This window comes from Mustela nigripes, chromosome 3, assembly GCF_022355385.1.
Source record: "Mustela nigripes isolate SB6536 chromosome 3, MUSNIG.SB6536, whole genome shotgun sequence".
In the NCBI taxonomy this organism is placed as follows: Eukaryota; Metazoa; Chordata; class Mammalia; order Carnivora; family Mustelidae; genus Mustela; species Mustela nigripes.
In genome coordinates, this window is record NC_081559.1 from 42,615,464 (window position 1) to 42,758,299 (window position 142,836).

A 142,836-nucleotide genomic window follows, 5' to 3' on the forward strand; every position below is an offset into this window, starting at 1 on the left:
CCAGATGTCTAGATTTCAGATGTGGACAGGGTCTGTGGCAGCCTGCTGCCCCTTGTTCTCTTAGAACCAGAGGAATTTGGTGATACAGAAAAATCACCTCCTGAATGCCTAGGGATGGTGTTTCCTTGCATGTCCCCACTTGACCCTTTCCCAGGCTCAGTGCCCGAGGCATTGCATCTAAGGTAAGCAGATGTCACAGTTGCCAGGATGTGTCGGGAGGCACAAAGATAGACCCTGAGATGTGGCAACTCTCAGGGGAGGGCTTCGCAGCCCAGGGCACCAGAGTCCCTCTATTCCATCTGCTGGTCTGATCTCCTTGCAACAGGAGTCCGTTCACTCTTCTTCCATTGTCAGCTGCACCTGCTCTATCCTCACGGAGGAATCATGGGTCCAGAGTGCAATTAGTAAATGTTTTTAGTATGCTGTCCCAGACTGGGTTCCCCAGAGCAAACTCTGTGACAAGGAATGGAGTGCAAGTGCGTGATTTGGGTGGTGATCCTGGAAAGCTCTAATGAGGGGGTGGGGAAGTAAGATGGAGAAGAGAAAGAAGCCAACAAAGGCACATTTTCCAGCGGTTTCCACTGTGGCAACAGGGACTCACTACTGCTGACCACACAGCCATCGGCTCATGGTGCAAGGAGCTGGTTATCTGCCAGCTGGGGCCACCCTGCTGTGCTGTCCCCAGCACAGAGGGAGCTCTCAGGTGGAGGGACAGGCACCTGCGGTGGGAGGCGCTGCCAGCTCTGGGTGCCTTCTTGGTCATCAGTGTGAGTCTTGGGTGAAAGACGAAGGTATAGACCACACTGGAAGGGCACAGGGCAAAGGGCCAAGATCAGCACATGTTGGAAGAAATGTAAATTAAAACTACTGTTATTGTTTTCAGAAATATTGTCAATTCCAAAGTCTCCGCGATTGGAAAGAACACAAGATCTGGTGAGGATTCTCGAGAACCAGCTCAGCTACACATCGCTGGTACACTGAGCTGGTCAGAGCATAAATCAGTATAAAGTTTGAAAGCTCTTTGGCAGTGTGTACTTACAGGTGATTCTCTTTAATGAGGGTAGTAGCAGCATAGGTCTTCTTGTCTGATGTAAATAGTCGAGGTAGAGGAGATGTTTAGAACGATTTTGCTCTGTTCTTCAGTGGAGATAGGGAGCCACTAAAAATGAATTGGAAACTGACAATTCTCCTCCGTCCCCACCCACTTTCCCTAACTCATCTTTTTGCCATTATCATCCACTGAAATGATGTCACATGTGGTTTTAAACCTCTTTAGTGTCTATTTCCGTGTGATCACGTAAGCTTCATGCCTTGTGTATGAGCACCCGAACCGTGCCCAGCCGGAGCACAGAGCAAGCAGCAGTACCAGGGAGCGGTGGTAGGAACAGAGGGAGGAGATCATCTTTGCTGACTGGGCATTGACCCATTCACCCAGTCCAGTGAGGTTCTCGGCAGGACGTCTTGGTGAGACCCCCTGGTGTCACCTATGACATGTACCAGCTGATCAGACCACCATGCTGTGAGCCCCTGGGGTGGTGCTGAGAAGCAGAGCTTCTGTCACCCAGAGCTGGACTGGCCAAGACTGAGGAAAGCCCAGTCTCAGTGGGGGCATCCCAGGGGAAGGAGAGACTGGCGGTAGGTAGCTTCTTCAGCAGCCAGCCATGGGATCTCAGTGTTGGAATCCAAGCCCTCTGGAGGGTAGTCTTCTAAGTCCTGATCATGGTGGATTTTCTGACAGCAGGTTTTGCACACTGGCCAGGGGGCTCCCCTAGCTGGGGCAGTGGAAGGAGGTGGGTGCAGAGTAGCGGGGAGCCATGCAGGGAGAGGGGTACTGACATGGGGAAGATGGGCAAGGTTATAGAAGGTACTTCCTCAGGCTGGCCACCACTGTGGGCTGTGGGGTTCCATTCACTGGGATCCCCTTAGGAGCTGCAAGGAGTCTGCCTCTAAGGGTGGTCTGCCCTGTTCCTCATCGTCAGGGGAGACTGCGAGGGCGTCACTGCCTTGAACCTTCCAACCTTTGTGCCTGGGCGACAGGCAGGTGTCAGAGGCACAAAGCAGTCTTGGGGCAGTGGAAGCAAAGTGAGGAGAGCGAGCCCCTGCAGGAAGCCACAATGTTGCAGGAGAAGGTCAGCGAGGAGGATGTTCAGGGGTGGGGCGGGAGGGGGGCGGTTCAAGGAGGGGCCTTTGGGAGCCGGTCTTAGGTGCAGGGATCCCAGGACCTGATCCTAAGCCAGGCCTTTGCTGTCAGGACTGAGCAGCCTCTGGGGCTGTTGGGAAGTTTGCTGGTGGCATGTGGGTGGCCGGTGCCTAGTATCTAGGGTAACTTGGTGACCTTTCGTCCTGGGTTTCTGCCTGGTGGTCTGGTCCTGGACACACGCAGCAGGCTTGTGAGTGAAGAAAGGCAGCCCTCCAAACCTGAGACTCTAGTGTTCTCACCTGTGAAGTGGGAGTGGTAATTTTGACTGTTCCTGCTTCACGGGTATTTTCAGATACTAATCAATGATCCACAGTGAGTTTCCAAGGGAGGCACTTTGCAGGTTGCAAATCACTGTTCAAGTGTGAAACAACACTGCTTGTAACACTTGCCCCATGCTTGACACTTTATATACATAGTGTCATTCTGTCTTCGTTTCGGCCCGGGAGGTGAGTGCTACCATCATCCCTGTTACAGATGAGGCTGCAGAAGCTGGGGGAGACCAGGGCCTTGCCAAGCGGGGCTCTCCTCACTCCTGTCTCTGTCTCTTGCCCCAAATCTCTCACCATGCAGTGTCAGCCAGCTGTGTGACACCGTGTCAAGTGTCCTAGGATTCATGCTCAGACTAGAAATAATCAGGTGGTTGCCCAGGCTGCTGGGTGCTGCGGGGGGAATGGACGGGTCAAGGTTCTGGCCCCTGCAGCCCCCCTCAGCTTCAAGGGCCAGAGGCCACAGGGGTCATGGAGTGGGGGGGAGGCGGGGAGTGGGAAAGACATTGGTGGTGCTTAGTGCAAGGATTCCTGACCTGGGCTCTAGGAGGAAATGTGGGGGCAGTGTCTGAACCCCTTGCAGGGGTCTGGAAGGCTGGGTTTCAGACGGGTGTACATGCACTCTCCAAGAAGCAGTTTTCTGATTTGTACGAGGATCTTAATGATCCATGACCCAAACGTCTTACAGTCCCTTTAGTCGGGCCATCCCAGCGTGAATTCCAAAGGGGCAGGGCCCCCTGCGCACCCCTGAACATGGTGAGACCCATCCAGTGCATCCTTTGCAACAGCTGGGATTCCTCGTTTTGCTTTGTTAATGCACCCCACTTCCAAATTTCACCTTTTTGTCTTTTTGCACCTGTTATCTATGATCCAGGGTTAGAAAGCTTTCATGGAGAAGAGCAGGGAGGGGGAAATGCATGTTAATTTTATGTTCCAAATGTTCCCTTCCACCATCTTATTATTTCCCATGCTTTCCCCAAAGGTATAATTTTCTTGTCAAAGTTCGTGTCTCTCACTGATAGATATTCATGTTCTTTCCAGCAAGCGAATGTGCTTCTTTCAGGGAATCAGCTCTTGTAAATTACACCCTCTTTTGGTTGCCAGGCTAGAAAGAAAAAAAAAAAAAACTATTAAGAAAGTGTTTATGTTCAAAGTAGGCATTCTAAAAAAAAAAAAATGTTCTTTAAAAAATAATTCCTCAAACAGCTTTCCTTGAAGGGATTCTCCTTGTTACTGGTGTGAAAGGCTGCATAAACAGATCAGACTGGCCTTGCTTGTGGGATGCAGTAAATATCCGAGCTGTCACACCTGCTATTTGACTTCTTGGAAACTGGCTAAAAATCTTGTGTGCTGTAATCCCCTCTTTGATGAACTGTGATTGAGCGTGTTCTGCAAATGCACAGGAGCTTTAGACATCTCAGGAAAGGAAAAGCAGAACTGAGGCAAATAACCCACATAAAGCAGCGCACTGTAATGACACACTGTCGCAATGGGCAATAACGACAGAGTGGTCCAAGGGATCCATTCAAGCCAGAGAGTGGGCTCTGTCCTCCTGGGGTGTGGGTCCCCCACCTGAGGCTTGTAAACACAGCAAGCTTTGCACCCCTAAAACTTTTGAGAAATCCAGGGCAAAGCCACATAGCAGGGATGGGGTTCTGCATGCTGGAGGGGGTCTAGGGCACATGAGTTTTTCTCTCCCCTTCTCTGAGAAATGACTGGGGGTTAGACCAGCCCTGCAGACCTCGGTCTTGATATTTAGGCCTGTGAGCAATTTCGAATTAATTTTTGTGTATGGTGTAAAGGAAGGGGCGGGTAAGGGGGAACTTCCTCCTGTCCCCAGTGCTTCATTGAAAAGGCTTTCTTTTCCCCTGTCTTGGTTGAAAATTAATGGAGCATATGTGTTTTTCTAGCATGTTCTGCTCCATTGCTTCCTGGGTCTATCTTTATAGTGATGCCATCCTGTCCTGGTTACTGGGGCTTTACGGTAAGTCTGGAGATCCCCGTGCCCAAGTGCTGATCACAGATGACTCTGCCTTCTGGGGGAACCCAAGGCAAGATCAATGGGGTGGAAACCTCCCGGCATACTTCCTTATTAATGCCAACCTATGGCTTCGTCTACACCTTTATGGAAACCCACATCTTGTCCTGCAGTTATCTTGGGCTGCTAGGTAACAAGCACTGACTCTGGCCATCTTTAGGAAGGTCACTCCAGAATGCTTACTTCTTTGTCCTTCCTCCCTGCAAGAAATGGTTTCTCCTTCTATGATATAAAAATAAACTTTGTTGAAAGTTCTGACCAGTAAAACACACTTGGCATTTTTAACTTCTCCTACCTTCCAGGTTTCTCTCTCTTTTGCTGCAAAAACCTCACCACAATAGACAAATGCCGGTGTTCCATGTCCATCCCCACAGGTGTCAGCCTTTGGCTGCTGTCTCAGAGCTCATGGCCAGTGGAGCAGGAAGCATCCCATGTCTGACATGCTGACATACTCCTGTCGGCCTTCAGAGCACTCTTCTGCAGCCTGTAAGGGCCCCTCCTGGTTTCTCCTGCTCAGAACGTGCATCTGAATGAGAACAGTGGACTCGCCTATGATAGGGAAAAGTCCATTAAGTTTTCTATGGTCAATGCTTGAAAATCTCGATACTTTACTGAGAGTAAGAGATTGCTTGGGTCTCAACCCCCCGTGAAGATCTGTGGCTTTGCTTCTGTGAGACTGAGTAGGATCACATACCCACCAAGGGCTTAATGCTTGTCAAGGACAAGGTGAGGGACAGGTCAGCCCACGACACCTCTTGGTGATGAGCACCAAGGGCCCAGCAAGTGTTGTGCAGCCGTGCAGCTGGCTCATGGTCCTTGTCCTCATTCTTTCCAGGGCCATACTCCACAACCTCGTGTTGGCAGCTTGCAAACTGCAGTGATGCACACGTTTACACCAAGGAAACTGGCCAGGGCCACAACTCTGGGGGGACTTTCTCCCCAGAGTGGGCAAACATTTAGCAGCACGTCCCTGGGTTCCACCTTCCTGCTGGTGGGGAGACAAGCAGAGACTGAGTTTTCACACAGAGGTTTTGTACAAGGGTGCAGAAAGGCTTACACCACCGTGGACAGCTGTCTTAGGGACAGATGTCTTACCACTGGTGACAGAGTTGCCTGAGCACTCTGAATTAATAGAGTGCACTGTATTCGTTTCCACCAGCTTGCAGAGTGGCTGTTGATGGGATCTAGCCCCAGCACAACCTTGAAGCCAGTGTGCAGAGGGGACTTCGGGTTAGAAAGGAGTGGCACAGATTTTGTGCTGAGCAGCATCGTGGTGTTTCCAGAGAAGTCCCATTTCAGTTGGAGTTAAAATGTAAATGAGAAAGGTATACGACATTTCTTAGATGCGGCACAAACCCGAAAGAAAAGCAGTACCGATCTGCGAGGGCACTTGTGCACGAGCGACTGATGTGAAATTCCTCCCCCGCGTTCTGAGAGATTCCTATAAAAACTCGGAGCAGCTCCCGCCTCTTTGCGCTCTTGGCCATGGCTTCCGTTCTCTAATGGAAACGACTTGTCTAATACCCTGTGAAGACCACCGCAGCTACAAAGAAGATGGTTTTTGGCCTCCAGGAGTACAAGTCTTTTGAGGGAGAGAGAGAAAGGAAACAATTACAGTCTAGTGTGATTATAGGCTTTACCAAAGCAACAAAGAAATCAGGAAATCTTTCTGGATGACGCACTGTTTGGAGTATATGATGATGAGTAGGGTTATCCTAGTGGGTAGGAAAGGGAAGCTGCTCCAGTACAGGGGAGAGAAAGTGCACAGGAAGAGACTTGTGCCTTTGGGGATCTCACCAGAGCTCAGCATGTGCGGGCAGAGGCAGGTTCCCATCGGGGAGGACAGGGCTCACGTGGTATGGACCCTAGGAGAAGGAGGGAACCTCTTTGTTTCAGGTTCAACTATGACCCCCATATGGGTGCCATATTTTGAAAGGGGGATTTGCAGTCACCATGGAGGAGCTGGTGAGGACAAAAGCTGTCTTACTTCTCTTAACTCTTCAGCCACACTGAAGCTGCAGAAAAGGGGTTGGAGATGAAGAGAAGACGTTGGGGTTATTAATGCATTGTGTATCCTAACCCCATCGCCAGGGACTGGATGGGTAAATACACACGGCGTGGAAAGACAGGGATGCCCCCAACCTCCTAAGTGGGTGCCCAGCCAGGATTGGACCCAGCCTGGCAAGGAGGAGTCACTTTAAATGAAATCTCACATCTTGATTAAATCACCACACCAGTCATGTTAATTACGGACGGGTTTGGGAGCTATTATTGGTTGGATGTGACCGGAATGGTGATGGTCCTAAATTTTTATGACCTAAATTCCATCCAAGGGCAGGGCAAGAATTGGCCTTTCAGAGTAAATCTGAATGCACAGTGCCCCGCCCCCCGAATAAAATAAATAGGATTACTGAATTATTCTATCTATAGCTTACGCTCATTAATGTCATGGTTACAGATCTGCAGCGCATGTATGATTTTTGTCCTCTGGGAGAGGGGTCTCTAGATTCATACAGATTCAGAGGGGCTCAGAATGCAGAGAGGTTTTCACTGCTGTTGTGGTCACTGAAGGCCACTCAGCCGGGTCATGGGCCATCACGAGAGCTTTGTCATTGCCATGGCTTCCTTTGTGGGTAGGGAGGCTGTCCCGGGGGTAGATCCAAGTCTGGAGCAGTTGTCCCTGGGAGTGTAGAGCTGAGGGAAGACAAGAGAGACATGGGGGAAGGCCGGATGGATGGGAAGAGGGCCTGCTCAGAGGGTGACTGTGAAGGGGACATGTGAAGGTGACCCCCAGTGTGTAGGTTGTCCACTTGGATGGATTATGGGCTTAAGACTGAGCTGGGGGATCAGGAGAGGAGAAGCAGATTTTACAGGGGGAGATTTTGGCTTAACCAAAAATTTCAAGCATAGCAAGAAAGGGGTACATGCAGGTTTGATGCTCAGGAAGGAGACCTGGGCTGCATTTGGAAGAAAGTAGAGACGCAGAGTGTAGGCAATTATTTTAGGGAACTTGGAAATTATGGCAGAAATCTACAAGACACAATGTGGATTTTGTTTTCTTTTAATTGGAGACATTTGGACGTATTTATAGGGGAACAGGGCCACTGGTTTTCACCCTAAAGAAGAGGAATCTGGTCTACAGATGGTGGCAAGCCACCAGAGCTGGGGTTGGGGGACAGACATAGGACCTCCGGGAAGCCTAGCACCTCAGAGGCCCGTGTTTCTTGTTCACTGCAGTCCCTCAGGATGCAGGTCTTTGCTTCCTCTGAATTCCGGGGGATGCTCTGGGTCTTTTCTACCCATTCTTTATGGATGGAAACTTAAGTGAGGCTGAGAGAGCCTCTGTTTCTTGAAACTGAAGGATATAAAAGAAGCACTCTGACTTTCGGGGGCTTGGCCACTCTCATAAGCTAGGGTAGTATTGTTCGCAACTCTGAATGCCCACCATGCTGGGCGTTCACTGCTTCCCCCTCAGTCACCCTTCCCAGAAATACAACTGCCATGTTTTCCACTTTATGCGTCATCTTGAAGTTGTAGCCATACTCAGTGTCTCCATGTGATGTCACTTTAAAATGTTGCCCCTGTCGTAGGTCCTTGGAACCCTCCATCAGCATCATAGTTAAAGAGGAAGATGCTACTTCATACCTTTGACACCCCACACTCCCAAAGCCAGGATGCCGTAGCCATATGATAAATATTTGATAATGATGGTCAAGATATGGTAGTCAGGATGGACAGAATATTAGGAATCCATGCAAATTGTCCGTAAGAGGAATCAGTGGCAAGCCGAAACAAAACACTTCTCTTCTGAGTGTGGTTCACACCAACAAAGGCCAGGAAGTTCACTGGGGCCTGAGGTTCTACTTCCCCTTCCCCCACCAACACTTGACTTCACCAGCACGCAGGGGATGGGGGCATTCCGGATGGACTCTGGTCTCCAGACAGCCACTTTTGAAAGCTCTGAAACAGGCAGATTTGATGGCATGTCACGTGGGATCTCCTTTCTCTGGGGATAGAAACAAGAACCCCTGGGAATATATCTTATAGATCTTCTGGGGGCAACTTCATCATGTTCTCCAAGCCAAATACTTGTGGATTACTAGAAAGAGAAGTCATGTTTATTTATGAAGTGATTTGCATGGTGCAGGCCATCCCTGGTGAATTTCACATGCCTCCAGCCCATGGTGTGATGAGAACTGCAAAGCCCCGAGTTTACAGCATGTGGGAAAGGAAATGAAGCTCAGGACCAGCTGTTCTCTGCATTATTTTTTAGTATGACTACAAAGGAGGGAGCTGTACTTTGACCACAAGAGTTTTGCTTCCTTTTCAGAGACGCAATACGTGTGTGGCTGGAGAAAACGCATGGCGCCCTTTGTGAATGGTGAAACATTTTATTGTTTATGTTATATTTATTATTTAAAATCAACACAGAATTCATGTGGTCTCACGAGAAACCATGTATCTGGTGAACTGTGTTGAACTTGTGAGATGAAGACCATATTTCTGAACGGAGTCCTTGGTAAAATGGGTCCTTTGATGACCGGCATGCCCACAAGGGGGATCAGCCTGGGTCAGGCTCATTCTGGAAGGATGTCTCCTTGACTTCAGGGGCCACAGATCTCCTCTCTGTCTCTTAGTCTCTGTGGGCAAAGGTAAGGCTCTTCCACTTGTTACTTTGACACATAGCTACTTTTCCACTACAAATTTAATAAAATATATCAGTGCTGGGTGGTCACAGTGAGAACCTAGATTTAAGGGGACAAGGGTGTCCTCTGAGATCTAAGCTGAAAAGTGCAAGGCTGGATGGACACTGTTCACCCTGGAGTGGGCACCCCTGTCTGCCAGTGTGGCCACCCTCCTGAGTGAGGGTGAGGCACTCAAGGAAGAGGGGACATTGGTCAGCCCGGGGGGACATGGGAAGCTGGGGGTTGGTGAGGACATGTTGCTCCACCTCCCTCATGGAAAATCCTTTGCGCACACTTTTGTGGACGACATGGAATGTCTCCTTTCGTCATTTCCAACCTCAGCAATGAGGACTCTACAAAATGCAGAAAAACTATTAAAATGTAAGTAAAGAAATAAAAATTGCCCAGAGCATCTCCACACCAAGAAAATGACACTTAAAAAATATTATACTTTTGGGGTGCCTGAGTGGCTCAGCGGGTTAAAGCCTCTGCCTTCGGCTCAGGTCATGGTTCCAGGGTCCTGGGATCGAGCCCCGCATCGGGCTCTGCTCAGTGGGGGATCCTGCTTCCTCCTCTCTCTCTGCCTGCTTGTGATCTCTATCTGTCAAATAAATAAATAAAATCTTTTAAAAAATTATACTTTCCCCCCCTTTAACATATTTCTAATCATACTATAAAAATATAAATACAAGTTAACTAAAGTTCTGGCCCTAAATGAGAGATGCTCTGAAGGGAGCCCATTTGTATATAGAAAAGAATGTATATTCCTTATTCAAAAAGGATAAACTCCCCAAATACATAATCAGAATCTGAATTGTTCACCCATAAGTATTTTATTTTCTTTGATCATCTTTTCTTCTTACATATCAGACTTTTTTTTTCTGGGATAATTTTATTTCTTCCTTTGAGAAAGGTTTGTTTGGTAAAAATCTCAGTTTTTGATAACCCCAAAGATATTTTTGATAGTATGTATGTGTGATACGTTATCATAAAAATGGTCTTTGGAAAATGAATACTTGAAACTAATTTTTAAACTGAAGCACATCTTTTGGGATGATGGAAGTGTTCTAAAATTTGATTTTGGTGATGGTTTCTAAGCTTTATAAATGTATTAGAGATCACTGAATTGTACACATAAACAGATGAACTGAATGCAAGTATAGCAAGTTTTATTTTACTTATTTACTTATTTTGTTTATTGACTTGTACTTATTCTTTTTTTTTTAAGATTGTATTTATTTATTTGAGAGAGTGAGAGTGCAGATTGGGAGCCAGAGAGAGAGAGAGAGAGAGAGAGAGCATGAGCAGGGGAGGAGTGGTGGAGGGAGAGGGAGAAACAGATTCCCCACTGAGCCGGGAGCCTGATGTGGGGCTCAATCCTAGGACCCTGAGGTCATGACCTGAGGCCAAGGCAGACTCCTCACTGACTGAGCCACCCAGGTGCCCTATTCTGCTTTCACTCTTAATAGATAATCATCCTGGGTTGACAGTTTTAGATTAACAGCTACTGTCTGTCATCATGTTAAAGTTCGTATTCCCCTGACTTCTGGCTTCTATTCTTCTGGTGTCTGACAAGTCAGATTTCAGGCTGATTGCCATTGCTTTTTGAGAGTCTTTCTTTTCTCTGAGGTTGCTCTGATGATCTTCACTTTTGACTTTAGCGCTCTGAAACGTCTTCGTAATGCATCCGTGTGTTGAGTGTTTCACGTGTATTCTGCTCGAGGGTTCTTGTGCTTCCTGAGCCTGTGGGTTTGTGTCTTTCATCAGTTCTGGAAAATTCAGGACTGTTTCCCCCAATTACTGTGTCATCCTCTTTCTCCTCTGTCTGTCCTGGATCTTCCATTAGACATATAACAGGCATTTCTACTGGCCCTTTCTATCTTTCCTTCTTCATTCCTATTTCCATGTCTGCAGTTTTCCACATTCCTATTTCCAAGTCCGTGTCCAATAAGTCCAAGTGTCTGTGTCTTCGCAGGTTTGGATTTGCCATTTGTCTTGTCTGCTGACTCCATGTTCATGGTACCTTGTTTCCTCATGAGCTTTGTGATTTTTCTAAGTTTATTTTTTATTATTTATCTAATTATTTACTTTTAAAGATTTTATTTATTTATTTGACAGAGAGAGAGAGAGCACAAGTAGGCAGAGTGGCAGGCAAAGGGAGAGAGAGAAAAAGGCTCTTGGCTGAGCAGGGAGCCCAATGTGGGGTTGCATCCCAGGACCCTGAGATCATCACCTGAGCTGAAGGCAGATGCTTAACCAACTGAGCCACCCAAGGCCCCTATCTTTTAAATTTCATGTTAAATTTTATTATTTATTATTTGAGAGAGAGAGAGAGGGAGAAGGTGAGTGGGGTGAGGGCAGAGGGAGAAGCAGGATCTCCACTGAGCTTGGAGCCCAACACAGGGCTCAATCCCAGAACTCCAGGATCATGACCTGAGCTGAAGTCAGACTCTTAACTGACTGAGCTACCCAGGCGCCCTTCTAGGTTTATTTCGCTTGTGAACTCAAGACCAATGCTCTTCATCTCAAGGAGATCTGAGGCCTGGCTTGAGAGTGCATTCTTCCAGGGAGCATTTGTGTTTGCTTTAGTCTGCCTGCTGCAGGAAAGTCCATTTCTTACCAAATTCTCAGTCAAGATATATTTGGACCACAAAAGTGGGAGAAATTAGGCCACAAATGTGCATAAGGTCTGGACTGTTTTTATGAATTTTTATCCTTTTCTCCCTAACAAGGACTGAGATTCTTCATCTTTTCTTTCCTTTCTTTTCCTTTTTGTTTTAAAAAGAGAGCCAAAATGCACTCATACACACGAACATGGGTGGGAGGGGCAGAGGGAAGGGAAGAGAGAGAATCTTAAGGAGGCTTCACACCCAGTGGGAAGTCCAATGTGGGGCTCCATTGCATGACACTGAGATCATGACCTGAGCTGAAATCAAGAGTCAGATGTTTAATGGACTGAGACATCCACCAGGTGCCCCTTTCACCATCTTTATTAATCGTCTGCCAGAGAGTGTGGCAGTGTGTATGGAGGACCCTGATCTAACCTCTCATCTCTGTCCTTTGTCCCATCTTCATGAGCAAATCAATCCATCTAGAGGACAGAGAGTGGACATTGCCAACCTCTGGACAGAAGCAATTGCTCAGCTTGGAAAGCGGGCCCTGTGCGATGCAAGAATGCGAAGATCAGGGAGCGTTATTGAAGACAATCACAGACATCAGCTTTTTCTGACATAACAGCCAATAAAAACTCCCATCAACACAGTGTAGTATTTATTTAATTGTAATTTATACACTGGGTGAGTTTCTTGCCAAGTAGCTTATTAAAAGCTCATTTACATGTATCTATAGAGGTCATATTTTATCATTCTGGAATATATTTCCTAAACAAACAACAAGGGCCCACACATTTATGCTACTCTTAAAAACTTTAACTTAAGCAGCTTTTGGTTAAACATTATCATCATTTAATTAAATATAGAACCTTAGTTATCTTCGTTCAACTTTGGGAGAATTTGAGACTGCTTTAGTGAGTTACTAAAAACCCATGACAGAATGATAAATTTTGTTTCTCTAAAATGAGGGAACCCCTGGCTGGCTCAGTCAGTTAAGCATCTGCCTTCAGCTCAGGTCATGATCCTGGGGTCCTGGTATTCAGCCCCACGTCAGGCTCCCTGCTCAGTAAGGAGTCTCCTTCTCCCACTCCCTCTGCCCCCATGCTTGTGTTCTCTCTCATTCCCTCTATCTCAAATAAAATAAAATAAAATAAAATTAAAGGAGGTAAGCTCTTCTCTTATCCAGTAAGATTGAGTTGAGGTGTTTCCAAAGGTTGAAACACTTCTGCCTCCACTCTCTCCCTGTCTGATGGGGCTTTGTCTGAGCCCATAATTTCCATGGAGCAAGCTTTTCCTGTGGGTTTAGCTCGGTTGGGCTCAGGCTCTTCTCTCACCCCTGTCCCTATTCTTCAGGCCTGAGGTGGCTGAGCAAAGGGGGTGCTTTCACTTTTGCTGGCCCCTGGACTGCTTTGCAGTCTCTGGTTGGTCTCAATAAGGCTGCCCATAATTCTTTATGGGTCCCCACCCAGCCACCCTTCTGAGTGTCCTCTGCACCTGCCAGTAGGGTGACTCCTGGTACCTTGTGTTCCTCCTCCTCCATCCCCAGGGGCTCCCCTCATGGTGCACTGGCCTGTCCCCATCTTTCTCTTGCTATGGGGGTGGGAGTGGGGGCACCCGCTGCTGCATTTCACATTCCACCTGAGAGCTGGTCCCAGAGGACCCTGGGTAAGCTGATGTGGGGCTGTATGACCAGCTCCCGGCTTCTCCTTCACCCCTCAAACTCCAGAGCCCTTCCTGCCTGGCCAGGTGAAGTCCCTTGCTCTGGTGTCTGGGGATCCCGCTGGTGACATTGAGTTGAAGGTGGCTGCTCCTGAGGCCAGCCTTATGGCTGCAGGATGGGAGGTGTTCTTCTGCCCTCTTGGCCCCCAAGGAGGAACTCAGAAAAAATTTCCCCGTGAAACTCGGAGGCACACCGTGGCTGGCACACTGTTGTGACTGGCATTCAGGGGCTGTCTTGGGAGCTTATGTCCCCAAGCACCCTCTCTCTGTAAGACAGTGGGATCCAGGTACCTGCCAATGCCTGTACTAACTGACCCCCTACCTCAGGACAGATTGTGTTGGGACTGTCACCTGCTCTTCCTCCCCCACCTTAACCCACAGAATGATGGCTTCCAGGAGGCAAAACGGAGTATTTGCAAACAGGAAAATGTGCCTTGGGCTGTTTGCCTTCATTTTCAGCATCTACCAGCACTGGTTTGTATTTGAGCATGGAACCCCAAGACCTACGTATGCCTGATCCTGGGCCTGGGGTCTCAGATTCTTGTAGCTGAAGCCCAAAGGGAGGCCTGTCCTCACTCTGTCTCTGTACCAGCCTGCCCTGTCCCAGGCTGTGGGTTGGAGGCCATGGGTCTCACCTGCCTTGGGACTCAGGTACCAGTATTCGGAGCCCGTCCTTGATTCTTATTATCAAACTCTTCTTTCTATCACCATGTTACCAATTGAAATGGGTCTCTTCCCCTGATGGGACTTTCTGCTGGGTTTCCTGCCCAATACCCTGATTCAGAGTATTTATATTTTTGTGGCAGAGCCAGGGGGGATTTCCCAGAGCAAGTAGTGATTATCTTCTAAGACCTGTATGTGCTTAGTGAAACCCCGGGAGGAGGTGTGAGGAGGGAGGGAGCGCTTCCTAGTAGGTGACTCTGACCTTGCCCTTGGGTGTGCAGGAGGTGGTAGTGAGGGACAGAGGCAGGGAGAGGCAGGATCTCTTCCCACCTGCCTGTCATTGGTCTTGTTCATTTCTTTCTATTTCCCATGGTGAACAATTGAGGAGATTAGTAAAATCAGAAGTAAGTGAATGTCAACATTGACCCCACCACCCAAAGAAAACCACCTTGGAAGTTTTGGTGTGTTTTTCCCAGGCTTTTCCTCCTCTGTTTTATTCTTTGAGAGTAGTGATTGCTATGGGCTGTAGGGACCCAAAGCAATATCTGTTTTGGTGGTGGAGGGATCACTGTGTTTGGAAAAAAGCTATAAACGTAGTGATCCAAAGGGGCACGTGCACCCGAATGTTTATAGCAGCAATATCCACAATAGCCAAACTATGGAAAGAACCTAGATGTCCATCAACAGATGAATGGTTCAAGAAGATGTGGTATATATACACAATGGAATACTATGCAGCCTTCAAAAGAAATGAAATCTTGCCATTTGCGACAACATGGATGGAACTAGAGCGTATCATGCTTAGCGAAATAAGTCAAGCAGAGAAAGACAACTATCATATGATCTCCCTGATATGAGGAAGTGGTGATACAACATGGGGCTTAAGTGGGTAGGAGAAGAATCAATGAAACAAGATGGGATTGGGAGGGAGACAAACCATAAGTGACTCTTAATCTCACAAAACAAACTGAGGGTTGCTGGGGGGAGGGGGCTTGGGAGAAGGGGGGTGGGGTTATGGACATTGGGGAGGGTATGTGCTATGGTGAGTGCTGTGAAATGTGTAAACCTGGTGATTCACAGACCTGTACCCCTGGGGATAAAAATATATGTTTATAAAAAATAAAAAATTAAAAAAAAAGTTGGGAAAAAAAATCTGTAAATGTCTGCTCTTGTCAAAAAATTAGGTAAGAGATTCTCAACTCTTAAAACTGAGGGTTGCTGGAGGGGGGGAGTGGGGGGATGGGGCAGCTGGGGGATGGGCATTAAGGAGGGCACGTGATGGAATGAGCACTGGGTGTCATATGCAACTGACGAATCCCTGGTTTCGACCCCTGAAACTAATAATACAGTAGATGTGAATTTAATTTAAATAAAAAATTAAGAAAACATATCCCAATGAAAGAAATAATTAGAAAACATGGATGGTGATGACACTATCAGAATAGGGAAATCGGAATCATGTGTGTCTACAAAGCATGTACATAGCAAGACGGTAGGTGACACAGACTGTGCAATGCCAAGCAGTCCCTAGGGCCGGAAGCAGGGGGTTGTGGCACACTCAGGGACGCCTCCTGCCAGCCTATTCCCAGGCCCCATCCTGGGCCCCAGAAGAGGACAGAGTCTCCTGGTTGCTCCCATTATCCCATCGTTTGGAACATTTGTAGAAAGAACCCATTTTTTTTTTTTTTTGACTTACTTATTTGATAGAGAGAGAGAGAGAGAGAGATCACAAGTAGGCAGAGTGGCAGGCAGAGAAGAGAGGAGGAAGCAGGCTCCCTGCTGAGCAGAGAGCCCAGTGCAGGACTTGATCCCAGAACCCTGAGATCATGACCTGAGCCAAAGGCAGCGGCTTTAACCCACTGAGCCACCCAGGCGCCCCTAGAAATAACCCATTTTAACGGCCACTGGGTAAACACATTTCTCTTCCCATTCTGACTTCAAGTTCCCTTTGGCACATACTTCTTCCCCTGCACTTGGGGGTTGACAGTGGCCTAGGTGTTTTCTATTTATAATTTTGCATTCTTTTTCTGAAAGAGAACCACCCAAGTTGTGTCAGTCCCACAGCACCTGGATCCACCGTTAAGGAAGAAACAAGGTTGCGCGGAGTTGGTGGCTCAGCGAGGCACACCGGCATGAGGGTGGAGAGCAGGGTGATGGTCCCCTGCTATCTGCTGCCTGGTCCCACCAGAGGCCAGGGTGCCCTGGAGCCTGTGGATGTGTCCACTGGCTCAGCCTGCTGGCTCAGCCTCCCGGGTGGGGAGCAGGTGGAGGAGGACCGGGTGTGGATCTAAAGGGCAAATGAAGCTCATTGACACCCCACGTATTCCCCCATGTAAAGATAGCCACTAGTGACATTAGTGCATTTTATGCTTGTGATCCTTTAAAGAGAGCTCTGCTAGAGGTGGAAAAGTCCAGGATCTGGAGAAGCCAATGAAGAAGAGCCAGAACAGAGAAGACAGATTCCAGAATGCTCTCAGTCAAGAACAATACTAGCTAAACTGGAATATGACCCAGTTGCTCTGAACAGAATCACACGTCCAGTGAAATAAGGCACAGATAGAGAAGCTCCTGGTGAAAATCTGAGATGGATAAGGAAACTCCTCGTCCGTAGGCAGCACATGAGACACTGATGGTCAGAGGCCTGGGGGACTGGCTGTGCACCATGGGGGCCCTGAGAGGCCTGTATTCAGAGCTGTTTTGAATGAGCCAGTACTGGGCTTCTGGCGTTAGGTGGTTTGGTTTGTAAGCATCTATAACAGTAAGGGGAGTGGAAAGGGGCCTCAGAAAAATAGGACCTTCCGGGAAAAAAAAAAAAAAAAGAAGCGTTCTTTTTGGAGATATTTTAATTATTTCATCTCAACTTGTTGCAGTCGCTGTGGGAGATTTGTCCTGAATTGTTATTCTGTTTATGTAGGTCTTTGTTCCGAAAATTCCTGCACGCTTGCTCTCTGCACCATCGCTAGACAGGGCCCAGGACAAAAGCTCACAAGCTGTTTTTGTTTCTGAGGGACAGGACACAGTGTCTTAAGGAGCAACTCCAAGACACAGCTGGGAGTCTGAGCTGGACTCCTCTTCAGTGGGAAAGCGTAGTTTGGAAAGGCTTCCAGGTGATTCTGATACCTGCCCCATCTCCCTTTCTGGGAAAATAAGTGATTAAGACACATTCCCTTACCTTCAAGGCATTATTAATCCTTACATTCTATATAAATAATATGATTTATGATTAAGGCCTGTGCCCACAGATCTACAGGAGGGGTCCCTGGATCCACAAGGCGGTGATACACTCTGAATGGGAGGGAGAGGAAAAGCATCCTGAGGAACAAGGCAGGTGCCTCCATTGGGGTCCAAACAGGAGAGAAACCACACAGTAGCCTGAACGGAGAGGGTTTAATGTAAAGCACTCTAAACTCTCACAGAATATTCAAGTAAGGAGAGAATGGCCAGCAAGAAGTAGAGAGAACTCTCAGGAAGATAGGACTGGCAGATAGAAGAGCAGCCCTGGGGTGACCCACACCTCTGCTGAGACCCAGGCCTCACAGCACAGGGTATGGTCGGGGCTTCCTGGATGCCTGAGATGTTGCTATGGTGACTCACTGCCAGGACTCATCAGAACTCTGTCCTCTAGCGCAATGGGGAGAGCAGTTCTCGAGGCGACATTTCATGACTAGGCAACCCAGATTTTGTACAAAAACACCGCCCGCGTTTCTGCTACAAAACCATGTTGGGTGTTGTGGGAAGCTGCTGGCTGTTGCTGTCTGCCATGTCCATTGGGAACTCCATAACTAACGCACCCACATTAGGAAGCCACGCCCCTGCGGCTCCCTCCATTGACAAAACTCCACGTCATGCCTACGGATACAGTAACAACATTTAAGGGGCTCATACCCATTACAGAACAGTAAAAAGTGTGAATTTGCTGCTGAGAGGCACTAAGTCAGTAAGCATAAAGCAGGGTTTCACCGAATGTCAAGTTGAAGAGGGACTCTCAAAGCCATATTGTATCCCAATCCTCACATCCCCACTGAGTGGTTGTCAAGCTTGCGAGACATCCACAGCAAGGTGCCTACCACCACCTGGGATGGTCAGACAGCTCCTCCTCACCCTGAGCCCCCATCTGTCTCTGGTTTTGGGTCTGATTTACCTCACGTCTGCCACCTGACATGATGTAAGCTCTTCAAATATATGAACCTGGTCCTTCTGCTTTGCTTCTTCCCCAAAGCTTCTGTCTTTTGTAAGCTACCCGTCTTATGACCTCTATAACAATTCAGAGCCTTTTCATTCTACCAAGCATGGTGGTGAAGGTACTTCCATGAATTTGGGTCTCAATCCAAGACTTGGTCATATCCACCCCCCAAACCTGTTCCAATGTGCTCTGATTGTACAAAATAGAGCACTTGTAAGTGATCTGTCTTTTTGGCCACAGGGATTGATCTAAGTAGCGACTCCTGATCTATGTCAGAAATGGTGCTTTTCAAAATGGCGGTAGGAAAGAGAAGTCTCTTTTCACAGCCAATGATGAAGGTAAGATCTTAAAAAACCAAAAGCTGCCTCCAGGCCTGACTATAGCCAAAGAGAATGCATCCAAGTTGAGAGGGATGTAGAGATGGCAGACAGAGAGAAAGCACCTGATGCCACTAGAGTCCCCCGTGTCCACCATCATCTGTGAGACCAGGCCCAGTACCTCTTTGCCTTGGTTTAGTTATAGGAGCCAATAAATTATTTTTTTTTCTTTTTCCTAAACTAGTTCAAGTTGGGTTTCTGGCAATCACCAACAAAGAACACCAACTCCACCTTTCTTAAGGTGGAGTTGTCTCACTTCTTTGATACAGGGTTTCTGTAGAAGCTGATATAATTTTAAATAGTAACTCTGGGAATTTGTTATTAATGATTTTTAGAAAAAGTGTATCTAGAAAATAAGACCTTGCTCCTCACTGTCTCTTCCCTTTTCTTTATAAGCAATTTAGTCCTAAAGCAATTAAGTCCTTCCCACAGTGGGAAGCCAGAGAGACTCAGGATGGGATAAGCAGGGCACTCTCACAGGTGGTGGGTGTTGAGGCCCAAAGGGAGTGAGGAGGGCATTCACAGACGGGGAAGAAGGACGACGAGTTCTCCCAAAGATGTCCACATCTTTGATCCCCGAACACATTTTTGGTTCCTCCAAACCTATGGATATTACCTGGATGGCAAGTTGTGATTAACTAAGGATCTTGAGACGGGGAGTTTATCTGGATTATCCAAGTAGGTCCAATGTCATCACAGGTCCCTACAGAAGGGAGGCGGGAGATCAGAATCAGGAGTAAGAGATGCGAGGACAGGACACAAGATTGGAGTGATGTGGGAAATGGGCCAAGTCAGGGCCTGCTGGTGGCCTCTAGAGGTTGGAAAAAGCAGGAAAGTGTCTTCTCTGAAGCCTCCAGAAGGGAAGAATCTCCACTGGAACAATGCTTTTAAGCTTATGATGTCCAAAAATGTAAGAAAAGGTGATTTGTTACAGCAGCAACAGGAAAGTAATAACAAGGGGAGTGATCAGATGAATTGCCGTAAGGATGATGGAAGCCAAGACCGTCATTGAGAAGGGAGTTGGAATAAACATTAGCTGTGAGCACATTTTGCACCCAGATCTTGACTTCTAAATTCCACTGTCTACTAAGGCTCCTTAGAAGGCTGAGTCCAAACTGGGTTAGGGAGAGTGCAAGATGAACCTGGGTCATCATCTTGTGCTAGGAAACAAAGGAAGTTCCAAAAAAAATGGTGGAGGTATATTAAAAGGACACGGATGCCAGTTCTCACTGGCCAGATCAGGGAAAATTCTGAGCTGCAGAATAAATACTGAGAGTAATGGATTATAACTCACCGAGACAGGAAACTATGAGTTTGTACAGATACACATAAATAAATGAATAAATGGAAAGTTTGAGTAAGAATGACATATTTGTACAGATTCAAGCTATCTACTCTCAGAATCACATAGAAAAGAGTAACTACAGTGGAAAAGCCTGACAGACAGTTCTGAATCAAGAGATCAGAGTGAACCCCATTTGTAATGGAACAAATTGATGTTGTTCACCATTTCACGGGCTGCAATGAAAACACACCTTCACTTCTGTGAAATTCTCACCCAAAACTTGTAACTTGAGCCTAATCAAAAGGAACCATCAGATAAAACTCAGATGGAAGGATAATCCGTAAAATAACCAGGTTGTTATTTTCAAGCAGTTCCATGTTACAATTGTCAAACGAAGTCTGAGAAAGTGTGCCGGACTGAACTAAATGGAAGAGAGGTAGCTGCTCAAAGGCAACACCCGATTCTCTGCAAAAGGTATTATTGGGATAATTGGCAAAACTCGAATGGGATCTGTGCCCTTGGAGGTAGGAATATAACGGTGTTAACTTCCTGATTTTGATGGTTGCATTTAGATAAAGAAAGAGGATATCTCTGTTTGTGAGAGTCGCACACGTAAGTATTGCGGGGATGATAAGGCATTATGTCAATAACTTACTCTCAGGTGGTTCAGGGAAATAAACGAGTTTTTATTCTTGTCTGACTCTTGATTTCAGCTCAGGTCATGATCTCAGAGTCCTGGGATCGAGCCCCACGTGGGGCTCCATGCCCAGTGGGGAATCTGCTTGAGATTCTGTCTCTCCTTCTCCCTCTGCCCCTCCCCTCATGCTCTTTCTCTAAAATAAATAAGTCTTTAAAAAACAAAAATAAAAATAGGAAGGAAGGAAAGAAAGAAGATGGGAAGGAAGTCTCCCTTGCTATTTTGACATCCCATGGTGGTAAGGTCTTTAGAGGTATTTTCAAACATAGGTGGAATTGAAAAAGTGTCACTCTTCATATATAGGAAATTTGCAATCTCAAAAACTCAAATCAGCTGAAATAATTTTATTAGCTATACTCAGATATTTCTTCTTTATCTTCAGGTTAGATATTTTTGGGCTGAATCATTTTTAGGCTTTGAAGCTAAAATCTATATATTGAAGTTTGAAGAATGTGAAATCACAGTACTTTAGAATGTTGCCAAAGTTTCAGAAAAATGAGGCTTAGGTTTGACCCGACTTGCCTGGTATCTCATTAGGAGCTCCATGCTTTGATATGCTTTCCTGGCAGAAGTTTCCTGGACTCACTCAGAGATCAGAAAACATTCTTCTCTGTGTCAAACTTCACAACGAAGTGGAGAGAAATCCAGTCTTCACTCAGAACTTTCAATTCAAGTTTTTTCCCGTTTTCTTAAAATTTAAAAGCTAAAATGAAAAATTTCAAACACAGAGAACAGCAAGTAATGTAAAGTATACCTGTGCACTCAACCAATAAGATCCAACAAATGTGAATATTTTGCCTAAAGAAATAAAAATGCTGTAGAAATCTCAGATACTCCTGGGTATACACTCCATTCTTTTTTTCTGTCTCCCTCCTCCGAGGTAACCATTGTCTCCAAGTTGGTGTACAGCCTTTCTTACTTCTAGGTAGGCTTTTTGCATAGTTCTATAAATAATGTGTACTTTTCTGTGAATGCCTTGAAACTTTAAATAAATGGTGTCACTTCATGGTTACATTGGGCAACCTTTTTAAAAATTGAGGAAAATTTCAGGAAAAGCACAGATCTTAAGTGTACAGGTGATAAGACATGATCAATATATATACCCAATGTGACCACTGACCCAATGAATATATAGAACATTGCCATCATCCCAGAAAATTCCCTTTCTGTTAATCCCCACCCCTATAACAACATTTATTTTATGAATTCCACTATGATAGTAGTAATATAATCGTTCTGAAATTTTGCTAATTGCTATGGTGCCTTTGTCGAACAGCAATTGCCTGTGCATGCAAGTCTTTTTTTTGGACTCTATCTTGTTCCCTTGCTTTATGTGCCTATCATGCCAATTCTACCCTAGATTGCTTGCCATGGCTTTATAGTAAGTCATGAAATCACAAAGTGAGTCCTCCCAACATTCTTCCATTCTGGGACAGATTGAGCTATTTTGAAGTCTGTTGAATTTCCATAAAAATTTAAAAATTAACTTGCCAATTTCAACAAAAGAATCCTCTGGGATTTTGATTCGAATGACATAGACTCAATAGATCAATTTGGGGAGAATTTGCATATTAACAATATTGAATCCCCCAACCCATGAACATGGTATATCTCTCCATTTGTTTTGCTCTTCTTTCTCTCAGGGCTGTTGTTGTAGAGATCTCATGTGTTTTTTGTTAAATTTATTCCTAGATATTTTATGGTGCTGTTATAAAGGAATTTTACAATTTTGTTTTCTAATTGTTTGCTGCTGATATACAGATATGTAACTGACTTTTGTATACTGACATGATACTCAGAGGCCTTTCTAAAGTTACTACTTAGTTCTTGAAGTTGTTTTGTAGATTTTTCAGGATTTTCAGGATTTTCTGTGTAAATAACCATATCAGCTGCTAATAAAGGCAATTTTACATCTTTCTAATTCATATGTCTTTATTTTTAAAAATCTTCCTTATTGGCAATAGCTAAGACCACCAGTATATTGCTGAAAAGAAGTGATGAAAATGGAAGTAGAGTGTTCAATTTTTCACCATTAAGTATGATAGTTTTAACTTTTCATACATGTCCTGCATCAAATTCATACGTATTCCTGTATAAAATTGAAGAATTAAATCAAGTCAAAACCATTCTATTTTTAGATTGCTGAAGGTTGTCATCACAAATTGATTTTGAATTTTGCAAATGCTTTATTTTGTTAACTTAGTGAATTATATTGATTTTCAAATGTTAAACCAATCTTGCATTTCCAGAAAGAGCCCCACCTAGTCATGGTATAATACTATATTTGCTTTTTTTTTTTTTTAAGGATCTTTATCTAAACATTCATGAGGGATATTGATTTATTATATTCTTTTCTGCTCATGTTGGGTTATTTCTGGTTTGGGGAGTTCTTATAAATAGTCCTACTATAAACATTCTTGTGTATTTCATTTGATGCAGTGTATACATCTTTAAGTTATACCTTGCGATGAAATTCCTTGGTCATATATATGTATACATTTGACTTCAGTAAATACGGTCAAAATGATTGTACCAGTTTATACCTCCACCATTGAGATACAGACATGTTCCTTAAAGTGTGGGCTGTGAGCTGTTTGCTACTAGTCTGTAAAGAAGTAAGGTTAGAAACCGAGAGTGAGGAACCATTCAGGAAGGTTTAAAGAAATGTGAGATTCCTGTGACATACGAAAACATGGTCAGCAGCCTTGTGTGACAGGCTGCTGCATAGACAATTCATATGTTACACTTGCATGATGACGCACAGTGGTGGGAGCTCCTCCCTAGTCACGCTCAGTGGGACATGTCTTGGTGTGCACTGCATAGGATATCTAAAAAAAAAAAAGGAAAAAAATGCATTGCATGGGCCACTGGGTGTTATATGTAAACAATGAATCTTGGAACACCACATCAAAAACTAATGATGTACTGTAGGGTGACTAACCTAACACAATTAAAAAAAAACAACAACGAAAAACAGAAACCAACAAAAACCCCCCCCCCCCCCCGCAAAAAAGAACACATTTGTTCTTCACCTTTTAGTCTGAGAAGCACTGATGTGGGAGCGTTCTGGTGGTTCTACATCCTTGTTAATATCCCTAATTTTCATGTTAGCCTTTCAGGGAGTGTCCAGTTGTAATGGTACTGTGTTCTAATTTGTATTTTTCCAATGTCTAAGGAAGTTGCATACTTTTCATATTTGTAGGGGGTCACAACTTGGTGTGAAGTATATACTCACATTTTCCCCTATTTTCAAAATATATATTTTAAGTCTTCCTAAAACATTTTTTGGAGATCTGTCCTAACTGACCCCTCAACCATTTCTATGATGCAAAGGGTGAGTGAAATACGGGGAGGGCAAGAACCTAACTCAAAAGTGAGATTCTTTTGAATTTATTCATTTGGTTAATATTTAGGAACTCCTACTGTGGGCCAAACACCCTGTGTGACAATGGGGATAGAGCAGTGAACAAAATAGCAACATTCTTACCCTTGAGGAATTTATACTCTGGTGGGGAGAAGACAAATACTAAACTGGAAATTTTGGGTGGCAGTAAATTCTATGAACAATATAGGATAATGACAGAATAATAGGAATAGACCAGAGCAGTGAAAGGTTTTTCTGGAAAAAATATTGAAGACAACATTAGAATAACAGGAAGGACATAATCATACAACAGTCATTGGGAAGAGCTCTCCAGGAAGAGAAAATGTGAGGTACAAAGGTCCTGAGGTAGAAATAAGTAGGTCTGAGTATTAATGAGTGAGTATTCTGATTTGGGTCAAGACTGACCTAAGTGGTACCATTGATACCTAGTACAGTGGGTATGGGTGGCATGTTCCCAGACCCCTTTGACTTCCTTGTATGTCTGTGTGTCCACATAACATGGGTTTCCTGCCCAGGCCTGTGATTGGGATGTATCTTTGAGAGACTGACCTCAGGTTCCTGGAGCTGCTTTGCTGACTCTGAGTGGGAACAGGAGGAAGGGGGAGGCTATGTTCCCCACCTTCCCACCAGGCAGCCCCGATCCAGGGTTTGAAGGGTGTGCGAGTATGAAAGCCAGCATCCTTGTCTGCAGTTGGCTGGGGTGAAGTCAGGGTGGACTGCAGGCTCTGGAGGCTCATGAAGGGTGTCAGGCTGCAGCTGAGACCTGGCCAAGATCATAGCTTTGGTTGGGTTTTCTCCTTCCCTTGCTAGTTTCTTCTGGAGCACTTCTATAATAAACGGGTTGCCCCGAATTCTCATCCAGGGTTCTGCTTTTAGGAAGTCCAACTTAGGACCGCCTGATCTATATTTTGCAATGGGTTTTCTTTTTTTCTTTCAAGAGTATGTCTTCTGTGGCATCAGATGACAGCCGGTGCTGTGAAGTCAGACAAATCTAGATTTGAATCCCCTCCATTCACTAGCTTGGACAGGTTAACCACTCTCTCTGGGCTTTAGCTTCCTCATTTACAAAAGTGGGACAAAAATAGTGCCAGCTTTGGGTCACCATAAAGAGTAAATGAAAGAATGTAGGCAAAACACTTAGATCAGCAAAGTGCTAAACGCTCTTATTATGAAACCTGTCCAGGCTTTACCAAAGGGTTCATAAAAACTTGCAAGCCTTGGGTTAGATACCTGTTTTAGTCCTTAAAAAAACACACTGTGTCGCTGGAATTTGCCTCAGGCCAGGGTGGGACAAGGAAAGCACCGGTGAGGTGTCTCTGATATACATCCTTTCACTGAATCCTGAGACGCACCTGGCAAGAATAGAAGGTTTTATAATAATTATTATTTTTAAAAAATATTTAATTAATTTATTTATTTGAGAGAGAGCGGGATAGGGAGGGAGAGAGAGAATCTTACGCTGACTTTGCATGGAGCCTTGAGCCCAGTGCCAGGCTCTATCCCATGACCTCATTGAGATCACGATCTAAGCCAAAATCAAGAGTGGGAGGCTTAACCAACTGAGCCACCCAGCTGCCCCTATTATAATTATTTTAAAGATAGGAATTTCCTAATCAGAAAGGCTAAGCTGCCTAAGGAGACATGGTGTGTAAGTTAGAGCTCCAAGTTACACCTGTCTGGAGGGAGCCCAAGCTGGGATCCCGATCTCCTTGGGGGGTTGGGCTCTGTCTTTACTTCTAGGTCCTTCCTCCAGAGAAGGGGCTTGTGTCTGCTCTTCAGAGGAATGTCCAGTGCTAGCCGAGACCACTCCCACTGGGCCCAGGCACTAGGTGCTGCGGCTATTTCCCGGGGAATAAGTTCGAATCTGGAATGTGATACTCCTGAGGTTGGAGTGAAGACGCAAGGTGGTGCAAAGTTAGCCTGATGTCTTCAGGCCGATGGTGCCCTTGTGCGTCTCAGGGGCCACAGCTGCAGCCGCCAGAGTCCATGCTGGCTCCATTCTGACCGTGCTCACTAGGAGCCCAGACTCAGAGCGCCCAGGACAACAAAGCTTTTAAAGTAGGGTGAGATTTCAGTCCGCAGGCCCACTTGGGGTGCCAGAGCCCCGCAAGAATAGAGGGTTCTATTATCATGTTTTGTCTGCAGGCAGATCACATCAATGGGGAAAGTCTGTTCTGTGGAATTAGAATCCCAGGAGCAGTTTGGACACAGGGAAGGAGTGTGGGCTTGGCCAAAAACCTCACCACTGCGCGTTCCACTAAGCACCCTGGGGGAGAAAACAAAGCGAGGACTCAGTCCTGAGTCAGCTGGGACAATTCAAGCGACAGCTGCCCAATCCTGCCTTCTCGGACTTTCCTAGTGGGGGTAACCAAACTCATTCCTGCCAAGCTAACCCTTGTGCGTGACGCTGTCCTTTCTCAAAGCTGGGGCAGTCCCGCAAATGTGCCAAGAGCCTTCTGAGGGCCTGGGGTTTTGCAACCCAGTCCCCTTACAGGAGTACTCGCAGGCCTCTCATTTTCCCCAGGGCTCCGCGCTGGCACCCGGGGCGGGGGCGGAGGCGGGGGCGGGGGAGGGGTCTGCCTTGCTCGCCGCCCCTGGGCTCCGAAATCCCGGTGGGGAGTGCTGGCCCCACGGCCTAAATATGATTTTTTTTTTTTTTTTTTTTTTTTTTTTTACAACTACGCCGGGTGTTCCTTCTTCTTCCTGGGTGACTGCATCTTGTAGCACGTTTCTGGCCCAGGCGTGTTTTAAGAGACAGCAGGCTTAATTCAGAGCGGATTCCAGCCCGGGTCCAGCGCTTCACCCCGGCGTCCGAGCTTGCCAAGGGAGAAACGCGTTTTCCAAAGAAGAGATTGTCAAGTTCATGGGAAGAGAAAGCGAAGCGTGTGCTCTCCAGCCGGCGCGTCCCTGTCCATAGGGCTCAGACACAGGGTCACGCATAAGAAGAAACCGGGACCAGAAAGTTGTGAAAAAGCATTCTTGCCCTAAACCCTGGGCGTGCGCACACGGCTGCCGGCGGTTTCTCTTTAGCAAGATTTCTCGCCAGGCGCCTGGAGGTGGAGTTCGGGTGCGCAGCGACAGGGGGACTCGTGGGGGGCCCCGGCCAGGGCCGTGGGGGCAGAACCCCCTCCGCGAGCCAGGGGTGGGGGGCGGAGGGGAAGCGGAGCAGGTGTGCGCCTAGCGCTCGCATTTGGTGTTCCGCTGCGGGAGAAAAACGGGCAGCTTTGATCTCAAAAGAGTGTTTCTTTTGTTAAGGGCTTTCTCCGCGCCAGGACCTTCTAGCCACAGGAGAGTTTGACCCTCAAACCCTCTGGGCTTGGCGTTGGGCTGTCTCCTGTTATTTTCAGCAAGTAGAAAAAGAATCTCAGAAAGTTTTAGCTGGGGAGAAAGTGGTAACATGCGGGCGCCTCCACGAGTATGCGTCCTTGGGGAACGCCGGGAGAAGCAGAAAGCAAGCCAAAAGCCAAAACGTGGCACGTTAGTGTAGGGGAAAAAGCTCAGTGAGCACGCGTTTTAAAAGTGAAAGTTTAGGTCATTTGTTTCATGGTCGATTTTTCTAAATAGGATATTCAAGGTGACTAGCCTTTGGAACACATTCTTGTGGACAGAACTTCAGCTATACACTTCTGGATGAGAATGTAGATTTCAGTAATAATAGCAATTAGTAATAATAAAGCATTTGCCAAATTCACCTCAAAAAAAAAAAAAAAAAAAGACTGTATCAGAAGACATTTATTATACCCCTAATGTGTGCCTGGTCTTGGGTAGGCATTTCAGAACACCAAATTGTTCAGATTTTCAAGGACTTTGGGCCTGAATCCTTTACAGATAAAAGTATTCAAATAAAATCTTACAATCTATTTCTAAAGCCCTTTCCCCCACTCTTGGGGTATATAAAACGGCGCCGATTAATTGCTCCTACCAAAACTGTTACTTCTGTTTTGGAGGAATTAACAAAGAAAACCCAGGCCAAATAAATCAACACCGAAGTTCAGAAGGTCAGAGCAATTTGTCTTGGGAACAAAGTCTTCCCTTGAGCTAAGAGGCATTCAAAGGAACTCTTGGTGGTAATGGGATTATTAAAGATATACCTGAGACCAGATAAATATTTGATGATTCTGCAAAGCTCTAGGGTTTCTCTGCCGGTTTTCTTCTGCTGACACACGTTCCCCCAGTGGGGTCCGGACTTCGTGGCTTCATTAGACCTTGCAAGTCAAGGGCGGCCGGGGTTTCCAGAGAGTGCGTTGTGGGGTGCAGAGCTGCGCGGGAAAAGACAGACCGGGGTTTACGAAAGGGGTGTGCGTGCATGAGCGCGCGTGCGCGCGTGTGTGTATGTGTGTGTGTGTGTGTGTGTGTGCGCGCGCGCGCGCGCGCGCGGCTGCACGTGTGTGTATGGGGGGGGGCGGCGCGGGCCGGGAGCGAGGGCGATGCAGGTTCCACAGCTGCCACCTAGAGGCGTATTCCTGCAGTGTATATAACGCGGGTCCGCCGCCCGAGAGCTCAGTCCTGCAAACTGCTCAGCCCCGAGGCGGTGAGCGTCGCAGCCGCGCAGGGAGCCCTGAGCCCGAGCCCAGCCCCGGAGGTAAGGAAACGGCTCCCCGCAGCCCTGCCTGCAAAGGAAGGCGAGGAAGGCGGGCAGGGTTTCTGTTCTCAGCTAAGCGCTCTTTTTCAGAGGCCTCTTTCTGAATCGCCCTGATGGTTGCTGAGAGTTCGCAGGTCTGGTGTCTGAAAGCCGGGGCTGCAGGCTGCATGGCTGCTTTGCAAAGCCTGTCTGCTAACTTGGGGGCTGCCCCTTTCTGCGGCAGCAAGTAAAAAGGCAGGTTTCCTTGAGTCACTGGTGGAAGGGACGCTCCGTGTGTGCCTGCTGGCTGTAGGAATCGGTGTTTATTTGTTGCTGTGGGCGTTGAAGCTCGGGTAAGGGGGAGGACTCAGCAAGAATGCAGACTGTCGGTTCTGCTTGCTCCCAGTTGGCATAGGGAACCGCCTGGCACCACGGCTGACCTCTTTCACGGGGAGATCAGTCAGGACATAGATGGACTTGCCAGGAAATAAGCAATTGCAGAACGATGTGAACTTTAGGAGGGGGCATCCTTGAGTGAAGCAGGGAACTGTGCTGTGAATCTTTTGTGAGTCCAGAATGTATTGGAATTCGGGGCTTTGCGGGATTCCCGGCTCCTGTAAACCCAGAAGCTGGAAGGGCGAATGTTAATTCAGCTCCGTGTTTGTGGCTTTGACTGCATCCTTGCTAATCTGAGTATTTATTGTGCTCTTGGAAGGTAAGTCCAACTTCAGTTAGGAAAAAAAAAAACAAAACCCAAAAAAGCACACACAAGTCCAGGATTTTGTAATTTAAAATATACCCTTCAGGTAAAGCATGACTTTTGTTCAGTTCTGTTAGCAAGCATAAAGATTCAAGGGGTGACTGACAGAGCTTTGGAGTGAGGTCAGGGGTGGGTGGTTAGCCAAGACTAGTAACTTCCAGGGAGAATGAGAAGTTGTAAAAGTCAGACTAGCTGTCTCCCTGCCTCTCTCCCTCCTTCTTTTCTGTCTCTCTTCCTTTCTCTTCTCTCCTCTCTTCTTCCCTTTCCTTTTTCCTTTTCTCTCTCTCTCTCTCTCTCTCTCTCTCAATTCACTTGCTCACAACAGGGTCATTAGGTTTTCCAGAAGTGGAAGCGGGTCCCCTGACATGGTTTATAGCTCTTTGAAGCTCTTTGGTGTGCTGACATGCCCTGAAACTTCATTCTGCAGAATCTCAATGTGGTAACTTTTTCTTTTCTCTTTAAACGCAGATGCTGCCTTTGTGTCCTTTTATTTATTCCAGGAAAATGCGGAGATCAAATAGGCTTGCCTAGAAAAGAAAGTGGAGGCTGCCCCAGTCTGTCCTTTACTTTCTGTAGCTTTTAAATGGATAAACTGCCTGTCCTTCCTCACATCAGCACGAGTTTCCCCAGATGCAAAGCCTTTCTCTAAAGCAAAGTTGCACAGGGGAGCTTTAGCTTGGAAACAATTTGCTCTTTTTCCCCCTTCTCTGCCATAAACACTTGAATGTGCGCACAGCCTCCTGGGGATTGGAGGAGGGGGGGCGTGTGGAAGAGCAAAAGAAAATTGAGAAATGCCTGTATTTTGCTGCCTGTCCATTTTTAAAAAGGGGCACGCATTGCAATCATAGTTTTAAAAAAGTTCCAGAGAGTATAGCCAGGGCAGCATGCCGGGGCTTAACTAAGTCAGGACTTTGGAGGTGAGTTTTTCCCTTATTCACAGCAAGTCCTGGGAGAATTGAGAAGGTATTATGGTTTCTAATCAGACCCAGAATAGGCAGAGTATAGGCTTTCTGGATGAAAAAAAAAAAAAAAATCCAAACAAAAAAAACCTCCTTCATCAGGAACAGTGGCTTTTTGTGCGATCATCTAGGGAGAGGGGCTCCTGTTTTCGGGGAGGTGTGAGGGAGCTGGCTGAAGTTACTCAGACCTGAGACCAACCGACCGTCATTCTAGAAAGCCTAAGAGTAAACGACGGAGGAGAAAAACCACCAAGACTTCAGGCTTTTAGATTTTTCTCAGTGGCTTTTGCCAGGCACACAGGAATTTGGAACTAAAAAAACTTAGCTTTACTTTTAGGAACAAGAACAGTGTTAGAACGCCTTGCTAGTTGAGTTCCATGCATGTAGGTAGAGTTTAGAAAGAAACCCAAGGCTGACTCACATCAAGTGTTTTTCAAGTCCAGAAAATTATAGCCCTGGGACACACATTTTCTATTAAAGTCAAAACAAACAAGCAAGAGAGAGAGAGAGAGAGAGAAAGGAGAGGGAGAGAAGACAAGAAAAGGGAAAAGGGGGGATTATCTGATTTTGAATACTTGATGGTTTTCTGCAGGGCATATTTGATTTTTTTTTTTTTTTTAACCTAAGGATCGACTAATTTAGAATTGGGAAAAAAAAAGTAGGTGCTTTCCTTGTTAAAGTAATGAGGGGATTGCATATTTTTATGGTGAATGTTTTGCTGAACCACAGGTAGGTTTGGGAGCTGACTCGGTTTTGTTCTAAGCGCTCCCAGGGTGGAGGGACTAAAAAGTGACTCAGGTGGCTTTAGACCACCGTTCGCTAAGAGACAGCTAAAGGACTGTATGTACATCGGGATAGCCAGCATCTTTGAATTTTCTTATGGTAACAGATACCTTTGTGGGGATCATCCCTGAGTTCTATGAGAAGAGGCCAAGATGGAGTAGCCTTCTCCTGGGAGCCCTATTGTGTCTGGCCCAGAGCCTGGCTGACCTCCCACTGCCTCATCCAGGTCCTGAGCTGGGTGGGAATGAGGGCTCTGGTTACAGGGGGCTAACCCAGCCGGCAGCTTTGTGACGTAGATCTCTGGCTCTGCCTTTCTGGGCACAGCATTGCTTTCCCGTGGGCATCTGAGCACAATAGACCAGATTGGGTTTCTGCACGTGGGGTTCGATTTCTCCCCCAAATACTTCAAAGTGGGCGAGGATGCCCCAACCCGTGCGTTAACGGGAAGTACATTGAGAGCCCTAGCGATAGGTGACCTCCTTCTGAATCAGGATAGGGAGTTTTTGTTTTTCTCTTTGACTCTCTATTATTTTTGAGTTTTCTAATGAATTAGAGCAGTTCCCTACTTGTGTAAAATAAGTTGCTCTCAAGACAGCCTTGTTTCTGTTTGCTTGGCACTGGGGGACAGACTAGTCCCCGATCTGCTGACAGCCCTAGCAGATGGCTGCAGGGAGTCTGCTGAAGCTGAAGCTTCTCTGGTCTTTCCTGTAGATATAATGCAGCATCGGTAAAAAAAAAAACAACAAAAACAAACAGCAACAACAAACACACACATAAAAACCAACCCCTGCCCCCCACAAAACCCTGAACCCAATATTGTACAATCACCTGATGATTTTTTAGATGTAGTGTGGGTTCTCCTCACCTGAACCGCATGCCAGCTAGCGTGGAAGGTGTGGGACTCTGGCAAGGAGGCCAGAGCGTGCCTCCCCTGGGGGAAGCCCCTGGAGAAGTGGGGAAAGTGCGGAGAGCAGCTGTGTGCCACAGACCAAGATGAGCGCGTCTCTTCTCCTGGCCTGGGCTTGCTCTGAAGGTCGCAGCAGTGAGAAGCCAGATGAGTGATCTGGTCTGAACAGCACTGAATGGTTCTGAGAAATTCCCTCCTGGAAGGACATAGATCCCAAATTGCAGAAAACCAATAAAAAAAGGTCACCTGGAAAAAAAAAAAAAAAACAAAAAAAGGTCACCTGGAGGCAGAGATCCTAAGGAGCCCCAGCGGCTAGAGGACTCCTAACTGTCCAAGCTGGTGCTCAGCCTCGACCTGGTGGGTGTAACTTCATCTGCACCACTGGGGCCTGGGCAGGAGCACCTTCCTCCAGCCTGTTTGCACCCTGTCACCACAGCTGGTCTTTAACTCCCTGCCTTTGACTTGGTTTGTGTCACCTCTGACCCCCCCCCCCCCCCCCGCCCCCGAGCCTTTTCTGTTGCAAGCTGCTTCCTTGCTCATAATATCTCCTGCCTCCTGCGTGGGCAGGCCCAGCCTGACTGCCCCGCTCCCCCCACCCCTCCCTCTGACTCTGGTCACCAGCTTTCCTTTGTGGGGAGCTTGGCTTCAGCCCGATTCAGTGACCCCTTTACGGTATTTCATTGATCATCTCACCCATCCATTTCTCCTTGAAGGCCTCCATAAGCCACTTGAGTGGAAATCCCTCACCCTCCCGCTCTGGGGGCCACTCACCACCACCCTGCTGCCTTCTTGCCCTTGTCAGTTGGCTGGTGAGTTCTTGGGGGATGGGCCACGGTGATCCCTGTCTATTAGCCTTGGAGCCTCCTCACAGAGGAGGTTCCACAAACATTCGGGGGCATGAAAAGGCTGATGTCTGTCTCGGCTTGATGAGGGTGCAGAAAAGTGTCTTCTGGACTCCTGCTCCTGGGATGGCCTCAGACCCCTTGGTCTTGGTGGAGCCTGATATCACTGCTGACTGGGAGTGCCCCAAACACCCGCCTTGGGCTGGCTGTGGGGGCCCAAGGATGAAGATGTTGGGGTGAGGAGCTTGGGCAGGAAGAATGTGGCGCGACACAGCCTGGAGATGTGGGTCCTGGTTGGGGCCGGGGTGGGAGAAACGGGACACTTTCACTGGGAAAGGAGCGGCTAAAGGGTCGAGAAGACCCTTGATCTTGGTCTTGGTCGAGAAGACTCTTCCCGGTCTGTGATGGGGATTTGCAAACACGCTGAAGGCCGTTTTGGGGAGAGCAGCCAGATGCTTGAACACTTGGCAGGCTCCGTCACGGAGGGACTGACTCTGGGCCAGAGAGAGGGCCTGTTCTCTGCAGGCCGACTGCCACCCCGTGCAGACCAAGCTTGGGGACGTCTAAATCTGGCCTGACTGCCAGCTCCCTGGGTGAGCTCAGGCCACCATTTGGAGCAGTGACATGTTGCCTGCCAGTTGCTGTAGTTCCCTCGTGGGGATACTCGGTTGATGAATAAGGAGGCTGAGAAGTGGGAGGCTCATCTCCCAGAAAAGTTCTCCCATTGATTCCCCAATGGCCTTCTGCCATTGGGAATTTGGGTGGTGGACGAATCCCTTTGCAGACAGACAGCAGGCCGGTGGGGAGGACGGCCAGATGCTGGGTCCGCTGTAGGCCATAGGAAATGTCCCTTCCTGTCCTGGTGGAAGTGGGATGCTCCCTGCATACGGGGGTGGGAAAAGGTCCAGAGCACGTGGCTACTGTAGGGAGGGGGTCAGAGAGAGCACGGGGAGTGCCGGGGAGAAGGGAGCAGACGGGGACAGGTCCAGTTCTCTGCCCTCAGTTGGGTGTCTGGGCTCTAGCACAATGGAACTCACACCACCCATGTCTTGTGAAACATCCCTCCATCACAATGTACTTAATTCTTGATGTCAGATTTCAAATAATACAGAAGTTTATGGGGTGAAATTTACAGTCCCCTCTTGGGCCTCCACCCGACCCTGCCTGTCCAAAGCTTTCTCCTTCTTGAAGGTCTTTTTTCTATGCCTCAGTGCATGTGTATTTATATAAAGCTGCTCCTCCTTTGGCTCTGGTTTTTCTGTCCCTGAGGTCATTCTCGGTCTGTGTATCTGCCTCTGGCCTCTCCCTTCAGGTATGCTCAAACGTTCTGTCTTCACAAAAGCAGATGCCCCCATCTTCTTACGGCTACAGTGGCTATACCCTACTTGATCAAACCATCCCTCTCCTGATGGACATCGAAGTTGCCTCCAGTAAACATACCTGCGGGGATAGTTGGGGACAGTTGGGGACACAGGAATCTTTAGAGAGGTGAAATGTGTGAACTTGTAAAATCAAAAAGCGTTAGAAAATTCAAAGCCCTGTTTTTTTCCTTCTGTCAGGACCTTTTAGGCAGATGCCTTACCACTTAGTTGCAAGAGGGTCTCATCCTCCTGCCTGCCTTGGTCGGGGGCGGCTCCGAGCCCTTGGAAGGCAGGCAGTGTTGACTCTGAAAGGCGTTCCTGAGCTCTGGCCCCAGGCTGGCGGGAGTGGAGGTGCTGGCTTATTCCAGCAGAGAGAGGTTGGTCCCACTGGGAAGAAGGGTCTCCTCCAGGTCCGGGGCAGACCACTGTTGCCTCTCAGGATGAACACACCAGCACCCTGGCCCAGAGGCCTGGCCACTTAGACGGGAGTGTGGATCCTTCTGGATGGATGCAGAACGTGGGGGGACTATCTGTGTACCGGCAGAGGCCATCTCCTGCTTTTGCTGGAGGGCAGCCAGAGTGCTGGTGCAGGATGCTCAGGGAGTTAAAGTGGCCCCTGTGGTCCACTGGGCCACCCCCTCCCTCCACCAGGACAGGAAGAGAGGTTTCCCATGACAAAGTGAGCTTTGTCACCAGGCCTTTGGAAACCTGTGATCTGGGTAGACACTCTATAGCTTGCCATACTGATGGCTCTGTAGGAGCCCTTGTGAGGATCTCAGCCAGTGACTGAGGAAGATTCCTCTTTCCAGTGGTGGCCACTTGCTGTCGCTGGAATGGCATAAAGTGGACCGATGCAGCCGCCCTCTTGGACCCAGGCTCAGGCAGACAGGCTTCTGCTGCAGGCCACATGCAGCATCCATGCAGACTGTCTTTGTCAAGTCATAGTCTTTCCTGGAAACAGCCCTGGATTGTTTCCAAAACCAAATGCGGGAAAAATACCAAAAGGACAGGGGGCTAAGCTGTTGTGAGTCCCGTTTCCCTCTTTAGTCCCCTGTTGGGATTTGCAGGGAGTTTGAGGACCACAATTTGTTTCATCTCCTCTCTGTGCCTCCTTCCTTCTCTTGACCACTAAGGCCTCCTGCCCTGGGAGGAAGGGGAACCAGGGGGTCCCTCTGGGGGAGGTGGTGGTCCGGGCACAGGCCTCGGGCTTCAGCTTCTGGGCTGATGGTTGGTAGGAGATAAGTGATCGGGGCCCAGCTGGCTTTCATGCTCGAGCCAGGAGCTTTGGAGCCTCTGCTCTCCACTTCAGCCCTGGCTGGAAGAGTCTCACTGGGCCCCCCAAGGGAGGGGAGAGGACTGCTGGAGGGGAGCCTTGCCCTGCGAGCAAGAAATGCTTCTGGCTCAAAGGACCACTGATCGCTGAGTTGGGTTTTCATTGCCCAGAGGGCAGAGGTGGAAACCAAGGATGGAGCCGAGCCCTCTCCCACCATGGCTGGAGCTCCGGGAATAGCGACAGTTGGCAGCCCGAGAGAGTGGGTCCCGACACCTTGACCTGGTAATTTCCAAAAAGGTGGAGTAATTTCCAAAAAGGTGAGAGGCAGGGGACTTCTCGTAGACCCCTGCCTCTGCGTGGGTCTGACTGTCCACACTGAACAGTGCCCAGGGTCTGTTCGCTGAATGAATGGCATAGGAGGCCTGAGCTCGGTCACTAACTCCTTGTGGTGAGCAAAGAGCTGGGTGTACTTGGACCCAGTCAGGCTAACCAGGGCTGGGGCTCATTTCTTCCTTTCTGGCCCTGTGGACAGCCCCGTGGATGGCCCCATGGACTGCCTGGACCCTGGGCTCTGTGACTTCCAAGCACAGCACCCTGAGGCCAGTCCAGTGGGTTGGGGAGTCCTGGCTCCTCAAAGGTGTTCTCTGTTGCCCCTTGTCCCCATGTCCTTTAGGGACCTCAAGCTGCCTCTTAGGACAGAGTGGTCCAAAGTCTCATAATGTGAGGATTTTGTCCTAAACATGGTCGTGCTGAGTCTCCCTGGGTGCTCCCTGTGCTTGTGTGGTCTGTCTGATCTGGCCCAAGTTGCTGGTCGTAGGGCATAGGAATCTTCCTGCTGGGGTGCTCCGAGGACCACCAGGCTCTCTGGCTGTGGCCCTTGCCTCTGCCAGCTCCTCCTGGGCTGCCCAGCGTTCTCCCCTCGGCAGTAGGGACACGGGAACCTGCTTAGATCACCGGGAGAGGGACAGAAGCCTGAAGGTGGTCTCTGCTAACTGAGATTTAAGATGAGGTCACCTGCTGTTAGTTTTGAAACTGAGGAGTGGGTCCTGGGAGGCAGCAGGGATGTCTAACCCCTCAGGGATGCTGTTCATTTATTCTGAAGGTAAAGCTATCAAGCTGCCTGTCTCTGCTCACTCCTGCGTCTCCCTCCAGGAAGGGACATGTATTCCTTAGGCAGTAAGAGGTGGTTTCAATGTGGAGTGAAAAGGGGGGCTGTGCATTTTGCCAAAAGGATGGGGGAGGGGTGGGGTTGCGACTTACAGAGCATCTGCTATGCGCTAGATTTTGGAGTGGGTCCCTTTGTTCTTGGGTGCCTCTGTGAGATGGTGTTGGTCTCTCAAGAATGCAGCCCAAGATAGGTTAGCAAGTCAAGTTAAACAGCAATGTGGAAGGAATCAGAATTCCTACCCAGGAAGGTCTAGTCTCAGAATGGGTGCTTTTCCCAGCTATGTGTCTGCATACTGTTAGCGTAGCCACCTGTGTGCTGACCCATGGACCAGGATCACCCATCTTCCTGTGTGACCTGGGGTCCACTTTGGATGAACTTAGCACAGAAGCTCGACTGGGGTCAGTCATTAGCTATGACCCATGAAAAGGAAGGACAACCATCTTCCCATGTGAGGTCACTCCTAGCAGGATACCCATGTTCCCAGGGTCACCCAGTGGGCAGCCGACCCAGGACCATGTCCTGCAGGGATTTCAAGGCCCTCGAATGGGTGGGGCATCAGTAGAAAACCCTCCCGGGAACTCTTCTAGCTGGGGCGTTTGAGGGGAAATCATCATTTCTAGATGCTGTGGTGGTACTTTGGAGCTGAAATCTCTGTGGACAATAAAACGGTGTCAGTTCAAAGTGTTGGCCTTAGGTCAAGTCAGCAGGAAAGAAAGTTGAGAAATTGCTCCCCCCCACCCCAGAAGTGCAGCAGGTGGTGACTTTTGTGCCCTGGGTCTTGGCCCAAGTTGCTCTTGAAGTAGTTGGATAAACTACTTCTTTAGAAGGGGAAAGTAGGCGCTGGACAGCTGGGTGGCTGCCCTTCGTTGAAAACCCGAGATCTCTGCAGGTTTGGGGTGTAATCAAGCTGTGGGTGTCACACACCTGTGGTCTTCATGGCTGCACACTGAAGGTGGCCCAAGACCCAGGTTTCCATGTGCATTCTGCAGAAGGGAAAATGCACCAAGTCCCATTTTTGATGCACACTGGGAAGGGAATCTCAAGCGTATTCATTAGGACACCAGAGCAGGATACTTATAATACAGCAGTGCTAGGAACAGTGGACTCTGCTGTCCTTTGGGACATGGGGGAGAATGGCGCCACTGTCCTCTACTAAGACTGAGCGAGTGGCCAGTGTCCCCGTGGCTGTCAGATGTTTCTCGGGCCCCCGGAGCATGCCGATCTCACACTGTGGGTCTAGCCAGGCTGGTGATGCCTGGGGAACACTGCCATACAACGACAGAGAAAGCAGGCGCTCTTCTCGCTTAGGCACCATGCAAACTTAGATACCGGGCCTGTTTTTTGTTGTGCAGAGCTCTGCTTGGCTGTTCCCTTTTCTTTTGTTGGGAAGACACCACCGAATATGCGGAGCGCTGAAAAAGCGCCTTGACCGGGCTCCGGTGTGTCCTAATGAAGCCACTTTTCCATTGCATTCTCTCTGTTTGATCTTTGCGCAGGCCGTTTGCTTGCTGCCCGCAGCGCCATGGACCTGCACCTCTTTGACTACTCAGAGCCAGGGAACTTCTCCGACATGAGCTGGCCGTGCAACAGCAGTGACTGCATTGTCGTCGACACGGTGCTGTGTCCCAACATGCCCAACAAAGGGGTGCTACTGTACACGCTGTCCTTCATCTACATCTTCATCTTCGTGATCGGCATGATCGCCAACTCTGTGGTGGTCTGGGTGAACATCCAGGCCAAGACCACTGGCTACGACACACACTGCTACATCCTCAACCTGGCCATCGCCGACCTGTGGGTGGTGGTCACCATCCCCGTCTGGGTGGTCAGCCTCGTGCAGCATAACCAGTGGCCCATGGGAGAGCTCACGTGCAAGGTCACCCACCTCATCTTCTCCATCAACCTGTTCGGCAGCATCTTCTTCCTCACGTGCATGAGCGTGGACCGCTACCTCTCTATCACCTACTTCGCCAACACCTCAAGCCGCAGGAAGAAGATGGTCCGCCGTGTTGTCTGCGTGCTGGTGTGGCTCCTGGCTTTCTGCGTGTCCCTGCCAGACACCTACTACTTGAAGACCGTCACGTCGGCGTCTAACAACGAGACCTACTGCCGCTCCTTCTACCCCGAGCACAGTGTCAAGGAGTGGCTCATTAGCATGGAGCTGGTCTCTGTGGTCTTGGGCTTCGCTATCCCCTTCTGCATCATTGCCATCTTCTACTGCCTGCTGGCCCGTGCCCTCACCGCTTCCAGTGACCAGGAGAGGCAGACCAGCCGCAAGATCATCTTTTCCTACGTGGTGGTCTTCCTCGTGTGCTGGCTGCCGTACCACGTGGTGGTACTCCTGGACATCTTCTCCATCCTCCACTACATCCCCTTCACCTGCCAGCTGGAGAACTTCCTCTTCACTGCTCTGCACGTCACTCAGTGCCTGTCGCTGGTGCACTGCTGTGTCAATCCTGTGCTCTACAGCTTTATCAATCGTAACTACAGGTACGAGCTGATGAAGGCCTTCATCTTCAAGTACTCGGCCAAGACAGGCCTCACCAAGCTCATCGATGCCTCTAGGGTGTCAGAAACAGAGTACTCTGCCTTGGAGCAGAATACCAAGTGACACGCTCTGTGGGGTCTCGGGGACAAGTGTGTTGCTTTCTCCACGGCACTGGCTTGCATCGTTCCCCAGAGTAAAGCAAGGTGGCTTTGGGGCTTGAGGCTGGAGTCATGAGGAGAGGGGAGCGGGTGCCACCGAGCATCCTTCCCCTTTTTCTCGGGCGGTCGCGGTGGCTGTCACGGCTCTGTGCGTGCGTCCTGCCGTGTGCAAGGCCCATCACGTGTCCAAGTCTGCCGCAGGACAGGCTAGCCTGCACTTCTGTACAATAAGACGTTCTGTGTTCCCTGGAGGTTTTATATGGTGATTTGTATTTAAATCTTAAGACTTTATTTTCTCATTATCGGTGTACCTTATAAATGTATTTGAAAGTTTAAATATATTTTAAATATTGTACGGGAGCTATAACGCGGACATGTATCCAGAGTGTTGTAGTTTTAAGGCTAGTTTGATTTCAGTTTTGACTAAGGATGACATTAATTGTTAGCTGTTTTGAAATTTTATATATATATATATATAAATCTATAATATGCCAGTCCTGGCTAAAATGTTTTATTTACGATAGTTTTCTATCTGTGTGGTGCTCTGTACTGGTATGGGATACAGAACAGGAAAGACTCTGTAAAAACAGTTTGTGATATTCATAGTTTTGTAAAGTTACCTTAAAAAAGCAAAACGGGGCAGACCTGTTCCAGGCTGCAACACTGTGCACAAAATGAACAGTCTCATTTTGGAGAATTCTCTCAATTTGTAAGTTATTATTATTTTTTTTAAATAAAGATTTGTTTTTCCTAAAAAGGCATCCGAGTGTCTATGTTAAAACCATGTTTGGCATTCAGGTAGCGTGTGTGATAAGAATAGTACAAATCTATACTGCATGTCAGCTTGACCTAATATGCTTAAGGAAAGAGCGCTACTGTAAAAGCAAAACCCAAGGGGTTAACGGATGCAATGACATAAAAGGAAAAATATTCGAGCATATTGAGGGTTTTGGTTTTTCTAAAAAAAAAGACAAAAAAAACTGTCATGCAGCGTATTTGCGGTAGGTGTGGTTTTCAAGGTCACCCTGGGGTAGGATGGCTCTCTCGGCTGCTGTTGGCCCAGAGCTGATTGGGGCCCAGGACTGGGGTCATTTGTTGTTTATGCCCTTGTGTGTCCCCAGGGCCACATGTCACGACCCCTTGATGCTTCCCTGCTATGGTTCTATGGTTTAAGGCCTGTTTACTCTTTCTGTGTACAGGACCAATTCTTAATTTAAAAGATAACACCCATTAGTGTCCCTTTTCTTGAGGCCAAGCAAAGAGCAAATTATCAGCCTGTGCATTACCAAAGAAATCCACTTTACAAGAGGCTTGGAAGAAGTGTGGTCGGAATGGTCTGTTCTGCTGTGCCCTCACGGATGACCTGGGGGTCCACGAGACAGAATGGTGGAGGCCTTAGCAGGTGGGTGCATCTGGGCAGGACCTGGGGGGAGGACCCGGCACCCTAAGCTGCCCTTACCACCTCCACCTCTGATGGGATTGATTTGCATGGGAGCTATTTGCCAAGACAAGAATGGACCCTGGCTGGGAGCTCTGCTCTTACCTGTGAGCTTGGGGGCTGCTACCCTACCTTTGTGCGCCTTGTCTCAACTCCTCCCAACAGCCCAACCTCTCAGGAGGGCTGAGATGGAAACTGCTGCACGAGGGCTCCTGTGTCTTCAAAGGCTTACGGTTGAGAGTTCTCAAACCAGGGTTATAAATTACTCTAAATACGAGCCTGATACACACACACAGTCTCAGGTGCATATGCGCCTTGCCTTGTTCCAGACAGGATTCCGGTGGGGTAACAGTAGTGTAGCTAGTGGGACAATAGCTTAACTACAGACCAGGATCCTGGGAGCCAGGGCAAGCAAGAGTAGATGGCACAGACATTCCAAGAATCCTGCCCCAGACACGTGTTCGTGGCAATAGGAAAGGGTTGTGGTTTTCTCTGAGCTCCCTAGGGGTCTAAGTCCAGGCAGAAACCTTCTCACCAAGTAGAAAATGCAAGGTGGGGCATAAGCCGTAACCTCTGCCGTGCGGCAGGTGGGATGTAAAAAGTAATTCCACCGAATTTCTATTCTGAGGACCCAGCTCTGTCAGTTCAGAGATGTTCCCCACCCCTGCCCAGTTACCCTGGGATTTGGGGCAAGCTCTGGGGGAGGTGGTGATATAGGGTGGTAAGGCGTGGTCCTCACTGTCTGTTCCTGCTTTGTCCTTACGCAGGTTTTCTCCATGTCGTCATATCGCAGGGTCTCCCCTGTTGCTCCCCAACCCCGTTTTGGGTCATGGAATACTTGGTGGACTGTCCTGGCCCTCTTCTGGTTTCTGACCACCCTTCACCCATAAGAATCACCCACCTGCCCCCTTTGCCCTGAGGGGTGGAGGGAGGGTGCTCAGATGCTGAACTGATTGCAGACAAACCATACAGCACTTCTTGCTCTGTGGATTCCCATCTCCCCCCCCACCCCCCCCCCCCCCGCCCAGGCCCCAGGATACCCCGGCTGCCTTCAGACTTCCGTGGGGTCCCTGGTGTGCAAGCTCCGTCTCAGCAATGCTACAGTGACTAAACTCTCTCTGCTCTTAGAAATCCTCTTCTCTGCCCTGCCTGGGGCTTGAGGACTTGCTCTGGTTCATCCCGGTTATCCAGGCTCCAAAGCCCTCCCTTTGATCTCTGGCTGTAAAAGCCTTCCCAGGTGCTCTGGACTGTGGCATTGTGGGTGGAGCATGGAGACACAGGTCAAGGGCTACAGAACTCTGGGGGGTGGGGGTTAGGGGGGTGGATAATCAGTTTATTAGAAGAATTCCATTCCACCCTTGTGGATGTAGATGTGGAGTTGGGAGAAGGAGCTGTGTGTCAGGTTTTGGATAGGAGTTGGGATCTAGTGCGAAGAAGGCTGGGGCAGTAGCTCCGGGCTCTCCTCAAGTTCATTGTCCAGAGAACCCGATGCTGACATTTCTCCCTTTTGAGGTTCATTCATCTGGCATCCTTTCTGATGGGAAGAGCTTTGAAAATGCCAGCCTTGCGAGATGGTAGTGAAGCTGTTAGTAATTTCATGCATGATGGCATCTGGACCCCAGGAGGGGTGACTGGAGCTCCAGCAGAGGGTATGGTGTGGGATGGAGAGAAAATCGACCTGGAGCCCCATCCCCACTGGAGAGAGGGGGAGTCTTCCTTGCTCTCCCGCCTCCCTCTGTCCCTGCGACCTGATGGCAGTGTGCATCAGGGAGTCCCTAGTGAATGCTTTCCACATGCGGCAACGTGTACACAGCTTCCTCTGTCCCTGTAAGTGAAGAAGAAAAGTATTGCAACTGAAAACACCACATGTAATATCCCACGGCCATCAAGGAATAAATCTGGATGGTCCCTGGATGATGAATTTCAGTCCTCCCAGTAGACTCAGGGCAAACTGGCATGGGACCCCCGTGGACACTTGTGTTTTCTCTTACTGGGTCACAAGAAATTCTGGAGGTCTGGAGGCAGCAGCTCGAGGATGTGGCCTATTTATGAGGCACCTGGAAATTCTGCCTCACTGGGCTTCTTCTCCCTGGGTCCAGGTGACTTTCTATCCACCTGGGGATCTCAGAACCTGGGGACCCGTGGGGAGCTGTGGATGTGCACCTGGTAGGATTGAGCGCAAGGGCTGATGAGTGCAGGAAGATCCCTGGAGTCCCCTCCTTGAGGTTTGGACTTCAGTCTTGAACTGCAGGCTTGTCTCTGGGTGGAGGCATGCCCCTGACATTTCAGTCCTTCCTGGCTGATGGTTTCTGGGGGGTTAAATGCTTGAGAAGATCTGCCAGTGTCATAAAGCCCTTCCCACCCCACGTCCCAGGACCAGAACTCCCAGCTCCTTACGTCGGGATGGTGCATGGATACACAGTGCCTACAAGCAACACCAAATGTTGATCCCAACAACCCTTGATACAGAATTATAGCAGTTTGGGTAAAGCATGATAGGAAACTGACTGACTTCTTGTAGGCAGTTCGCATTCGCAACCATTCTTCAGTTTTTTGGGCTATAACCCATCCTAAGCTGGGAAGACATGTGTATCTGACCTCTGGTGCACGCTCGCACTTGCCGGGCTTGTTGGATGGGTGTGAGTGGGTTTCTGTTCACCTGTGTGTGGATGTACCTTGCCATACCCACGGCTTCTGTCCAGATTCCTCAGGGCCCTGCTTCCCAAGGACCGAGATAAATGACCACGGGGAGGATTCTTACTGAAGGAGGGGGTGGTCCTCTGTATGGGATGGGAAGAGTGATGGGCAATTTTGGCATTTTTTTTTTTTATTTTTCAAAAGCTTCGTTTTTGTTGGCTTTTCATATGCTTATTCCCTCAGGCCTTTCCATGCAAGATTCAGAAGGGCTGCCAATCAGATGTCATTTCTCCCGACGTGTTGTGGGACACGCGGGAATCATCAGGCGTTTGTCACAAGACAATGTGCCGAACGCCATGGAATGGAAAGATCTGGATTTCCACAGTTATTTCCGGAACTAAACTGATTGAAATCATTTCCTAGGTAGGTCGGAATCTTCCCTTTAACAAGTTTCAGAAGAAAGAGCAAAGAGAGCGTCATTGTGGCAATGGCATTAAATCTGCTTGGGTGACTCAGAATGTATGTTGGCACGGCAACCTATCATGGGGCGAGCGCAAACACGACGTGGCGGTGGCCGCCGCCCGTCTGAAAGAGCCCTGGGCTCCCCGAGACCATGCTGGATTTGCTTCCTTTTAGCCTTTCACATGAAAGCGTTTGAAGCTAATCTTTTCATTCCCTTTTGCAGCGCTGTAATCAATAGGAAGAACGCATTAAAGGTTTTCCCGCCGCCGCATTTCTCAGGGTCGTTGTTGAAAGTGTGGATTGTGTTTTATGCGGTCCCGTAATGAGAATTTGAATTTCGTGTGGAGCCTGAAGTGTAAATGAAAAGTCGTCAGTGGCCCAGCTGTGCCACCGATGGATGTCTTTCTCCGCAATTTATTCCACACTTGTTTCCGTTAATGTATTCATCCATCCGTGCACTGGTTCATTCAGTCTCGGATCCGACGAGCTTTGTGTAGTGCCCACCGTGTGCCAGGCACTGTGCTTGTCTTTAAAATGTCAGAGACGGCCGGGGCTTTGTTTTCCCTTTTGATAGGCTCCCAGCCTGGAAGGGGAGATGGACGATGAGATGGAGAGAAATCGTTATAGGGCAGCATGGTGAGAAGGATCCTGGTGGCCTTTTTCTGGAAATATTCAGAGCTGACGGGAGGGAGTGAACCTTTACAGAAGGAGTCAGGGACGCTTACAAAGAAGGGTCTTCCTATCCCAGCCCAAGGACGGCCAGACACCAACAGGCAGGCCTGGGGGACACGGCGTGGGACGGCAGCCATTGGGAGAGTCACTGGGATGTGGGCACTGTTAAAAGCAATGGGTTATGGAAAAGTGACGACATCCGAGGGGTGGCCAGAAGTTAATGATTGCTGACATCATTCATCCCTGTGTGATAGGAGCTCATTTCAAAGTGGGGATTAAAGGTCTTAATGGCCACCCCCCACCCTGAGGTTGGAAAAATGAGGCTTTAGCACAAGAACTTCGGAGGAATGGTGAGAGAAACGTTGGGGGAGAATCTGCACTCTGTTCTCACCTGCTCTGGAAGGCACATTTCCAGCCCTGGTTCCAAAAGGAATGGGCAGTTCTCTGTGAGCTCGACTTCTCTCCGTGTCCTGCTTGGTGGCACCTGCTGCGGGTGACAGACGCCTGCCAGGTCTTTGCCGAGGCTTGTGGAGGGAACGGAGACCACTTTGTAAGTGCGGGCCTCTTGCCGTCGAAACTCAGTGTTTCCATTGCCTTTTCTCCTCCCATCTCACACAGGGTCTTTAGGCTGCGAGTCTGGTTCACGGCCACGCATAAAACATACTTGGGGCCCCACAAGAGAGGGTCAGGAAGAGTGCGCGTCCCATGTGCCCAGCTGCCCTTGCCTTTCTTACCTGGTCTGTGCCCTTGACATGCACCTTCAAACTCCATCCTGGGCCCTGGGGCTCTGAGTCTGTAACCAAGACTGGAAATGTCCCGTAGCCAATGCCTGGGAATGTGGGAGTGTCAGGCTCCAGCCCTGCTATTTTGGGAGGGCAAACTCAGGGTGTTAGTTGTTACCCCAATTCTCCTTCCACTGGCTTCACCTCCATTGGCTGCTTCCCTTCTCCTTCCTGCCTCCCCACTCCCTCCCTGGGGCATCAGCGCTCAGTGGAGAGAGCTGTGGGGACAAAATACTATGGACTGGTGCTGACCAGGAAGGCTTCATCCCAAGGCTTCTCCTGGCTTGTGGGTAGCTGCCATCTCACTACGTGCTCACATGACTTCTTTGAGCACATGGCGGAGGGAGCAAGCTCTTGGCATCTCTCAGGACCAGGGCTCCATCCTTATGACTTCATTTAATCTTAACTACTTCCCTAGAGGCCCTGTCTTCAAATACAACCACCTGGGGAAGGGGGAGAGGTTGGGGCTTCAACATATAATTTTTGTGGAGGGAGGGGGCACCCATATCCAGCCCATAGCAGACAGGGTGTAGTAAATGAAACAGGAGCATTTATGGAGCACTAACAGTGCACCCGGCCCCTCATGGGCCTTCTCAAAGTTTAGTTGAAGAAATGGAAAGACCCTCTCATGTGCCACCATGCCCCCTCCCTGCCATCTGGGGCTGGCACGCCGATGAGCATGTCTTCCCTTTTTGGAGAATGGAAGCCTGGGACTGGGGGAGGCAGGGGCTGGTGGGGGCTCCCCCAGCCTGCCCGTCCAGCCGTGGATCTGGAATCTGAGTATTTACCGTCCCATATAGGACCACCTGTGCACACGGCTTCCTGTGGGACTATGGGAAGACTGGTTTCTAGGGTTGCTGTGGAACAAACTGGGGGGATTATGGCCACAGAGGCCTGAAGTCAGACATCAGGGCGTTGGCAGGGTTGGCTCCTCTGGATGAATCTGAGGGATCATCGCTTCCTGCCCTCCCAGCGTCTGGGGGCTCCAGGTCTTCACTGGCTTGGGGATAAGTGACTCCTGTCGGCCTCTGGCTTCACGTGGTTTCCTTTCTCTGCATCTCTGGTTTTCCTCCTTTCTCACGAGGACACCTGTCATTGGATGGAGGACATTTAATTATATCTGCAAAGATGGTCCTCTGATCAGTCCACATTCACGCTCTGGGTGGATATGTTATGTAGGGTATACTAGTGAGCCCCCACAGGGGTGTTCCTGCCCACGCACCCAGTAGTCAGACAGGTATGCCCCTTGTTCCCAGCCCAGCCCTGCATGCATGAGGCTTGTGTCAACTGGGCTCCAGCTAAACCTTTCTCCTCCTGTCTTCCTGTTTGCTCATTTGGGGTTCTGTCTTTCCCATCGGGGTTTTTCTCAAGCAGCTACTGACGTTTGGCGATCTACTCAGGGGTCACAGCGGATGCTAAAAGAGTCACCAGGAGCGCTGTGTGGTAAGGAGGGCCCTGGTGGCCATGAACCTCGCAGGAGGACTACTTGGCCAGAACGAGAGGCTTCACCACAGACACCTGAGCATCTGTGCCTCGGGGCCTCTCTTCCTAGGCTGGCCTCTTTCCCCAGATCCTTCCGTCCTTCCGTCTGGGAGGTGTAACCCTGAGACAGGGCATTCCAGAAGGGAAGAAAGAGAGGGGGAGGGGGAGGGGGGGGGGGGGGGGGGGAGTGTCCCAGCCACGTGACTTTGGCTTAATTGCAACAATTCTAGCCACAGCTTCTCACAGCTGGCTGCTCTGCCTGAGGCTCCAGAGCCCAGACTCTGATTCAATTTCTCCCTGGGAGTCACCTAGTTCAGGGTGGAGAGGGGAGGCTGGTCTCCCGACTACGGAGTAGGGGCGGGGCATGAGGGTCGAAGATGGAAGTGTTTTTAGAGCCTCCCAGGGGTGTCTTGGCTAAATGTTCTTTACCTGGCTCGCTGATGGAAAGAAAAAGTCCTGATTTCTAGTGTCCTTTGATTCTTTTGGAGTAAATATTCCCACCGTGGCCGATTTCCCACTCCCCGAGTGATGTCCCCAAAGGCAAAGTAGAGGCGAGTGGGTCTGTGGCATGCCTTCGGTGGCCTTTCCAGCAGAGGGAGGCAACCCTGCCAGTCACTGGAATAGCACAGAGAGGAGTGAAATGGAACAGAAGAACCAGAAGTGATGCGTTTTGAGTACTGATTACCTTTATTTTTCACACATTTATTCTGAAGTTTACATAATTAGTTTTAATAATGGCTGTGCTTAGTACCTGACTCACAGAAGTTCTAGAAGCGTGACCAAGGGCCCCTGCCATGGGGCCACGTCCTGCCCTCTCTTGGGCACCTGACCACTCAAATTTCTGAGGCTTTCTGGACTTCGAGGCATAAATAAATGTGTTTCTTATTGGTTTCTCTCTATGCAGGACTTCAGATTTCATTCTGGGTTTGGAAGATAGTGAGTCAAAGATGATACACGTGTCTTTGTGTGTTCATTTGAATTTTCTCCACAAACGTTGTGGTGAGGGTTTTGGAAGATACGCCAGTAATTCCTTGCTATTGTTTATAATCCTTTCTATTAAATTTCTCCGTTCTGATTTCTTCTCCTGATTGGGCTGACTGATCCAGACCCATGGGGTAAGTCAGTGCCTGCGAGTGTCTGATGGGTTTGCTGTCCCCACGGCATTGGCATCCCCCAGTCACTCCTACCAGGGCTCTCAGCTCAGTCTCACATGTTGGTTGTTCCCCTACCTTATCTCTGTACAACCGACACATCCTTCATCTGAGGGTCAGACTCGTTCTCTCTGGTGCCCTGCACTCTGGGGACCCCTGGCCACAGGCTTTTGGTCACTCTGGGTGGGTAGGTGGTCCCAGCAGGTGGGTGGGGGCAGGAGGGAGACACCAGGGCAATTTTCTCCTCCGTCCCTGCTGTGGTTCCCTCCTCTGTAGTCCTCCTGTGCACCCATGGGGCCTGGCCATGGGGAATCTTCTGTCAGGTGGCCTCGACCTTTTGGCTCGGGTAACTCACCTCTTCTAGGGTCCCACGGGCCCTAGAGGTGGTGTCCCCTCCCTGACACTGATGGCTGGGTTGCCTCATTGTCCTCAAATGTCTTCTCAGGGCTCTCAGAAACTTTTATGAAGTCCCCCAGGCTACATTCTTTCCCTCAGTGGCTGGTGTGGTCTCCTTGTTCCTGGCTGAATCCAATGAGTTCGTGAGTCCTTCCCCGAACCCGACCAAGTATCCTGTCAAAGACAGGGTGGGTGTGGGAGCACCCTTGACTCTCACTCACCATTCCCTCTCCCTTTGCACTCAACATTTTCCTTGTCTGTTTTCTTTGGAGTCAGTTCCAATACTTGTCACACCATGGGTCAAACTTCACATTATTTCGGATGCTGCCCATGGAGACTCCTGCAACCCCAAATGCCTCCTAGTTAGCCCTCAGGGGGTCACATCTCCCTGAGGGTGACTAAAGGCCAACAGAAAGCGCTGGTGGTCTTGGGCAGCTGCCTGCCACACGTGCTAGAGAAGGAAGCACACCCCCGCGGCCTGAACCAGGCTATGGAATTCCAGCAGTGGCCAGTGAGTAATTAGGTGTGGTCACTGTTGGTTGGCCTCGAGGCTGACTCAATCCATGTGTCATCTCTGGGCTACTCAGTCTCCACTGACTGTGCCTGGTCGTTGTCTGGCTTCAGAACCAGACCTGAATGTTCAGGCTGCATGGTCACAGGGGAGACTCTGTCTTCTCAGATGGGAGCCCACAGGGTTCAGGCAGCTCCGTCTTATGGGGAAGAAACAGACCCAGCAAGTACAAGGGTTCTGGTTGAGGTCAGCCAGCGAGATCACTGGGATTGGTTTTAGAGGAACGCATTCCAGAGAAGTTTAGCTCTGAGCAGCATAGGCTCCAAGGACGCAAATACTCACGCTGAGGATGACGAATGAAGCGGATGCCTGCTCCTTTGTGTCCTGGCGATGTTTCTCCAAGGGTGTCCAGCCCTGGCAGAGTCCCGGAGCCTTCCTTGAGAAAGAGGTCCCCGTGGTCAGACAGGTTTTGTACTTGGGCAAAAGCTGATGCTCGAGATGTCCCTGAGTAAAGAAACCTCAGCTTTGTTGGGTGCATGGAGCCTCATCCTTACGGAACTTGTATTTCTGGCCCACGGAGCTGGGTTAGCCTGCAGTGCTAATATTGAACCTTGCAGGGGTTCCGAGCTTGGGAACGGGGCTTCCCACTGGGAAGGTTTTGAAACAAAAGTGATTCCCAGAGTCTGCCTGCGGCTGGTTTGGTTTAAGGGCTCCAGGGTTCACCCTACAACCCACACTCTGTAAAATTTTTCCAGGTGATTCTGATCATCCTTCAGGTCAGAATTTGGATTCACTATGCCTATGGAAGCATTTTAGGGACCACAGAGCCCAACAGTTGAGTTGTTCTTTTGTTTTGATGTAAGTCTGAGCATCCCAGAGGTGAACGGGAGAGGGAAGTCAGGGGTGGCCCATGTCCGTTGTCAGCCTCACCCCACGGGTAAGCATCCTGGAAAATGTCGTCTCAGGATAGACATTGATAGAGCGGTCATGCCTTTCAAGGGCTGGGGAAGATGGCTGTGGGGGCAGGTAACTTTACCACGGGGGCTTGCCCCGGTGCTGAGTGGCAGGAACATCCTCCCCAAGAGTCACTGCCCTGGACTGCAGAATTAGCAGTCCTCCCTTCGGGAAGCAGCAGGAGGAAATTGTCTCCTCCGTGAATCTACTCATCCCTGGCTCGCCCAGCATTCAGGCCAACGCTTATAGCACATTTCCTCCCAGCCCAGGGAAATGTGTTCTGTGCTCTAAATAACATGGAAAAATCAAGTCGTGGGAGACATCTGAGAAGTATGTGGACCCATGTAAAACTACTTTAGGAAGAGCCCAAGGCAATGGATTAGAACGGAACCGCAAAGTACCTCTTAGTAACCGGGAAGGCAATTAGGCGTTGCAAACCCTCACAGAGGGGCCCTTGAGCAGTGGGCCTGGCCACCAAATCAAAAGTCACGAATGTGGTCTCTGTGTAGGACAGAGCTCCAGGCAGTGGTGATTCCAGTAGAACCAGAAGCACCCTGCCGAGTGGACCCTGAGATGAGCTAGAACCAGGCCGGGCAGGGCTCCATGCCACCCTTTCCAACCTTGTGTGGTTCAGCTTGGCCGCACACAAGAATCTGAAAAGTGGTTGAATAAGTTATGCTTAATAAGTGACCATGTCTCATCCTTAAATTATGTTTCAGGGTTGTTTAAGGCACCCAATTGTGCTTTGGTCCCCCAATACTTTCTTGTACAGAAAACTCAGGGGTTTATTAATAATGCTTCATATATATACACACACACACACATATATGTACATATATATATATATATATTTTTTTTTACCTCCTACCCTCCACCACCAAGGTGCCTCAGGGGTTTTGAGGAGCAGACCCCCCAGAGAAATGTGTGGTTGTCAACTCAGAGGTCACAGGTGAAACAAACAACAGGTTTGAGAATTATCACGAACTCTGACTTCGTTCTTGTCGATCTGGGTTTTACTTCCCACTTATCTCTGTGTGACTTTGGGAAGGTTACCTAAGTTCTCAGAGCTACAATTTCTGGGACCATAATACGGGGATGCTGGAGGGATCTTCTTCACGGGCTTGTTTTGAGGATGAAATCCAAGGAATTGTATAAGCTGCATGGCACCCTGCCCGATAGAGGTATGCCCTCGCGATAGGGCAGGTGCTGCCAGCAGACGTTACTTCTTCCTCGGGCTTCCCACGAGCTTTGTTCTGTCTGCCTTCGCTCCCTGTCTCCCCAGTGAGACATGGGGGGACCGTACCGGGAAATCGTCTCTGCTCAGACAATGCCCTGCACAGAGCCTGGCTCTTGGCTGCTGGCTCAGTGTGGAGCTGTTGAACAGACAAATGGATGAACGGTACCCTGAGCTTGCCCTCCATGATATTGCCTACAGAGGCAATGCGCTGATAACAGATGCAGTGGAAGCAGGGACATGATCAGTGGGTTCAAGGATGGTCTCCTGCACATTGATCTGTGGCAACCTTCAGAAGTGAGCAGATGGGGCACCCGAGTCCACAGATGCTCATCTGACAGGAGGTGGCCCTGGACTTGGCCTTCCCATAATGTCCAGTGGCTTGTTGCTCAGAGACCTGGAAACCAAGATACTAAGCTGTATATGGACTTTCTTTCCTTTGCACAGTCACAAGAAGTATCTCCGTGTGTTTTGACTTATCCAGTAGTGTGAGCCCCATGCAACTGAAAAACAAAACAAAACAAAACAAAAGGAAAAACACTCCTGTTTTCTGAGTGTATAAAAGCAGGAATTTCTGGCAGTTTTGCTCAAGCTTGGGGTGTTTTGGAAGCTCCAGCAGAGAATGCCACGGGCGCAACCACTGGAGATGGGGGTGTGGGCACCCGTGGCAGCAGGTGGGGAGAGGAAACTCTAGTGTGGATGATCAACGCTGGGCTGAGCCTATCACCTGATCTCCACCCGGGCTTTGGAGGGAGATGTTTCTATCGCCCTATTACATGCATCGAGGGACTGGCCCGAAGAGGGTAAATGGAACCTAAGCCTGACGGGTTCTGAGGCAGTCCCTTAGACTGCCCCCGGATGGACTCGGTCTCCGCAGACTGTGTCAGGGATCCAGAGGGCATTCTGAGCTGGCCAGCCCAGCTGCCCAGAGCAAATCCTGGCACTGCCAGGGACCCAAACCCAATTTACAAAAGAATTTTCTTTTTCTTCTCTTTCCTCCCCTCCGAGCTATGGATTTGAGCATAAGTCTTTGATTCTTCATTTATAAGAGCAGATACCCTGATGAAATACACGTTTATTTTACAGAATTTGCTGAAGTCAGAGGTTATCCAAAGGCCAAACAAGATTGCCATCCAGGAGTAGTCTTTGAAGATAGTTAACTGGACCTTTGGGGGTTCTACTCAGAAGGAAGGACCGATGAAGAAGTAGGTTTAAAACTAAGCAAAGTTCATCCATTTCTATTTGGGGGTTCATTTTCCCTTCCTTTCACTCCCATAGCTGGATTTGGTCTTCTAAGTTTACTCTGAGGTTGCTAAATGGGCAATTCATTCTTTTTCCTGACAATGTAGAAAAGTAATATTGATCGCCATATGGATGGAAAGTTTGTTCTTAGACGCTGGATTGCTGCCAGAAAGATAGGGTAGGCGATGAAGGCGGAAACCCCAAACCACGTGGCTTATTTTTTGGTGTAAAATCCTGAAATGTCTGAAACTGGATACTGTTCTTCGGGGAGGCCAATCAGAGGCTGCACTATTCGGTGAAGATCCTTTAGAGAGAAGGGCCAGGCTTTTTGCTGCATTTCTGATCCTTGTTTCAATAAGCATTTCTGTAATGAGCTATTCATTCATGGGCAGTGTCTACTTTTGGTTACTTGATCCAGAAAACACCCAGACATTCCGATGGTCAGCAAGCTGAATGTTTGCACGTTTTTCTGCTTTGTGGCTTCTCATTCAATCCTATTCGGAGAGCCGACCTCGCTGTGGGGGGGCGGCCTCAGCACCTCCACAGCTCAGGGGTCTCCCATGGTGCCTGGCAACACAGGTGGCCTCACAGAAGCACACTGACTCCATAGACAAGGGAGTGACTGCTCTTTCTGGCAGCACTTCCTTCGGTTGGGGAACATGCGGCCCAAATGCTCCCATTTGGATTTTAATGCAGCTCCGAGAAGCTGGCCAAGACTGAGGGGATGACAATCGTGGGGGTCAGGTGGTGTGATTTCGGGCCAGATGAAGTGTGCTTCACTCCACTTTGGGCTGCGGGTCTCCAAATGTCCCTGGCTTTCGGGTGGGCCAGATGACCCCAGGAGACCAGTCCTCACGGGATTCCTCCAGCTTAAGTCTTTGAAGCCAGGAGCTCAACGAGTCAGGCTTTCGTTTCGGATTTCTGTGGAATGGACCACCAAGCTCACAGCTGGGCTCTGAGAAGCAAGTGCCGCCCATCCCCCAAAGCTGGCGGTTTCTGTCTGCCAACTGCTTGTTGCTGTCTTTCTAGCATGTTCTGGTTCAGAGATGGCATCAGAGCTCAGGAATCAAACCTATCTTATTCCGCCCCTCTGAGCTTTGACCCTCTCCTCTAGGATATGGACTCCACTCTGGTATCCACCTCAAAGTGTGTGGTGAGAGGTCATCTAGACAGCTCTGCGACAGTCCAGCACCTCGCACGTGTCCATCAGCGGCCCCTCCCCGACCCCCTCGCCTGTCTGCCTCTTCTCGCTCTCTTGCTGCAGGGTGTGGCATTCTCCTCACGACATAGCTTGGAGGATGTATGGGGAAGCCTGAGATGGGCAGGCCTGGACGCTGTTGGGAACGCCTGCGCCTGTAGGCGGGGCGCGGAGGCTATCGCAAGAATCCTGGATTAGCTCCATTCGCCCATCAGGACACTTGGCAGGTTTAACTTTATCTGGACGCCGCGGATTGCTGTGCACCCTTCATGGTCCCCTCAAAGAAGAATTCTTTCCGTATCATCACTCTCTTTAATACCGATTTACTGGAGGGGGTTTGTTCTTATATTTCAAACGTCAAGTTCTTTTCCCATTTTAACAGCCCCTTGCGATTAGTTTTTAAAACCCCACCCTGTGGTTACGTGTAGAATATTTGAGGAATTCACATATTTCCAAAAATTGCTAACAGTGGGGAAAATAAAAAACAAATTCTTGACCCCACCTATGATGACTCAATTGATGTTACTCTCGGTCTTAGCCTGGCCCTGAGTACATTGTGGTCAGCAGGCAGCATTCCCTGAGGTCAGCTAATTTGGTCTGTGGCACATCACCAGCCAGGCAAAGCGATGGGGCTCCAGCTTGCCCCACAGGCCCTCGAGGGCTTCCTGGAGGAGGTGGAATTCTTCGAGGGAGCTTCATTAGAATTTACCCTACATGTTTTTCAAGGTAGCTGTTGACTCTACTCGTCCTTGAGCCCCCAGCGCCTTCAGTGCTCCGTCTTGAGGTGATCTCAGGGGTGGCAAAGAAGGGACAGCCAAAAACACCTTTGCTGTCAGGCACCACACCCACCTGGGAGCACCTGACTGAGAAGAGAATGGGTCTGGGTTTTGTTTCACTTGTGGGTTCTCTAACTGGTGCTGTAGTTTTCACCTAAAAGGCATTGGGAGGAGGGCAGCAGAGCCATTGTACAGGAGACACTCCCGTTCACCTTGACGTCTCCGGGTTCTCAAATGTGCCCAGCATTCAGAGGAGTTAAGTGTACCGCGGGGATAAGGAATGAATGAATGAGACCCGTGCCCTTTGAGAGAACAAAGCTGTCACTCATTTGGGCACAGCAGACTGATTTATGCACTTCAACAAAGCTCTCGGAAATTTGGCCAAGACTTCCCACATTCAGCCTCAGGGCGGCTGCGTTTCTGAAAGCAACTATCCGCAGGTTCCCTAATGAAAACCAAACAACATAACCCGTGCCAGGACTCACCAGCGACAGCCCCGGGAAATCAGGCTTCTCTCTGATTACCTGCAGTGTGTCTGCGGGGAGCAGCCTCGGCGGGTGTGGACGCCAAGCACCGGCCAAATCCACAGATGATACCAGTCGTCACGAGGGAACCTGTGCCTTCCTGCGTCCTGGGAGTGTGGTGTGATCCAGATGGAAGACGGGAAACCTTCGAACCGACCTCAGGCTGCCTCCCACGCCCACCTCCATCCCAGCACCTGGCAGGTAACTCTCAGAAGAGACACACAAAATATTATTTTGAATGGTTCCGTTTTCCTGCTGAGAACAAAAATCAGAGTGAGTTCCTTTTGTTTAGCTCTGTAGCTCATGAAAGACGTTAGCTATACTACCAAACAATTTATCTAGAATGACTCCATTAATCAGTAAACCGTGCTGTCCGTCCTGGCTCTAAAATTGATCTTTACCAGCAGGAGCCAAAGGCGAGCTTTGGATGTTCCTTCAGTAAGAGAGACCTCATGGGCTGTTTGGCTAAAGAGAAATATTGCCGTTTTGGTCACCTGTGTACGGGTTGACCAGACTGTTCCCTCTGAAAACTTCGCCTGGGGACACTCATTTTACTGAGATAACACCCAGCCTTTCAAGACATGAGGCCAACCTCACAGATTTTGGGAGGGGGAAAGGTTGTTTTTTAGAAGTCCTGAAATAACATTGTTTAAGCCCTATGTTAGAATAAAAACCACAGTATTTAATGAAGGTTGTCTGAATGATTTTTTTCATTCAATTATGTTTGAACAAGCGGGGGAAAGCAGAAATAGAGCACTGAGGGGTTAGGTATGAAAAATCCACAGACCAGGGAAGTAGCTGTCCACAAAGGGGTCCTTTGCAGCTGTGGGGGCAGGGGCGTGGGGTCACAGGGTGACACGGGGGTGCAGGGGGCACGGGAGCATGGGGTTGTTGGGGGGGCGTGTAGCTGTGGGGCTCTGAGAGCAGCACCCCAGAGTGGGCACTAGCAGAGACCAGAGCTGGCCTCCACAAAGGGTTAGCAGGTCTCTTTTGTCAATCGGGGAAAAATATTGGCTAAGGTGAGTTTTCATTCATCTTGTGAATTTTATCATTGTAAACATCTGGCTACCCCCCTGCGGCTTTTCACACTTGGAGATTTATGATGACCAGTCCCTGGCACCCGGGGCACAGAGCATCCATCCCCCAGAGCTGTGTGAGTGCCCGCCCCTTGGCTACGCTTCCTACTCTCTTAAAGGGACAGTTTATCAGTCGTTCTCAAATCAATCAGCGAGCACATATTTCCATTACTGGCACGAGTATAGATTTCCCAACACTTACTTTTCTTCTGCGCTTAGAATTTTTTTGTATCATTGTTTATAAGACAGTACTTTTTTCCTCTGGTGTCTGAGCAAATACCTTGGTGGAGAGTTTATGGAATTTTGAGAAGAGGAGTGAAATTGAAGCTATTTTTGCATTGCTCAGGGTCAGTGGTGCACAGGAAGTGACATTTCCTACCTAGTGGAAGAGGTCTGAATTGAGAGTATGGAGGTCTGGGTTGGGTTTCTGCCCAGAGACCCTGTCCCAGCTTGCTTTTCTGGAATATGCCTGGGAGCATGGCTCCCCCATTTAAGGATCCAAGAATTTATGGGGGGGTGGTGGTGAGCAAAGGGGACTGCCAAGTTTCCAAAAATGCTTTTTGTCCTCAAGAAAACCAGTGAGAAATTTAGCAGATGATTCCAGGTGGTTAAATATTTTTCTCCAGACATTATAGTTCCTTTATGGACTCCTTTATGGAATAACTTAATAAGACTCAGGAGAGGGCAAATAACTTATTACATGGTTTAATTAATCAAAAGGCATCTTATCCCTCCCCCTCAACCCAAGGAATTTCTTTAAAACACTAGGGGAAGTGTCCAATGGTACAGTGAAGCACCATGAAAATATCATGCCTGCAACTTCTCTAGTACACATCTCCTTGGCTCATCTGGGAAGCTTTTAAACATTTCAGAAAGCTGCTCACACGTAAGAGGCCCAGGATACTTGGAGGACACAGTGGCCTATGTCAATGGTGAAAAGAACTATGGTGCTGGAGAATAATCATAATTTCTAGGATTCATGTCTCAATACAATTGTCAACCCTAAAAATGTCTAAGGCATTGCCCACCAACTTCTAGACCAGCACCGATTTCCTCCTTCAGAAGCTAAATAAAGAATCCAATGATTCCAGACTGTTCTTTTGCCTGAATGAGCCTTCAGCTAGGCCTCCGACCTTGTGGTCCCAGCTACCTGAGCGCATTCCTTGTCTCAAACCAGCCTTGCCCTTCCTTGCCTTCTGCTCTATGGCATGTTGGGTCCAATCTGATAGCTGAGAGCTCCCTGATTTTATTTCCATTTACATTAACGAGAATAAAACAAATGCAGCTGGTCGGTTGTGGCAGCCTGTATTAAAGCATTCAGTTGCCGTGTGTGGTTCCTAGCTCTCTCACTGGACAGGGCAGATTTCTCAGCCATCAAAAAAAGAAATCTTAGCATTCACAACAATGTGGATGGAACTGGAGGGTGTTAGGCTGAGCGAAGTCAGTCAGTCAGAGAAAGACAATGATCATATAATTTTACTCATGTGGAATATAAGAAATAAAACAGAGGAGCATAGGGGAAGGGAGGGAAAAATAAAATAAGACAAAACCAGAGAGGGAGGCAAACCGTAAGAGACTCTTTATCATAGGAAACAGACTGAGGGCTGCTGGAGGGGAGGGAGGTGGGAATGTGGGGACGGGGTAATTGGGGGATGGGCATTCAGGAGGCCCGTGGGATGGAACAAGCACTTGGTGTTATATGCAACTGATGAATCCCTGAGCTCTACCTCTAAAACTAATAATACCTATGTTAATTAATTGAATTTAATTAAAATTAAAGAAAATAAAGAACATTTCCTGGATCACAGAAAGTCCTACTGGGTCGTGCTTCTCCCCAGGGTCCATACTGAAGGTCCCCAGCCTGGGGTTGATACACACGTCCCCATTGGGTCCCATCCCAGAATAGTTACTGCTGGAGAAAAATCCCAAGAACATATGGCCAATCATACGGATGCCTCTTAATGCAGGTGGGTACCCCAGACCCTTACAGTTCTGTCCTTCAGAAACCTCCCTCTCCCTTCCTATTCCTACTCCAGCCCCCAGCCCTGTGTCTGGGCAGATGACCTTGCCTGTTCCACCCTGGAGAAGAAAGGGCTTGCCCTTAATCTGCTTTGGAATGTCCACCCCCGCCCCAACTGCCCTGCCCTTCCTTCTTCCCAGGAGGCTCACTTACAGCTTCTGCTCCTGACCCAGGAGTACCATCAGGGGCTTTGCTCATGGCCCTTTCCCAAATGTGCCCCTGTAGCCGTCTCCCAGGGCTGCCCTCACCAAGTACCACAAATTGCCCCTTGAGAACAAAAGAGATTTATTGTTCCAAAGTTCTGGAGGCTGAAAGTCCAAAGTCAAGGTGCCAGCAGGGCCATGTGTTCCCTGAAGAGTGTCGGGGGGATTCTGCCCCTGCCTTTCTCTCCGTTTCAATCCTTGGCAGCTGTCCTTGACCTTCTGGGCTTGCGGATTCATCCTTCTAATCCTCTGTCTTCACGCAGTGTTCTCCCTGTGCTTCTGGCTCCATGCAGCTGTCTTGTCCTGAGGACACCAGTCCTGCTGGACAAGGGCCTACTTACTCCAGTGTGACCTCATTTCAACCAAGAACATCTGCCGCAAGCCCATTTCTAGAGTGGTCACAGTTTGAGGAACTGGGGGATAGGACCTCACCGTATCTTTTGGAAGCAGGCATGATCGATCCACCCATCACATCCCCCAGGTTTGTGGCCCCCTCTGCTCTGTGCCCCAGGGTGTGACCCCTGTGGCTTGGCTCCTTCGCTGTGCAGTTTTGTCCTCGGTCTTTGGATGGCTTTGTCTGCAGGAGCCTCTGGGAGATCAGAGGTGAGCAGAGACAGACATCAGGGTTTTCCTTCCATCCCTCCCTGTGTCGATGCTGTAGCTTTGAGACAAATGTCCTCTAATGCACAATTTCTCCTTTTCCCCCCACCAGGATTTATTTGTTTATTTGAGAGAGAAAGAGAGAGAAAGCAGGGAGGAGGGGCGGAAGGAGAGTGAGAGTACCAAGCAGGCTCCAGGCTAAGCGGAGCCACCCACGCGCCCCTCTAATGCAGGTCGTCTTCCCTACGCGGTTCCCATTCTTGCCTGATGGGGGCATCACTATTTCTTGCTCTCTTCCATTTGGGGGTCTGAGTGTTTAATGACCGTCCTTGGGTGTCGCAGCATACCTTCTTGTTCCTTTAATGCTGCTCACCGTCCTCTCCATATTAAATTCCGTCCACGATCCCAGGTGAGGGTGCTGAACGTTTTCTGTGAGATCTTGTAGGATGGGTCCTATCCCAGCTACGCACTACTTCCCCTTCTTCTGCAAAAAGTCTTGAGTTTCTCACATGGCAGACATGCTCTTTACCCGAAACGAAAAGAAGACGATATTGTCAAATCTTCCCTGGATGCCTGGTCCCCCGAGGCTGCTGCCCCATCCGGTCTGCCCTTCACCCCAAGCCTCCTGAAATGTCTTTCCTCTTGCTGGGTCCACAGCCGGCCCTCTGCCTGACTGCATTCAGTATAGCCCTAGCTTTGTCCCTCCTGCTCCTGGAAGCAGCCTCTGCTTTCAGCAGGTAAATGGCCTTGCCAGGGAATGCGTGCTCGCGGTGGGTACGGGGGACAGGAGGCTGCCCGCTGCTCCCCTCGATCTTTACAGTGGTCCTCACCCCTTGCTGGTCTTCTCCAACTCACCTGCGTCGTCTCCCTGCAGAATCCCTTGCTTGTCTGTGGGGTACGTGCTCCTCTGCCCAGGGCTGCTGTAACAACGTACCACGGATGGGGCTCCAAGGACAGAAACTTTCTCCCAGTTCTGGAGGCGGGAAGTCCGAGATTAGGGTGCTGCGGGGGTTGGTTCCTGCGGAGATCGTACTCCTTGTTGTGCAGATGTCTGTCTTCTCGTGGAGTTCTTGCCTGGTGTTTCCTCCATGAGACCCCATTCCTGGCCGTCCTTTGGTGTGGCCACAGTTCTCATAAGGACACTAGCCAGACTGGAACAGGGCCTTGTCTTAATGCTTTAAGTTATGTGCCTCCTTAAGGGCCCAATCTGCAAATGTGGCTACCTTCTGAGACATGGGGGTGAGGGCTTCCACAGACAGACTGGGGTGCAGGTACCATTCACCTGCAACAGATCTTATCACAGGTTGGTTCCAAATTCCTCTGTGAGTCAGTGGACACCTTGCTCTGTGTGTCCAGTCCCCACCCGCCATCTGAGACCCAGATCCGTGTTCCTACCCACTCTGGACACTTCATGGTGTCTTCTCAGGAACTCGAGCAAAGCAGGCTGCCCACACCAACTTTCTTTCCTTCCCCTGCTCCCAGCCCCAGGAGTTGAGACACTCCTCCTGGCACTGGCTGGAAGAGGAGGGACAACAGCTCGTCTACCAAGCAGTCATTATTTCTCTCACGGTTCTGGGAGCCAGGAGTCTAAGATCAAGGTGCTGGCAAACATGGTTTCTGGTAAAATCCCACGGGCTGGTTTGTAGATGACCACTTTTGTATCCATACATGGCCCTTCTTTTATGGGCATGGGGTGGGAGGTGAGAGGGAGAGATCATCTCTGCTTATGGGGCCACAGCCCTATCCCATCCGGGGCTGCACTTGTGACCTCATTTAACTTCAATGACCTCCCTAGAAGCCTTGCCTCCAAATACAGTCCCATCGGGGATCAGGTTTGCAATATGTGAATTTTGGGGAGTCCAGCTGGGCGTGCAGCAGAGGCATCTGGGACTCAGATGTTGTGGAAGGGTACCCTAGGTGGTATGTGGAGCTAGGAGACCAAGGAGCAGCGTTCTAGAACCAACGCTGTCATCTGGTGATCTCAGCCACGTCCATTTACCTGTCTGACCTCCCAAGAGATGCCCTGCTCCTGCCTTGGGACTGGGGTACCCCGAACGGAGGCTGGCTCATGGTGGGGGAAGGTACCCCATCCACACGAAACATTGTAACATATTCCACATCATTTTGGACAGTGAGGTTTGGTGACAAAAACGTGGAGATGGTGAAATCACCAGGAAAACAGACTTGTTGCCATAGTAACACTTCTTTCAAGAAAACCTTGTCCCTAGAGGTAGGGCCTGGTTGCTGACATTCAAATACCTTCACATTTCCAATGAATACAGTTCTTTTTTCCGTTTGACTGGGAGCTTAATAGTATTACCACTTAATGAATTCCAGATGAGAGATCCGAAGTACCAGGACCGCGAGCCTGTCCTAGATGTGCGTCAGGCCGGCTGGGTCTCACGGGTGCACCTCCTGACATTTCCGCAAGCCGAACAGGAGATAACAGCCCAGGTTTTGACCATTAAAAACGAAATCATAGTCTCCGGTAATAGGTGTCACTGACATTTTCGGATCTTGACATTATTTAGCAAGTCTAGCAGAAATGAAAGGCCTCTGAGAGTCCAACAGAACCCAAGGGCCGTGCTTCTCCTTAGGCTTGTTTATTTTGCATTTAGTTTTCTGAAATACTCTGAAATGATCGAACATCTCCATTTTCTGTCAAGTCCTATGAGAAGAATGCTGGGTCTGCCTGCATTGTGTGATTTTGGCTGATATAATACAAGCTCAGATCTTATGATAACAAAAGCACCCAAGGGGCACCTGGGTGGCTCAGTCGGTTAAGCGTCTGCCTTCAGCTCAGGTCCTGATCTCCGGGTCCTGGGATCAAGCCCCAAATTGGGCTCCCCGCTCTGCGTGGGGTCTGCTTCTCCCTCTCCCTCTGCCCCTGGGCCTTCCCTCTCACTTTCCCTCTCTCTCTCTCTCTAAATAAATAAAATATTTTAGAAGAGAGAAAGACATGGAAAAATGAGAAAAACAAAGGAAAGGAAAGCCATCACCCCTCCCCCATTTGTTTATATAATGCTGATTATAGAAATAAAATGAAGGTTTTCGATGACGGCTCCTTAATGAGATGTTACTAAACAAGAACGGGGCCCTGACTGCAGATGGGAAAGATCCGTGGGAGAAGGTCCTGTTCCTTTGGTGCCACCAGTCCCCTGAGGATAATAGCTCTAGCTCACAGGGTGCCCACGGGGTGACGAGGGCTTCTCATTCATCGTGCTGCAGGCTCTTGGCCACTCTGCAAGATGGCATGCCTCTGATTGCTTCTGCCAGCGTACCTGGGGTGATGCAGTTAGCCTCGGAGCATGGGGCTGCTTCATTCCAAGACCTTCTTTTCTTTCTGGTAGAGTGGGCTGGGTTACCTTTTGGATATGGTTTAGGATGAATCAGAAAGAGAGGTTTGCCGCTAGCTAGTGAAGGTAAGGACTTACAGGGCGCTTATGGGCAGGCATTTTCCCACATGCTTTATGTATTAACACGCACGATGTCACATGGGAGAGGGGCCGGCTTCTCCTGTGGTGGCCCCACTTTTACTGGTCCATGACATGTGAGAACACAGCATGGTAGCTTGCCCTCTTCACGGTGCCTGTCTGAGGTTATTCGGGAATATGAGAGTTAGCCCTCTAGCATACACACTTATTCTGGAAATTAGTGCCCCAGAGTAAATGTCATGTTCTTACAAACAGAACGCACCCAGAAGGTATGTGAGTGGAAGGCATGGGCCACCTGTGGTCTTAAAGGGGAAGATTTAGAAAGACGAGGTCCCGGGGTTTTCTTCAGACCACTGAGATACAAGCTGCTGGCAGCTACAGCAGTGCATGGAAAGTAGGGTTCCATGGACACGTCCATCTTGACAGGAAAGAGACAAGGAGGAAAGCCGTGCTTTTGGCAGAGAGGAGCCAGACCAGCGGCAATCAGAGACTCTCACTGGAGGGACAGTGGGGGATGTATACCCTCAGACGCTGGTGTTCTCTGTCCCAGAATCAGCGTTAGGGTTTCTCAACAGAGCAGTCCTCTGGTGCTGTGGTCCCACAAAGGCTTTAATAAAACAACATCAAGTTGATCGTGAGCTTTTGGTACTGGACTTGGTTCAAACGCAGGTGAGAGGCCGTGCAAGTTCAGTGACACCTACCAGCCCTTTGGAAATAACCTTTCCTGATGCTTTGGTCTTGTGTCGTCAGCTCAGCCGAGTCCCAGTCCAGCCGCTCAACGTTACGTGCTAATTACCTTCAGTGTCAGCAACAATTAGGCATCAGTGCAAACCTTCTAGCCTGTTTCTTGGTGGTGGACAGCTTGAGCGAACTAATTATGTCCAAATGTATTTTGCTGATGGTCTGGGGCGAGCAGTACCCCGGGCCTCTCTTGCACACTCAGACCCAGAGGAGAGTCGGGAGGGATGAATCAGGCTAACCTGCTCTCAAGGGCATGGCGGTGTCGAGTTAGAGGAGCTCTTTTTTGGGTGGAGCTGGGGAAGTGAAGTATCTGAAAGTGGGAGATGAACGATTCCTCCACCTTTGGCGGTGGGCGTGGCTCACCCACCCGGCTTCCCTCCTGCAGGGAGACCTGCAGGCTTGGCTTCAAATCCTTCTAACACAGTGACCGCTGTCGCTCTGCTGATCAGCTGGGCTTGGCCCTGAAGGAGAAACTTGTCAGCCACCTAGGTCAAGGGGTCCAGCACTAAGGAAGATGGAAATTTGTGGGGAGCCTCCTATTGGGTCACGTGGAGGCGGAGACAGGGGACCAGACAGCTTGGCTGTTGCCTGCTAATCGTGTTCATATCTGGCCTTCGACGCACATAGGATTGAGCTCACTGCTACTTAACCCAGGGTCTGACTGTGACGGCCACCAGCTGTGGTTCTCCTGCCGTGTTAGATTGTGGGCTCCTTGGGGGCAGGCTGGAACCCCATTCCTCTCTTCACTGGCCCCAGCACCTGGACATGGCATGGGGTTCTCAGTCATGCGTACTAAGGGGCTGGCCTGGAACGGGAGGCCCCATAGAGATGAGGTGAGCAGTTTACTCAAAGGAAAGTCGCCAATGGTCTTTCTTTACTCAAGTTCCAGTTTTATTTATTTATTTTTTTTAATCTTTTGGAAGGACAGTTTTGGGGCTCACAACTGTGAGTGGCCTTGCGCACAGGAACTCAGGGATGGCTCACCTGCCGCCTTTCTGCAAGGGACCTAGACCAGCATGGAGCAAGTCTGCAAATAAGGTTTTGTGGGACCTGGAAGGGTCCAGATCTCTCGAAGCATACCCAGAGGCTCCCAGGCTCGTGGAACAGTTACATAGATTGAAACAAAAACAAAAACAAAAACAAAAACAAAACCCCAATTGTTGCCTCCGTGCCTCCCCTTGCCCTCAGGGAGGTTTAGTGCTGTGTCCACAAGTGGCTCCCGCAGGAAGTCCTTAGGTGGCCCGAATCTTCAGTGCCGTTCACCCCAGGGCTCCTTCTTGACCTCCAGCTGGCCTTATTCAGCATGATGCAAGTGGGGTGCTGCCTTCTGCTCGCCCCTCCTGGTCTCTGCCCTCTGCTCCCCATACCTGGATCAGAGGCCTGGGGTCCTGGAACCCACAGAGACCCCTTATTCCACACTTCCGAACAACTGTGCCCTGGCCTTCTAACTCTCCCTTCCCCTGGGTTGTAGAGCAAGAAAGAGCTTGTTTTGCCTGATGGAACTCTGTCCCAGCTCTCCAAAGGGGCAGCCTCTTCTTGGCACTGCCGTCCTCACAGGAGCGCCACAGGACACGGAACCTGGGCTGTGTGTCCAAATGTGCCTCTGTCAGAAGTAGACCTGCCCAGCCCTTGCCCATAAGGTGAGGCCCTTCACCATCTCTGCCCGTGCTCATGGCACAGTGAGATTCAAGGAAAAGCAGCAAGACCCACAGTCACGTTTTCTAGTGGGTCAAGGTTCCTTACTTGTCTTCTGAGCTGATTGCTAAGACTAAGGAGGTCAGCAGTTTCTCCCTGCAGGGACCAGGGACAGTCCTGTGAAGGAGTCAGGAGACCCTGGGCTGAGATGCACCTGCAAAGGGCTTCTTGTTGCCTCGATGCCTCCTTGAAAGTGTATCCAGGGCTCTGTCTGCCTTGCGGGGTGCGTGCTGGCGGGTGTGTGGTGGTAGGCAAATTGAACTGGGCAAGGAGGGAAGGCATAGCCAAGAGGATGTGTTTCCAGCTCTGGGTGGGCTACCTGATGCTTATTCTCAGAACCTTCTAACCATTCCAGTCTGATCTACAGACGAGGAGGCTGGGCTTGTGTGTGGGTGCCCCGCTGGTCTGTGGGCACAGGGAGGGGTCGTGTCAGGGATCCGGGTGTATGTGCAGTTCCTGCCGGGCCTGCCGGTCTCTTGCTCTGGCCACCCAGAGTGCTTCAAGCCTGGAGGGAGGCCACAGGCTCTCCTGACCCAACCCGCTGCAGCTGTCCCTTCACTTCTCCACGCTTGCCTGCAATATATGAGTCCTTCACACCATCTGCTGGGGTGGTTTTCTTCTCTAGGAGCCTCTCCAAGGTTGGCATTTGCCAAGGCCACCAAATGAACATCTCCTGCCCTCCTGCTGCATTTTACCTGGCCAAAAAAAAAAAAAAAAAAAAGGAATTATGTCAGCAACACACCCTTATTGCAACAGCAACAAAACCCACCGTCTTTTCAAAGAAGGGAATATTATTGGGGGGATTTTAAAACCATTTGGTGTGCTGAAAATAGATTTTTGGGGTCTGGAGGTATTGTGGTTTTGGGGTCTGGAGGTATTGGGAGCAGTGGGGAGAAGGGGCATGCCCTGTCCACGGGGGTCATCACTCAGCCCATGATGGCTCCTGGCGTCTCCATCTCGTCCCCACCGACAAGGAACATGCAGGGCAGTCTCCCGAGTCCTCCCAAAGGGCCCCCCGAGGCCTAGATTTTATGAAATGGCCAAACCGGGAGCTTCTCCATGTTTCTGGGAAACTGCTGTCCCCCAGTTCTAGAAATCCATCCCACTGTTCTGTGCCCATGCCACGGATACGCAGGCGGCACGTTCTCTCCGGGCCTCTGCCGTAAGAGAAACGTTCTCTGTCTTGGCGGATGGGCCTTTCCCAGAAAACGAGGGCTGGGGGATCCTCATGTCCTGGAGGTGCAGGGGAGCCGAGCACCCTGGAGCCGAGCTCTCTGTAGCCACCGGGGTCTTCCCCTTCTGCCGAGGTTTTCCGGTGAGAATATTTGCCTCTCCACCTTATTCCTTGGCTGTCTTTTATTTTATGCTTCAGTGGTTTTTGGATTTATTGCATCTTTCTTGGTGTAAATTGCCCCAAACCTTCTCTGGAAATAAGTCACTTTCTTTTCCATCACTGTGCGGGCTGGTCGGTGGCTTGGCTGTCACGGGAACCGAGCATTTAAGGAAAGACAATGCCAGCTTCTGGGGAGGGTTTGCCGTAACTTCACTGCTGGGGCCCTCACCGTGCTCATCTGGGAAAAGGAATAGTTACTCCAGGGTCTGGCAAAAATGGGAGATACGGGTTTTAAGTTGCTGAGCTGGGCTCACAACAGGTTCCTTAGATGTTCCTGTCCTTCTGAGTGGCCTTGGGTTGGTGTAATCAGGGATGGCACCCACCCTGTCACAGGTCATAGGTCATTCCCCACCCATCCGGCTCAGGCACCTCCACGAAGCTGCACCCCCGGCCGAGGCCTGGGTGGGCGTGCGGCTGGGCCCGATGCCCGTGCAAGCCTGCAGTCCCCCAACATGTATCCCTGTGCCCAAGTGAGAGGGACATAAATAGCAAGTAAAGCCCACTGGGGTAGGTTGAGAGAGAGGGAAGAGGCAAAGAGAACACTTTTGGACAAATGAACCCGTGAGCTGGTTTTGCGTTGGGCTCCACAGATCACGTGGCTGGCTCTGGGGCTGCTCCCGGCTCCCGAGGGGTATGTGAGTGCCGAGCTCACAAGACGAAGACTTGTGTAGCCTGGGTTCCCGCCTTCACCACCTGAGGAGGGAAGGACGGGGGAAGGAAGGACCACAGGTGGGTCCCCGAGGGCTGCAGCAACAGTGAGGCATGGGCTGGGCACCTTCGCACAAGAAAACATGTCCACAGTCTGGAGGCCAGAAGTCTGGACCCAGGTGTCACAGGGCCCATGGTTCCTGAAACCTGCAGGGCAGAGGCCTGCATGCGTCCTTCAGCTTCTGGGGGCTGCCGGCCACCCTTGGAGCTTGTCAGCTTGGAGATGCCAGCCTCCCTTGTCGCACGGAAGCCCCCCGCCAACCCCCGGGTGTCTGTGTGTCTCCTCTCTCCCTGTGAGGTCACCAGAGGTCTTCCAGGGGCTATAAGTAATACCGGCAGTTGTGTGGTCATCACACATCTATTTGCAACAATTCTGGTCTAGCTTGTGGGCCACCGCCCACCAGGGCACTGATCCCACTCCCAGGCGCTTCCCCCTCGTGACCTGATCCCCTCCCCATCTTGACTGGAGATTGAAGGCCCACCCAGACAATCCGGGAGAATCCCTCCATCTCGAGGGATGGTCACGGATTACAGGGAGTAGGACGTGGCTGATTTCCCCGGCGGTGGGTTCGGGTGGGGTGGTGGTATGTTACCAGCTTGCTGGCAGGCAGGAGACGGTGAGGTTGGGAATGCATTATTGGAGGCCCTTTGTGTTTGGAGAAACTGAGCTAGTGGGGGAGGTGGAGGAAAGAAGCCGTGGAATCAGAGGGTCCCTGATCACATGGAGACCAGCAGACCAGGGCTGGGGTGGGTGTCAGAAGGGGAAGGAGGTGGCAAGGCTGGAGAAAGCTCAGGGTTTGGCCTGACTTGTCCACTGGGGTACGCTTGGTGCCTCAGACTGTGGATACAGTGCCTGGTGCCAAGTAGGTCCTCAAGTATTTTTTTAATGAAGGAATACATGAAAAGAATCTTCCTTATGAGAGAAGGTGCAGTGCTGGTGCCCCTGGGTCCTCGTCGTCCCTGAGTGGGCTCTGTAAATCCCCGTGGGAATCTGGGACGGGCTGGGCCTGACCTGTGCCAGAAATGGGAACTGGGCCCCAAGAGAGGCTGGCCCTTCCACCTGCTCTTTTTCAGAGGCTTAGGGCCGCCTTTGGAGCACGGGCTTTGTGCAAGGTTGCACTGCACCCAGAGAAAAGGTGAAACCCATGGAGTGAATACTGATGGGGATTTGGCAGGCAGAGGGGAGAAGCCCGCGAGGTTGAAGGCTTTGGGTTCTGTCCCACTTTCTGCAGGAAAAGACGAGAGACTCAGCCCCATGCATTCCTTCCCGTAAACCAAGGAACAGATTCCACGCCAACCAGCAGACTCTTTATTATTCAGAAACCATTCCCCCTCTTGGAGGCTTTCCTGCTTCTGAGACAGACCCAGAATGGCCCTGCGTTCCGGCTCTAACTCCAGACTCGCAGTGGATGGAAGGGCCGACCCGGGCCCTTGCGGGGCCAGCAGTGTTCCGCACTGTCTTTCCTGCTCCCTCGTCCAGCAGACCGATGATTCACTGGAGCTGATGGAGGCCTTCACATTTAATTACATTTGCTTGCAAAGTAAATGCGGAGTGAGACGTCCAGCCGAAGCCGATCCTGAGGCAGGCTGAGAGCGACGAATGGCAGCGTTGTCGCTGCAGAAGGCTGTGGGGGCTTCGGGCTCCCACAGGAGCGGGTGCTGTGAAACCCGGGGCTCCTGAAATTCCAGTGCGCGGTCGGTCACATGCACGTGTTCCCTCCCCCGTGAAGGGCTTTGAGATTGGATTTCTTAGACTTCTGAGCAAGTTGTTTATTTTTCGGCCCCTGCAAGTTAGTGCAAAATAAGCTCTGTGTAAGACTCTGTTTACTCTATAACAGGAGGGACCCCGGGCGGCAGGTCTGCTCACTGAATCCGTCCTTCATTCGCTGACCCAGCCCCTGGGGTGTCCACCGTGGGCCGGCACTAAGATGAACTGAGCCTGGCCTCTGTTGGCCAAGCTGCTGGGGGAGGAGCCTGCAAACTGCCTCGCTTGGGCTCCATGGGGGATGAGGTCTGTGTAAAGTGCCTTGGGCGCACCGAGCATGGGGGGACCATCAGCCCTGGGAAGGGCAGGAGGCCTCAGGCGGAGGGGCATTTGGTGGGGTCTTTAAAGGAAGGGAGGCGATTGGTTTTTCCAGGAAAGAAGTAAGCGACTAAAAAACAATCTGAGGGGTTTGAAGGGGCGGGGGGTGGGAGGTTGGGGTACCAGGTGGTGGGTATAATAGAGGGCACGGATTGCATGGAGCACTGGGTGTGGTGAAAAAATAATGAATACTGTTATGCCGAAAATAAATAAAAAATAAATTAAAAACAAAACAAGGCAAAACAAAACAAAACAGCAACAACAACAACAAAAAGAAGTAAGTGACGAGGGGAGCCTTGGGCCCAGTGGGAAGTCCGGGGCTGCCCCTGCCCCAGCCCCAAAGTCTGGTCACGTGTCCATTTAGGGCGCCCGGTGGGCAGGGTGAGGGGAAAGGCAGCTGGGGCAGATGGGGAAGAGCTGTAAGTGTTTGCTTCCTGCAAGTGAGAGAGTAGTAGCAAAGGTATTTAAACAGTGGACTGGCTGGGGGCAGCTTGACCGGTGAATTAGGGACAAGGGAGGCTGGAGGTTGGGAGGTCCACAGAGCGGTGCTCCCACCGTTGGGCAGTGCTTGGAGGATTGCCATTCAGCAGAGGGAGGAGGGAGAGGACGGCCTCTGGAGATGTCTATTTAGAGGGTATGATCTGGGCTGCACTGTGACTCCCCTTCGTTTGGATGTTGAAGCCATAACCCCCAGAACCTTAGAATGTGAGTGTCTTTGCTGACCTTAATGAGGTCATGAAGGTACAACAGTGAGGTCTTTGGTGTGGGTCCTGATTGAACCTGCCTAGAGTCCTTGTAAGAGGAGGAGATTAGGGCACAGTCGCAGAGGGAAGATGGTCCCTGCAAGCCTCAGAGCTTCCGGGGAAACCTATGCCCCCTAGCACTCTGGTGCTGGGACACTCAGCCCCCTGGACTGAGGGAACTGTCATGCCTAATGTTGACGCCTACTGTGGCTCTTGGTTGTGGTGGCCACTGACAAGCATCACAAGGAGGGAGGGCTAGACGTGGGTCTTGCTTGTGCACCATGATTTCTGAGACAGGTGGAGAGCTTTGCCATCATCTCAGGGACACAGGAGAGGAGCAGGGTTGAGGGGGGAAGGATCTGGTGTAAGCTCGGAGGAGCACTCCAAGAGGCTGCGATGGGGTGGGCGGGGGTCCAGAGGAAGGGGCTGCAGAGGGCAGGGAGTCATGCGGGAGACTGGAGCGGCGCCAATAACCTCGGGGCTGGCAGGAGGGGTGGGGTGGAGGGGGCCACAGGGGACAGCACAGCCGCGGGTCTTACCAGGGGACTGATGGGACCCTCTGAAGATGGGCAGAGAGGTGACCAAGTGAGGCTGGTGGGAGCACTCCCCTTCTCTGAAGGAAGAAGAGAGAGCGGTAAGAGGTCTGAAGGTCCAAAGGTGGGCCAAGGTGTTGGCCCCGGCCATATGAAATGGGCCTCTGCTTGCCTCGCGGGGACTTGATGATTCTGGGCTCCACACCCCCCACTTCTGGCCTCTCTGTCCTCTCTTCTACCCGACACGGAGGCCAAGGCCTCTCTTGAATCTTTCCCTTCTCTTCTGACCAGCCGTAGTTTCATTCTGATAGTCCTATGGCCTTTATATTTCAGGCCTGGATTTTGTGACCTTCGCACTTCCCTACATCCTCACAGCTCCTCCCAGGGACACGGTGCCCCTCACCCACCCACTGCCGGAGCTCAGAGGCCTGGGCAAGAACAGCCCCTAGAGCCCCTAGGAGGTTACGGCCATCGCTGGTCAGGAAGAGCGGGGAAGTGTCCTCTGTTTTCCTGTGCATCCGGTTGAGCTCTTTCCCCCGGGGTCTCATCGGCTACCCCAGGAGGGCACCCTCAGCAGGGATGGGAAGCAGCCTGTTTTAGATATCCAGTTGTGAAGATGGGTGTCCCCTCCTGCATGTAGCCCGAGAGGGCTTGTGGCAGGACGTTCACAGGTGGATCTCGTTCTGCTGCGAGGGGGAACAGATGGCACCTCCAACCACAGATGGGGAGTGGGGTTCAGACAGTGGTATTGCCTGAGAGCACAAGGGGAGGCGGCCGAAGGCGGTGTGCTGCTTTGAGAATCCAAGTCCGAAATGTATGCTCTTCCTGCCTTGTGCTGCTCAGCGCCCAGCAGGTGCGCCTATGCATGGATGAGGCTGGGAGATGGTTCGGTGTGAGGGCAGGTTCAGCCATAGGGGCCGCCGGCAGCTGCGGCTGGAGGCTTCCATGAGGACTGACCCATGTCCCTGAGCTCACAGGCGGACACCAGGTGAAACCTGGGTCCCTCTCAGAGACTGGGGGACTGAGGATCAGGGACGGGAAGTGCCCGAGCCCCGGCCGGACCCATGTCCTCTCACGGAGTGGAGTCATGGCGGGTCTAGAAGGGCAGTTCAGGGTCATGGGGTCCCACCCTGGGAGGTGCTGGAGGCTTTATCCTGGGAGGAGGGGGACGGAAGGCTGCCCAGGGGCTGAGTGTGGAGACGTTCCTCACCCTGCTTCCTGTTTACATTACTTGTAAGCTAGGGCTAAAAACAATACAAATAAGTAGGAAATGATACTCAGAAAAGCAAATGAGAATCAAACTAGAAAGGAAAACTGACTGAGGCAGTGGAAGCCAGGCAGAAAGGTTGGAAACGGGTGTCTCCGATGAGCTAGGATCGAATCCATTTTTCAACGCGGTCTGAGGGGTATTCGTGGGCCCAGACGCCTCCGCCTGGTGGGGTGCAGGGCTGGCCTGGAGCCTGTGTGCTCAGTGGCGGCCAGTTCCCAGTGTGGGACAGGCACCTGGGTCTCCCTCCCTGGCCCCTTGAGGCACCTCTCTGTCCCTGTGGCTCACCCTCCACAGGGTGGGCTTTGTGCTTGGCTGCAGAGATGCCCCGCAGTGGGAGGCTGCTCTGGCTGGGGCACAGAGCCCGCATCTTCTGGTCCAAGTCACGCACATGGTACCCTCTGACCCTGCCCCATTCCCCTCTCCTCCAACCTGCTGTCGGCGTCACAAGGTGCAAATTCCAGCAACCCCCTGTGTACCCTCTCCCATGACACGGGCTGTTTTGGGCGTTCAGTTTGCTGGAAGTGTCTCCGGGTCCAGAACATCCCGGCTGGCTGGACCACACAGTGCTCTGAACTGCTGAAATGTAGCTTCGTGGGGGCTGCCTCTGCATCCCAGCGTGAGCGCCAGACGGCTTCTCCTCCCCTCGTCTGATTAGGAGAAGAGCCACCATGGAGAGCCCCGCTGTAACCGATTTCCCCCATGATGTGACCTAATGGTGCTCACATCAGCAGATAGGTGACACAGACTTTTCTCCAAATTCCTGCCACAAAAAAGTGGGTCCTGACTCAAGGCCCACGAGGCCTCCTTTTAGCTGTCAGAGGAAACCTGTCATGCTTCTTTTTCTTGCACAGTCTTCTAGAAGGCTCTGTGCAAAAGCTTGCTCAAATGTACTGAGGATCTCATTTCCAGGAGTTGGAGGGATTGGCGGTGTCTTTCCTTTAGACATGGCCAGCTTCTCCGTTTGGTCTGCGTGTGTCTTCAGGATAAGATACTCGGATATCTTGAGAAATAGGCAGCAGGGGTTATTTCAAAGTCTTAGGCTAAGGCACAGAAAAGCCCAGCTGGGTAAGGACAGCTGGGAGAGCTGGTTTCCAAGCTGCTCATCTGAAAGTGATGTGGGGGGCACCAGGTGGTAAATATAGAGCAAGTCAGGACATCGGAGTGGCTGCTCCGATGTCCCCAGGCCTCCAGACGGAAATAGCCCATCACGTCAAGGCATGGACTCCCCGGAGCCGTGTGCGGTTTAGATCGCATCTGCAAGGTGGCCCTGGGTCCTAGGCTGGACGTGAAGAGGGCAGGGGACAGGCCCAGCGTGCCAAGCTGGATGGGCAGCACTGGTCAGGGAATGAGAGGGCAGCCTGGAGGCAGTACGTCTGTACGTGGGTTCGACTCATTCTGTGTGCTCCCAGATGAAGGGGTCCAGGGCGGGAAGCCGGAGGCTGGCTCAGTGTAGAGAGGTCCTGGGTCATCAGTAGCTAATGTGAATTAGTGGTGATGACGTCCCAGTCAAAAGGGGCATCCAAGAGGAGGTGTTCACCCACTATCTTGGACTGTGCAGAGATGTGCTTGACATGGGGTTGAGCTCCCAGCCTTGAGAGTCAGTCACTCCACATCCCATGGATGTGGGGAACCTTGGGAATACTGCCCTGGAGGCTGCTACTGGCCTGCCTGGTGTGGGTTGGGGAGCAGGTTCTGGAGAAGAAGTGGGAGGCTGAAAACTTGGAAACCACCCGGGGGCCTGCTGGGGAGGAGGAGACAGGGGTGGATGAGGGCACCGTGTGCTGGTTGCCTCCTCGTGTCTAAAGTTGAACCTTCTTGACCCGTGGCAATTCTGTCTGCCAGAACTGGAAACCTCGGACATGCTCTCCAGCTTTATCTTAAACTTCCTCTGGGTGGTTTTGGCCTCAGATACGTTCCTATTTTAATATATATATTTTTTTATTCCATTTGGTGACTTTGCCTTATTAGCTACTGTATGTAGGGGGTGAGGAGGGACTGTGGTGGATTTGTGGGTGCTGAGCTCAGGACGGGGAGTCTAGGGCTTGACGTGCCCCTAGGATGTTGCTACGCTATTCCACAGCTCACTGTCCCAGACTCTGACGGAGCTTTTAAGTGCAGCGTGAAGGCAACCACCGCCCTCTGTCCTCAGGGAGACCCATAAGTTCTCAGAGGATGCAGCCTGGGGCTGGTGGCTCCTGGTAGAAGTCAGAGGAGTTCCACAATAGAAATGTTGGGTGCCAGGGGTCCAGGGTGAGCCCTGCTGAGCTCCCACTGCGTGCCAAGCACAGGTAGGTATTGGGGCACAAGGTGAATGAGATGAGATTCTTGCCCTTACGGGGCCCAGGTGGGGGGTGGTTGGGGCATCATGGGGAGGCAAATACAGACCCACTCTCAGGTGCCACCATTCACCCCATGACACGAAAGGTGCCCCGGAATCATGCCACGTGGAGGTCCCAGTCGCTGGAATTGGGGGTGTGCGGCAGGAAGTGGGCTGTGAGCCTGGGTGAGTGGGGTCACCGAGAGGGGCGACATCCCATCCCATCAGGGAAAACAAGGCCAACCAGGCAGCTGGGGGCCCGGCATGAGCATCCCCTGTGCAGGCAGAGACACGGGTGCCTTGCTTGGCTTTCTGCCTCCCTAGCCCTGGGGCTGTCGACGGCAGCCTCCCCTTTTGTTTGTAGCTGGAAAGCAGTGCGGTTGGGACCAGGCTTCCTGATGCTGATTTCCCTGTAACTGTTTCCAGCTTCTTAATCCAATTCAGCGCCCATTCTCAAGAGAGCACTTCGTGAGAGCCCAGAAAGGAGCCGGAACTGAATAGTACAGCCTGGAGGCAGGAGGGCAGAGGAGGTGAGAGAAGCCAGCCCCATGGGTTAGGGACGTTTACACAAACCTATGAGCAGAAGCGGGCAGGGCGGGCCCTCAGGGAGGGTGGGCTTCTTCTTGGTGGTGGATACCTGTGGGGAAGACAGAGCGGGGGAGCTCTCGGGGCCCTTCCAGAGAATGCAGAATCCAAGGCTTCCTGTGTGTCCCGAGGGACCCTGCTCCCCATTGCTCAGAAACCATCCCTGCCTACCCTGTTGTCCCTTGTCTGGCTCTGTCTCCACGGCAGGAAAGTATTGAGTATGTGAATAGAGGCTGGGGGAGGCGGTCTGGGCAGTCCCCCTTCTCAGGACCCTGCTAATGTGGCCTGGCCTGGGTGCTCACCATTATGGGCAGTGGAGCCTTCTAGACTGAGGGCCATTTGTCACCAACATCAGTTTCCAGGAAAGCACCCTGGAGGTGGCCCCCTTCCCTCGGGGTGCCAGGATCTCAGCTCCTAACACAGAAGCACCTGGAGTGGGTGAAAAGGTGGGAGGGGGGCAGCCCTGATGGTCTCACTTAGGGAATCTGGCCAGCACCTGAAGGCTGGCCTGCATGGTGTAGGGTCTCAGGCACCACTGGCCTTCCAGTTCCGCCTGGCCAGGCTCTCAGTGAGCAGCTGGTGTTGGGGGTGCTGTGGAGGAACCAGAGCCCAAGCTGAGAAGAGTCCCAGCCATGGGACTGAATCTCCCTCTAGGGTCCACATATCGTCGTGTTCCCCAGATGGGCCTCAGAGGCTGGGGGTGAGGGATGGGCTGGAGGACAAGGAAGGGGCACCGACAGCACCATTCTCCTATTTCAGCTAGAGAGCTGTTTAGATTAGTTCTACTTTTTGCAATCCTATGTCAGATTTTTGGGGGGTCAGTGCAAGCTTCTCTCAGCTTAAGGAATGTTTGAGACCTTCCAGGTTGCAGATGAGGCATCTTCCTGGATATCCTGCACCTGCCCAATGTCTTGTTACCCCTGCCCGACCTGCTGTCTCATGTCCAGTCAGTGCCCCTCCTCCCGACCGAGACAGCAGCCTCCAAGGGCAGGAGCTTCCCCTCCTCTTGCTCATTGTCGTGCCCCCCTACGCCAGAACCTGGGCCTGGCTCACATCTGCTTGGGAAGAACATTTGTTAGATCATCGAGCAAGTTCTGGAATAGGAGTCAGGACACCCAAGTCACCCTACTGGGTGATAAAACTTGATAAAGTGATTTCACACCTTTGAGTCTCAAGCTTTCTCATCTGCAAAATGGGTGTGAGAGTGGGGCTGATGTTCTGCACTTGCGAGACATGACGTCTGTCCCCAGTGCTCTGATGTCTCCTGTGCTCCCCAGGAGCATCCCAGGAACCACGCCTGCTCCCCCAGGGCCACAGCCTGTGAGACAGGAGGGGACTAAGCCACCCTGGGGCCACAGTCACCTGAGATCAGACCCATTGCCCGCTGAGGGAGGACCTTGGCCACCAGCCCCCACTGCCAGGGGCGGATGGATGCTTGGCAAGGTGACAGATTCCTTCTTGTGTAGGCTGGTCAAACCTCGACCTTGAAACCCACAAATGCCAAGGATCCTAAGTTATTCCTCAACGGGGTGACACGTTTGAGAGTAGAGTGACTGGGCTACTTGACACGAAGGGCACCTATCAGTTTTCACTCTGTTTTCCTGGCTGTAGAACTTGAGCATTTACCTGGATGCACTTTGAGTCCCCATTCTGTCCTCTTTGTCCCTTAGGGTGGCCTGGGGGTCTCAGTCAGCAGGGGCACAGGGCAAGGGTTTCTCCAGCCTAACATGAGGTTCCATGTTCAGACCCAAAAGCTGCCTTAGGAGGGGCTAACGGCACTTCTCCAGAAAGACAGGGACCTCCAGCCACAAATCCAGGGAGAAGTGACTGTTGGGGTCCATCCTTGCTAAGGAACCCTGGAGGCCAAGGGGTGACTAAAGGTGTAGATCCTATCTCCATGGAAGGTCCAAGGAGGTAAACCCTTAGCTTGAGGGGTGTGGCCAGGCTAAAAGAAGTGTGTGCTCATTTGTTGAGGAGAGGGAACTGGTGTCATATGATGGGAATTGAGGCAAGCCACCCTGGGGACAGGCTTACGGTGCTGGGATCAGAGGAAGGGATGGTTCAGACCTTCTTTGGCCTGTGGTCCCTCCGGGTGTGGCCCTCCCTGTACGCTCCCCACACCTACATGTCTGTAACTTTCCACCCTTAGAGCGGGTCTGCCCACTCCCCTGTGAAGGAGGCAGGATTGTGCAAAGCAGGTGCTGGTCTTTTCCCCAATGCCACATTCAGGGGACATTGGTGGGAAAGTCATTGGGAGCAGCAGCTGTGTCCAGGGCTTTCCCTGTGCTGACTGGCAGCTGGTGGCTACCAAGAGCCAATGTCAATAAGAAGATAACGGTGTTGGGCAGGACCCCAGAAAACAGAAGTCTCCAGATGAGTGCAGAGGAAATGCTGGCTGCCCTTTTTTTTTTTTTTTTTTTTTTTTTTTTTAACCTCTGTCCTCTTGATGCCACCAATGCTAGTTATGGGGTGTGGGTGCCGGGGAGACAGCAGCGGGTGACCCCCAGTGAGGGCTTATGTCTTGTGGATCAGGTTGTCTGGGTGACCCAGAGCAGGTGACTCTCTGGGCAGACTTTCTCTCAGACACTGGGAGTCTGGACCTCCTACGAATGGTGCAGGGAGGGTGAAGAGTGTCTCGGTTTGCTTGCTTGGTTCAGTGCTGAACCCTTATGTCCTTGTGTCCCGGGACCCCCACCCCCCGCAGCCTCGGGCTGGCTGGGATGTTGGTAGTCTCCAATCTGGAGTGGGTAGGGAGGCTTCAAACCCCCAGCGTCTGGGTGTAGCTGAGGGGGTCTCCCTGCGAGCAGGAGGTGAAGGGAATCAGTGTCTGCAGGAACAGGGCGCCAGGGAAGCTGCAAAGACCCCTTTCCCAAATTCGGTCTCATTCTGATTACAGCATGTAGACACAGTGTTTGGGGGGCCACCATTCGACCTACAACACTCAGCCTCACAGAGAAGTTGGGGTGTTCTGGCTAGATCAGGGTCTGCTCTGCTGAGCTTGCCCAAAATGAGAGCTTGTTCTAACCACCTATGGAGCTGGGTGTATCCATGTCCCCCGTGGTCCTGCCTGCCTTCCCCAGAGTCCAGGGGCTGGGGTCCTCAGCCTGACCTTCAGCTTGGCAGTGGTGCATTGGGGACCCAGACCTGACAGAAAGCTGTTTTTCTGGAATCTGGGATAGGCTTTGTGGTGGACTTGATGGTGAAAACCCTCTCTTAGGTATTTTGCTAAGCCAGTGGCTCTGGGCAGAGCAAGTAGAGTGATTCCTTCTTTGACCCTCTGAGTTCAGAAGTCAGGCAGCGGGGTCTGTCTGCGGGGCCCTGGCCCAGTGTGCTTGGGGGCCCGAGACTCTGACCCTGAGCTCCCTAACCTTGGGGTTAGAAGCAAGGACCCCAATGTTCCTTCTGCTCCCATGATCTGCACCCCGACTCTGCTCAGAAAAAACAGGTTCAGGCCTGGCTTGGATTAGTGGCTGGTCATGGCAATGAACCCACAGAGTGCCATGGGCAGGTCAGCTCACACTGCATAGCAGGGCGGTTCTGACCCTTATAGAGAGGGAGGTCGCCAGATGTTTCTTTATCGCTATCACAACGCCCCCTCACATCCCAACAATCCATCCCGAACTCTCCAGCACCCCAACACAGAGCCGTGACACGTCTCCCTCGCACAGCTCTGTTCTCTCCACTTTCTGCATCCTTTTCTGGCGCAAACTGCTGTGTGACTCTACCTTCCTTGCTGGGCAAGGTGGTGCCAGGCCCCGGGGTCCCTCTTCAAGGCCTCGCCTCTGTTGCTCATTGTTTCGGGGGATCTCAGTCTCTTGGCCTTTCTGCACGTTGTTTTCCCTGATGAGCATTTGTCTTCGCTACAGTGAAGCATGCCTTTCCCAATCATTATCACGAAGGAAAGGATTTTTGTCTGTTTATAATTTGACCAGGGTACGTTTATTTTTTTCAATTTTTCTTTTTTAAAAAAAGATTTGTTTGTTGGAGAGAGAATGAATATAAGCAGGGGAAGCGGCAGGCAGAGGGAGAAGCGGGCTCCCCGCTGAGCATGGAGCGGGATGTGGAACTTGGTCCCAGGACCCTGGGCTTATGACTTGGGTCAAAGGCAGATGCTTAACAACTGAGCCACCCAGGAGTCCCTGACCAGGGTAAGTTTAAAAGCAAAGGTATGGGGCGTCTGGGTGGCTCAGTGGGTTAAGCCTCTGCCTTCAGCTCAGGTCATGATCTCAGGGTCCTGGGATCGAGCCCAGCATCAGGCTCCCTACTCAGTGGGGAGTCTGCTTCTCCTTCTCTCTCTGCCTACTTGTGATCTCTCTGACAAAAAAAAAAAAAAAAGACAAAGGCGGGATGGAGGGCTGATCTTCGTGGTTTTATTTTCTCCCCTTCTATTGTCTGTTCTGATCCACTTCCTCTTGTGCTCCTTCCTCTGACCACCGCCTTCCCCGGGCAACGTCCCCAAAGGGGTGTCCTTCACCTCGGGGTAGTTTTACCATTTACCTTGTATTTTCTAACGGCGGAAAAAGAAACATTAGCTTCCAAACGTATTGTTATGATATTTTTTTGGAACTCAGGATGTGTGGGAAAAGTAGAAGGTTAACATTTTTTTTTTTTTTAAATGGACTGTTTCCGGCAGCCTCAGGTGGAGATAAAACACGAAGCCCTCTCATGGGGGCGGGAGAGGGACAGCAATGAAATTGGGTTGGGAAGGGATTTGAACAACACCCACTGCCGGCTGGCCCATATCTTTAAAACATGAGGGATAATGAGCAGCCTACTCTGTGCCACACAAGGCCCTTGGCTCCTCCAACGTGCTGTCTTGTGGGATCCTGATGGCCTTCCCAGGGGGTGTCTTTATCGGCAGATTGACGGGGACAGAGGCTCTGCTGTCTGTCAATGGGCTTTCACGAAGACCTGCCTCAGATCCCTGTGTATGGGGCATCAGAGTCTACACGGTCTCTCCGAGACGCTGAGCCACAGGCAGGCTCCTGCCTCCATTCTCTCAGTGAGGGGCTGCTGGGCCCTGGATCTGCCTGGACTGCCTGCGACCCCTGTCTGCCCAGGGCTCGGGGTTCAATGGGCGCGGCGGTCCACAGGCAAGACCTCATAACTGGGGATGACCATTGGTGTTGTGACGAAGCCCCCACTGGAGGGACGCTCGTTTCCTGGGGGCCAGGGCGGCTGCTCCGAGGAGGATTCAAGAAGAAGCCTCAAGAGTCCAAGAGGACACGTGGGCCTGGGCGAGGGCAGGCCAACGAAGCAGAGAAGGGGGTGGTGGAGGGGCAGAAGGGGTGCAGCGTGGCTGCCCGCGGTGAGGACGGTGGAGCAGAGAGGGGCCACACCAACCAGTCTTCCAGACTGAGCGCAGACTCTGGGTTTCTTCCTAAGGACAGAGGGGAGCACAGGGTGATTTTAGGTAGGGAGTGGCTTTCCAGGAGTCACTCCTGAACCGGCCACGTGCCTTTGGGCTGCAGACTGGTGGGGCCCGGGCAGGGGGTGGAGGGTGGCTGCGCCTTCATGGCCTCTACCCTGAGCCTGAGAGTCCTCATCGTCAGCTCGTCCCAAAGTACAGAAATCCCTCGTGGCCACAGACCAAGAGTCCAGGCTCACCGTGGACATTGTCTCCGTGCTGTTGACTTCTGCCTGGGTGGCAGGGGGGTGGGGATTGTGACTCATCCATTTGTCACTTTGGGTTGGTCTGTTCTCATGGCTTGACCGGGGTTGTGGGGTTTGGAGGGAGCCTACAGAGCTGAAACACCCTTCTTGTCACATCATGTTTAAGGTCAGTACTGTCGGCACGACGTGTTTCTGAGGCGGGACGGGGGCTGTGACCCACACACCCATGACAAGCAGAGCAGTGGGCTCTGGGATTTGGAAAGGTATGAGACAGGTGCCCCTCGAGGAGCTCCCAGCCGTGGTATGGAAGGGACAGAGGCATGCAGACAGCTATGGTGGGGCGGGGCATGGCCCGTGACAGGCTTGAGAGGGGGAGGGGCACGAAGGGCAGAGAGCGGCGGGAATGAACTGACCCTGTGAGGTGGGAGCTGTCAGAGGAGGCTATATGGACACCTTGTTGGAAAGGGTTTTTAAAGGATGGTCAGGCTCGTGGTGAGGAGGGGTGTGGCCTGGGGACTCAGCACAGGGGTGGGCACTGGACCGGAACTGGGCTGGCTTTGCATTTCTAGGGCATAGTGTTGATGTGGTGGTGGAGACGGTGGAGACGTGGGACTGTGGAAGGCCGGCAGGTCATGCCAGGACTTGGGCCTCCTTGCGTAGGCTGAGAGGTGGTGGAGGGGGCTCAGAGAGCTGCGTGGCTGGCCCTGGTGGAAGCCAGTGTGAGAGGGAAGGGAGGAGCTGATTGTCTCAGGCTCCACCAGAGGAAGGGGAGGACCTTAGCTGGGACAGGGCAATTGGGAGAAAAGGATCAAATGAGTCAAGACATTAAGAAGGGAAGACAAATGGGATTAAGTGGAGACGGGGCCAGCCTGAGACCTGAGGGGCAGTGGTGGTCCCTTCCCTGGGGCTGGACAGAAGGTAGGTCTGCTTGCCCTGCCAGAGACCGCCGGGACATGTTTCCAGGTGACAGGAAGCAGAAGAGGATCAGCTCCATCTACAGAGTCAGACACGTGCGGCCAGATCTGGGGTGGAGATTAGACTCTGTGGGTCATCTGTCTGTGTGTGGTTGGGGAGCTGAGTGAGGGGCCGGGAGAGACGGTCCTAGGACACACCCATAGGAGCCGGTCAGATGCGGGTTCCCTGGGGCCTGCGTGTTGGCCAGCTGAGAAGCTCTACAAATAGGCAACCACACCAACAATATTAGATGTTGCAGGTAAATATCATTCCAGTGTGTTTACATTTCTGGAACATTCATGTAGTAGGATTAGACGCTAGCTCTAATGCATTATAAACCAGTTTCTGGGCCCTTTGCTTCCTCGTGCTTGGGTGTCTTGGCAGAAGAAACTGTACCCCTTTCATTGACCCCTAGGTCCTATTTGACACCCCTCTGCCCGACCAACTTTCCCTGACCCCCTTGCTATGGCAATCTGAGCCCACCCACCTGGTGGAAAAAAACAGTCCTAGTTGGTGTTGGTCATAGTCACGGGGGCATCTCTGCAGCTCACAAAATGGGAAGCCTTTTTTTCTGGCATGATGGGCTGAGCTGGGTCGTCGGGAGCTGGACCTCTAGCTGGCCTCCTGATTTCTCAGGTCTCGAGTTCCTACGTCCCGGGGACGGCTTCTACGTGCTCTCGGCTCTAGGGACCCCTCTCCTTTGTCCCCGCGCCATTCTCTGCTAGGCTCTGAAACGCAGGTGACGGATTATCCACTTGGCAGGTTAATTAACTTTCCGTATTGTCCTCTCCCCGCCGCCTCCCTCTTCCTCTAAGTCAGGGGCAAGTGTCAGCTGAGGCAGCGTCCTGTCCCAGCCATGTTTTCGGCTGTCATTCCTTCAGTCTTGGATCAATGGTCTGGAATCACAGATGTCTCTTCCTGGATTTCTGTAATTTTTTCCAGAGGTTGATTCAGGCTCCTCCTCGCCGAGCATCCGGCTCGACTCACCGGAGGAGGAGCGCGGAGCCCCCTGAGGCTCATGGCAGCTGACATATTCCCCACAAGCTGAGGAATGAGTCCCATTAAATCAGGATTTATGATCAATCCTCATAAATTAAGGCTGCCTCGTGAGCCCCAGGTGAGACCCTTGCCAGTGAGTCTTTGTTAATTAGCATGGGAAGCGTCCTTGCTCACTCAGGGTGAAAAGCCAGCGAGCGTGTTTGTTGAAACCGTGTCCTTCCATGGCACGGTGGCTGTCTCTCACGCCAGCGGCACAGACTGGGGTTGGGTGGGCAGCTGCCTACCGTGGGCCACTCTATGGCTAGGGATAGACAGTTAAGACCCAAGCACCCCGGTTCTAGAAGCCTCAACACCATGGCCATTTCTGGGTATTCCGTTTTGCTCTGGGGTAGAATCAGAAATCAAAGCCATCTCTCTCTTTCTCCAGAAATCACACACCCTCACACTCGCACACACCACTGCTCTGAGCTTGCTTCTTGCCAGATGTGTGCTTGTATCAGCTACTGAGCTTTTCTTCTTATGTCTTCATCTCTAAAATAGGGGTAGCATGGTCATCCCCTGCACCGCCCCGACAGCTGGTTGGATAGTGCCTCTGCCCCACCCTGCCAAAAAATGCACCCGTATCCCAACCCCTGGTGCCAGGGAAGCTGGCCTTATTTGAAATTAGGTTGTTTGCAGACACGATTACTTCAGGAACTTGAGAAGAGGTTATCCCTCATGAGGGTGGGCCCTAAACCCTAGGACTGGTGTCTTTATGGGAAAAGGAGAGAACAAATGGATGTGCAGAGAAGAAGACCATGTGGAGAGGTAGGAGGGAGGCAGCTACAAGCCAGGGAATGGCCGGAGCCTCCCCAGGTCAAGAAGACACATGGAGGATTGTCCCCGTGACCCTAGAGAGCATGACCCTGCCAACACCTGATTTTGGACTTCTGGCCTCCAGAACTGAATGAGAAAAAAATAGCTGTTGTGTGAATCCACCCAGTCTGTTCAGAGCTCTGCTCCCAAGGAAGTGGTTTGCCACCTGCCTGGGGCTTCATGGCGCCGCTGGGGCCCCCCTTCTGGTTTTTGCTTCTGGATGTAGCTTTCTCATAATCTCAGGAATCTCCACCAGGCCGCTGACCTTCTGAGCCAGGAAGGAGAAAATTATTTTCAATGATTTCACTATTTTACTATTTCATTGTAAACACTTTGGGGGTGTTGGACAAGTCATGTCAGCTCTTTTGTGGGGTGTGTGGATTCCCACTGTAATGGAATCAGCCCCCAGACTGGCAGGTGGCTGGAAACTGTGATTTACACGGGCACCCTGATGTCACCTTCTGTCTTGCTGATGTGATAGAGGAGGTGCTGGGGCCCCAGACAAGGCCAGCGGTCATGGCTTGGGTTGCAACCACTTTTCCTGGACACCTTGTATCAGAGTATCACCTGGATGGACAAATGGGCCATTTATTTAAAAATAAAACTGGTCTCCAGAATTCCACCAGACGAACTGAGTCAGAATCTTCTGGATGTCACATGCCTGCTGGGAGTCTTTGAGAGCTCCTGGGGTAGCCTAGGTGAAGTTGATCACCCATGCTCAGGTCACAGGAGCTCCCTAGAACCAGGGACCAGTGTCCACGGTCTGCTCGCCTAAAGAAGCTGGTTCAGTGGAGGCTCTCAAGGGGGACTGGAGCTGCCTCCCCTTTTGCATGGCAAACACCCAGAGAAAGGAGCTGCAAGGGTGCTGGTCCTTCCAACCACCCATCGCTCCTGAGCCCACAGGGCAGGCGGGAGACCTCCATTTTGGAAAGTTCTCTGGCAGATTTGAGCCTTGTAGAAATCTTCAGATAAAGAATGCATTTAAGTGGGGGATCTGATTAAAGCTTCAGAATGAAGTCTAACCAATTTGTTCAAATAGTAAATGAGGCTTTAAATACGGAATGATTTTGGCTCAGATGGCCTGGGATCCTGGGAGCCTTGAAGAGTAAGAATCCAGGCCAGAGCTGCAGAGTCCGCCGCTGGAGCTTAGCAAGGAGTAGCTGGAGGGTCACGGCTCGCGTGCGTGTGTGCATGTGATGGCTACATTATCCATATCACGTAACCACATACACTTCTCATTCTCATGCGATGGCTCATTTTTTTTTTTTTTTTTTTTTTTTAGATCAACAGATCCTTTGCCAGATGCAGAAAATCCTGTATTCACAAAAGGCCCCCAGAAAGCATTTTCTGTGAGTGTGCTGGGGAGGCCGCTCAGGCCCATGAAGAATGCTATCTGTAAGAGCCTTCTCTGTGGCCATGAGCCACTTGGCATGGCAGCTCTCCGTTCCGGGGTGTCCTCCACAGCTGGAGTCAGGAGCACAAGCTTGGCTCAAGAACATAGACTCTGGGCAAGGTGAGCAGAAGGAAGAGAGCAAGCGTGTGGGGGTGAGGGGGAGTGCGGCGTCCGTCCATGGCTCAGGGCCCATGTTTGACAGGTGAGGAATCTGTCTGGGCCTCATCCTTTCGCCTGAGGAAGTTGAGGCTGAGCTCTTTTTCTAGGAGGAGTCATAGTGTATTTGGAAGCACGCAGGATGAGAGCTGGTCTTAGCACTGGGGACAGCATTCAGCCTAGACAAGAGCACCTCGCCATCACATTTGATGTGACCTTCTTGAAGCTCTGCCTTTCTGGATGACCACTTTCAGGGTCTTCCCTCCCACCACTTCTCTACCTGTCCTCATTGCCTGGGTATGTTCCTTCTCCTGTTCTCAGTTCCTTTGTGGACTGTCCTCTTCTCTCCATCCCCCAGGGGTCCGTCCTGAGCCCTCTTCCCACTCTCCTTACCACAGCCTCTGTTCTCCAGGAAGGCTGAACCCCACTGTTTCTGAGCAGGCTTTCCTGTTACCTGAGCTCCAGTCCCACACATGACTCAGGATGTCTCCATGGCCATGGGGAACTCAGCGTTTCCAAAAAGGGATTCCTGTCGTGAAGACAGAAGTCCCAGCAGTGACCCGGACTGAGTCTTCTCCCTTGGCATCTTGTTCTCTCGTCCTTGGACCAGTATCTGTGCCATCTCCAGTGTGGTTATTCTCAGACCAACCTTCTGAAAGCCTTCAATTGGATCCCCTTCCCAGCATGGTGCACGAGTCCATCTCGGCTGGTCCTTTCCAACCTCCTCCACCATCGTGCATTGATGTTCTACTTATACCGTCATTTCTGACCCCTGTTCTCCAGTGCGCCCTCTGCCTGGGTCCATCTGTCCTCCTCTGGTGGACTTCTAATCATCCTTCAAGACCCTGCTCAAATGCACCTGGTTTGGAAAGATTTCCTGAGTCCCCAGCAGAACCCATTGGTCCTTCCACTCTGAGCTCGGCCTCTGTCTCGGCAGTGTCTCCTGTATTGGGTTCCTCCCTCCCCACTTTTCTCTTCCTGAAGGTCATGCATCTCAGGTTGTGGACACTGTTCTGTTTATCTGCTTGTCTCTTGCCTGTCCTCACTGCCTCAACTCTAGCACCCAGGCAGATCCATCAGCCCGGCTTGGCGGCGACTTGGTGAAGGCTGCTAAATGCAAAATCTGCAAGGCAGGGCTTGGGGCCAGGCAGAGGGACCCGGATGCTCACATTCTCCTCAAATGTTCCCCAATTCCAAGAGGTGACGGTCGTTCTGGTTACTCTTGCAACATTGTCATACCTTCTTTTTTCTCTTTCTTCAATTATCATTTCTTCCCTCTCCATCTGAGTCTGAGACAAGAGGGGAAGAACTCATGGCCAGTTTGGAGTGTGAGCAATGAGAACCATGAAAAGGAGGGCAACTGGTGTTTTCCTTCTCTTCTTATCCTGTTTTTTTTTTTTTTAAATCGAGATAAAATTCACATTCTAGAAAATGTACCCTTTCCAACTATACAAATCAATTGTGTGTGCATTTTTATAATATTCACCAAGCTGTGCAAATGTCACCACTCTGACTCCAAAATGTTCTCATTTGTGGTCTGCCAAAAGAAAGTCATTAGCTGTCACTTGTCACTCCCCCTTTCCTATCCTGTTAACTTCTCACCATAGCATTGTACACATCTTTTTTTTTTTTCCTTGAGATAGCATAAAATTAAGAAAATTTTAGTTCTAGAAAATTTTAAAGGACACGTAGAACCCCATCTTCACAGACTTAACTCTATGGAACCATGCCTCTGTATATAGGGATGTAGGATTTACTATTTACAGTGTTTAGAACCATGCCTGGGGCATGCTCAAGGCTATAAATGTGTTTGCTAACCACCTAGCTGAGTGACGGTGTTATCAGGAGAGGTAGGATTTCAAGACTCATTATAGACACACGGATTCCAAGTTTTCTCTACAGGATCTAATGGAAAATCCCATCTGTTCAATTGAGGACAAACACCAGATTTGAAACACAAGGATGTCTCTAAGAAGGGGATGATTCCTTATTAAATATTGGAAAATATTCCTAACTTCCCTCCAGAGAAAAGCCATGGAAAAAAACCAATGTCAAGAAAAATGCAGTCCAATGAAAGTGGAATTACAACATTTTGCTATAATTTCAAATAAGTGGATTCTTTCCATTTGCTATCAGATGTATTCCCACTGGGCACCTCAGTATCGATATTTCCTACTGACATCAGCAAGGAGCTCTGGGTGCGCTGGGCAGTCCTGCAGTGCACGGATATGCCACTCTCTCCTCTGCAGGATGGAGGGCTTTTAACAATGTAGGCCTATGACACAAGGTTTTTAGAATGAACTTAAAAATAATAATAAAGCCTAATTCAGCTTTTGGCATTAATTTCTTGATTGCTAACATGATGCATTTCTGTACGAAGAGCTCATTTCACGAACTTTAAGGACATGATGTTTCTAACCTGCAGGTGCTGGTGAGAACAGCAGAGCCAGCTGGAGGCTCTGGGAGGAACTCCATCTGGAAGGAAGCATGATGTGTCCAGAGGGCAGCGGGGTCTGGTGGAGTCAATGCTGGCGAGGGTGTGTGTATAGTGGCAAGACTCTAGACCAGGGTGCAAATTCAGGCCAGCAGATGGAGAAGCTGGAGCTTCCTGGGACTGAACCAGCAGGCAGGAGTCAGTCCAGTTGGGTGGCTTGGGCAGAGAGCAAGGGAAGCAGAATGCAGATCTACATGGGGACCCAGATTCCTGAGGTGGCTAAAGGTGGTGACTTGGCCCCACAAGCTGGAGCTGGCCAGAGCAGAGCTATGGCAGAGCTGCCCACCTGGGGCCAGGTGGGCTGAGGACAGAGCAGCCTCCTCAGCACGAAGAAGTCCCGTAATATGAGTGCTGGCAGGGGGAGGCTGCAGGGGGCTTGGCTGGCTGGGGTAATGAGGACAGGTGAGTCTGAAAGAACATCTGATTGGTCTTTGCAGTGATGAGGTTGTGAGCATTCACACCAGGTGGCCACTCTTCTCTGACAGTGTTCCCACTTGGTCTGTAAGTAAGGTCCATCTAGTAAGGACTAGATGTGTCGGCCAAGGCCATACTGGTGAGAAGACATCTGATGCTGGCTTCAGCATGTGACCTCTGGAATAAGGCAGGTGTGGGCTCAAATCCCAGCTTTATCACTTGCCAATGTCATAGCCTTGGGGTTGTTATTGATCCCTCTGGGACAGGGCTAATTAAAAGCACTGTTATAAGGATGCATGAGATAATGTTGGCAAAGAGCACCCATGGTTATAACAGATGAAGCCCAGGAAGGTCATTCTCCCTGATTGCACTGGCTACCTACAATCAACTCCATGACCACAGCCATCTGCTCAGCCATTAGTTTACTGGTCCCCACATCCTTGTTTCTTAACTTCTAAAATGTATTGAGTCACAAACTCCTTTCAAAACCTGATGAAAACTCTGCCTACTCCCTCCACGAAAATCCAAGCATACATTTTGCAAGGGATTTCAGATGGTTCACAGATACTCAAGTTGAGAATCCCTGCTCTTGAGTTCAAGGCTGGTTTTATAAGTGAAGTGTCATTTTGCCAGTCACAGGCCATATGTGTGTGCAATCCTACCTTAACATTCTGATTTGTGGAACTGACTTGGTACTTGATACACACTGTACCCTATGCATTGATTGATAGGTTAAGTAAGACCATGACTCTGGCATAGCCCACGAAACGCCTCTACTCATTTCTGGCAGCTATCTGGACAGCTTCTGAGCCTGCAACAAACCCTGCTGCTTGGAATTTAGGGGACCCCTTCTCCTTTTTGTCTTGCTGAAACCATCTTTCCACAGGGAGACATCAAGTTATGATCTGGATCTGACCTTCCCTATAGTCCTGCCTCATTGGGGGGGACCAGGTCATTCCCCTGCTCCTGCTCCAGCTCTGGATCTGCTTTATTCTATCATCCCATAACCCACCCTCCAGATCCCTGGAATCTACAGAAGAAGATTTTACTGGTGTAGCCAAGTCCTTCCAGCCAGGCCACAACCTTTTTTTCAATGGGTGGGTTTCTGCCTCATAAAATGCCTTCACGTGTAAGCTGGTCATACTTTTCACTTTTCCAAACAGGCTTGTTTCCTCACTTCCTCCATGGAGGGTTGGATCAATGTGCCAGGATGAGGCAGGGATTCTGAATTCCCAGACATTATGGGGTTGATTCTCCCCGAAAGGGCCATCGCAGGCATGTGAAAGGAGTCCATACTGGAGGAGTTAGGGATTGGGGTCTTCGTGAGCTAGTTGTGTATCCTTGGGCTCTGTGGTTGGTCACCTTGGGTCAGTGGACTTGGTGCCTCTTTGTGGCTCCGTGGCAAACACCGGAGTTACCTGTGGACAATGAACAGCAAAGGAACGTCAACACCACCGAACACGTGGCTGGCTCCAGATCCTGGGGGCTCTTGTCCGGCAGGTCTGGGTGGGGCCTGCAGGCATGTACTTTTTCGAAAGTTCACAGGGTCTTCTGACACATGTGTCTGTTGGAGAGCCACCAGACCAGAATGACGTCCAACAGAGCTCTTTCCAGGGGAGGGGCTGGTAAGTGACTTCCAAAACGTTTCTAAGGCTTGGAAAAACAGCAGTGAAGGAGTGACTCAGTGCTTGGGTCATGCACATTCTTCCCGAGTGAGGCTGAGCCACCCCAGAGCCCCTGCTCTGCACTCCCATCTGCTGTTCCCCCAGACGCGTGACACCTCCTCCACTGGGCAGTGGGGCGGGGGGGATGTTTTCATGTTCGCTGGCCGGCCCTGGGCCTTCCAAGGGGTCATTTGAGCCTGAGTAGGACTGTTAAAGAAAAATAGCAGAGGGGATGAAAAATGGGCTTGATTTCAAAGAAGTGTGTTTGCAGACAGGGGAGGGCAGGCTTCCTGGGCAGGCTTTGCCTCCGAGTGCTGAGTCACGACCCACCGCTGGCTCAGCACTGTTTCACAATCAGCCTCGGGGTTCACTTGCATCAGGCCCATTCCAAGAAAAAGCCCAAGCCTGGCCTAGCAACGTGCTTTTTTGGTGTGTTAAACACAAAGATGAATTGTTCAAAATATGAGAGAAAACAGTCTTGAAAGTGTTATGGGCGGGTTTCCTAAGAATCCCTTGGAGATTTTGGACCTCATTTTTTTTTCTCTGATTCTATTACTTTGGAATACAGTAGCCCAAACAGTTAGCTGCCCTGGAAAACATTTATCAAGCTCCTAGTTGCTCCCTGCCTGGTATCTCAGGCAAACACCTGGGCCCTTCTCTGAGAAGCCCAAGGGAAGATCACTGATGATCACGTGGGGGGACTGGAGACCCGCCTGGGGTCCAGTGTCCTGACGTGTCCATGGTCTCTGCAGCTACTTGCTCTCCTGAATGACACCTCCAGACCCACCTGGGCCTACCAAGCAATGTCTTTCCACCTTACCTTTCGAGATTCGGTCCCTCTGAACAGGAGTCTGTAGCTTCTGTTGATATCGGTGAGAAAGCAGCGCCAAAGGTTTCATTAAAATACGGACCGAGCAGGTGTACAGGTTAGATGGTGACCGCTGAAAGGTACATCCACACCCTGATGACAAGTATCTGGGAATGTTACTTTAATAAAAAAATGGAGTAAGTAAAATATATAAAATTTAAGGAGAGTCTTTGAGGTGAAGAGATTATCAGTTTGTCTGATAAGTCCTAAATGCAGTGAGAAGTGTGCTTGTAGGGACGCCCAAAAGGCAGACTGGAGTGAGGTGACCACACGCCAAGGGATGCCTGGGGCCACCAGAAGCTGGGCGAGGCAGGAGGGGCCCTCACCCAGAGCCCATGTATGTGGCTCTGCTGCCAGCTTCACCTCACGCTCTGGCCTCCAGAACTGTGAGAATTTCCGTTGTTTGAAGTCACTCCATTTGTAGTAATTTGTTATGGCAGCCCCAGGAAATGAAAACAACGGGTGTGTGCACACACATGCACACGCACACGCACACACACACACACCCTGGTGAGCGTGCTACACACACAAGACCTGGACTCTTGATGGGAGCCAGAGGGCAGCTAGGATGGAGGGTTCAGCAGACACCTGGACCATCTCCTCTTGGAGCCTATACCTCCCTACCACCCAGGCCCTGCATTCTGCCCAGCAGATGCCCACTTGTCAGCCTCAGTCTCCAGGTTGCTGCCCAGGAACGTCACATCCTGCCCTCAGTTCTCTGCCTCGGCACACCCCCACAGCTAAAGGGACTCAGCTGGCTGGTCTGAGGTCCATCGCCCTGACCCCTAGGCCACTCCCTGAGGGGGGGGTCACTGTCCTGTGGTTCCAGGGACTTTCTCCTTCTGGAACCAGCTCAGCCCTCCTGTCATGTCTGCCTTTGAGGACCCCAGGCTGCCCCGAGTGGCCCCTGATGTCTCACGGACTACATGTCCCTGTCCCACAGCTATCCTCTGAGCCTTTTTTTTCCCCTCCTTGAAATATGTTCTGTGTCTCCATCCTTTATCATTTGGATTTTAAGGATGACTTGAGCCATTTTGGATTTTGATGAAGAGTCTTGATGATTTTTCTTATTCACTTTTAGGTATTAGGGGATGTCAATGTTTCCTTCCTGAGACTGAAAGCGTGAAGGTTTTCAGCACATTATTACAGCTATTATTATGTTCTGAATGTTGTTCTGAGGGTAATAAACCCTAAATTTACCATGACTATTATATCTAGAATACAGATATAATACCTGGAGATCATGCATTTTGTCACTATTTTATCTCCCAGCCTTTAGTGTTTGACATTCTCTGAAAGGGTATTTTCTTTTAATACAGCTTTTGATAAGACAGTTCTAGTTAGAACAAATACTTCTTTTTTTAAAAAAATTATTTTTTAAAATTTATTTGAGGGAGAGAGAGAGAGCGTGAGAGAACACAAGTTGGGTGGGGGAACAGGCAGAGGGAAAGGGATTGCAGACATTCCACTAAGCAGGGAGCCCAGCTTGGGCTCCATCCCAGGACCCCAGGATCACGACCTGAGCTGAAGTCAGATGCTTAACCGACTGAGCCACCCAGGGGCCCCTAGAAGAAATACTCTAAAGAAAACTAGAGAGATAAGTGAGTCATGACTTCACAAGGGGCCAGGTGAACCATAACTATCTCTTTTCTGTTTCATGTCAGCTCCTACCATGGCTATTAATTGAGAAGAGTATCCTGGAGTTCTGATTGCTTTTTCTCCTTTATGAGGGCATAGGAAGACTTGTTTTAGTTGGGATTGACCACTGTTAGCCTCACTATGGCCCTCCTGTTCACAGCAATGGGGATTCTTTTCATTCCAGTCTGAAATTTATCTTCTGATTTTCTGCATGCACTAAATGCATTCCCTTCATCTCCTTCCCCATCCATCATGGTGGAATGCTCCAGTCATGGGATCTGAGGAGAAAGGTCAGATGGGACACCTGTTGGACATACTACTTTGTCAAATAATAACCAGAAAGAAAATAATTGAAAGAAGACAGACAGGAATTCATTACTAATTATAGAGGAAGGCCATCTTGGCTTCAGATGCAGAGTTCAAGAGAAGTATATTTGCGAAGTAAGTAGTATTAAAAAAGTTTATGTTTACAGGTTGGACATAGTTCATATGTTCTCTGAGACTTCAGAATTATAAGCCATCAAGGAGATGCTATGAGAGACCAAAAATAATTTTATCTTTCATCATGGGTAGCTTCACTCTTAAAATAAAGTCTTCCCAGCCGTGATGTCATTTAATTACTAATAAAAGCAATTATATTCCCATCTTGCAATGCTCTCAAATAGTTATTCTTAGAGCCTTAAAGCCAACGGAATTCACTGCATTACTTTGGGCTGACTGCAGAGTCCTGAAATCAACCACCAAACTTGTCCTTTGAAACAAACAGACATCAATTAATGGCGGGTCCCCTGGGGCTCCTGTTGGAGACAGGCTAATGGGCACATCCAGAAAGACAGATGCTACCTCTGCTCCAGAACCTTCCCCCATTTTATGACTTGCTACCACCCATGGCCAAGGTGTTTTGCTAAAGAGTATTTGTAGTTTGTTTATTCAGTTTTTCACTCCTGCTTTTAGGAAACTCAGAGACAAGTTTACTCTTCACGAACGTTGATAATTTCACACCCATATTCTCTGCTTCTTGAGGATGGTCTCTCTTCTGCTTTGATCTTACATTTTATGTGATGTTCTTCAACAGTGTGGGGACACCAGGGCCCAGCTAGGAACTGGCCTTCATGTTCTGATAAAGGGGTGAAGCAAGCCAAGCGGGGACAAGGAGCTTCAGCAGACTGAGCTACTGTGGAAAGTTCTAGAAATGGGGTAGTTGTGCAGTGAGCATTGTAGGCACACCTCTCCCAAAGTGCGTCTGGTTCTTCCAACATGCATTCCCCACTCCCACAGCACCCCCATGACCCTTGCCCCAGCCTCCCACCCCCCACCTCAACCCCTCTGCTCCCAGGATTACACATGGAGACAGCTATTGCTCTCCCTGCAGAGGGGCCGTCTTGTCTCGCTGATGAACCCTGGCTGGGCAGGACTGCGACTGAAACAAAAAATAATGTGTGGTTTTATTACCAAATTCTTGAACAGTTATATGTATTCATAATGGGAGATAAGGTGAGTAAAATAACCCCATGTCCATAATTCTTCTGAAACATCTGTTTTCAAAATATTGTTTTACCCAGAGGGTGCCACCTTCAAATAGTTGAAACAACTTCTAGAAGGGCCAGGCTGTCAAGCTTGAGTTTAATGTATGAATTGTAGTTGAACCCTGCAAATATGATTCACTCAATTGCCATCCTTTTCTTCATGTCCATATTTCCGAAATAGCTTTTCCCAAGTGAGGTCCAGAACCACTTGCTTTCGAATCATCTAGAAATCTGTAGATGTTTGGGTTTGCTCCAAACCTCCTCAACTGGAAATTTTCTGTATAGAACTTGAGTTTAACAGGCTCCAAAAAGATACTATGTCAATATTCATTTTGAGACCCCCTATATCAGGAGTTGGCAAATATTTTCTTTAAAGGCCTAGATAGTAAATGTTTTAGGTTTTGTGAGTCATAGGTCCCGGTAACAGCTAAACTCTACCATAGCAAAACACAGATAAATGGACATGCTTGTGTTCCAATAAAACTTAATTTACAAGAATAAGGGGTAGCTAGACTTGGCCCCTGGGCTGTAGTTTGCCAACTCATAAATAAATTAGACAGTGAGTTTAGAGAGTGGAGACCATATCTTTCTTGCTTACCACCGCACAGAATTCAGCCAAATCTGCAGCATAAAATAATCACTTAGTAAACACCAAGTGCATGAATGAGTGGACCTTGACTTCTTAAGGTTGTCTAAAAATTTATAAAAACTACAATTCATTCTTTCTGGGGTGCAATTCTAGTATTTTGGCAAATGCATCATCATGGAACCACCACTGCAATCAGGATAGAGAGCTGCTCCACTCCAGCCCCAAGTCCCCCCAGCTGCTCTTCATAGTCACCCTGATCTGTTCTCTGCCATTACAGTTAGTTAGGTTTTGCCAAAAGATCAAATACATAGAATAATGCTATGGGTAGTTGTTTGAGTCTGGCTTCTTTCACTTAGTACAGAACAATAGCGATTCATTGATACATATATTGTATATATCAGTAGCCTGGTCCTTTCATTGAGGATCAATATTCTGTTGTATGGGTGGATCAGTTTGTTCACTCATTTGCCCACTGAGGGAAACTTTGAATGTGTTCAGCTTTTGCCAATTAGAAATAAAGCTGTTATAAACACTCTTGTACAGGGTTTTTTTTTTTTTTTGTCTTGTTTTGTTCATTTTTTCCCTTAATTTAATTTTACTTTTTCAGTGTTCCAAGATTCATTGTTTATGCACCACACCCAGTGCTCCATGCAATATGTGCCCTCCATAATACCCACCACCAGGCTCACCCAACCCTCACCACCAGTCCCTCCAAAACCCTCAGTTTGTTCCTCAGAGTCCACAGTCTCTCATGGTTCTTCTCCCTCTCCAATTTCCCCCAACTCACTTCTCCTCTCCATCTCCCAACGTCCTCCATGTTATTCCTTATGTTCGACAAGTAGGTGAAACCATATGATACTTGACTCTCTCTGCTTGACTTATTTCACTCAGCATACTCTCTTCCAGTCCCATCCATGTTGATACAAAAGTTGGGTATTCATCCTTTCCGATGGAGGGATACTCCATTGTATACATCACCACATCTTCTTCATCCATTCATCTGTTGAAGGACATCTTGGCTCTTTGTGGACACATGTTTCATTTCTCTTGGGTAAGAAATTCAAAGTGGATAGTTGAGTTGTAGGAAGACTCTGTTTAACTTTATTGGAAATTGAAATTGCTTTGGAAAGCTGTCTGATTTTGATTCCTACAAGCAATGTGTGAGACTTCCACTTGTTCCTTAACCATGCAAGCACTTGATATTGTCCATTCAAAAAAAATTGTAATCATTCTGGTAAGCATTCAGTGGTATCTCATTGTGGCTTCAATATGTATTTTCTTAAGGAGGAATGATGTTGAATATCTTTTCATGTGTTTATTTTCCACCTGCATATCTTCTTTGGTAAAGTGTCTGTTTAAATTTTGTCCATTTAGAAAAAAACTGTTTGGTTGAATTTTGAGAGTTGTTTATATATTCTTGAAACAGGTTCATGGTCAGTTACATGACTCACAAATATTTCCTCTCAGTAAGTGGCTTGTCTTCTCTTTCTCTGCCATAAGACAGATGTTTTGGAATTTGCATGATGTCCAGTTTTCCCCCTTTTTCTTTTATGAATTGTGCTTTCATTATCCTAACAAAGACCTCTTTGCCTAACACATGGTCACAGATTTTTTTCCCTGTGTTTTTTCTAACCACTTTATAGTTTACATGTTACGTTTATGTCTATGACCCACTGACTTAAGTTCTATATGAGGTGGCAGATGTAGATCAAGGCTTATTTTTTGCATATGTATGTTACATTTTTCCAGCACTATTTGCTGAAGAGTATCCTTTCTTCCTTGAATTGCTTTTTCACATTTGTTGAAAATCAATTGACCATATTCATGAGGGCCTATTTCTAAGCTCTCTCTTCTGTTCCATAGATCTACGATGTCTATTTATTTTTACCCTTCTTTAATTCTTGGTATTAATAATTTGTATCTTCTCTCTCTTTTTTCTTTATTAGTCTGGCTAGAGGTTTTATTAACTTTATTGGTCTTTCTAAAGAATGAACTTTAAAATTTATTTTTGTCCACTGTTTTTTTCTATTGTAAATTTCACTGATTTCTGTTCTGATTTTTATTATTTCCTTCCTTTATCTGCATTTAGGTTTAATTCATTCTTCTTCCTTTGTTTTACTAAGGTGAAAATTTAGATTAATGGTTTTAAATATATTTCTCTAAAATATACATGTAATGCTATAAATTTTCCTCTAAGTATGATTTCTCATTGCATCAAACACATTTTTGTTTTATTTTCATTTTCTCCTAGTTCAAAAATGTTTTTTATGACTTCTTTGAGGCTTCTTTGACTCATTAGTTATTTAGAAGGCTATTGTATAATTTCCAAATATTTGGGAATTTTCCAGTATTCTATCTGTTACTGATTTTCAGCTTAATTTTATTATAGTCTGAGAATGTACTTTGTATGATTTCTATCTTTTAAAATTTGTTAAGGTGTACTTTATGCCCCAGAATGTAGTCTATCTTAGTGAAAGTTCTGTGTGTTCTTGAAAGGAATGTATACTCTAATGTTGTTGGATGTCAGTTAGGCCGGGTTGATTGATAGTGCTGGTCAGGTCATTTACTTCCTTCTTATTTTCTATCCTCTCTGTCTGTTGATTACTGAGAGGAGGATGTTGAAGTCTCCAACTTTGTGAATTTATCAATTTCACCTTTCAGTTCGATAAGGTTTTGCTTTGTGTATTTTTCCATCCTATTAATTATGTGTATACATGCTTAGGATTGCTGTCTTCCGTAAGAATTGACCACTTATCACTATATAGTGTCCCTCTTTGTTCCTGATAATCTTCCTTGTCTTGAATTTGGCTTTGCGGAAGCTAATGTGGCTACTCTAGCATGTCCTAGATTATATCTATGGTATATCTTTCTTCATTCTTTAACACCCAATACTTTTGAATCTTTCCTTATTATTTTATCTATTTACTTTTTAAGACTCTATTTATTTATTTGACAGACAGAGAGTGAGGGGGAGAGAGAGAGAGAGAGAGAGCACAAGCAGGGGGAACAGCAGAGTAAGAAGCAGAAGCAGACTCTTGGCTGAGCAGGGAGACTGGTGCAGGACTCGATCCCAGGACCCCGGTATCATAACTTGAGCTGAAAGGAGATGCTTAACCAACTGATCCACCCAGCACTGCCCGAGTATTTTTTAAAAATATTTGTTTATTTATTTATTTGAGGGAATGAGAGGGAGAAGGCATGTGTGTCTGCATGAGTGGGGGGGAAGGGCAGAGAGAGAGGTAGAAAGAGAATCACAAGCAGATTTCCTGCTGAGCGCAGAGCTGAACTTGGGGCTCTTCTCATGACCTTGAGTTCATGATCTGAGCCAAAATCAAGAGTCGTTTGCTTAACCAACTGAGCCACCCAGGCACTCTTATATTTGAGTTTTTATATTTAAAATGTTTCTTATGGCTAGCATAAAGCTGAATCCTTTTATTTTCTTTTAATTTACTTTGACAGTCTCTTTTATTTGTTGTGTTTGGACCATTTGCATTTAAAGTGATAATTAAGGGGTACATGGATGGTTCAGTTGGTTAAATGTCTGAATCTTGATTTCAGCTCAGGTCTTGATCTCAGGGTCATGAGTTCAAGCCCTGCATTGGGTTCTGTGCTGGGAATGCAGCCTACTTAAAAAATAAATAAATAAATAAATAAATAAATAAAAGTGATTGTTCATATACAGGCATCCTCGCTTTGTATAGTTGTGTAGAGCTGTAGAAATGATCATGGAAGCTGAGACCACACGGAATGATCTCAATCATCAATGTAAAAAATATGGTGGTTCCATGAACTCTAAAACTATTTTGTCAAAATGTTAAAAACTCTCATATAGTTGGTTACCAATATATAGGAAAATGAAAAAAATAGTAAAACTAATAGTTACTTAGAGTACCATAATGTAAAACATTAGAAACATTGAGAATTAAAGTGTTTCATTCTTTGTCAAAAACTATTAAGTATGTGAATAGTGCTTGCCTTCTTCTCACTTACAACTTCTGTAGGTTCTGAGATCTTCTTTGTGCTTTAGCAGGTTGCCATTTTGATCAGCCTCCAACATTTTCTCCTTTGCTTTTATATGTCATGACATATCTCTGGGTGTTGATCCAGCACCATAACACTGGGAAATCCTCATCGTCTTTGTGGGAACCACTGTCCTCACGTGCATTGCACGTGTGCCTCACTAACTTCATGGTTCGCATGTGGAGCTCCTTCATGACAGCAGTACCAGCATTGCTGTGGTCATCTACTTCTTCTATAAATCCATTCATGTTCCACTTGAGTTTTTCCTGAACAAATTACTTCTCACTTATTTCATGCACTCTCATGTACATTGGCCAATTTCCTCTTTTGATTATCCATTCTTGGGCGTATTGGTGGCTCAGTTGGTTAAGTGTCTGCCTTTGGCTCAGGTCATGATCCTAGGGTGCTGGAATAAAGCCCCACATTGGGCCCCCTGCTCAGTGGGGAGACTGCTTCTCCCTCACTGTCTGCCTCTCTCCCCACTCATGCTTTCTCTCCCATCACTCTTTCTCTCTCAAATACATAAGTAAAATCCTAAAAAATTGATTATCCATTCTTTGTAAATACTGCATGGTTTTATCAATGGAACAAAAAGAGACAACAGAAATAGACAACTTTGCTATCCATGAAGCAATGGGTAAAAGAGTGATCATCCACCATAGATTCTGGAAGAAATGATGAGTTGGTGGCTGATGTGATGTATGTCATTATTTATGTCAGGGTCTGCAGAGCCAGTGGTGAAGCCTGTGCTTTATGCAATTCCTCATAGTTAATGTGCTGTGGGAGCTGAACGTAGAAGAGTGTTGTTGGGGAGCTGGCATCACTGAGCTCAATTGTTCTTATCTCCCTTTGTGCTTCTCCTCAGAGTCTGTCTCTGACAGTAACTCAGCTATTGTCTACTAGTATTGTGGATGGAGTCTTAACCAGGTGGTTTAGGGAATGGGGGAGGGGATTGCATCACACACTGGATGGGATGTCACTGCTGTTATTTGGAAATGTCATTCCCAAGATGAAGGCTTTGTTCTGTAAGGAGAAAGTTTTAGTTGGATTAGACACTCCTTCCTTCCTCCTATAAGGACCATGAGAACTATCAGGGTTACTCCCTTTGAATTCACCCAATCCTTTCTGTAAAAGCTGATTGGAGTTCCTGGAGGAAAAACCTGAAGAAGTGTGGGTATGTCTCTAAAATTGTGCCCTCAGGAGCTTCTCACTCAGGATCCCACACTCAGAGTCCAGCTGTTCCTCAAAATTCCCTATCTTAATGTTCCTATTGTCTTATGGCATCTGGTAATTTCTGCTCCAAGTTAGTCAATTGAAGGTCCTCCATCTCCTCAGGGCACCTATTATTTCAGATGTCAGGGTGGTGGTTTTCCCCCAGACCTCGGTTCTCTGAATGGTCCAAGAAAAGCAACCAATATTCAGTTCATCCTGCTTTTCTTATTGAAAGGATGGAATGCTAAGCTCTTTACATGTCCAGCTAACACCAGAAGTCCAGCAAAGTCATGTTGGAGTTTCCTTCTCAGCTTCCTGGTTGTGAGGCTCACAGAGAAAGTAAGGTCACAAGTGGAAAGCCATTAACTGCTGGTCAGAGAAACCTGGTTCTAGTCAGATCCAAAGGGTTCAAGAAGGCCTGGAGTCATTCCCTGTCATAGACAAGATCTCTGGAATCTTTTCCTAAGAAGCCTGGGAGCATCTACAGGACACTCAAAATCAGTTCACATGCCTTGTTAAACATCTACAGTGGTTGCATCTCACCACATCTTACCATTCCCAATGTGTACCCTGAAATGCTGTTTTTGGGAGATGTTAATCAGAGTCATGGGATGTTGAGGCAGGCAAGGGTGGAAACTAGGAAACTAGTTTGGGAAACTGGGCTGTACCTTGTGGAAAACTCTGATTCCAGGGTTCTAATCCTTGTACCGAGCTGGATTCTGGGACTGAGGGAAAAAGGTGGGAGGGTTCACTGAGCAAGTCTCCTCTGAGCCATTAATAGGGATTTGACTGTGTCTTGGGTGAATCAAAGGATTCTAAAGACATGAATTGATGTGGCCAAATTAAATACCTATATAAAAACTCTTGAGGAGGGACGCCTGGGTGGCTCAGTTGGTTAAGCAGCTGCCTTCGGCTCAGGTCATGATCCCAGCGTCCTGGGATCGAGTCCCGCATCGGGCTCCTTGCTCCGCGGGGAGCCTGCTTCTCCCTCTGACTCTGCCTTCTACTCTGTCTGCCTGTGCTCGCTCTCGCTCGCTCTCTCTCTCTGATTAAAAACAAAAACAAAAACAAAAACAAAAACTCTTGAGGAAAAAAGAAACCAAATGTGTATTAGATTAACTGAAGCAGATAAAACAATCAATGTCCTTAAAGATCACACAAGAGGTCACTACCCTGTGAAAGCTTTGAAAATTAGAAAACTTTGAAAGTTAGAAAATCACAGTCTGAAGGCAGAGGCTGTGTCCTCCTGAACTGTGCTGCCGAAAAGAAAGAATGTTCACCAATTACCTGATTTGGAGGGAGCTTCCCCGTCAGGGTACAGGAGTGTCTTCCAAGGCATATGATAAGAGCAGTCACACATGAAGGTGTGAACATATGACACCTACAAAATACAAGCCAAAGTTCTTTTGGAAAAATTTTAAGGATTCACTGGCTATTATCCAAGGCAGCTTATTTTCCAAGAGAAAAAGGTCAAGATAATGCATTGAGTGCTCTTTTGGCTGAGAGACCCCCATACAACTTAAAAAATGAGAGTTCTTATCTGAGACCAAAAATACTGAGGAAGAATTTTAAAGCTTTCTAAAGTATCTGTCTGTCCCTGCTGTTGCTGATGGGGTATTTGGCAGACCTGAGAAAGCAGGAACACTGGGGCTGTGGCTGATGGGGGTCCAGGGTTCAAGGTCCTGGGGCAAGAGCCTCCACTAGGTCTGTCCTATCTCCACATGGAAGCTGTTCACTGAACATGAGAAGGAGGGGCTGGCTTTGATCCAACCTTGCCAGAGAACAGAGGGTGGTTGGCCTGGGCTCCATCTTCCTTTCTCAGATGGCACAGATTCCAGGAGCCCTGGGGTGGGGGGCAACCTCTGGGAGGAGGACTCTGTTCTTCCCCAGATTGTAGACCAGAAGAAAAAAAAAATGCCTAGGGTTCTTCCCCACTTAGGAACCCACCTCGCCCAGTATATCTTCTCCTGAGGTGCAGAGAAATAGATCTACACCAGGTACTGTCCATACAGCATGAAAGCAGAAATGCGTGGCTTCTGAGTTGTCTCCACCTTTAATGAGGCTGCGTCTGAAGATCCAGAACCACAGTAAGGCACTTTTCTCTCTACCAAAATAATTTTTGTTTTTTTTCTTTTTAGTTGAACTGCTGTTAGTTTTTATTGGCCCAAAAGGAAACTTGATAGGATTTTGTTATTTTTAGATAATGTTTTATAAGTGGAGATTACTTATATGTGACTCATAAATTACTTGATTCCATTTTATTCTATTTGAAGATAGTGCAATTAGAGTATCTTTACTGTTGTTAACAAGTCCACTAAAATCATCCAAAAACATGGCAAGAATTTTATTTTGAATAGCATAATTTTGAAATTTGTTTTATTTTGGTTTCACTGTTGTTAAGTAACTATATAACATCTCAAATGGAGATTTGATTCACAATTTCTAGGATGGTGTTTTATAAATATATATTATACAAGCGTGAATCTTATTAGTCAGTTGTTTCTATCCTATCTTATTTGTAGATGGTACAAAAGTGTTTTTCTTACTGCTATTTAACAATATCTTCTATTGATCCAGAAAGAGTAAAGTTTTGTCTCCCTTCGAAAGTAATGTTGCATTTGTCTTGTTTGACTTTGATGCTGTAGTTAAGTGATTATATAAGTGCTCAAATGGAAGCTTAGTAGAATTCTAGTTCTTAGGATAATTTTTTATTTTATGCTTTAAATATTTATTTATTTATTTATTTTAGAGACGGGGGGGAGAGGCAGAAGGAGAGGGGGAGAGGTTCCCAAGCAGACTGCTAAGCACGGAATCAGATGTGTGGCTTGATCTCATAACCCTGAGATCATGACCTGAGCTGTAACCAAGAGTCATTTGCTTAACTGACTGAGTTAAGCACTGAGTCACCCAGCACCCCCTAGGATCATGTTTTATGAATGTAGCTTATTTAAAAGTGAATTTCCCAAGTGCACTGTCTCTTTCTCATCTAACCTGTGTAAGGGGAGTACTTCACTTGCTGTTCAACAAAGCTCATAGCAGTGTAGTGTATTGGGAATTTCATGTGAGCTTTCTCGTGTTTGGAGGTATTTGAAACTCAAAGTGATTTCTGTTTACCAAGGGAAGAATTTACTCTAGTTATAAGATAACTAAACAAAATTTGATTTTAAAATATAGTTTTGGAAACTTTGAATATGGCCAAAGATCCCTCCTTCTGTATTCATTATGAATGGTAGGGTATATGTAGAGAGAGGTGTGGTTGGGGTTATGGGGGATCCTACAAAAGCTTTGTATTTTGCTCCTCAGTTTCACCCTTAGAACTGAGGAAGAATGACCCAAAAGAGGCCCCAGTGCCCGAAGCTAGAACAATTTTGGCAACAAAATAGATAATGTAATATTGGATTATAACATACAATGTAAAGTAATCACACATGACTCCATGATGGTATAAATAAAAAATTGAATAAAGATATGAGAGAGAAGAAACAAATCTTCCTTGCAGAAGAATTCAAAATCAGAGATATATAACTCCCTTTCCCAGAAGAGGAACTGAAAATCCTCTCTCCCTCAAGTGGGCAGACATAATGGCTGGCTCCCAAAAAATAAAGTATGGAAGGGAAAGGTCCTAACACTACAGTGAAGAGGCCTTGCAGATACACCTTAAGTAAGTGATCAAGGGTAGGACCTCCAGTGATAAGTCACACTGATACCATGTCCCTTTTGATGGAATAAGTTCACTGCATCTCCATGTATTCTTTCCCCAAATCCATGACCCCAGTCTCATCATGAGAAACTACTAGACAAACCCAAATTAAGGGGCCCTGCAAAATGCCCTACCAACACTCTTCCAGTCTATGAGATCACAGAAAGGAAAGATGTACGGAAAGAACATCACAGACCAGAGAAGACTGAGGAGACATGATTGACTAAATGCATTTAGGAAAAGGGTATTAGTGGAAATACTGGTGAAACCCAATAAAACCTGGAATTTAATTGAGAGTAATGCACCAATGTTAATTTCTTAGTTTAGACAAATGTGCCCTGGTCATGTAAGATGTTAATGTTTGCAGAAACTGGGAAAAAGGTATACAGGAACTCTCTGTACTGTCTTTGCAAATTTCCTATAAATCTAAAATTATTCCCAAATTAAAATTTGTTAGACTTTTGAGCCCAGAAAAGATGGTGTAGGCTCATCTCTCTGCTGTTCCTGCTAAGCACAGCAAAACCCTGGACAAAGGCAATAGACAATTGACCCTAAGGTGACTCTGAATATCAAAAGGAAAGGACTGACTAGTTGGGGGCCTGGCTGGCTCAATCAGTTAAGGGTCGGACTGTTGGTTTTTTTCACTCAGGTCATGATTTCAGGGTCAGGAGATCCAGTCCTATCTCAGACTCCGTGATCCTTCTGCTCCTTCCCCCATTTGTGCTAGCTCTCTCTCTAAAATAAATAAGTAAGTAAATAAAGAAATAAATAAAATTAAAAAAAAAAAGATACAGAACAGTTTCATCATAAGAATCTCTTGATCTACCCTTAAAACAACAAGAAAAAAAAGAAAAAGATTGACTATGACCCTCAGGGGTTGAGGAATAACAAGTTGATGTATTCTCTGGGTTTCAAAATTTTTTAATTTAAAAACAATTTTTCTTCATGTCCCATATATCCCAGGCTACATGCTAGGGGAGCCTGAAATTCAGAAATGCCAGGAGAAATAGACAACAGAAACACTAAGACAATCTTGGTCTTTCTGGCCAAAAGACCAGGAAACAGACTTCCCAGCAGGACAGAACATTTTTTGGCAACATCCCTGTGCCCCAACCGAATAGCATGGATGCCCCCCACCTTCCACCCCAAGGTGATGTCAGCAGAGCCTGAGCGCAAAGGGCAGATACCCACTCCTGTTCCCCACTCTGGGCAGCCACTGAGGACTTGGAGAGACATTCCCTTTCCTCACTGTTTTAGTGTCAATGAAAGCAAACAGGAGACTCTAGGTTTCCTCTCTCACGGCAGCTGGTGTCCACCCCTCCTCCCAACTTAGAGACTGAAAGGAGAATTTCAGATGGGAGGGGACTGCAGAAAGTGATTTTTTAAAACCTGCTTAAGAAGTCCTGGGCAGACATCTAACCGCTCAAACATGAAACCGCCCTTAATAAACATACCAGAAGGTTTGAGAACTGGACACGGCCTCTGAGCAGTGTACAAAGTAGACCAGAATAGCACTACAAGGGCTCCAATCCGGATTGTCACTGGAACTACAGTCCATGCACAAAGGCCAGGACCTGTGCACTAAATATAGACTGTTAAAATAGGAGATGGCTGTTAAAATAGGAGATTCATAGAAGATCCAGATTGCCTAATGCACTATTCAGATGTCCAGGGTAGAGCAGAAAATCACTCATCATAACAAGGTGTTCACTGGAATGTGCACTGGACAGACTTGCATGATCACACAGGTATTCCTGGGACAGAATACCTCCCTGTGCATCAGTGTTGTAAAGTTTCTAATGTCTCTAATGAGAGTGCCCTTGGGCACCTGCTTTGGGGAGGTGAGGGGTAGAGACCCTCATGGCTACTTGCGGGATGCGGGAGACAGGGAACTGAGAAGGGTGAAGGAGAGTCAGGTAGCAAAGGAAGGGAGGGTTGGATTAAGGAGCTCACACCATCACTTTCCAACAACATTGAAACAAAATCCTTTCCTTGGGTTCATTACGCCATTGGCCATTTTCTATTGAAAATACTCTTGATTTGTGTTCACGGCCAAAAGCAATAAATAGACACTTGATCATTACTTGGATGTCTCTTCTGAATTGATGGAAGGATGAATGATTCGCCATTCCTAAAGAACTAAATTCATAAATCTCCATATTAAATCTCATGACAGAAGGATGCTGCCCCACTTTCACATCTCCTGTAAAACCTACAGCTCATGCTCCTATGATCTGCAGTGTCTCCTCTGACCTCAGCTTTGTCTAAGAAATTCAATATTTGGGAGACAAATTTTGTCTAGTCTTTTTTTTTTTTAACTAATAAGCAAACTTTCAAACACTTTAAGGTCATTGAGAAGCAAAATACCTTGACCACATGACCTCAGTTATCCCCCACAGAAACACTTCCATTCAGTAATGAGAGCGGAGGGGCAATACAACCATCGTGGAAATGGAATACAGCTCCCAGCTTAGACTAAGATTGGTTAATTCCCTTTGTAGTTTACAAAGCACTTTCATGTACAACAGTGTCTTGTTTGAGCCATGTATTAGTCAATGTTGTGCCCCGTGGACTTGCAGAGAGGTTCGTTATCACACCAGTCGTGATGAATGGATTTCCCATCATTAGACAAAGATTGAGTTAACTCCTTCATTTTAGAATTAGGAACTTTCTCCAGATGTATTTTCATGGCACCTTTTGTTTTAAAAATGCCAATTATGCCCAAAGCGTTCTACTTTTGACTGGCTTTTAGGAAACTTAAAGGCTCAATTTAATGTTAACTTGTTATAATAAGCTCATATCAGGGTATTGAGACATCCAGCCCTTCTGCTTCTTTAAGATCGTTTCTAATTGTACTACTTTTCATTATGTTCCATCATGCTTTTAGACATGAAAGGGGCTTTGGATGTTATCCAAATGGCAGTAGGAAGCCATAAAAAGGTTTTGGCAGGGAGATGACCTGATTGAATAAGGATTTAAACGGATCATTCTGGTTGTCACATGGGGAATGGAGTGCAGTGGGCAGGCATGGGGGGAGGGACACTGAGCGTGAGACCAGAGCAGAGGTCTGGAGCAGGTGCCACAGAGGAGAATGGCAAAGGAGGACAGATTTAAGGCAATTTTGGAAGTAGAACTGATAGGAATTAGTGGTGGTGTGGCAATGGGGAGATTATCTGATGGATGGCCAGTACAAGGAATCGAGTACAAGAGGGAGTCTGGCGATAGAAGGGGACGAGCAACCATGGCGTGGTACTTTATGGTAATATACTAGACTTCTCTTATCTGTGAAATTGTGGGGGGAGGAAGACAATGAATCAGAATGTGAAGGGGGTTTGCATTCCTCAAGGACGTCAGGGACACATGCACAGACTAGTGCTGCTTGTCAAGTTGCTCTTGTTACCAGTGTGTGTCCCTTGGTGAGGGAGAGTGTTTCTTCTCTGCGGAGTTGTGGCTAGAGATTCTCCCACTTCTGGCGCAGAAAGAAACCCCCTCGGCCTGTGGTGGGAGAGTGGGAGAGAGGTGTTGCCCTCTCAGGTCTATCTTGGTTATCAGTCACCACTCCCTTCCTTTTCCCTCCCAGGGTGAGAAGATAAGAGGCCCACTGATGTTTGTGTCCTCTGTCTTATCCCATCTCCCCAGCTTAGGGATCCTCCCCTGTGACTTGCACCTCTTCTAATTGTGTGGGAGAAAGTGGCATTTTGGCTGGAGTTATGGACTGATCGCCATGTTGCTTTGATATCGGGATGGCTGCTTCTCTTGTCCCTGGGACTTTACGGTCTCTGCCAGGTTCTTTCTGTGGGAGACGCCGGTCTATCTTTCACCTGGTCTAAGTCCAAGGCTGCAAAACAGGTATGGGGAAGAGGAGAGCAGGCAGGCATGACCTCTCGTGCCACATTTGGCAGGTCCCAGGGCAGAGCAACTGTCTGCCATTAAACAGAAACCTCTGAGTTACAATTAGGTGAAAGAGTAAGAGGATGTTCCAGACTCGAGCATCTCACGGCCAGGACCACATGGCACTCACCCAACAGCATCAGTTGGATAAACATCTGTTTCTATAAGATTCTGTCTACGGTTTCACTTAGAGAGCTTTTCTAACCTAATTATGTGTGTCAACTCTGTGGCTGTAATCAGTGCTCTTGGGTTAACCTTCATAAACAGTCAAATTTAGATGGCTTTATGGGCTGTTTCAAGGAGTCCTTGGGTTCCACTAGACATGACGGATTACCGCACGGTGTAACTGAACTGTGCAGCCTGCTGACCTTTAATATGCACATTAATGGTGATTGAGTCTTGGCACCACCTTGCCGTTTTGGCTCTTGTGTTGCCTTTGTACATTAAAGTATGGATAATGTCTAGCAAATTAGAGTGGCCTGAACTGGTTCCAAGTTATGAGTTCTCAGTGAGTTTGCTTAAGAAGGAGCCCAGCAATTAGCTCTGAAGTCATTCTCATCTCCCATTGCCCGCCCCTCACCTACCCCCTACCCTGGCCCTGGGTTAAGTGATGGGATTACAAATTAACCCAGCTAGAAGGGCCATCAAGATCAAATAGTGCACCTTGTCTCCTCAGAAATCCTGAAGAATGAATGGCCATTGTTTTTCTCCCCAACTCTTCCCAGCTGTTTGTCATTTGGAATAAACATGAAGGAGCAACATGAGTTAGAAGGGGGTTTCAGGTGGCTTAGGATGTTTATACGAAATTTTCTGATGTGTTATGGTAAAGTTCTCTCCCTAACCTTTCTAGGTTGTTACTGCCTTTCTTTTCTGTTTATAAAGCGATTTCTCTTCCTGATGGTTGATCTTGGGGTCTTCATTTGCTCAGATGCTCTCCTTGCCCTGGGGAGTTCTAGCGGAGTGTATCTTGTAATCCTGTGTTCATCATTTCATCAGAAGTGGTCAGTTATTTTTAAATAAGGAAGCAATGACCCAACACTACAGGTCAACCAATGAAACTACTAAAGAGAAATCTGAAATTGTAAAATAAGTTGATGAAGGCAAGTGAAGTAGAGTCCATTGTTTTTGGAGACACTATCAATATTCAACCATAATAAAAAATGACTGGGTAAAAGCAACTCTGATATATAATAAAGATTAGCCTCATTTTATGAGGCAGGCTACTCCCTAGTTGAGAAGAGTTGAAGAAACATAAATCGCCCTTCCCTCTTCTGGGAGATAAAAATCGCCTTTCCCTCTTCAGCGTTTGATGTTGGGTACAGCGTGTGTTCTTTAGGGCTCGTGGTTGAGAGCATTAAAGTTTCTTGCCCTCTTTTGCAGCAACTATATCTTTTATATACATGTTAAAAAAAGAAACTCGAATTTGCTCAAACCCTCCTTTGTCTTTTCCAGAGCCGGATTGTCTGGTTCTCTTCCTGAAAAATGTTTTTAATCCTTCAGCCTTTACGAGGCAAGAGTAAATAAGATACGTTGGGGCATTAAGGGAGGTGGTGTTGCAGGGGAAGAAGAACCCCAGACCGAGCGTCGTGCCCAAGGCTGCTCACCCTGGCTTGCAAGGGCTGGAGGCTTAGTTTTCAGCCATTGGGAGAGCTGGCTGATTTCACGTGGGTCGCTGGAAATTGACTGTGGTGGGATTATTCATTTGGCAAGAGCGCCAGTGGGGGCTCTTCACACCAACCACCCTTGAGGTTATTAGCATATGTCCCTAGACCACTGCTTCTTCTGGAATAAACCACAATCTGGGTGCAGAGCCTTTCTCCACCACTAGTGACTCTGATGGCAAAGTGGGTCATGTCTCAGATGCTCAGGAATACACGGAGGCTCGGGGGCGGGGGGTGGGGACGGCCGGTCTAGGACTGGGGGTCTGGGTTATGAGTAGCCTTCACGGCTGGGATTCTCTCACTCGCACTCTGACTCCGCTGAGTTCTGGGAACAGAGAGGTTTCTTGCTGTCTGTGCACAGACAGACCAAGCATTTAAATGGAGGCAGGTGAGCTCCTGGGACAGCAGGCAGTCCCAAGGAGCAGCAGTTGGGGAGGCCAGGCCTGGCACTCAGTCTTGATTCCTTCACCTGTGTGGCTGGCTGTCATGGACAATGTCCAGGTACATCTGTTTTAGGAATAAAAACAGTGTAGGAACTTCTTTTAAAGCACTCATTCCAATCCAAGCCACCAATCTTACCCCTATTGAAGAAGTCAAGCTAAAAAGATGTTTCTGAGAAGTCTCAGGCAGCGAGGGGCAGGAATCATGTCCTTGGCTTTATATCTCACGTTCAGGGCTCTGATGATGAAATTCCATGACACAGGAGACCTGGGAGGCAGGGACGTTCTTCCTGTGGATTTCTGAGTTCTCTGCAAACCAGAACCAGATGCTCTGTGTTCTTGGGTCAGGTTTTCCCGGGCATCCTTAAACCAGTCTGCAGTTCTGGCCATCCTACAGCCAGCAGCAGTGAGGAGTCTGAAGGCTGGCTCTCAAGTTGTAAAATCCGTCCCTTGCTTCAGCCTGCCAGCCATTTGTTTGATGAGGTCTAAGCACCAGTTAACCTGTTTCATCTGAATGTGGACTCTTTTAGCTCCTCCCCCTTCCTCCGACTGGACGGACGGAAACCATCATCTCCAGGTGGAAAGAACACTCCATGAATTTCACTTATGAAGCTGTCCGCTTTGTGTGTGCTTGACTCCAAAGGAAATCCCAAAGGAGCCCTGTTTCTGCGGCCTCCCTTCTGCCCAGCTCACCACCCCTTGCTCCTGCATTGCCTGGGAACTGGGTGTCTTGATCCCTTCATCTTCACCATCATCGAGGTGATGTACTATTCATCGAGGATATTCCAAATACCACGTTTGTTTGTTCTCATTGTTGCTGTCCTGGTTAAGTTAGTCTTATGCTCTTAGTAATTTCACAGTCTGAACTGAGCAGATGATCAGGGAAAAGGTAGGAAATTCATGGAATCATTAAGGTTAGGACCTTGCAGGTAAAGGATCCCAAACAATATTCTGCCCCAGTGGTTCTCAATCAGGTGACTTTTTCCCCTGAGGGACATTAGCAGTGTCTGCAGACATGGTTGGTTGGGTGACTGGTCACTGCGGGGAGGAAGTGCTGCTGGAATCTGGTGGGTAGAGGTCATGAGGCTGCTACACACCTTACAGGGCACAGCCTGCCCCTCCTCCCCCATAAAGAATGATCCAGCCCAGAACATCCTTAAAGCCGAGGCTGAAACATGCTAGTGTCTACCTAGTGAAAGAACCCTTTCTAGTCTCAGAGTGGACAGCTCCAGGGACAGAGCTGCTCAAGAAACTGTGCCCAGGAGAAGCACCTCCTACCCTAGACCCACCCATGCTGTAATGAGCTGATGACCATGGCAAGAGCAGATGGGACCAGGAGGCCTGGGGGCTCAAGATGTGCAGGGGAACCCCAGGTATGTGGTGGCTGTCTTCCGTGCACAGAAGTGCATACACACATTTATTAAAAGAGAGGTGGTTGCAAAGGCAGGTATAGAACAGGGACGTGGAAGTTGTGGCAGGGTCAGATATGGCTCTCTGAGGACGAACACTAGCTCTCACTGAGGCAGGGTTCATGCAAGCCCCTAAGTTCACAGTGAAGAAAATCCGGAGGTTTCCTCCATGCACTTTGTTTACTTCTGCCCTAGCCCCCACTCCATGCTGTTCCTGTGCCGTTGATTTTTTGGCCCCAGCGGTGTTCACGCTGGGCTGGGAGACGAGCGGGGACAGTGAGGGTTGAAATTCCAGGAGCAGACCTGCGGGACGCTTCAAGGCCAGGAGCGCCGTCTCCCTGGCTCTCCTCCCGCTGGAACGGCCTCCTGGCTCTCACGGCCAAACCTATGAAGCTTGCCAGCAAGGGGAGAAGAAAAGGCAAACCATTACTGCGAAGTTTAGGACACAAGTGGGGAATGAGTGTGCGTGCATGGCTTAGAGGATATCACTCACTCTCCCAGAAACTCTGGATCGCCCTGCAATAAAAACACGGAGCATCCTGCTTGGGGCTGAGAAGGGCCTGGAGTGTCTCCTGGGGGCGTCTTTGAAAGGCTGCCCAAACCACAGCCCTAATCACCGAGGCACGTGGCTGATATTTTAGCAAGCCTGCCTAGACTGTCACGGAACAGAGACTCAGGAATACTGTCCCTTCGGAAAGCCGCTTCCCGTTCCCTCTCATACCCACCTGGTTTGGGCAGGTGTCCCACCATCCGGGGAGGATGTTTGTTTGCACGGTGGCCGGATACCAAGGGCATCGCTCAATACTCTTTTCCCAGGAGTGGGGCTCGGGACTTTTGGCATCACGGTGTGTGTTGCTGTAACAATAATGTTTTACATTAATAATGTTGCTTTCATCCAGTTGGGTTTGAAGCATCCTACAAGCTTTGTTAAGTAATGAGAACAAGTTTTAACAGTTTAATTTGTCTATCATTGAGCGTAGTTTCTGGGTGAATCATGGGGGGTTTTTGACCACACACAGCAACGGGATATTGATCTGGGATGGGGTAGAAACAAGGGTTTCAGCTGAGCTTCAAGGAAGCCAAGCCTTGGTGTGAACTGGAAAAGCACCAGGTCCCACACGGGTTGTACACGGAGTGAGTAAGGACCAAGATGAATGGATGTGTCCAGTGCCTGGTGTTATAGGAGAGGATCAGAGACGTTATGCGAGTGGTCTGAGGTCACACAGCTAGCTAATGGCTGAAGCAGGCTTGAGCGGTCTGTTCCCCGCAGCAGTGCTGATCTCAGAGAGAAGGACAGATTCTTCAGGGCTGGAAGACCGGTCTCAGGTGGTTTTGTAAGGAAGGCCACTTTTCGCTTCCTTTAAAGCTAAGAGATGGATCTTGAGCAGTGGTATGGGGAATGGTTTGTTCCTCTGCAGGATGGAAGCAGGGAAGCAAGCCCTGGGCGGTAAGACAAATTGCTCTCACGAGGGCACAATGTACCTGAAACAGGGGACGGCGAGGCACACGTGTGCCCCATCTCTCTCTCCTCGCCACACCCCTATGAGGAGGCCATTCTCAACTCCATTCTGCTGCTGAGTACATGAAGTTTTAAGGAGGTGAAATGATTTGCGCAGACACAGCGCCCGGAAGGTGGTGCTCCCCACGGCTTTCCCGGTGGCCCTCACGCTCTCTTCAGGCGCCTGCACTCTTCTTCTCCTCTTACCCTGAGCCCCTGTCATAACACCTGGTAAGGGGCCTTGGAAGGGCACCCACTGCATCCCATGTGCCCTTGAAGACTGACCTTGGCTGTCCTGGCTTGACAAAAGCTGTGAGCACATCTGCTCAGGAGAGAGCTTCACTAAAAGGAAAATCCAGCAAGCAGAACTTCCATGTCATCTCGTCACTTCCCGGGGAGGTGCCTGAGTTGGGCGTGAAAAGTGCCACCCCTAGGGACGTCCCTTCCTCATCCCTGGAACTGGCGAAGGCGTTAGGTTACGTGGCAAAGGAGAATTAAGGTTGCTAATTAGTTGATGTGAACATAGGGAGATCATCCTGATGGCCCTGGTGTAATCACAAGGGTCTTCAAAGTGGAAAAGGAAGGTGAGCAGGTGAGCCAGAGTCAGGTGTGAGGACCAGACCAATTCTGGTCACAGATGGACATCTACTGTGTTCTGGTGGTCACAATTCTGGTGGTCCCTGGTGATGCAAGATTCAAGACCGACCTGGTCATCTCTTGTAGGGAGCTGCTGGTCTCCCTGAGCCTGGGCTCATCGCCTCTTCAGGGTCTGTCTGAACGTCTTGAGACTGGCTTCTCATAGGCGGCTCACCCCCATGAGCACCTGGCTTCTCCCTAGTCCCTACTGGAATTCCAAGGAACCTTCTATTAATTACGCAAAGCACAGCAAACATGGTGCTGTCACGGCACATGCAACTTGACTGTAGACTGGGCCAGCAGGGAGATTGATGCAGGAAAGTCACTGTAGCAGGGACTTTAGGGCCCCACGGGCTCCCTCTGCCCTGAGCTCTCCCGCCATTGTTGTACCTCCCACCTCCCGGACCATGCCCTTCCTTCCCGGAGTCCGCACTCTCAAGCACTTCGAGGGACAGCATTATCCCCACCCCCTCGGTCCCACTGGGGCCCCTGTCACCATGTCTTCCCTGTTACAAATGTGCCAACAACAAAGGCAGCTTTGACATTCTTCCAGCACACAGCAGTCTGGCTCCTGGGTCTCTCCAGCGCTGCTACCCCGGGAGGACTCCGGCTTCCCCTTGCACAGTGAGAGTGTTTTCTCATCACTTTTCCCAAAACAGAGTGGCAATCTGTCTCCAAAGATGAAGCCAAATGACCCGCCGGAGCGGCAGGGCTGTCCTGACACTGTACACAGCGTCACTCCCTTTGCAGCTTGTAAGGGCTTCTGAAGCCGGGTACTCAGACTGCCTCTGAGCAGCGTGCTCCCGGCTCCTGTGCTGGCAATCTCCGTGCCTGGGTCGCAGATCTGAGCCTGGGGTCCCCCTCCCTGAGTCATGTCAATGTTCCATCCTCGGAGGGCAGCAGGCTGGGGTCCCCTGACCAGCCAGGCTTCTGTCACGCCAGGCAGGTGCACCACTCCCTGTCCCTCACACCAGCTAGCGACCCCCTGGAGCGCCTGGATTTTTTTCGTGACACAGGATGCCACCAGGCTGGAGAAAGAGTGATCAGTTTCACTCCCCGTTCCCTCAGCACATTCTACTCCACAGCCCAAGGACGGACGTCCTGTCTCTGGGCCAGGGATGCAGGCTCCCCGGCAGCAGCATGGAGACATACCGGATCTCCTTGCACAGGAGCCGGGGTTGCAGGGAGACCCACCACATCCACCATCCCAGCTCCTCTCCAGACTGGAGGTGGGGATCCTGACCAGGCCTGAGGCATTTGCTGTGCCCGGGGCCCCATGGACTTCCGGTGGTGTTTGCAGCCTCTTGAGAGCCGAGAAGAATGTTTGGGTAGGCCTGACACCTGTTCACAGTGCAGGGCAGAGACTGGAGCTCTGGTGTCCAGCACAGTGGGAACTGTGGTGGGGCCCCACGAATTAACACCTGGACGGCAGCTCAAGGCCAGGCTCTCTGATGAATGTCTGGCCCCGGCACCCGCGCTGCTCTCAGGTCTCTTCTCCTGTGTATCATTTCACATCACAGCCCATGCACAATGACCCTGAGTGTCCTTCACCACCTTTTAATGGCTTATAATTTACCCCTATTTGATTAGTCATTACAAGTCATTAGGCATTGGGATGGGTTAGGTGGTGTCTCCCCAGATTCATATGTTGGTATTGCAACCCCTAGAATGTGACCTTATTTGGAGACAGGGTCTTTACCTGGTAATCCAGTGAAAATGAGGTTATCCAGGTGGGCCCTAAACCCAATGACTGGCGTCCTTATATCAGGGAATATTTGGACACAGAGAGAGGTAGACATTGAGTGGGGACCATGTGAAGACATGGGGAGATGGTGGCTGTCTACACGCCAAGGAGAGAGGCCTGGGACAGCCTGGGACTGCTGGGACTCACAGCCTCAGAGAGAACCAGCCCGGCCGACACCTTGACCCTGGACTTCTGGCCCCCAGAGCTGAAAGACAATCAGGTTCTGTTGCTTTAAGGACTTCAGTCTGTGGGACTTTGTTCTAGCAATCCTAGCAAAGGAATGCAGACCTTGTCATGTGTGTTTGTTATGATAATTAATCCCACGAGAGCATCTCCACGCCTGTGTGAGCAGGGTGTGAACCTTTGCTCCTTCTCTAGGACCCACTCACATGCCCCTGCTCTCCACAGCTCCTCCTAACCCCTCTGTGGGCACCATGTGTCCCCGCCTCCCTCCACCAGAGCTCCTGTCAGAGGCAGCGGTCAGCACGGAAGTACAAGGCTGTGGGTCGCCTTCTCTTTGCACCCGTCATCCTGAGCCAGCATGGTGGAGGACAGATGGGTCTCTACTGCACACAGTAGGGCCTCTGGGCAGTGGCCACACTTGGTGGCCAGTGTGGACAGGTTTGTGTTCTGGCTGGTCTTTCTGTGGGAGCCCCACTTCGGGACCAGGCAGGACACAGAGGTTCTGATGCCTGCGCTGGCTGACATGGAGGGACCAAGGATGGTGGCTCTGCAATGGGACCCTGGCAACGAATGGAGCCCCAGGCCTGCCAGCTGGGCCAGCAGGAGAGGGAGAAGCCACCATCATGGACACAATGTGTGATCTGGCTGAGACAGTCCATCTTGGGGCGAGTCTTGCTGTTTGACCCAGAGTAAGCTGATGGCGTGTTAGAGTCAGTACCATGGAATTCATTTCATCGTGGACATGTTAAAAATCTGCTGCCTAAAAGTTTAGGATGCAGGTTTGAAATTGAAATGTCAGTCTACCATAGATAATAAAAGTACAAGTACAAGATGTTTACTGTGCTGCCAAGTTTTATCTTTGAGGAAAAAAAGGAGGTTCACTGAACATCAGTGAGCTTGAACCTCCTCCAAGTGACTGGCACTCAAGGAAGTTTCCAGATGCAGCTGAAACTCTGCAAACCAAGGCCAAGTTCCAGGCCTGGGACTTGTACAATTGTCGTTGAGAACCCTTTGTGTGTGTGTGTGTGTGTGTGTGTGTGTGTGTGTGTGTGTAGGCACATGTGTGTGGATGTGTGTGCACACGCAGGCATACGTGTGCAGGTACATGCAGGTCCTGCACTCTGCTGGGCGGGGCCCCAGGTCCTGAGATCCGAGGGCTCAGTTGGGGTCACGCTCTCCAACAACAGGGATACCAGGCCTCCCTGCCAGTGGCCCGCCGCAGATGATTTCTTGCCCAATGAACCCCTACGTTGTTGACAAAGGGCATCCACAGGTAACCTCCTCTGTGGCCTGAGGGTTCCACAGGCTCGGAGAGCCACGTCCCTGGTACAGGGATTTGGGCAGTGCCCCTGGGGTATCAGCGTGTGGTGGTCTAGGCTGTGCATGTGAGGGGGAGTTGGTGTTTGCATGTGTGGGTACGCCTTTGCCTGAGTGTGCATGTGTGTGAGTGCTTGCAAGTGTGGGCATCTGCATCTGATTGTGTGCACGAGTGTGTGAGCACTTGGGTGTGCACAACCGTGCGTGCCTATGTGTGAGTGTCTGCCTGAATGTGAACGTGTGCATATGTGATGGTGCATGTGGGCGTGCGTGTGCGCTGGTGTGAACTTCTCTCATCTCTCCCCACCATGCCACAAGAACATTCCCGATTTTATTCTCTCACATTCCTCCGAAGTTCACACAGGGGCTAGAGACCGCCAGGCCTTGGCTTTGACACGAGTCAGCTCTGACCTTTCTGGGCACGGATGTGGAAAAGGGGATGAGCGGTATTTACGCTAAGATTAGCCCACCGGCGGGATGGCTGGAACAATGAAGTGAATGTTCTACATTTCCTCTGGCAGCCGGGGAACATCGGGAGGACAGGATGCTCTCGGGAAACCTTCGTTCACGCCGGGAAACGAGGCCGAATAACAATTTCCCCCTCCTATTTGGGAACTGTTATTGCTTACTGTATCAGGGCAAAGTGCTGGGAAAGAACCGGGGTTGATCATTTAATGGTAAACCTTGGTGGGTATGATGGGCTTAAGCAGACAGGACTCCCAGATGGTTTTGCAGCTGCTGCCTCGTGCAAATCCGGGAAGCCTGATGCAATGATGCACCATATTCGGGTCGGGGGTGTGACCACCAAGGGTGTGGGAATCTGCATCTTTTGTGAGAGAAGTAGGCAACAAGTGCCCACGGCTCCTTATAGCCCGGTACTGAGCGCCTTGGTGCAAGACTGCCTTCAGTCCTCACAGTGAGGCTGTGTTTAATGAGCTGCTGGGGCGGCTTTGGGTCCAGGACCCTGGGGGCCAGCAGAGTTGGGTGTGACTCCCTCTTTGTCATCAGGCCCCGGGCTGGGATGCAGACATCTTTCACCTCCTCTCATGCAGGAGGGTACTGCCTTCTGATCTCCTCCTGGTGAGCCAGGTACGTCCCAAACTCCATCGCTTGTGTCTGTTTTCTCTTGAAGTTGGTGCAGGCCTGCAGACTTCAGCCAGCCCACGCTCAGACCCCAAGCAGAGCTCAGACTCACGGGGTCCCATCCACTCTCTCAGGGTTTGGTGTAGGGGAGCTCCGTGGGGGAGATGGGCGGATATAGTGTGGGGTTGGTTGCCTGTTTGACTCCAATTCTGTAGTTTGCCGAAGGCCATACTGGCAGGCGTTTATTTTCCATCTGAAGATCATTTAGAGCATTCAGAGGGCCTTCTCATTTGCTGCAAGCTTGTGTTCAGGACGGAAACCCTGAGTGTGTGGCTTTGTGGACTCATCTCCTGGACCTGGTATGTTCCCCCATGTATCTGCCCAGAAGCCATGCGACTTGTATTTTCAATCCAGAGGTCTTTCCTAGGCCACCCCTGCGATCCGTTACGGGGGGAATGCCATCCCCTGCCAAGCATATTTGGAAACATACCTCTGAGTACTTATGTGGATGCAAGAATTAAAATACTTGCTGAATTAAAACATGGGGACACACAGGCTCTGGGGTCTGCTGCTCAAAGTGCCAACAGCATGGAATGAACGTGAAATCATTTTCTTCTTCCAGTGAGTAGGGGAGGGAGGAAACATTTAGACATTGGGTTTGATGAAAGAATGTTGTTCCTGCACCTTTATTCTCGGGTGTGATGAGGGTTTGAACATCACTCTGGGGCTGATTCCTCCTGGAACGAGTCCCTCTGCCCCATCCCCACTCAGAATGCCATGGAGAGAAGAGGGGAGGTTGGATCTGCGTTGCCATTTTGCCTCTAAGGGCAGGGCGGTGTCGGGCAGGACTTGACTCCCACAGAATTAGTTCATGAAACTCCAAGATCGGTCGGGGTTTTCTGGGCACCCCGCTATCTCCCCTGATGGATCTCCTGAAAGAGACTGAATACGCTGCTTCTTAGTAATGGTGATCGCCTCATATTGTGTATCTTTAAGAAGACTCCAAAATCATAAAGCACACTTTCAGGCGATGCAAAAGGTTTGAATTTGCAATTCTAACCCTCCTTCCAACTCGCGGAAGATCATGATTTCTTTGTAAGATGTTAGACATTAAAATACATCTAATTTGATTGTACACATAGCTTTCTCTGATCAGCCCAGAGAACACAGTTATTACCATGCAAAGGCAGTTTTGTGCTGCTGTCGCTCTTGCTGTGGGAACTTAAGAAAGGGGATCTTGGTTTTTATCCATCCTCGTCAATCAATGTGGGGGTTGATTGTGTGATATTTATACCAATTTACGTCCAGGTGCATGAGTTGTAGGATAACGCAAACAGGCTTATGGAACTTTTATTTATATTTTGTACTTTTGCTTTCCTCTATACCACAGAAATTTAAAGGATAGAAAAAAAATAAGTGAATGGTATGGAAATTCAGCTGAACAGTTGGCTTGAAATAATAGAACCCTTTCATGTTTACTGTGGAGTTCCCTATTCATGAATCATGATGCCAAGTTTGGGCAAATATGCCAAGTGTGGATTAAGTTACAGCCAAGTATGTTGGCTTTGCCCATTCAATTTATTCTTGGCAAACTTCAGGGAGTATTTATAATAAAGTCCCATTTCGAACATTCTATTGCCCCAATGGAGTTCTAATAACACAGGGTATTTATTTAATGTCTAACTCGAGGAGTTCAAAGCGCTTTATAGGCATTCTTTGACTGATCTTTATATCCCTGCAAGATTTTATAGATTGGAAAAGTCAACTGCGGCATGGAAACTTGCTTGAGATCACCCAGGAAGACCTCGGATTACTCAAGTTAATCACACACCTCCCGACGTTTACCTCAAACGGCGATGCATTCCCAACCTCTTATCTAAATGGTGTTGAATAGAAAAGTATTTGTTTATTCCTCCATGGAGATCTTTAATTAAGGAAAGTGAAAACCCCACAACACTTACGTTTGTATGTCAAAGCATTAATTTGGCACAGTATTTTTCAAGTACTTGGATTCTCTGGCGAGGGAGTTAGTGTTTTAGTAGCTAGAGAACCAACAGTTTGGGAGGTGTCCCATTTGGATAAGTACATCGTGGTGATTTTTTCCATGGCTTCCAGAGCAAATCACACTAGGCCTAGGGTGTGTGTGTGTATGCGTGTGTAGCAGGGAATCACAGGGCTGAGGGGTGGATGGTATCAGAGAGATCGCCAGCTAGGAAAGCCTTCAGCCTGAGTGTTACCACCATCCAAGCATCTGCTGTTCTCGGGCACCGGCTTGAAGAGGGTCCGTTGGCATTTTCTTCACACTTCTTATGTTTGCCAAGTTATACTTGTGTTAAACTTTACACTGTGTCTGAGATGGAGAACATGCCACATCGAGCCTTTGAAGATGATTAAATCTAGAAGCAGCAGTGTCCCAGTCTGAGGGCTCGCTCAGGGGTCTGTATGCCACCACGTTCCACATGCAGCAAAGTCATGTTTGTTCCGCAGAGGCTTCTTTGAAATGTGGTGTGGAAAGGCCATTTCACCTGCTTGCCCTGATGAGCCCAGACCTGGTGTCTGCTCCCCCAGCCCTGGCATGGAGCTGGGGGAGCCCTTCCAGGGAGGCTATAGTCCCTGCAATCTGTTTATCTTACAGCGGACACAAGGTCCCAGGGTCCACTCTGAGACTGCAGGTTGCGGCCAGAATTTCAGCTTGCGCGACCATTCCACGTGTTCTCCCTCTTTGTCACTTGGGGAACGACATGCTGGAGTGGACAGCAGCTGGGGCCAGTTCCACCAGTGGATGGAAAGGCATGAAGGTGGGGCGGGGCGGGGGGGGGGAGAAGGAGGAGGAGGAGGAGGAGGAGGGGGAGGAGGAGGAGGAGGAGGAGGAGGAGGAGGAGCTAAGATGCTGACTCAGCAGGAACGAGTCTGATCATGGGTGCCCCTCAGCCCTGTCGTGACTGTGTGGGAACCAGTTGCTCTGATCCTATTATGGTGGTTGGCATATGCTAGATGCTTGAGACTGTTTTTGGAATGCGATGAGTATCTCATTCGTGTCCTAGCTGTTGTTATTCCCATACATGTCGTGGGGTCAGACCAACCCTGCAGCTCCTCTCTCGCTGCAAGATTGACCGTAGGACAAAACTAGGTAGGCAAATGCCACCAGTGCTGAGTCGTGGAGGTGGGAGGCTCTGTGGTTGCAAATGTTGAGGGCTCTCTGCTGGGTATGGTGCAGGTGAGACAGGCTGCCGAGGCCCCAGGAGGCACCTCATCTTTCCCCAGAGGTCATTGAGGGCCGTGGGTGTTGGTGGGTGGTCTTTCCGGGAAGCTCACCACAACCTGGGCCTCGGAACACAGGGTTTAAGGTGACACTGGGTCCAGGGGGAGTCACCTCTTGTGTTCCCTTGGCCCTGCCTACAGTGACCTAACTTCCCTCAGTGAGGCCAAATGGAAAGCCAGTTCATGTGGAGCTTGTCTCCAAGGGGCTCGTCCAGACCCCAGGAGGATCTTTGACTTTCTGGGGCCCATTGGTGATCTGCAGTCTCACGTGAGGTGGAAGGTAGTAATCCTCCAATTCGGTGGATAGGAAGCCAGCCAAAGTCACCCTGGGTGCTGGACAGCTGGCCTGACTGGACACCTGGGTCTCCATGTGAGGGTTTCCTCAGTGAGAGGAAACATCAGGCAGGAGACCCAGGGACTGAGCAAGGCCACACTTGCTGTTACCCTGGAGACCCAGCACCTACCCTGTAAATCTCCAGGGGCCTGTTCACCCTTCTGGCCAGATGTCATCTTGTGATGGCCCAGACCTGCTTCCTTACCCGTGGGAAGATGGCCACATCCCAGAAGGAAGCAGACTCACGTTGCAACTGACAGGGAGCAAACACATTTAGCCGAACTTAATACAGGACACAGGAGGGAAATGTACACATCAGCTTCTTTTCCCTTTTACGTAATTGGCCCAGTCAGAGGGGAATTAGGACACGGCCAGGCAGAGATGAATAAGGAAATGGCAGATTTAAGAAGACGTGGTGAGAGAAAAAGAAAAAAAAATGGTAACCGAATATAAAATGGATTAGAAGAGGTTAAAAAAAAAAAAAAAAAGAGTCAGAATTCCAAAAGCTGAATTCAGTCATATTGAGGGTCTATTTTTAGGACAAGATAAAAACATGGAGGAGGACTGCTAGAAAACATATAGTCGCTATGGGTGAGAGATGGCGGGGGTTTGTGTGTTGATGACTTCTGCTCCTCAGGAAAGATTTGTAACCCTCGGAATGATGCACTTCCTGCAGATGACCAAGGTTACCTGCTAGACCTTGCCGGAAATAAATAGTAGCAGGAGACCATCTGTTGCATTTTGAGAGATCACGTAAGATGGGGTGTCTGGGTGGCTCAGTAGGTTAAGCATCTGCCTTTGGCTCAGGTCATGATCCCAGGGTCCTGGATCAAGTCTCATGTTAGGCTCCCTGCTCAGTGCAGAGTCTGCTTCTCTCTCTGCCTCTGCCTGCTCCTCCCCCTGCTTATGCTTTGTATCTCTCTGACAAATAAATAAATAAATAAATAAATGAAAAAAGAGATTACATAAGAAAAAAAAAGGTGAGAATTTGAATACTATAATTAATAACTTTGAATTGAGAGCTATGCGTCAAAGGGCGTGCTCGCCAAAGAGTGAATCCAGCACCTTCTAACTGACCCTGGGGGGCATTTGCAAAAATTTAACTATTAAAAAAGAAAAGCTCAATAAATTTCAAAGAGCAGAAGTAGTACTATCCACATTCTTTGATCACAATTCAGTAAAACTTGAGAGAAATAAGGAAGATATAAACAGGACACTGGAGCCCCCGGAAAATTAAAACAAAGCAAGACAAAATAGAACATTCCTACATGATGGATGGCGTAAAGATAAAATCAAAACCACAAACTATTAAAATATTTGATGTGTTGCAAAAATCCAGTATCAGTGATGAATGATAACTTTGACAGCATTGATTCCGACAGGGAAAAGTGGAATATCCCAAGTATCTACCACGGAGGGGGAGGTTAAAGACGTTATGGCTCAGTGTACAATGAGCCAGCTGGCTGTGGAAACCTCTTTACTGGCATGGAAAGATGCCCACGTTTTCTGTAAGAAAACTATAGAATCATCGCACTTTTTAAAACTGTGGTTATGTTTTATCAGTGGGTGGTAGGATAATACACATAATTTTTTTTCTTTACGCTTATGGCTATTTTCCACTTTGTCTTATGGGTGTGAATTAATTAGGTATCAAAATAGACACACATATACAGATGCAAAGGGAGATGAAGGGGGCATTTTGACGCATGACGGCCGAGGCAAACATCCGGCGACTTCCTGAGGTCCAGGACAGTTTACCGTGTGGACTTGGCTGGTATGAGATCTTCAGAGAACACGCTTGTGTAGATACATTTTCGTGATCAACTTTATGGATTTCTGAGCAAGTCCCACTTGATGTTTTCCACTCTTTGCATGATAACCGGGAACTACTTACTAATCCTGAAACCAGTTGGTAAGGTTTAACTTTATTTCCAGAAATTCAGTGGCCTGTGTAGGCAAGACAATTGCCCTGAGCCGTGTTCTGAATGATGGCTTCAGGGTACAATCACCCAAGACACCCTAACATACGTGTTTCCAGAGTCTAACTGCCAGAGATTCTGATGGATAGATTAGGTGATTTGGATAGATTTGGAAGCTATCTGCCTCCTCCAACCTTGTTTTAATAATCCCTGGATCGCCTTAGACCGTATCTATAATTATGGCTCTCGACACATCAGTAGATCTGCCCATCATACGTCTAGGCTGGTGGGGATTCTGTTACACACAACCAAGTACTTAACAGCTAGGCCAAATACTTGGCCTGGAAATTGAACAGACTCAGTTTTCGTGCTGAGAAACACTAAGCAAAGTGCAGTGGCCTTAACTTGTCAGTGACACTTCCAGCCCTTTTCAAGTTAGTTTCTCAAAAATAAAACAACATGCACACCTTATGGAAATATTGGGGGAAAAAAAAACCACATTCCTATAAAGCAAACTACAACAAAACAGCAACAGCAGCAACAACAACGAAATAAAGAATACTAGGAGAGACCCATGGGTTTATGCAATTCAACCATTATTTGCAGGACCTGATCACAAGAAAGGGTTAACAAAGCATTTCTAGGAGAGTGGTCTCATGAAGCCACAAGGAAAACATCTCGTTTGGATCCACAATAGGTACAAGGCAGTAGTTCAAACTGAGAAAGGATCGCTCATTCCCAAAAGGAGCAATAAAGTGGTTGGATCGGAGTTAAGGAGGTTACTCCAGAGTGCAATTGTCAGGGCTCCCCACTCAGGGCGTGAGGTTTAGCAAACAAACATACAGAACACTCAGAAACATTTGATTTTTGGATAAACATTGACTCAGTTTTTTTATGGTAAGTATGTCCTAAATATTGCATGTATATGTCAAAAAAATTCATTAATGATCTGAAATTTAAATTTAAACTGGGCCTCCTCTATTTTATCTGGCAACCCTTCCCCTCTCCACCACCAAGAACGGCTGAATTGGTTTTCAGAAACAATATTCATGGAATCACCTTTCGGCTCTCACTCAAGACATTCTTGACCCAAATAAGTCTGTTGCCTGTAACCCCTTTCCATCCAAACAATGTCCTTGGCAATGTGCTTTCTGTCAAGAGAACAGCAACGCTGTGACCTGGCATCGCAGGTGATAGGCAGCACCTATAACCCAGTGTCTGGACATTTTGTAGTGTCTGTATATCTCCTTTGGAAATAGGGTGCATGGGCATCTTGGGAGGGTGAGTAATCCAAGGCCTAAATACTCTCCCATCCACTTGGGTGGCTGAGTCGTTAAGCGTCTGCCTTTGGCTCAGGTCACGGTCCCAGGATCCTGGGATCAAGTCCTGCGTTGGGCTCCCTGACCAGCGGGAAGTCTGCTTCTCCCTCTCCCACTGCCCCTGCTTGTGTTCCCTCTCTTGCTCTCTCTCTCTGTCAAATAAATAAATAAATAAATAAAATCTTAAAAAAAAAAAAAGATAAATACTCTCCCATCCCCAAACCAACTTTATGAGAACCTCAAATATAAGAGCCCCCTGAAGGTTATTTATTGAATTTATATATTAACAACACCATCTAAGCCATTTTTGGTATCTTTGTTGGTGTTTCGTTCCACGTGGTGGGGACCTATCCCTTAGTGACACTTTTCCTTCCTCCCCTGTGCAGCGAGGGGAGTGGAGTAGGACTAGCACATTACTTTCCTATAGGGACTCGAACCCTGCACCATCTATGCGCTAGGAAATCATAGTGGAGCTATGGTTCTAGGATTATTTTATGCAAAGACATCTTTGTGCATTTCTGCTCCTTATTTTCTTGACTGTGTCTGAGCTGGCTCTAGGCACCGAGATGCCAGCCAGGTCTCTGGTGCTGGGTGGGGGGCCAAGCGACACACAGCTGAGCAGCACCACCAGGATCAGAAACCCATCTCCTGAGGCCGGAAGACAGGTTTGGAGGGAGAAGGGGGCAGACCTACATGCCAGTGCCTCTGACTTTTCTTTCTTTTCCTTTTCAAGTCAGCTGAAGCCTCAGGCCTCCACAGCAAGCCCTTGTGGGCAGAGCAGCTCGGTGCTAAGGAATGTTGTAACGTCCACGGGGGATATTGCTTAGGGAGGGCAGGCTTGATGTTTCCCAGCTCTGTCGCCAGAACCCTGCTTCCGAGCTACCCGAAATGCTGGGGCTCTCGAGCTAATGGTTTTGGAATTACTTGTTTCATCACGGAATACCAATGCATTGGGAAGTTGATCGTGTTTTTCCTGTGCAGTTTGTAGCTGAGGAAATGGGAGGTCTCTGAGCTGTCCCTCCCAGGTTTTCTGACCTCCATGAGCAGTTCCGAGAGGGAGCTCACTCATGGGACACCTGGTGCTGGAGCCAGCACTGCTGACAGCCTCTCTGCCTGATTTTGCCAGTAAGGACCAGGATGAGGCAGGCCAAGTGTTAATCACGCTTGCCGTTGTTAGTCAGAAGACGGAGTCTGGGTCCTGGAGGTTTGCCATCCTGAGACTGCCGTCCTTCCCAGCAGGGTTTCTCCAATGGAAAACTCTGTGAACAAACGTCTAGAAAACATCAGTGAGAGACATAAGCAGACACAGAGTTTTTCTGGGCGAGGACACTTCTCAAGGAGAAAGGGGATGGTGCTCCTTTAGGGCGTATTATTATTTGGTTTCTATTTACTGGAATTGACCAAGAAGAAAGTGGGTGTGGGTCCTTTTTAAAAGGGGATTTTTATTCTTGTCTACATGGACTTGAGGAAAAAAAGAAGTGAAGTACAGAGACACCTTGATCTGCCCGTTTCTGGGAAGTAAGTGCCTGTAAAATGAAGTTGGCTTTGCTTCAAAAAGAAAACAAAACAACTTCATAAATCCTGGCCCTTGGGCTGGGCCTGTCATGGAAGGACTGAGCTGCTGCCCACCAGCCGCGGGGTGGACCAGGACCTTCGGCTCAGTGCGGGCTGGAGGCGGGGAGTCATCCTGCAATGAGCAGCCCCGTTCCCCTCTGTCTTGCGATGAGCAAACTTGGCCAGAGCCGTGAGGCTGCCTGACGTCATGCTTGCTGTGAACGGCAGGTTGGGAGTCGGGTGTCAGAGCGTCTGTCTCCAAAAAAGTTCTTTGCCTACAATTAGAGGCAAAAAGGTGAGCCAATGTATGTTTATTCTGAGTCTAAATCTCTCCCTAATTATGAATCCTGCCCACCCAAGAGTCTGCAAGCTGCTCTTCCCAACATTTTCTCCCGTAAGAATAGAATTAGGATTTTCCTGCTGCCACTTCTAGTGTCACGGACTCTTCCTGCTTGTGTGTTGAAGAACGTGGGTTCTGGAGAGCCGCGGTGAAGAGCCTGGGATCTGGGGAACTGCGGTGAAGAGTGTGGCTTCTGGGGAAGTGTTTGAACCCCACTCCCTCCCCTTCAGTAGACTGTGTCTAAATGCTCTAGTTCCTCTTCCTCCTCCTCTATGGAGGGAAGTCATGTTGTCTGCCCCTCGGGGTTTCTGGAGGCCTGAAATGAGAAAGTTCTGTGGGACTTTGGTATGTGCCAGGCACAGAGAAGGAATTCAACATTTAAGAGAGGTTAATGATAATACTACCAGATTAACAATGTTCCTGTATCTCTGCCACTATACTGCCTCAGCCAGACATTTGGGGTTTGAACATTTTTCCTCTACCTGGATTAAAAGACCTTCTGCACTAGCCACCTGTGTGAACAGAGGGACCCCGACATCACTTCATGAATAAGGCTAGTTCGGTGCTGCTGGTGGAGTGACCCCACGGCCCAGCCACTGGCCTGGCATCGCCCCAGTGTAATAAATCTGGATGATAGGCTGTTCTGGCACATTCCAGCTGGATAAGAAACCTGGGCCAGCTCACCCCTCTGTGCCTCTTAAAAGATACCAGAAGCCTGCATGCGTTGATTACAGCAAACCTGGTCCCAGAACCTTCTGAGGGTGGAAGATTTCTGAGTCTAAGTCAGTTATAAGCCCTACCTAGAGTGCTTGAGGGATAAGGAGAAGGTCCTTTCATTCTGCCATCACTTGGTCTCTGCTCTAGGGAGGCACCTGGCCAGCCTGGTCATCCTCTAGGGGCCCCGTGTGAGAGAACCTGGCCTTTACTTGCTGCGTCACCCAGAAGGTCCAGACTGCAGGAGGAGCCAGCCTCATTAGCATACATCTTCCTTGTGCTCTGAGACTGTCCTAGACCAAGCCTCTGGGCCTGGATTTTCCTGCATGTGGATGGTCTGGCATCTTTCTCTTCCTTTTTGCTTCGTGCAAGTCCCAGGACAGGGGACGTTTTCTGTGGCCTCCTGCCATGTTCCCCTGCCATCTTCCCCAGCAACCCCCCCCCCCCCCCCAACTCAGCTGCTCCAGCTCTCAAAACCTGTGACCTCTCTGTCCCTCCCACCCTGCCTCCCCTCCCAAATGCATCTTGCATGCTTCTGCCCTTCTACTTTTCTCCACATGCTGGGGGTCCTGGTGAGAAGCTGTGTCCTCTGCTCCCAGGCTGAGCCATGATGCCCTGTCTTCACACAGAAGCCAGGGTAATGCTTAAAAAAAAAAAAAAATCCTATCCCCTCCCTCCTTAAAGCCCTATAAAATGTCAACACTACATTCAGAATAAAATAGAATAACATACTAACTCCTCATCATGGTCAATTCTGGCCCCATCTGGTCTCCCTGTTCTCTGAGCACTGTCGGGTCCCTCTTCCCATACTTTCTCAGTTTCTTCTCATCACTTCTTATGGCAAGCTCTTTCCTGCCCCAGGACCTTTGCACATGTGGCAGGTGCTCTGCCTGACTCCCTGCTCCCCACTCTATGAGCAGGGCTCCCTTCTTCTCATTCCTCACAACTCGGCTTCAGGGTCACTCCTAAGCTATGGCTGATCAAACTTTCAACCGGGTTTCCCTGGCTTTTTGGTGTTCTACCATGTGACTCCCGTCTTTGTACACAGCAGGCAGCTGATTCACTCACGGCCTCTGAAGAGGGACAGAGCCTCTCTACTCATCACCCGTATGTCGCCTGGGGCCCGTCAGCAGGTGGCTCTGGGTGGGTCCTTGCACACACTGGGCTTTGCTACAAAGCTGTGATCACCAAGACAGCATGGTACTGGCATAAAAACAGACACATAGACCAGTGGAACAGAGTAGAGAGCCCAGATATGGACCTTCAACTCTATGGTCAAATAATCTTCGACAAAGCAGGAAAAAATATACAGTGGAAAAAAGACAGTCTCTTCAATAAATGGTGCTGGGAAAATTGGACCTCTGTATGTAGAAGAATGAAACTTGACCATTCTTTTAAGCCACTGTTACCCTTCTGACCACAAACCGCGTTCCCACGCCGCAGCCCAAACAGCTCTCAGTCCCCATCCTCCTTCTATAATCCTCCAGAACCGCATGCCAGGTGTTCAACCAGCTCAGGCAGAAGCATACTGGACCCCTGGAAGCCACGCATACATTTCCACACCTGACTTCCTGAGTGTGTGTGTGTGTGTGCACGTGCCTGTGCACCACTCTTGCCACTACATCCGAGAGTGATGTCCCTGCTGAAATGATCTATGGCAAGCCAGAACCTCTTGTGTTGAACCCACAGAGACCCAGGCCAGGATGGTGGTGCCATAGGGAAGGCCGACTCGGTAGCGTGGCCATGGGCTGAGATGTGAGCCTACGTTCCTCCCATGAACTCCCTCAGCCCCAGGCCTTGGGCCCACAGCAGATCCTCCTCCAAGCAGACCTTTCTTAACCTGCTGGGAAGCTTCTGCACTCCCTCCAGGCACAGCTGTGAAGTCCTTTGCGGACAGAAAGTGCAGACGGGGATGTCTGTGAGGTCACACAGGCCCTTCTTGCCTGCACGTAGACTGGGGCCCTCCAGCTGGGGAGCCCTCGCCAGGAACTGATGTCACTGGCTGCTGGCTGGAGCTGGAAATCAGGATGGAGGGTAAATGGTACAGAGCCTGGGCCAGAGCCAGGGCTGGCCCCATGGCAGTGGGTCATAGCGGGGCTCACCTGGGTGTGTGTGGAGAGGGAAGGGAGGAAGATGGGTTTCAGAGGTGGGGCCCTGGGGCTGAAGGCAGAGAGCACAGAGGACTCAGATGGAAGACTCTGGAATGTGGGACCAGTGTCAAGGGTCAGGGGACACGCCGGGAGCACTGGTGCGGACATCATGCTGTCTGCAGGCACTCTTGTCAGGGTTCCAGCCCGTGCTTGGGCTGAGCTCCCCCAGAAGCTTGGAGAGCTGACGCTCTGGTGACAAGGACGCCTCCTGGCTGGGTCATTAACATACCTGGGAGTCTGTCCCAGAATAGGACTCCCTCCCTTTGGGGCTTTACGTTGCATGCAGAATAAATAAGCGATGGGGAGCCAAGGGGCTTTGTTTCTCCTTGCCAATACTGCTGGCATCAAAAGCATGGGTTTATCTGTGACTCGGGGCCCTCCCTCTACTGCTGGCTCCTGGCCGGGGGCGTATCAGACCTGAACATCTGCCTGTTGCCTCTGGCCTTCTCCTTATCTAGACTGCTCTCCAGGACACGGGGTCCAGGGGCCATGGGTGTGTTCCCGTCCCTGGAGGGCTGTGCTTTGCCTTTGCAAGAGCACCCAGAAAGCCATCCATCGAGATGAAGCCGTGGGCGGTGCCTTCCGCGAAATGATTAGTAAACCTCTAATGTGTTCTGAGAACATGGGCTTTCACTCTTCAGGGTTTTTGAGAGCCCTAACTGTGATTCAGCTCCTCATGAAGACGGCTATGGAGACTGTGCTCACTCTGTCTTCTAGCTCCTTCGTCTGTAAAAATAATCACGGGGTCCCCACCTATCTCCACAGAGAGTTCCTGAATGCCGTGGGAATTGGATGATGTTTGGGGAATCGTCCCGGTTTCCAGGGCAATGTCCGGGCTGGGAGGGGCCATGAAATATGGCTGGGGTAGGGTGTTGTAGGAAGGCCCTGGAGGTGGTCCAGGTTCTCAGGCGGGCCTCTGCCGTAACCTCATCAGGAGGAAGCAGCTGCACCTGATAAAGGGGTTTCATTGCATTTCCCCTGATGCCCTAACTCACCCCTCTGTCCCCAGGGTCTTAGGATTGGGCACAGCACCCTCCCCACTCCTCTTTCCCCTGCATGGCCAGGCTTCAGGGCATCTAGGAGACCTGGGGTGGTCACTGGCCTGGATACGGGACCCTGCACTACCCACAGAAGTGTGGGTGCTGAGGGCGATCCTCTAGGGGGCTCCTGGGCGGGGTCTGTGGAATCTGTGGAGGGAAGCAGGTCGCGTTCCCAGCTGAGAGGGCCCAGGACTGCTGATGTGGGGTCGAGCATGTTGAACTGGTTTGAATCCAAATGAAGGCATATCCAAAGTATGACAGGCATCTTATTATAGAAATACAGTGGAGGGCGGAGGGAAGAAGCCAAGTGGCTCTGGGACCACCCGGAGGAACAACGGGCAACAGACGGCCCACGTCCCAGCTCACTTCTTCAATCCTGGGAATTGGGGAGGTGTTAGAACCTTCTACCTGGAAGTGAGTTATTCTTCACCAGCATCAAGCAACTATGGGCCCCATCTGTCGGGGCCCCTGGTACAAGTGGCCACACGTTATCCCCCATCCCCCGGGTCTGGGCATCCAGAGGCTCCCCTTGGGAGCCACTCCCACTCCCGCTGGGTCAGACAGTCTCTGTCTTCCCCAGTCTTCTGCATGTGGTTCAGAATCTGAGATCTTGCTGGGGTACCTAACACTTTGGCCAAAACTTGCAAGGTCACCTCTTTATGCCTGACCTCTGAGTGATTCCTAGAGAATGTAGGGGGGTTGAGGGAAGCCTTGGAATCAGGGCATTTGAGGGCACATGCTGCTCTGGCAAGGAGGAACGTGAGCAGTCCTGCCCCTCATGTGTGGAATGGCTGCCCCGTGGCTTGGCCATCTGGCTGCTGTAGGTCATTTCCACGGCAGCTTTCAGGGGTGGAGTGACCACAGCCTTTGTGATCTGGTAAGATATGGAAGATGTCCCTGTCATGCGGGGGTGCAGGCCATCCTTGGAAGCAAGACACACTCGGCCTCTCTGAAACGTGGCTCCAACTGAAGCAAGACGTTTTCCAGCGGTCCGGTGGGGGTGGGGCTTACTGAGAGCTTGAACACGCCTCCTTTCCTGATGGTGAGGCCAAATGAGGATTTGGAAGGTGGTTACCAAGTGGTTACCAGTGGTAATACCAAGTGGTATTCAGTGAGTCTCGTGTGTGTTTTTAAACTAACATTTATGGATGGTTGCTCCATGTTCAAAAATATCATATATATGTAATATTTATATACATAAAACAAGATTTCGATAAAGTAGCAGGTCCAAGGTTATGGCGCTCACACATGTTGGGGACACTGTGTTGAGCTCAGGGTAAGTCTGAGCCCAAAGTCTGAGCTCATGACAATCCTGCTGTATTTAGGTCACTGGCTTGAGAGAGCCCGACAATCCATGCCCGCAGTGGGTCCAGGGACTTGTCCTGTTTTCGAGAGGGACCTGGTCTCCCCGAGCCATAACCCTCACTTCCCTGGTGGCTCTCTGCCCTGCGTCCTGTGGCTACCACGCCACCTCTGCTGTATGCCTTCTGTCCTCGGGGGAAGGACAGTGGGCTTTGCAGGCAAAGAAACAGGACCCCTCCCACAAAAACTGAGTTCTGCACAACACTGAGGCATGTCCTATTACATGTAAACAGTAGAGTCTAGCTTGTAGGGGACCATTTGTTTTCCTTTTTTATTCTAAATTTTGGTGTAATGCTCTGCCTCCTTCATTGGCCGTGTGGTTGGAAAAGGCGGTCCTTATGTTTTCTTTCAAATGTTGAGTCCACTCATCTCCCAACTGTTGTAAGATATGTCCTATAGGATTTTCGTGTAGAATGAGATAAACACCCGTTGAGCTGTGGAGAATCTCAGCTTTATATTTTTAGTTTTAGATTGCATTAAGGAAGCTTCAAGATTTTTTTTGGTCAGATGGCAAGCGTGTAGCACATACATTCCTCTGTGTGGCGTCTCCCCTGGGAGAAGGAGCCACAGGGCCCCATGCTCGCAGCACTATCAGACCCAGTGAACAGGGAACAGTCTTCTCCGCTCTTAAGGACTGGGTTTTGGAATGCCTCGCTCCGACATTTCTGCATTCCACATGGGCAGAAGGAACCCGGCAGAACCTGTCTGTCATGATCGTGATTGAAAAGGAAGAATGTTTTCTCTTACTTTGGGTTTGGGCCAAGACATGGAAATCCAGCCGTGACAACCGCCTCCACACAGGGCCTCCTGTGGGACTTGCCTCTCCTCCGACCACAAACCCCTAAGCCCATGCATTCATGTGAGCAGTTAGAGTCCCAGAGTGTCCGCAGGAAGGGACCTCAAACGCTCCTAGCCAGATAGCCTCCATTTCCAGAAAAGGCAATGTGGCCCAGGAAGGATGGGAGGGGCAAGGGCAGGCAGTGGACACCTAGCCTGGGTAATCAAGATTTCCCTCCTTCTCATAACCAGTGGAATTATTATTGGCATTCTGCAGATAAACCAACGAACAAATACCGGTGAGCTGTGTGACCTGCCCAGGTCTTGGATTCAAAAGAGGTCCATCAGGTGCATGGACCCATTCATTCCCTCATGTGTTTACGTGAGTATGCATCAAGCTCTGTCTAGGGGACAGTGGAACCTGGGGCATTTCTTCTCCATGCAGACACGGGACCGACAGCTGTTGTCTTCTGCACTCCTCCATATGAGGTCTCTGGCAGCTTGAAACCTCATCTACTTATCCCTTCTTGCTTGACACCCTCTCTCCAGCGGGGAAGAGTCATGTTCTCAGTGAATCGGCTCTTAAGACAGCACAGGATGGTTTCTAAATCCAGATCTTCCCGCATGTGTGTCTGCTGCCCTACTAACTCTTGGGGTGTCCAGTGGGCGCCCTCCCCCCCGGCCCCCAACCCCCAGCATGCTGGAGCTGAACTTGCCAGCTTCCCTCCACACTTCCAGAAGTGTTTAGCAGCAAGCATGTGGCAGGCGCGCTCCTTCCTCTTTCCCCTCCAACTCTGTTCTGGACTTACCTGGCCGATGGCGGCACAGAGCGTCTGCCTCCCTCCCCTTGGTCAGGACTCGCCCCCATCTCCCTCAGCCTCTCCAGTTAAGCCCCCTGATTCTTGATCAGTAACACCCTTGCCCAGGGGCTGTCGCAGCCCTTCGGCTCTCTGTGGGGAGGAGGACCTAGCCAGCCTGGACTCCGGAGGCATGTCCCACCCCCACGAGGCCTCATAGCCAAGATCATTCTCCCTTCTCTCATCCTGGCCTTGCAAAAACCAGAGTTTTTCCTCTTTTATTGTATCGTAAGGAGTTCTGAGGCCTTGGATTGGTGTCTCCTTCCCTGGAGCTCGCCTTTCTGGGCCTCCAGTGAGGCCCCTGCTCTAATCAGATGGACAAGAACGCAGCGTGTGACATGTCTACAGCAACCTGCCTGAGTTGGCCGGTGGCAGAGGTGACAAGTTAGCTCTCACCTGTGGGCAGGAAGGCTCCGACACACTTGGCCATGTGTTTGGACACCCAGCCATTCACAGTCTGGAGTGGCCAGTGGCTCAGAGTCTCCAGGGCTCACCCCTCCACTGGCCCCAGTGTGGACTTTGCCACCCACAAGTGCCATGCTCCAGGTCCCTCTAGTGAGGTGTTTTTAGATGGAGAACTTGGTCCTCAGAACACAGAATTCTTGGCTGATGCAAAGAAAGAGGAAGAGAAGGTATCTGAACCTCAAAATTTTTCTAGCAGCATTTTTCTTGGGAGACTCCAAGGAAATGCAGCTCCCGGCATGGGAGCCCTGAGCCGTGCTCAGAGTCTGGGGCTCAGAAGACCCAGACTGCAGGGTCCAGGGGAAAGTCCCAGGAAGCAGGATTCAGTGGACACAGAGAGAAAGCTGGCCCTGCTCTCTCTGCTCTGACCGGCAGGATCTCGTCTGTTGCTGCCTCTCTGTGTCCCTCCTCTTCCAGTCTGCGCACCACCATGCCATCCCTTAGCAGAAGGCCGAGTGCACTTGAATATGGATCCCACACACTGTGGCAGTGAGATCTTGTGTGGTTTCATCTGTTTTGTTTGTCTGTACAAAGGGATGGCCAGTGTGGGAAACGCAGGAGATAAAGGTGAACAGTGCTGGGGGTGGGGGTGGTGCCCAAAGCTTGGTGGTCTCCGCCCTTGCAACCCTCTCTCAACCGCTTCCCATGCACTTCACGGCTGTCTACCTCTTCTCATCCTCCAAACCAGGGGTCCTCAAACTATGGCCCATAGGCTGAATCTAACTGTGGCCCGTTTTTATTAATAAAGTTTTATTAGAACTCAAACATCTGCTTGTACATTGACCATGGCTGCTTTCCCATTGAGTTGTTGTGACAGAGGTCTATGGCTCTCAGAGCCTAATGTACATACTATGGGACTCTTTACAAAAACAAATGTACTGATCCTTGCTCTAAAGTCAACATTTGGGATACCTCCAAATTTGCCTTCCTGGTCATTTTTCATTTCCTTCTATATCCTCTCCCTTGGTGGTCTTTTTAACATGAAAGCATTATTTTTCACCCTGTTAATTGGCTTCCACATCAAAACTTCAGGCTTTCTCTCAAAGTCCAGACATACAAATACTCATTGACTAAATTCAGCGTGTTTAAACTGAAACATTATCATTGCCCCCAAATCTGCTTCTCTTCTGGATTACCCTATTTTAGTTAATCACAACTCCAATCCACAGAGCTCAAACCCTGTGGTTAGTGGCATTTGCTGAGTCTCTCGGACTTTTTGTGCTTTATCTCTCTAATCTGGTCAAGTGCTTGTCCCCTGAGGAGACGGGAAATGTCCTCTTCAAGGGTAGGGAAGTAGGGACAGAATGGGTTAATGCTTGTAAAACACTCAACCCTAGGCTGACACAGAGAAAGGGCTCCTAATCCATCTGGATGGCGCCTGGGTGGGACAGAGGGTAGGTTGATGAGTGAATGGTTGGGGCGGGCTCCAACAGCTACATGAAGTTAGATATGGGCGCTGATGCCATGTCAACTCTGCTTCAGGAAACTAATTATGGCAACAGTGTACTAAATGGTTTAGAGGGAGGAGGGCTTGGAAGAGCATGTCCTCATCCCAGGTTACTAATGGTCTTGGCACTACCTGGGATGAGCAAAGGTGAGAAAGAGCCAGGAAGATGCTGCTGCAGGACTGGATGGTGACCAGGGCTACTCAGGCAGAGGAGGGAGACAGAGGAGGGAGACAGAGCAGGGACACTATGAGGGACTCAGCAGAGGCGGCTGCAGCCTTTGAGCTCTGGGGACTGGGGCTACTGTTAACCCAAATGGGGCAATCCAGAAGAGAAGCAGATTTGGGGAAAATGGTAAAGAGTTTGAGTTCAGACATGCTGAATTTAGTAAATATGTTCTTGTAAAGTTTCCATGTTCTAGAAAGTGACTTAAAGTGGCTTATCGAAATGCACGCTATCCAAGCGAAGGAAGTTAGGAATCCAGGACTATGGGAACAGGATGATGTTTGGAAGGTCGCTAAAAGTGAGCTGAGGAGACCAAAGAGGGACCGAGGAGGAGTGCTGTCCACCTCTCGGTGGCTGAGGGAGGGGCCTGAATGGGCTCATGTTTGCAGAACACTCAACTCTGGGCGGGCACAGAGAAAGGCTCCATGACTGCTCACGATTCCTTGCTGTTATCTTGAGTTTATTCATTTATTTATTTAAACATGCATGACCAGCCTGATAGAGTCTAAGATCCCTGAGGGTAGGTGCTGTGAGCTGTGTCTTATTATAATCTTCCTTCCCTTCTCCTTAGCGGCTCCACCACCCCTTGCCCCCAGCTCTTAATACACAAACTTGGTGGAGTAGTTGTCACCCAGTTAGTCTGGATGACTGCATGAGTGACTGGGATCCCATTAGGTTGGCTCCTGTCTGCACATCTGGTGCATGGGCAGTTTCTGCCATGATGTGACCTTGGCCACAGTTCAGCCCCAGAGCAGGTCCAACCTCGAGCACATGAGCAAGGCTTGGCGTGTGCGCGCAGGAACGGAGTGTTGGAAGCGGGACCACATGGGCACTCTGGGGGCAGAGGAAAGGGCTTGTGAAGTTTGTCGAATGTTTTATTTAGTGTGAAATTATTTCTCACTTTATTTGAGTTTTTTTCCTTAGCAGTAGGCATCCAGAGCCATGCTTAATTTAAGAATGTATCTGCTTATTACATGCTGTGATTTCCAATCATAAAATCTCCTAGAATTGTACTGAAAGTTGGCAGAGGTAAACAAACCATATGTAATCCCTTCAAAACTGGGAGTTCGGGATGTCAAATAATGGATTGTTACATTAAATTTTATTATTATTACTTTTGTTATCCACGTGGGCATTTTATAATTAAAAATTAGTGTACTTTTTAATTTAAAAAATATTTTTGGGTCCTTAAAAATACACCCACTTCTATTTTTAGGTTTTTTGAAAACCTGATTTCTGCAAAGTGAATAACTAAAATAATTCTTTTCCCTTCCAAAATTTGGGGAACAACTTTCACTCAGAAGTCAGGGGAGATGTATTCAACTAGGTCTTCATTTCTGTGCCTAGAGGGAGGGATTTATCTGCCTCCTAGGAATGGGGTCTGTGTATTATTACTTACTCTGCAATGTCCAATTTGGTCTTTGATCTTTGGGCCATTGTTAATTTTATGGTTTACACAATTCAAAGTGTCAGACAACTGTGAAGTGTTTGCTCAGGAAAGAAAACCAGAGCAGAACGCCTCCATGGCTCAGCAGCCCTCACGAACACGCAAGTCTAGAGAGACTCCAAGCAAATATTTGCACAGCAAATTGCATATTCCAAGGCTATGTACTCAAGTGAAACTCTTTTTCCAAGGGCCCCAGAGACTCAGGCGTCCTGCTACCTTCCTGGGAAGGTAGCAGTGGGTGATTGGTCCTCTTTGATTGGCCTGGAGTGCTCTGGACACACAGAGAAAACACACGAGTGTGTCCTGCCTGCTGTGGGAACTGCATGGGTCTGTGTTCCTCATGGGATGATTTGGAGCTGCTCTTTTGGGTTCCTTGTGCAGGATTGGTGGTAGGGCTGGTGTTTGGGCAGATCAGGGAGTGGTGCAATGAAGACTTGATTTTGGAGTGGGAATTGTGGGGAAGAAGATGAACATTTGGTGAGTACCACTATGTACATCACTAAATTTAAGTTCTTGTTTAATTTCCACAAATGCCTGTTAAGAGCTGGAGTTTTCCATTTTGTGGCATAAAAGTGGGCACCCTGTCCAAGGTCACATGACTGGTAAGGAGCAGAGCTGGGAGCTGTATTCAAGAGGGTGGGGGTTCCAAATCCCTGAGTTTTGCACAGTGTCACAGTCTGGCTTGTCTTCTCCTGCTCATTAGATGAGTCCCCCACTCCAGGGGCAGCCTGCCTGGCCTTGCAGCTTGAGGATGGTTCCCAAGTTCTCGTCTCTCTCATAAGCGCAGGGGGCAGGGCCCCACAGACCTATGATCTGGATACTTATTCTTCACCGGAGAACAGAGTGGGTCATTACAGCAAGCTGGCTACTCTGGGCTGGCCCAGGGATGGATTTGGGGACTCTATAGGAATTCTAAAGACAAATCAAGGGCAGCCATTGATCTAGGGGCTCCTCGCACAACTCTCCTTGGGGTAACTTCTGGTGAAGGCAGAGTGTGTGATTTGGTCAGGGGTAGAAAAATATGTGGGTGTGCATTGTATAAAACTTTAATGCCTGTGAGAGGTCCACAGATGGTTTTGTTGCTGGGGCCTCATGATCTGTGTTATAAGGCAGGTACTGGCCAGCGAGCAGTCCATGGCCCATAGAATTTTATGGAGTCATGAGGGAAAAGCATCCTTTCAAGCCACAGAATTAAGAACCACATGCATTTTTCAGGCTTCCAACTCCTCTGGTTGCCAGAATGGAACTCATGAGTATTTGGGGTTCAGATTCCAGGCACAGTGGAGCATGGGGAGCTGGAGGGGAGTGCAGAGTGCAGAGGAAGAAAGGACACACAAGGACAGAGTGGGCATGCAGCCACGAAAGCCTGGGGCACTCCCCAGTGGCTCTTACACTGTTGGGATGATGCTGAGAGTCTGATGGGTGGCCAAGGTAGAGCATTGGTAGAGTCCTTCAAGGCGATGGGCACCCAGACTCCTGTGGCTCTTCATCCAGGAGGACAAAATCATACAACCACCTGGGCACTGAGACCATGTTCTCTTGCATAATAGCGAGGAGTTTGGATGTTCTTTGGGTCTACTTTAAGAACCTACTCTTCTGTCTTTGGAACTCTGAAGAATCCAAATCAGTATGTGCTGTTTCTTCAGAGGGATCTCAATCTTCGGAGGGTAGATAGTAGAATATGGTTTGAGTTATCTGTTTTTTTTTTTTTTTTTTTTCGGCTTTTTGGCTAATATCAGATGTGCATTTCTTACTTGAAGCTGAAAGGAGCATGGCTTTATATGGACATTTTTAACTGACATTTCACTGGACACCTTCAGGTGTCAAAACGAAGCAGAATTAACCTTTCTGTCCTGTTCACACATTATAATTACTACCACATTCCAATATTTATGTACACTGCTGGGTTACCATTTCTAGAAGGTCTTAATCAAATGGTTGAAAAAATACATTCTGCCTCAGGTCTGTCAACTGGCCAGTATTTTCCTATTACGCACCATTATGACATGTACCATTATTATATTCAGTATTCCAAAATGGCCTTGTAAAAATGCATGAAAGCAATCTTGGGAGAAGCCATTTTCCAAGAAAAGCCAAGTCAGAATCTTGTGAAATCTTGCTGGGTTTTAGTTTTCTCTATCAGATTACATCCTGGGTTTCTGAGGGGATTACAGATCACAAACCAAAAGGAAGGCCTTTTTTTTTTTTTTTTTTTTTTTTGAGTTGGAAGAAAAGCAAATAAAATATGCAAGATGTTTATATTTCCAACAGCTCAAGTATACACACACACACACAGACACACAGACACACACACACACATCTCCACACGCCACTAAGAACATAAACTTTTTAATGAGTGCCTGCAGTCCTATCATTTTCTATGCATGAGTCTTTAGCATAAAAATTAGATTGCATCTGGAACGGTTCAACAGTGGAGAGGAGCAAAAGGCCCCGAGAACTCTCTGCTTGCCTGAAACCTGTCCCAGCTCCTTGAAAGTGACCATGACCTCTTTCCGTGCGCGGCCAAACCACCACTTCCACCCCCCACCCTGCCCGCCACTTAGGAGAGCTCTCCAGCTCTCCCTCACTTATTTGCCCCAGGAATGCATTCACATCCTGGGGTTTATGCCACACGAATGCAGGTGTGTCTGTAGGAAAATGGAGCAAGCAGACACGTTCCAGAGGGATGACCTCTGCAGTCCTCAAAAGACACCAGCACCCATGGACATTGCATTGTTCTTTCCATTTCCAAGGGGAAGCTCAGGTGCCCCATTGTATTTTTCAGTCTTCATTGAACTCTGAACTCTCAAGAACACTTGGGACTGCTTGTCCTCTGAGTTGGATATTAAAATCATGGCTTCCATGATTAAGACCCAGGCAGAGGATGAAGGATCTATCTATTTCGTAAAACTACTTACTTATGGATTGCCTCCCATCCACCCACTGCCCACCATTTTCCTCTGGGATTCTGGTCCCCTTGGCACTGCTGCCCACACATCTCCTGGAAATGGTCTCTTTCTGTAGGGCTGACCTTCCCTCCTGCCCTCTCAGCCCTCTGCTTATTTTGTTCTGTTAATGCCTTTGCTATGTGAACCTATTTTGACTGGTTCTCCAGTCAAAACTGACCTCATCCAGATGAGGATTGCAATCCTACACCCTCCTCGCTCCCTGGCCCAACCACCCTGTCCTGGCAAAATTCCCCATTTTCCCCAGGGGACTGTCTACGTTGAGTCAAAAGAACATAGACAACTTGAATGCACTTAAATGTCACCCACCCATCTTCCCAAATGAGACTGTGAACATCTTGAGGACATTTCATTTGTAAAAAATATTTTGTGTCTTGCCTAGCATGTGATTACAATACTTGCTTGATTGTTATTTGTTGAGTAAATAAAGGAAGGCCTGAGGCATGCATGAATGTATGAGTCCTGCTCTCAACTCTTTTAAAACGTACACCGGTTTCCATTTTATCTGTCATGGATGTAACAACACTCATTCCGTAGATTCTTCTGATAACGAAATAAAGTACCAGGGACACCAGTTTGCATTAGGCACTCAGCAAACACCAGCTCCCTTTCCTGGCAGCTTTCAGCACCTTGGTATCTTTCTATACATTTTGGTATTTTGTACTTTATATACATTTTACTGTTATTATTTATATCAGCATTTTACTAGTGGCTAGGTGAGAGTCTGTATCTTACCCTCGGTAGGGGGATGATGTTCTGTGTGTGTTCGTATCTCCTTTCTCCCCAGTGGAAGTTCCAAGCATAATTTCTGCTACTTGAGGAAGCAGGTGTTTTTTTTTTTTTTTTTTTTTCCTGAGTCAGCTCTGCTCATTTCCTCAGGGGCAGTGAAGGCAGGGGCAAGGCCCTCACCTTGTCACTCCCGAGACTCTGGACCATGGCAGGACCCCCGCCCAATCTGCCTGGAGGCTGAGCTTCACCCACAGGTCTGACCCTCCCATCCCATGGGCTGGCCTGTGACCATGACCCTGGCTAGAACCTACAGCGGTGATATACAGTAGGTCGTTATCATCCCCCAGAACCTGGAGCAACAGGTGTGTCCTAGGTCATGGTGGAGAAATACAGTTTACATCCAACCTAGTGCACATGCATGCATATGTACACACACACACACACAGACCCACACACATGCACACCCCTGAAGCAAGCATCTTATAAAAAGCACATACGATGTATTCTGATATTCTGTTGTTTTTATTCCACTCCAGGCAAGCCTAGTCTATTTCAGTTTTTTAAATGCTAGCTGTGGCTCTCTACATTGATTTCACATAATTTACCTCAGTGGCTTGAGGCCCTCTATTAGCAAAATGATGTCTTAGGCAATTACCCGGAAGACCAGAGCGGGAGTTTCAGCGCAGCTCTATGGGCATGAGGTGAGCTTACGCAGGTGGTCAGACTTCATGCTACGGTGGCCACAAGTAGGACCAGGACTAAGGTGAGGCAAGAAAACTGTCTAATTTAAAGGCACAGAATTTAAGGAAGTGGTCAGTTTCCAGACTGCAAACCTGAGGGTAGGATCTTACGTTTGGTACCCTACCCTAGCCCAAGCCTGGTCCCTATGAAAAATCATTCTGTTTTACAGATGAGACCTTGTCACTGAGGGGCCAAGTCGTGGCCTCGGCCCTGGTGGTGGAGGCAGGCTTTGAGCCTGGATCGGGCTGACTTCCCAGGTCTTGTGAGCTTCCTGCCCAGCCCTGTGGGAGTCCTTGGGCACACCACATCGACATCAATGAAACAGTCTCCCTGTGGGGAGACTCTGCTACGTGAAATAGGGAACTACATTCGGTACCACACAGTGGGGCCAAGTGGAGATGAACAGGTTATGTTTCTGCAATCAGGGTTGGGTTTCTTGGTTTGGTGGTTTCTTAAAACACAAGTCATATTCCACAGCCCTGAGGCTGGACAGGCTTATCCCTCTGTGCTTATGAATGAGTCATTTCCCACCCACCACGACCTGGAGTGTGGTTGACGGAACTGAGAGTCGGCAGGACAGCTGGAGCAAATGCCCAGGGGGGAAGCTCCGGAATGAGCAGGCCTATGGCCCCAGGCTCAGCTGTCACACAGTTTAACGTGTCTTAGGTTCGAGGCCGCAGGTGGCATGGGAAGAACACAGATAGCCCTCATCGGTGTTTCCTGGCCAGACACCCCCCTCCCCTGAGGTCTCCTCACTGTCCACTCATCTACCCATTCATCCCTCTTCCTTCCCTATCTGTTTTCATCCTGCTTCCCTTCCTGCATGTTGCCCTTCCTGCCAGCTGGAATGCTGTGGCTCTTCGCAGGTTAAGAGGAAGCCTGTCTGCCTGGCATAGATTGTGGCCGGTTGTGGCTAAAAGAGCCTGAATTTGCATCTGACCTGTGGGCTGCCAGTCCCTTGTGAGCTCATGCAGGAATGATGACTTCATGACGACCTCCAGACACTGCTCTCTCTGCATCTGGTCTATCAGCCCCTTGTGCAAGGACTGGGAGCTATAACATGTACTGAACACCTTCTAAGACACCCAGCATAGCCGAGTGTCACAGGGAATGCAGACTTGCAACACATATTTGTTCAAGGACTAAAGACTCCACGTAAGGACAAATCCAGTCAAGAGAATTTGAGGAAGTCAGTACTGGATCCCACGGGGGAATGGAGGCTTCAAGTCAAGGAGAGAGGGTCTGTTTGCCTCTGTCAGTGGCTGAGAGTTTTAGTGGAGATGGAACCTAGATCCAGCTTTTGGTTAATTCACTGCAACTTTCTGACCTTTAGTTTCCTCAACTATAAAATGGGGACAATATAACCCTGACCTCCTTGGTGGGTTTTGAGGGTCAAGTGAGGTGGTGAGTGTAAGACCCAATCATAATGATGAATATCAGCTGGTAGTTTTGCAATTTGGGCTTAGCTGTGTCCTTGGCAGAAGGTGGCTGCTCTGCCACACCCCATTACAAGTAGCTAGGAATAGCCAAGACTCCCTGTTGGTGGCCTGCCCTTCCCCACAGGGTGGCTCTTGGAGACCAGGCTGTGGACTCTGGATCAATGCCTTCACCTGTGCGTGGCAGTCCCATCTGAAATTCGCCAGTGGCTGTGGATGAAACTTTCCCTACCTGAAGTCAAGGTGGGGTTCTGACCCCAGAATTTTGTTTTCTCTGACACCAGAATTTTTAACGCTTTGAAGTCGAAAGTAGTCTTCAAAGACAGGGAAGACGTACACCTCCATATGATTTTTGTCTAAGGAACTATAAATGAAAGTCAGACAAACTCTTTCTCTCTTGATCACCAACACCACTTGCTTTGAAAATTTGGAAAATACAGAAAAGTGAACATATATACATATACACACCAGCCACAGTGTCGCTAACCAGAGGGGAGACATTGTTAATATCTTGTTGTACTATAATCTGACCTCTCGAATATGTTTTCTTTATGTAAATAAGGTCCCTATATAGGTAATTTTAGATCTTTTTTGGTTGTTGTTGTCTAACATTATAATACAAATATTTCCTGGTCTTAAAGATACTTGGTAAACAAACTAAAGTCTGCATTGTACAGCATTGGCTGTATGGGTCATGATCTATACACCTTGCCCCATAATGTTGGACACAGATTGTTCCAGAATTTTCTCTGTGATAAATGCTGGTGTGGTAGGTGGCAGGAATGTATTTTATATCAAATTCTCCCAACACCTTCCCTGGAAAACATTTTACTTAGGTCTGATGCTGCTCACAAGAAGGGGGAGATGGGATGTTTACATCCTTCCCAGAGAAAATACTTGTTCACATGTTGGCCTTTGTCATCGGATGGTGTCGATGGCTTCCTGGGCTCTCCAGTGCCTGCTGTAGATTTTCCACGCTGAGGGGAAATGCCGATGTTCTAAATCATGGGAAGTAGCACACTTATAACAACAACAATGACCAGGCACTGCAGGTCACCGCCTTAATCCTCACTATGGCCCCGTGAGGTGAGTGTGGTGATGGTTTTTACAGATGAGCAGATGGAAGGTCAGAGACAGTCAATAACTCACCCCGAGCCTTGGAGCTGGTGAGTGGAAGGTAAACTTGGAAAGAGCCATGCACACACTCCCTGGGGAAATCATGTCCAAGGGAAAGAAAACAAAGCCAGTTGCATTGACCCAGTTGCCTTGCCTGAGAAGGGAAGCTGGGTAGAGACAAGTAAGGATGTATCCATTTTTCATTCGTGAAGCTTGGTAATCAAGGATGCAATTTTTCCTAGCTTCCATGCATATACTCATTCTTCTGGTCAATGGCTCATTTAGTTATTAATTTGATCAACAGATATTAATTGAGTCTCTACCAGATGCCAGGTGGGGAATGTAATAGTGAGCAAAGCAGGCTGTCCCTGGTGACTTGTGGGGAGGCAGATGCTGGATCATTTCACACACATGTGCACACGTACCCACACTTTAACTACAACTGTGATAACTGC

General features: G+C 49.2%; 1 protein-coding gene and 2 long non-coding RNA genes across 5 annotated transcripts; 2 read left to right on the forward strand and 1 right to left on the reverse strand.

The window, feature by feature from the left end:
- Nucleotides 1-21,102: 21,102 nt before the first annotated feature.
- Nucleotides 21,103-28,526, reverse strand: LOC132013676 (uncharacterized). Of its 3 annotated transcripts, XR_009403069.1 has the most exons (5): nt 28,202-28,498; nt 25,341-25,462; nt 24,660-24,873; nt 23,488-23,553; nt 21,103-21,428 (listed from the first exon to the last, which is right to left on the reverse strand). It is a non-coding gene; the product is annotated as an uncharacterized LOC132013676 (long non-coding RNA). The 3 variants fall into 3 exon arrangements; XR_009403068.1 differs by lacking the exon at nt 24,660-24,873 and having other exon boundaries at nt 28,202-28,526; XR_009403070.1 differs by lacking the exons at nt 23,488-23,553; nt 24,660-24,873.
- A 59-nt stretch (nt 28,527-28,585) lies between these two features.
- ACKR3 (atypical chemokine receptor 3) lies at nt 28,586-40,121 on the forward strand. The gene is made up of 2 exons (XM_059393780.1): nt 28,586-28,692; nt 38,221-40,121. The coding sequence occupies exon 2, from the start codon at nt 38,247-38,249 to the stop codon at nt 39,333-39,335; it is 1,089 nt and encodes a 362-aa protein (XP_059249763.1). The 5' UTR covers nt 28,586-28,692; nt 38,221-38,246; the 3' UTR covers nt 39,336-40,121.
- A 14,823-nt stretch (nt 40,122-54,944) lies between these two features.
- LOC132013677 (uncharacterized) lies at nt 54,945-114,617 on the forward strand. Its single transcript, XR_009403071.1, has 3 exons — nt 54,945-55,030; nt 83,934-84,164; nt 108,848-114,617. It is a non-coding gene; the product is annotated as an uncharacterized LOC132013677 (long non-coding RNA).
- Nucleotides 114,618-142,836: the final 28,219 nt, after the last annotated feature.

Excerpts from the sequence above, each read along its gene's own strand:
- ACKR3 (XM_059393780.1), top strand. The coding sequence starts at position 38,247 with ATGGACCTGCACCTCTTTGACTACTCAGAGCCAGGGAACTTCTCCGAC.